General features: G+C 46.7%; 4 protein-coding genes, 2 long non-coding RNA genes, 1 other non-coding gene and 1 pseudogene across 10 annotated transcripts; 3 read left to right on the top strand and 5 right to left on the bottom strand.

Moving 5' to 3' along the window:
- Positions 1-5,672: 5,672 nt before the first annotated feature.
- On the bottom strand, positions 5,673-26,564 carry Trim25 (tripartite motif-containing 25). Of its 2 annotated transcripts, NM_009546.2 has the most exons (9): positions 25,885-26,564; positions 21,143-21,238; positions 16,615-16,848; positions 14,994-15,162; positions 12,429-12,491; positions 10,777-10,800; positions 10,336-10,434; positions 10,150-10,248; positions 5,674-9,772 (listed from the first exon to the last, which is right to left on the bottom strand). In NM_009546.2, exons 1-9 carry the CDS (start codon positions 26,476-26,478, stop codon positions 9,246-9,248), a joined length of 1,905 nt encoding a protein of 634 aa, NP_033572.2. In that variant the 5' UTR covers positions 26,479-26,564; the 3' UTR covers positions 5,674-9,245. The 2 variants fall into 2 exon arrangements, with proteins under 2 accessions (XP_017169965.1, NP_033572.2); XM_017314476.2 differs by lacking the exon at positions 10,336-10,434 and having other exon boundaries at positions 5,673-9,772.
- Gm11496 lies at positions 26,531-33,081 on the top strand. Its single transcript, XR_388949.3, has 3 exons — positions 26,531-26,748; positions 29,455-29,565; positions 32,490-33,081. It is a non-coding gene; the product is annotated as a predicted gene 11496 (long non-coding RNA).
- Positions 33,082-34,353: 1,272 nt separating this feature from the next.
- Coil (coilin) lies at positions 34,354-52,032 on the bottom strand. Its single transcript, NM_016706.2, has 7 exons — positions 51,765-52,032; positions 43,800-44,898; positions 43,592-43,678; positions 43,317-43,364; positions 40,881-40,950; positions 37,900-37,988; positions 34,354-35,299 (listed from the first exon to the last, which is right to left on the bottom strand). The coding sequence occupies exons 1-7, from the start codon at positions 52,016-52,018 to the stop codon at positions 35,225-35,227; spliced, it is 1,722 nt and encodes a 573-aa protein (NP_057915.2). The 5' UTR covers positions 52,019-52,032; the 3' UTR covers positions 34,354-35,224.
- Positions 52,033-52,952: 920 nt separating this feature from the next.
- 2210409E12Rik (RIKEN cDNA 2210409E12 gene) lies at positions 52,953-53,329 on the bottom strand (annotated as a pseudogene). Its single transcript, NR_003492.2, has one exon. The product of NR_003492.2 is annotated as an RIKEN cDNA 2210409E12 gene (transcript).
- A 5,706-nt stretch (positions 53,330-59,035) lies between these two features.
- Positions 59,036-61,309, top strand: Elobl (elongin B-like). Of its 2 annotated transcripts, NM_001360780.1 has the most exons (3): positions 59,036-59,061; positions 59,191-59,252; positions 60,694-61,309. In NM_001360780.1, exon 3 carries the CDS (start codon positions 60,732-60,734, stop codon positions 61,215-61,217), a length of 486 nt encoding a protein of 161 aa, NP_001347709.1. In that variant the 5' UTR covers positions 59,036-59,061; positions 59,191-59,252; positions 60,694-60,731; the 3' UTR covers positions 61,218-61,309. The 2 variants fall into 2 exon arrangements, with proteins under 2 accessions (NP_001347709.1, XP_030101715.1); XM_030245855.1 differs by having other exon boundaries at positions 59,050-59,252.
- A 9,215-nt stretch (positions 61,310-70,524) lies between these two features.
- Scpep1 (serine carboxypeptidase 1) lies at positions 70,525-101,947 on the top strand. Its single transcript, NM_029023.3, has 13 exons — positions 70,525-70,673; positions 73,413-73,561; positions 78,733-78,822; positions 81,437-81,592; positions 82,096-82,170; positions 84,611-84,683; positions 88,916-88,953; positions 90,016-90,144; positions 91,296-91,389; positions 92,406-92,519; positions 95,622-95,759; positions 96,639-96,802; positions 101,243-101,947. The coding sequence occupies exons 1-13, from the start codon at positions 70,598-70,600 to the stop codon at positions 101,303-101,305; spliced, it is 1,359 nt and encodes a 452-aa protein (NP_083299.3). The 5' UTR covers positions 70,525-70,597; the 3' UTR covers positions 101,306-101,947.
- On the bottom strand, positions 89,906-120,039 carry Scpep1os (serine carboxypeptidase 1, opposite strand). The gene is made up of 5 exons (NR_045955.1): positions 119,923-120,039; positions 119,299-119,493; positions 97,963-98,155; positions 93,580-93,679; positions 89,906-90,111 (listed from the first exon to the last, which is right to left on the bottom strand). It is a non-coding gene; the product is annotated as a serine carboxypeptidase 1, opposite strand (long non-coding RNA).
- Positions 120,040-120,739: 700 nt separating this feature from the next.
- Positions 120,740-120,846, bottom strand: Gm23507. Its single transcript, XR_003949877.1, has one exon. It is a non-coding gene; the product is annotated as a U6 spliceosomal RNA (small nuclear RNA).
- Positions 120,847-142,041: the final 21,195 nt, after the last annotated feature.

The raw sequence follows: 142,041 nt of genomic DNA, 5'->3' as shown, positions 1-142,041 counted from the left end.
CCCTAGCATGGTTACAATGCCTGGCCCATCGCAGTCTTCCAGACAAACATTCTGGATGAGAAGGTCGCCCTTCTGTGGATCTGAGCAACAGCAATGACACTGTGTGAGAAGATGCTAAGTCAGAGTTCAGGGCAGGGACCCACAAAGGCTGGTCAGGCAGTGAGGAGTGTGACTTGGACAAGCAGCTGTTCTAAGTGCAGCAGCTGACAGTGAGCTGTAAAAGCTGGGATTTCCTCTGGGAAGTGTCACTTTAAGGACTAGAAGGGCCATCGTCTTAGTCCCTGTTCTCTTGCTGTGAAGAGATCTGAGCAACAAAAGCAACTCTGATAAATGAAAGCATTTCACTGGGGCTGGCTTGCAGTTTCACAGGCTCAGTCCATTATCATCATGGTGGGAAGCATGGCGGCTTGCATCTGGAACAGTAGGGAAGAGCTACATCCTAATATGAAAGCAGAGACAGACAGACAGACAGACAGAATCAGAAAGAGAGCCAATGGTATGTGATGGGCCCACTCTCAGTGACACACTTCTTCCAATGTGAACAAAATCCCTAAACTTTCTAATCCTTTCAAATAGTGCCACACTGGTGACTAGGCATTCAAATATATGAACCTATAGCCTCACTCATATTCAAAACACTATAACCCTCATTAGCAGCAGGGAGGAGCTGACCTGATGGGAGAAATCAAAAAGATAAATCGGAAGAATTAGGCATGGTGCACTATCTGCGAATTCTGGAAACTGAGGCAGGAAGTTTACAAGCTGTCTGGATTAGAGCGTGAGATTGAGGCCTGCCTGGACCACAGAGTGAGATTGAGGCCTGCCTGGAGCACAGAGTGAGTTCAAGGCCAGCCTGGACGAATCAGTGAGACTCTGTCTCAAAAATAAAACATCCCGGGCTGGAGAGATGGCTCAGCGGTTAAGAGCACTGGCTATTCTTCCAGAGGTCCTGAGTTCAAATCCCAGCAACCAAATGGTGGCTCACAACCATCCATAATGAGATCCGATGTCCTCATCTGGTGTGTCTGAAGACAGCTACAGTGTACTTATTTATAATGATAATAAGTAAATCTTTGGGCTGGAGTGAACAGGGCTGGAGAGAGCAGAGGTCGTAAATTCAATTCCCAGCAACCACACGGTGGCTCACAGCCATCTGTACAGCTACAGTGTGCTCATATACATAAAATAAGTAAATAAATAAATCTTATAAATAAACAAAGCATCCCTGGAATGTCACTCAGTAATAGCGGATGCTCCCCTAATATGTCCACGCCCCTATGTTCAAACACCAATATGAGAAGGCAGCAGTAAACTGGAACTCTAGCAGTGACTTCTGACCTACTTTCAGTGTCCAGAGGCAAAATTCTCTTTTCCTCCCAATCCTGTGGCATCTGGACCTCCGGCTGCTTTGCTGGCTGCCTTCCAGGCAAGTGACGGAGAAGAAGTCACTCCCGGGCACTGCTGGAGTGTGCTTAAAGGTCTATCTTGAAACAGACTCATTATGCGTCACTAGAAAGAAGGAAGAAACGGGGAACTAGAAACTGATCCACCCAGCCATTGGGCTCATAGGACAAAGTTCAGTTACACAGCAGCCACAAGCATCCAGGGGCAGGCCAACCTTTCTGTTGACATTTCTTAGAGTGTTACTCTGGGAGGGACTGCACAGTTAACACTTCCTGTTTCTGTAGTAAATTTAGATGTTTGTGCGTCAGTGTGCGTCAGTGTGTGTGTGTGTGTGTGTGTGTGTGTGTGTGTGTGTGTGTGTGTGTGACAGGATTTACATTATTATGTTCATGTGGCTGTACATCTGTCTGTACACAGTTGTGTGAGTGTCAGTGCAGGTGCCCTAGAAGCCAGACTAGGGCTTTAGATTTTTTTTAATTCTTTTTTAAAAAGATATATTTATGTATTTATAAGTACACTGTAGCTGCCTTCAGACACAACAGAAGAGGGCATTCAATCCCATTACAGATGGTTGTGAGCCACTATGGGTTGCTGGGAATTGAACTCAGGACCTCTGGAAGAGCAGACACTGCTCTTTTTAGCCCTGGCTGTCCTGGAACTCACTTTGTAGACCAGGCTGGCCTCGAACTCAGAAATCCGCCTGCCTCTGCCTCCTGAGAGCTGGGATTAAAGGCGTGCACCACCACGCCCGGCTCGAAATAATATTTTTTAGACATTAGATGAGGTCGTTTCTATGGATCCTCTCACAGTTAGTTGAATACAAGTTGCTTTAGAAGAGGTGAGAGAAAGGCCAGAAAGAAGACATACAAACACCAACGCCCTGACTCTGGCACTCTGGAATGTGGTGTCCTGAGTTGTCTTGGAACTTTGCCAGTAAGGTTCTGCTAGCCTAGTAGAACGGTGTCTTAGTCAGTGTGCTATTGCTGTGAAGAGCCACCATGACCACTGAGGCAACTCTTATAAAAAGGAAGCATTTGATTGGGGGCTTGTTTGCAGCGTCAGAGGATTCCTCCATTGTTGTCACGGCAGGGAGCATGATATCCTGGAGCCTGATCCAAAAGGGAAGAGAGGGAGGGAGGGAGGGAGAGAGAGAGAGAGAGAGAGGGAGAGAGAAAGAGAGAGAGAGAGAGAGAGAGAACCTGAGCCTAGTCACACCTGTTGATCCTTTCCTTTCAAACAGTTCCATTCCCTAGTGACTAAACCTTCAAATATATGAGCCTGTGGCAGTAGCCATTCGTATTCAAACCACCACAGAGGGCATACATCTACAGTCTCAGCACTCAGGAAACTGAGGCAGGAAGATAGTGAATTTGAGGCTATAACATGGTGCATCAAAAACCCATTTTTTTTAAACAAAGCAAAACAAGTCCTGTTTCTATTGTAAAATTAAATATACTTTTCACGGGCTCCACAGATGTTACCTATGACTCTTAAAGTAAAAGCTCTGCATTAACCCCTCTAGCTCCCTGCACAGCCAAGGATAATGTGTTGTATTGTATTGTGTTGTGTTGTATTGTATTTTATTGTATTGTATTCACCATCCAAGCCCTGGAATATAAGCAATATCATGCCAGGTTTAGTTCTAAGGGTTCAAGTCTTCTTGCGCTTTTTTTTTTTTTCTTTTAAAGGCAATATTTTTCTGGATAGCAACCCTGTCTGTCCTGGAACTTATTATATAGACCAGGTTAGCCTCAAACTCAGAGAGATCTGCCTGTCTCTGTCTCCAGAGTGCTGAGACTAAAGGCCTGCGCCACCAGGTCCTTTTACAATCTGAGCAGGCGATCTGCTAAAGGAGCTACACACACCCTTATTTTTCTTGCCTTGCCTGCATGTGTAGGTGAGTGCTCTCTCCTTCTTCCTCTCTCCCTCCTCCCCTCTCCTTTTTGACAGATCTTGCTAAGCAACCAAGGCTGTGAGCGTAGTCCACGAGGGTGGGGCACGAGGCACACACAGAAGTCAGAAGACAACCAGCAGAAATCAGCTCTCTCCTGCCACGTGGGTCACAGGCTCCGCAGGCTCAGCAGCAAGCATCTCTTCCCACTGATCCATCTCACTGGCCCTCTGAGCACACTTGATCTAGAGAGTTGCCCTGTAACATCCTTAGACTCTCGTAAAGATTATAAGCTTTGTTTACTATCCCTTGTGACACACCACGGTAAGGATTCTTTCATTGCTACCATTTACAGCTCTGCCTTATCTCTGCCCAGTGCCCTTCAGGACTTTCCTATGCTCTGATAATAGCTTCCTTAGAAACACTTTGAATGATAACTCCCAGAGCCACCAAAACAGTATACTTGGCTATTGTTGGCAGGTAAGAACAGGTCTCTCTTGAGCACCCACACCCAGGACTTGGGTGTGTACTGGTTTTTTTCCAAGGCATCCTTCTCTCCACTAATGCCTTGCTTAAAAGCCTATTTTCTTCTTTGTAAGACTGATATCCACTTATCTGCACATCCCCATCTCATTCCCATGGAGTCCAGTGACAGTTGGATCCTCCAGGACCGGAGATACTGGTGTTTGTGAGCCCATGTGGGTGCCAGGAGTGGAACTCCAGATTTCTGCAAGAGCAGCAAGCTCTTTCAATCTGTGAACTGAAGTATCACGAGCCAAGCTCAGATAAAGTAGACACGCCAAGGACAGCCAAGCGGGCTGCCAGAAGGCTAGAAGCAGCTTCCTCGGCTCTGTGTTGAGGATTGTAAAGACGTTTCTGATATTTATTTATTCATTTTGTGTGTGGGTGCACATGTGGAGGTCAGAGGATGGATTCACCTCTTTCTAGCTCATGGCTCCCAGGGACGGGACTCTGACCATTTAGGCCCGAACGCCAGTTCCCTTACTCTTTGAGCCATCCCCCCCCCCCCAGGCCTTTAAAGAAGTTGTCATGAATATTTATGTGGTGACCCTCTTCCCTTTATTATGATGAACCTTTTGAGGTTGACCTTGAATCTCTCCTTTTGAGGGTACTTCCTCCCTATCTCCACAGAAGGGAAGGGGTATCAAAACCAAATGTTAATGATTTAACCATGTCTTTTGCGAACATAGTTCCTAGTGTAGCAAAACACGCCTATCTATGGCTGCAAGGATGTTTAACAGGGCCTGACCATGTGGGGATAAAGGTGCCAAGAAGTGGTTGTGACATTGCTTGGTTTTCTCCTCTCTCTCCTTCTTGGGGTGATCTTGGAATGGGGGAAGGCTTTCTTCGAAGGTGTTCTAACTCCTTTTGTGAAAGGGCAAAAGTGCTTTGTGCTTGCCATAAGGGATTCCCCAGGCTGCTGGAGCTGGCCAAGACCGGCCTTGTTTGTCTGTAGCATCCCCACCCCACCTCCCAACCCTGTCCTTCCTCTTATCTGGTCAGCTTGGCTGCCTCATTCCCTGCGACAAGCGTCATGCACCTTGTCATGAGTTCTCAGACGCACGCGCAGTGCTAACTTCAATGTTCATTTTAACACACACTTGTTTCCACCCTGACACAATCTCCACCAGGGGTCACTCTAATAGACCACAGACAACTTTAAAGTTGTTCCCAGCATTTGGGAGGAGGAAGCAGGGGGATGAGGGATCTTAGGTCACTCGCAGGTTCAAGTGTGGGTTAAAGGAGACTGTTTCAAACAATAGCCCCGCCTTTGGGGCTGAAGAGCTAGCTCAGCAGTTAAGCTTCCCCCTCTTGCCAGTACTTGTGTAGTGGGGCTCATCAGCACCCAGAGCTCCAGAGGACCCCAGCTCTCTTCCAGACTTCAGGGTGCACCTACACTCACATGGACACATTTCCACATTCACACACATGGCTTGCCTTGACTGAGTTACCACTCTTGAGTCTTATCTGAATGACAGTGTTCCGGGACAGATGAAATGGCATCTCTAAAGAGTCTCTGACATTGCGGGTCTTCCCAGGCTAAGTGAAGAAGCAAATCTAAGGAATGGTTTGTTAAAAGAACTGATGCGAGCCACCGGCTGCGGCTGCTCATCCTTGCAGGTCCCTCTGTCCCAGCAGCACCGCTGTACTGCACAGGGAGAATACGCCAGCCATTTTAGAGTTAAGTGTGGTGCCCCATGTTAAGGGACATAGTACCTCCACCCCCGCCGCCCCCCTTCCCCATGCTTTGCCTGGCCTCAGGCTCCACACACTGCCGAATACCTGCAAATCCTGGTAGAGACTGTGACCTGCCTCCCTCCCATTTTGGTCGTTTTGCAAAAGGCAGGACAATGTCGCACTTATGATTTGAACTTTATTCAAAAGAAAAAGAATCAGAAGCAGTCAAATAAAGACACAAACAGGGCAAGGTCTAGATGGGTCTCGAGCACACAGCCTCCCTGTCCTGCCGTCACAGGACACGGGTGCATCAGCCTAAAGCACAGCTATGTGTTCATCTGCAGGGAAATTGCACTAGGTCTCAACTGGAGCTGGAATTGAACCATCATCTGTAGACAGGATTCACAGAAGTCTTGGGCTGACCTCAACCCTGTAATCAATCACCAAGCTGGTAGTGGCTAGCTACCATGCTGGGTCATCTCTTGACATAAATTCCGCTGTGTCAGGCACAAGGCAGACAAATAACAATGGCACTCCATCCTCTCAGGAAATTCCGAGAACTTAAACACGCACTCATGCAAGCACAAGCGCGTGCGCACACACACACACACACACACACACACACACACACACACACACACACACACCCACACCAGCGACAAAGGCAAGCGTAATTCTTTAACAGCCAAAGAGTCCTATGTAGAGAAGATCATGAATAGGGTTTATCTCTGGTCAAGACTTTTCCATTTCACCATTTAACTTACGATAGAAATGGTCAAGTCTATGCAACCGCAAGAAAAATATTCAAGCAAGCTCTGGGTTCCCACTGCAGCTTGCCGGTTACTCAAGCAGGCTTATCCCTCATCAGTGTCCCACCCTGGCACTGTCTTGAAGCTAAGTTCTCTCTCTTGAGTGTTCTTTATCCAGTTTCATGTGATCTGAGCTACGCTATAGCAGGCTTCCGGAGCAGGGCCTGAGCACCCAGTGGCCCTGGGCAGTAGCTCTTAGGGGGTGGGTACCTCGACAGTGGATTTCAGCTTGAGTGACATCTTTCACCCACACCTCAATCCAGAGAGGATGCTGGATGCTGTTTGCATACAAAGTAAGGTACAGCAGCCAGCCTTGCCCTGTACAATGAATGATTGATTATCTTAATGAATTACCTCTAAAAACACTAGGTTCAAGAAGTCATAGTGAAAACATTAGTAATTAATTAATAATCAATAGTAGAAAATATAAAATATCGCTATTAGTAATAGGTAAAAAAAATCAATTTCTGAGTGATCAGAAAAATACAAAGATTCCACCTTTAGTTTATCACACCACAGTGACTGAGACAGTCCCCAGTATCTTGATCAACGACAGGATTTTACATCAACATTTCTGGAAATTTCTGTATGTCTACAGGGCCCTGGGGTTTTCTTGGTCACCCACGTTAGGAGTCTCTTCCATGTTGGAATGACAAGAGGACTTGAGCAGAGCCATCCCCCACCTTCCCACCTGCCTGACTCTGCAAAGAGCCAAGTGAGATGTGCACTCTGATGAACTCTTAGTCCATCTACCCAGAAATGCTTATGGTTAAGGTAAGGTCTTATCACTGCAAACAGAAAAGTACCAGACAGCAAGGGTACACCCCTCCACTCACAACTCCAAAGCATCTTGCACAGCTCTGGGCTTTGGTTGCCTGCTTGGGTCTCTCATAAACAGAGGGACGCATGCCTTCCTAGCCTGAGCTGCACACTGCCTGGGGAAAGAGTCCTGACTGTCCGGCTCCTTTTCTGCAGAAGAGCCCATGCAGGACTCCTGAGTTAATCCTTGGTGTTCCACTTCTCTGAACCTAGTTGTTTCCCAAGTCTGATCTGGCCTCAAACAAGGCTCAAAACAAGACCAGCAAAGAAGCTTTTTGGGCACCTTCAAAGTTGGAGAAGTATCGCCAAGAATTTGTGTGGCAAAGGAAGAAATCTTTCAAAGCCCACATACCATCTACAGGGACATGTTCCCTGTAAAGATGCTTAAAGGGAATAGAATATTCCTCTGGGAGAAGACACAGATCACACGTCTGTCGGGAATGCCAATACTAAGAGCCTGGAATTCCATAAAGACCTGAGATGTGTTCTCAAATATCCATCAAATGAAAAGGTCTAGGGCCTACCTTCCCTATGGTGACCTCTCTTCATAAGAATGCTTGCAAGCAGGAGCTCCCCGCTTAGGAAAGAGAGAGCTGGACTCCTGTCACAAGAGGTCAAATCCTCACATCTTCTGGATTTGGCATCACGACAGGAGGTGGGGAGATCCCAGTCAGCCATCCATCCTTGCCCTTTATGGCCCGGGCCATTTTCACTGTGTGAAAGACAGCAGAGAAAACAGCCACTGCCTGGACTCTCCTTGTTATTTATTTACTGTTTCCTCATCCTTCAAAGTCTTCCTAACCTGTAGTTTGGTCTACATGAACATCTGGAATTGGCTCAAAAATGAGGAAGAGAGCAGAAAGGGTCGGGCAGGTGACGGGTCTGACTCATCACTGGGCCTGTAATCTGTGGCTAGAGATAAACAGGATTCCAGCTATCTCCCGCTCGTCTCTCGCTTCAGGCCACAGGCTGTCCACCAATAGGTGATCTAGCAAGGTTCCTGAAGCAACCACACACAGCCAGTCTCCATGATGGTAGGCTTTGGGAATGTGGTGTGGCTGTCCACTTAACTGTGACAGAAGCCACAAAAGGCAAATGGCGGCATTTATAGCCATCAGCCCAGTATCTACAATCCAGAGGATGGGGACATTACTGTTGGGAACAGCTGTCAAGGCAAGATAACAGTAAGAGCAAAGCCATCAGGGCTCCCACAATCCAGCCAGGGTTCTGTTCCTCAACCTCCACCCCTGGCCTAGGCTATGGGACGAAAGGCCTCTAACTCCATGGCCACCGTCAACATGTCCCCAGAGAACTGCCCCTTGAAGAGGGAGAGACTTCCGTCTCAACCAGGTCTGGGTTACCTTGACACAAATCAACACAGGCTGCAGCCTTATCTACAAAAGGTTCCTTGTGGGGGAAGGGTTATATGGAAATTCAGAGTAGGGATGTAGCTCAGGGGTAAAGGCCATAGATTCAGACCCCAGCACCAAAGAGATGATAATATATATATATATATATACACACACATACACATACAGAACTCAAGAACTGGATTTTTGTTTTTCAGAGACAAGCTGTCCTAAAACCCACTATATACATCAGGCTGTCCTCGAACTCATCAAGCTGCGTCTGCTTCTATTTCCCAAAGGCTCGGATTAAGTGCACGCACCACTACAGCTGGCTTTAAAACAAACAAAAATCTAGGCCATAATCAAAACACAAAGATCTGAAGGCTACCCCAGAGAGTAGAATAGGGTGGACATCTGTCACCTGAGAAAGAACATGACTAACAGCTATAGATTTTTCTGTAAGACAACAGGAACACTAATAATTTTACTCTCTGAGGCTCTGCCCAAGTAACTAGCAGCCTGGAGAGATTTCCCAGAACACTGGCAGGAGGTCACCCTGCCCTCGGGGGCATGAGGAGGTAGATATGCTTCTCCATCCACAAGACAATCACCCCACCCCTTTCTGAGCCTAAACCTCCCCTTTGATTCTTCCCACCCCTTCCCCAGCTCCCCTCCCAATTTCTTATCTGATAGGGACTCACAAGTTCAGAGTTCCCTCCAGTCTTGGATGTTCCCCAGCAAGCCCAAGTGTCTGTGGCTAGCCTAGGGACCTGGCTATTTGGAGCAGATAGAGAGGGTGGTACCGGCCGAGAACACCCAGAAGGCTGGGTACAGAGCTTCGGTGAAGTCCACCTTGAACTTGTACATCAGGTGCACCTTTTCGGTGACCGCAAAGAAAATGACGAAGCCGTGGTCACAGTTGAGCAGCACGCCGACTCGAGTGGCCTTGGTGGAGGGCAGAGTCTTCTCCACGTTGTTGTGCCAGGCAGAGATCTTGTTATTGAACCACTCCACACACCATGAGTTGGGGTTGCGGCCCAGCCGGCTCTCGGGGCCCTGCCGTTCCATGCTGCCGTAGCAGATGCCTACGCCGCAGAAGTTGTTCTTCTGTAGTTCCACCTCCCAGTAGTGAATGCCGTTCTTGTAGCAGTGCAGCCCCAGGACCTGAGAGCAGTAGGTGAACCTCTGGGGATGGGACCGGTAGTGCTGGAGCCCATCGGACACAGAGGCGGTGGTGTACTTGTTTGACAGAGACACTTTGTTGTGGGCGGTATTGTAGTCGAAGATGACTTTCACGAAATCTGAGAAGACATTCCCCCCCCCCAGGGAATTTTGACAAGGGACCCAAGGTGCCTGCACTTTTAAAGCTTTTCTCGTCTGTTAACATTTATTTTTCTCCATCCACACATCCACATGCCCATCCATCCATCCATCTACTCTCCCATTCACCCAATCATCTAACTACCCATCCATCTACCCACCTACCCTCCCATCCAACTAACCATTCATCTATCAGAACACTTACTCAGATACACACATCACCTAGCTACCTACTCCCCAATGGGTGCATTGACCACCCATTCATCTACCTATTCATCCACCCACCTACCTGCCCATCCATCCATCCATCCATCCACCCAGGTATGCATGAAGGCACCCACAGAGCCAAGCTACTCACACTCCAGAAGCTCCGTTCTGGACTTGGTTAAGAAGTTTTCTAGCACCTTAGCCTTGACTCCTACAGAGTCTGGCTGTGCAGCACTGGCTTTGGGTGCGGCTAGAAGACAAAACAGAGAATAGTAATCAAGATGGGAACTCAGGACAAATGGTACCTAATTCCCTGGCGCCTGTGCACACCACTCACCATCAGGGGAAGTTGCTTTTGAATCCAGTGATTGGCCAGGAGCTCCAAAGGTGGGCAACTTGTTAGGTGAGAAGTGGGAGGGAGGGCCGGGAGCAACAGCTGGGAGGTGAGGAAGGACAACCATGGAATAGCAATACAACCCAGAGGACTAGATGACTTCTCTTCCCTTCCAAGATGACTCTCAACTTCCACAGACACATCTGACCAGCCAGGGCCACACAAGTGAGTCCAGACGAGGGCTCTTTATCTGCCCTACCCATTTACCATCCACCCATTCAACTATCTACCCACGCACCCCCATGGCCATCCTCACGGGCACACATTTGTAAGAACAGGTGCATCGCAGGACCCTTGTTAAAGCAGGTCAATTGTTGCTATCAATGTTAGCTCTAGACTCACACAAGTCACGAGAACAAAAAGATACACAGATGCACAACTTACGGGTTTTCTTGGTCTTCTTTTCTTCTGAAAAGGAAAGATTTTCAGATTAGGATATTTTAAAGCATGTTGTCACACACACAAGAGACCATAGTAGCACTCACCAGCATACATCTGACTCATACCAGTTAAAGAAGGATGGATTAACTTAAACTATAAGGCAGTGGCTGATAACACACATCAACAAGTGTAGGAACCCTCACCAGGGTCATGGTGGGTGGGTATACACTGTCTGTTAGGAAAGAGGAAGGAATTTTCTCTGAAGTGTTTCTGTTGATTTGGGTAATGGTGACATGGAACTCATTTGTCAGAATGTATTTGACTGTACATTTAGGGTCTGTGCATTTTACTACTGGTAGATGAGAGCCCTACAAAAGAAAGAAAGAAAAAAAAGCAAGCAAAAAAAGAGAAAGTCAGAAAATAAATAGAGCTGGTTAAGTATCACAATAGGGCTTTAAGAACACCCTGCTTTCTTTCCCAAGGGCTCCTCTTCTCCATCCAAAAAAAAAGCACAAGGTCACCAGGTGTTCCAGCCCTCAGAGGAACCGATACCGACAGCCCACACGTTAGACAAGGCACAAGCAACAATGCAACGCACGGAGTCCTCTCATCCTCCCGACACTCACTGGCACCAGGGCACCCTGATGCCATTTCATACTGACCTTGGGGAAACAGTCACAGCTTCCCTTAAGGGTTATGGAGAGCTCTCACAACCGGTATGTCCCCATGGGAACATCACTTATTTTCTTAAAATCCCATGGGCTCCAATGTCACTGTTTTCCAAATGTGAATGACAAGGAGACTCACACTCCTAACTCCATAACCACATTCTCAATGACAGGGACACCATTGTTGTTGAGGGGATGGGAACAGGGGTAAAATCCAATGCTTGAGGTGTGGGATGTAAAAAGTCTTCTCTTCTCTTCTTTTTCTGAGGCAGGGTCTCTCTACATAGCCCTGGCTGTCCTAGAAGTCACTATGTAAACCAAGCTGGCCTCAAACCCATAGAGATCCACCTGCCTCTGCCTCCCAAGTGCTGGGATCAAAGGTGTGCGCCACCAGTCTGCTTACCCGTTTTATAAATAAACCAATATACACTGTGCGTGTGTAGAATCAAATTCTCACTGGTAGGGATAATTAGGGAAACATTTTCTATAGCTCACTGGGAGAGGGCAATAGGGGGAAAGAGAGAGAAACACGGGGCTGGGAAGATGGCTCAGTGGGTGAAGCAGATGCCATGCAAGCCTGAGAACCTGAGTTCAGATCTTCAGACCCCAGATAAGGTTAGATAGGCTAGCATGCGTCTGAAATCCCAGAAGTCTTACATACAGCAAGACGATGGCTGTCTATCACAGGATCCCCAGAAGCCTCCAGGCCAGAAAGCCTGACTTATACCATGGCACGTAAGAGGCCCTGCCTCAAATAAAGTGGAGGGTAAGGACTGACACCCAAGGTTGACTCCCGATTTCCACATGTGTATCACAGTGCATGCACACACACACACACACACACACACACACACAAACACACACGTGTGAAAAACTGAGATGGTCTGTGACCATCTAGAAGCTTCAGTAGCCCCTGTGACAGTTTCAACCATGCATCTGCCAGCCACAGCCACACGGACACCAGAAAAAAAACGGGGGGCTACTTACGAATGGTCTTCTTCGAAGGTTGTACGGGTTTAAAAGTGGACTGTGTCTGGTCTCCCTTGTTACCTGTGCCGGAGAAAAGAGTCCAGCTATATGTGGATCCTCCCCACCAACTCTTAAGAGCCAAGTTTGTTGAGGCTGGGGCAGAACATCCACACAGACAGCCCTCCCACTGCATGTCCCATTCAGTCATTTGCAAGAGACAGAATCAGTGTGAGGCCGACCAATTGTGTTTGTTCCTTCTCTCCTCTGCTTCAGATACAGATGGGAAAAAGTCTCCTCCATCAGCACGCAGCTCCGGGACTTCTCTGGTTGCTCTCTCTCTCTGGCCATACATCAGGGAGAATGTGAACTTAATGGCTGATGGGACCCCTGAGTGAGGTCAAGGTGTCTGGTGTGGAGTGGAGGCTAAGTCAATGTCAGATTCTTGCCCCCTGGTCCTTTCCTCCCTCTCTTGGCAGTCTAGTTACTCATACAATCCATGTGAAGCATTTCCAGAACCTTCCATGAGGTTCAGAAGTACTTACCTGCTTCAGAAGCCCTTCTGCGAGGACACTGGGATGGCCACAGTGACGTTCAGGGCCATCACCTGCATCCCCAAAGAACAGAGTCCTACTCCCAAGAGTGGAAATGACTCTGTCAAGATGGCTCTGTGGGTAAAGGAGCTTGCCACCAAACCTGAGTCCTATCCCCAGGACCCACACAGTGGAAGGAGAAAACTGACTTCCATAAGTTGTCCTCTGACCTTAGCCTCTACATCAGAGTGCATATGTCCACACACATGCACATATACATACACGTATCCATACTGAATAAATAAATGTGTTTTCTCTTTAAAGGTTTTAAGGGAACCTGGTAGAAAATTGTAACGGTTTAATGATTTTCATATGGTGAGAGGAAAACCCAATGTGATGGGTCGGGTTAAAGCACATCTTGGCAGGGGGGGGGGGGTCCTCAAGATTCCATTGGTTGAGGTGGGAGGAGCTGTCCACTCTGGATGCTCTAGTCCTTGGCTGGAATGCTGAATTGTATAAAGTGGAGAAAGCGAGCTGAGCACTAATGTGCTAACACTCCTTGCACTTTGGACTTCAGAAACCATGTGACCAGCAGCCTCAAGCCCTGCCGCCTGGCCTGTGGGACAGACTATGACCTGAACTGTGAGCGGAAACAAGCCTTTTCTCCCATAAGTTGCTTTTGTCTGGATAGTTTAATCACAGCCACAAGAAAAGACGCCTAACACAACCAAAATGCCTAATGGCACATGGATTATGAATTCTCACTTAGGAGCCTGAGGCAGGAGGATTACAAACTCAAGGCCAGCCTAGGCAACCCAACAAGATCCTTCTTCAATTCGAGGGGGTGGTGCACACCTTTAATCCCAACACTTGGGAGGCCTGTGGCTGGGGGATCTCGGTAAGTTAGAGATACAGCTTGGTCCACATGGCAAGTTCCAGAACAGCCAGAGCTACTACAAGTAGAGAGACCCTGTCTCTAAATAAATAAATAAATAAATAAATAAATAAATAAAATGTTCAAGGGGGCTATGTGGTAGAGCACTTGCCTGGTATATGAAGGCCCTAGGTTTGGTTGGCAGTGGAGCAAAACCAAAAATACAAACAATAGAACGGGATTAGCTGGTGAAGAATCCCCAAGCAATGTGTGCCAGAGAGGATATATACAAAGGGCTTGTGGCAGGAGGCATGGCACGGAGAGACTGAATGGAGAGAGGTGGTGGGAGGTGTTGCAGGGACCCAGAGATGAAAAGACAGCACCTACTATTGCTTGTCAGCCAAGGTCAAGGGTCTGGCCTGCCATTTTAGGATAACTGGAAAGTTCCCGAAGGGGTTATGAGGGAAACACGGTGACATCTATATCCTATAAAACCTCCCTGGCTATAAGAGCGGGCATGGGGGGGACCTTGTAGGAAGCTAGCATGGGCATGGAGCAAGTGATGATCAGGCAGCAGGCAGCTGGTGTTTCACCAGGCTCAGTGGGCAGGGTCAGAAGTGAAAGGAAATATTTGACAGCTAGGTGTGCTGGTTTACACCAGTAATGCCAGTACTTGGGAGGTGACAGATGGCCTGGGCTACCTAGATAGATCTTGTTTCAAAAAGCCAAGGGTTAATTAGGTACAGGGGTCTGTGGTGGGGTACTTGTCTAGCATACAATGGGACCAGTCCCCCCCCAGACCCCAGAATTGGGTGTTGGCAGTCAGTGGTGTGTGTGTGTGTGTGTGTGTGTGTGTGTGTGTGTGTGTGTGTGTAAAGCTGAGAAACATGATGGTGGTTGGGATGTGGAGGAAGGAATGCAAAGGAGTGGTAAGGAGGAATTTCACATTCCTCTGACCCTGAAGCTAGCCCTCTGTCCACCAAACACACTGGCAACCCAGAGTCTACTCAAAGCCCATCCATGTTGGCCTCCAGTGCCCATCAGAATAACAAAGCCTCAATCCTCTTTCTGGAAAAGTAGCTGTGACGTCAGGACAAAGCAGAGACGGTTTCAGGACCCTTGAAATTCAAGGGCCAATGTTCTGCTCATCGTCAGTGATGGATGTGTCACCGCTGTTACCTGAGCCATTGTGCTCCTCAGACTTCTTCTGTAGCTTCTTAATGGAGTGCTTCAGTTCACTCTTGAGGTCCGCCGCCCCTTGGTAGATTCCCATTATCAAATCATGATCCAGATCTATCTTAGGGATGTAGACTGGTTTTGTTGACTCTCCTTGCAATTTTGCAGCTTTCTGGAACAAGCCAAGGTGTGAAGCACAGGTGATTGGAGGAAAGCCAGGGTTTGGGATGCATCCTCATAGACCCCCCCCCCCACACACACTGATGGTTCCTATGGCAACAGTAAATCCAACTTCCTGCCTCAATCACACGGCCAAGGTTTCTGATCCTGAACCGAGCTGGAGTGCTCTTTTAAGAACTTTAAGAAGGGGGCTCAGACAAGGGCTTTGAATCCTTTCTCACGGAACACAGTAGTTTCTAGGCATAGGACTGAGCTCCCTGGAGTAGCAAAAAGCCTCCACCTGGGGCTGGAGAGATGGCTCAGCGGTTAAGAGCACTGACTGCTCTTCTGAAGGCCCCGAGTTCAATTCCCAGTAACCACATATCGTGGCTTACAACCATCCGCAATGAGATCTGATTCCCTCTTCTGGAGTGTCTGAAGACAGCTACAGTGTACTTACTTATATAATAAATAAATCTTAAAAAAAACAAAACAAAACAAAACCGCCACCTAAGTACCAGTAAGCATCACGAACAGGGTAAGTTCCACCATTCCCGTACTGAGCAGGGAATCTGGGTCCTTGGGGGACCAAACGAGGTAGTTCACGGAGATCTGGGCCGTGAACTAGACAGGTGAGGGAGAAGAGATAAGTGACAAGATATGGCTTATAGCCAACAAGCACATCTGAAATGACGTCATCAGTGCTACGGTGGTGGCGGTAGTTGGGGGGAGGCATAATCTGCAACACCAAAGGGAGTGACACAGTAAGATGCTCCCAAGAGTCCCCCATAACCATCCCCCCAAGTACAGGGCAGATGGAAAGGGCATTACTGCATGACAAACTACTAGGAACAGAGAGGGAACACCACCACAGGAACAATGAAGATCTTCAACCAGTCGAATTAATAGAAAGGGCGATTATCCTGGGTAGACCAGACTCAACGGGGTAAGAGGCCTTCAAGAGGAATGTTTCTGCTGGCTTAAGGCAAACACTGGTTGGCAAGCTGAAAGAAGGCCTCAGCTGACAGCCGGCAAGAAAATGTACACTTAATTATAGCCCCGAGGAACTAAGTAGCCAGGTGCTCTTGGAAACAAAACAACCCTGCGCTCCAAAATCAATACAGCCCAGCCTGCAGCTAGACTGCTGGTACTAGGGCAATAGCCCGGAAGCCACGCCCAGACGCTGAGCTGAGGGAACCAGATCATCATCAGAGGTTCTCTAAAGCCCCTGAACTCAGGTAAGCTATTGCAGAGTGTAGACATACAGTATGTCTCTGGGAGCTTTCCAAATTGACCTCTTAAAGCCCTGACTCTATGAGGTCCAGACTCCTATCAGCTCTGCAATGTTAGGCAGAACATGGGCAGAACACACACACACACAAACACACACACACACACACACACACACACACACACACACACACACACACACACACACACACAGAGCACCGGAGCCACAACTCACCTCCAGAAACTCAAACTCATCCCCTTTGTCCATAATGAGCTCAACCTCTGCCTTCAGTTTCTGCATCTCACTCTTCTTCTTGACGAGAACCTGGTAGATGGTGTCGAATTTTCCGTAGACTCTCTTCTCCTCCTCCTTTAACTTGCGCAAGGAGCTGGTCTCTGCTGCGTCGATGACAGCCTTCATTTCCATATACTCCTGTCTCAGCTGTTCCATCTTCCTCTTCATAGAATCCTACGAGGCCAAGATGAGGGGGCTCCTGTCAGACTGCTGATAACGCTAAGGTTGCACTCCTGTGTTGTGTGTGTTTGTGTGTGTGTATGTGTGTGTGTGTGTATGGAGCACCAGGAACTCTGTGACACTTCATGCTGCCACCCTGGGCAGCCACTTGGCAAAGTCCTGCTTGGAGGTGAACACACCCCAAGACCCAGCAACCCCAGTTCCTAGGAGGGTACTGTAACTACTTGCCCAGAGAAATACACATAGGAAGTTCACACGCGCCAGGCTGGTGGCAGTGCATGCCTTTCCTAACCCTTGGGGAGGCAGAGGCAGGCAGATATCTGAGTTCAAGGCCAGCATGGTATACAGAGTGAATTCCAGGATAGCCAGGGCTACACAGAGAAACCATGTCTCAAAACCCAGAATCGAACCAACCAAAGAAACAAACAGACAGAGTGTTAACAAGCAAAGCCCGGTGTGGTGACTCATAACTCTCATCCCAGCACTAGGGAGGCTGCGACAGGAGGATGAGAATTTCAAGGCCACCACTGGCTACACTATATACTTGAGGCCACCCCAGGCTACATACATGTGACCCTTGTCTCCAAATTGGGATGGTGGGAGAGGGGAGACGACTGTTCACAAGCAAATCTTTTGAAACAGTAAAAAGTGAGTTAGTCACATAATTTGTTATCACTCCAGTTCCTCCAGAGACTGAGGCAGGAGGGTCACTTGAGCCCAAGGATTTGTGGCTTTCCGGGAGCCATGAAACAATTTCAAACAAATTCCTAAAGATGATCAAAGACGACCATCCTTTAGAACTCTTTTCAGTGCTACATGTGGCTTCTGAGCATTTGAAACATGTCACGTCAGCTGGGCAGTGGTGGCACACACCTTTGATTCTAGTACTCTGGAGGCAGAGGCAGGAGGATCTCTGAGTTTGAGGCCAGCCTGGTCTACACAGCGTGTTCCAGGACAGCCAGGGCTACCCAAAGAAACACCATCTCAAAAAAAAATTAAAAAAAAAAAAAAAAAAAAAAAAAAAAAAAAAAAAAGGCCCATAACTTGTGAGTAGACAATGAATGGACGTCAAAGACTTAATACCCACCCCAAATTCCTTAATACTTTTTATTGAGCTAGAGTCAGCTCACTTGTAGAGCACTTGCCCGGCATGCACAAGGACCTAGGTCCATTCCCCAGTATCATCAAAGGAAAATTTATTGATAATACATTGAAATAACACTTTGGACACACTGAGATAAATAAGTTACATTACTAAAATTAGTTTCAGAGGTTGGGAGCATAGCTCAGTGGCAGAGTGTTTACCCAGCATGTGTGAGGTCATGGGTCCAAGGTTCAAGGCCTGCCACCACACATGTAATTCAAATTCGTTTTAAATTAATCAGAGGTGGTCAGGATGTTTCTGGTAGACAGTGTGGTTTCAATAGTATGTTTGGACAGCTTTCTTGAGTAACTTCAATAGTTCAGAATCAAACACGACAAACAAACAAAAACTATACAATGCACACCAAGAGAGTGGAATTCACCTTTTTAAAAATTGTTCGCTTTGGGGCTGGAGAGATGAGTCGGGTTAAGAGCACTGACTGACTGCTCTTTTCCAGAGGACCCAGGTTCAATTCTCAGCACCCACACAGCAGCTCACAACTGTCTGTCAGTCCAACGTCCGACACTGACACAGACACACATTCAAGCAAAACAATAATGCACATAAAATAAAAACAAATGAAAAAAAAAAAACCCTGTTAAATGTATTATTACTTTTGTTGTTGCTGCTGCTCTCAGGGTGTGCACACATCCTCAGGTGCACACGTGGAGGTCAGAGGACAACTTTCAGGAGTTGGTTCTCTTCTTCCATTGTGGGCCCTGGGATTGAACTCAAGTTTTCAGGCTTGTTCAGCAAGCACTTTTACCCACTGATCCATCTCACTGACCCTCAACTCTTTATCCACTGAGGTATCCTTTCAGAGTACCTCCTCTTGGGAACATTAATATCTTTCGGTGTCACTTCCTCCTTTTCTTTTTTCTTTTTGTTTGTTTTTTTGGTTTTTCGAGACAGGGTTTCTCTGTGTAGCCCTGGCTGTCCTGGAACTCACTTTGTAGACCAGGCTGGCCTCGAACTCAGAAATCTGCCTGCCTCTGCCTCCCGAGTGCTGGGATTAAAGGCGTGTCCGTCACTTCCTCCTTTTCTTTTTCTTTCTTCTTTAAGATTTATTTATTTATATGAGTACACTGTTGCTATCTTCAGACACACCATAAGAGAGCATTAGATCCTATTGCAGATGGTTGTAAGACACCATGTGGTTGCTGGGAATCAAACTCAGGACCTCTGGGAAAGCAGTCAATGCTCCTAACCACTAAGCCATCTCTCCAGCCCACTTCCTCCTTTTCTATTTAGTAAGGGAACACACAGGAGAGTCACCTGGTATACAGCTTTCTAGACTACATTTTCCAGGGTCCTCTGCAACTAGGCTTGGCCAGGGTGACTAAATTTCTTCCACTGAGGCAAGGCTAGAAGTAGTATGTGCAGCAAACATCACAGTGATTGCTTAAAAGGAAATTGCTTGTTGCCAGTCTCTTCCATCTTGTTCCTTTTTTTGAAAGCTAGAGAAAGCAGGTGAGGGTGACCTAGTGTCTGATCTATTGAGGTTACCCAAGAAGTTTGCTCAAGTGAATTTAGTCATCTTAGTCACAACTGCCAAATGAGTCTACACATACATCCCAAGCCCTACAGGCACATGTTAATAATAGTCCATCATCATCATCATCGGTCTTCAAAAATGTACTTAAATTAAGAGTGAAATCCTCAGGGCGCTAGAGAGAAAGATGGTGTAGTGGTTAAGAGCACTGGCTGTTGTTCCAGATATCCAGGGTTCGATACCCAGCACCCACATGGCAGTTCACAACTTTCTGTAACTCCAGTGCCAGAGGATCCGACACCCTCACACACACATACATGCAGCCAAAACATCAATGCATGTGAAATAAAAATTTAAAAAAAAAAAAAAAAAAGGAGAGAGACCATCTTGAGTTAGCCAGGTGAGCCCTGAGTCCAATAACAATGGTCTTATTGTAGATGGAAGAAAGGTACTGGCAAGACAGAAGCAGCAACAAGACAAGGAAGACCTGAAGCTTCCTCCTGGAAGCTGGAAGAGGTAGGAAGGATTCTCCCCAGAGGACGACGTGACAACAATGACAATATCATTATTTCATCATCATCGTCGTTGTAACCATCATCATTTCTTCTCCTCCTCCCTTCCTTCATCTTCCGCTTCCTCCTCCTTCCTAGATCAGGTCTCACTATGTAGGCCTGGCTAGCCCAGAACTCACAGAGATCCACCTGTCTCTAGTTCCTAAGTGCTGGAATGAAAAGTGTGCACCACCATGCCTTGGCGTATTCACTGACTCTTAATGTTTTATTTCCTGTCAGAGTGAAGGCGAGTACCACAGCAGGAATTTGGAGGTCAGAGGTCAACTCTGCAATGTCAGTTCCCACCTTCACTTGGATTCCCGGGATTGAACTTGGGGGTCAGGCTGCACAACAATCACAACTCAGCCATCTTTCTAAGCCTTTTACCCCTTCATTTTTAATGATTCTCCCAAGGCCGGGCTTGCAGGGAGTTTTTCTGATGAGCATTTATAAAGGCTATTTCTTGGACATAGAGCTTTCTGAATGCTTTGCAAGGCTATTTTTTTAAGGCAAGAGTTTCCTGCATTGGGGTGCACCACACCTTTAATACTTAGCACTTAGGACACAGAGGTAGGCAGATATCTCCGTGGATTCGAGTCCAGATTAATCCACACAGTGAGTTCCTTGAGAGCCAGGGCTAAATAGTGAGACCCTGACTCAAATACAAAATGAAACAAAAGCCAGGATTTCCTGTCCCCCTCCAGGCTGATCTGGAACTGACTATGGAACCAAAGGTGGCCTTGAACTTATAACCCCACTCTACCACAGTTTTGTTTGTTTGTTTGTTTTTGGGTTTTGTTTTGTTTTGTTTGTTTTTCGAGACAGGGTTTCTCTGTATAGCCCTGGCTGTCCTGGAACTCACTTTGTAAACCAGGCTGGCCTCGAACTCAGAAATCCACCTGCCTCTCGAGTGCTGGGATTAAAGGCATGCGCCACCATGCCCCGATTCTACCACAGTTTCTGTGGTATCAGGATGGAACCCAAGGCTTCAAGTGAGCTACCTAAGCACTCTGCTGACCACCCGATTCCCAGGCACGCCCAGGCCAAGTCCTCCCAGAAGAATGAGGGGGTTTGGAGTTAGAGTGGGGGAGGGTCACTCACCTGCACACACTGTTGCTTGGATCTCACATCCTCCAATGCTTTGGTTGCCCCATTGATGTGGCTGTGCATGATAGTGAGTTTATTCCTCAGTTTGTACTGTAGAGAAAACACATAGGGTGAGAGAGCCCCTCCTTAGCCTATGTCCTAGCCCCTCCCCCACATTGAGGACCATTCCCTCCCTAACTCCGCTGCCCCTTCAGGAAGACAATACAAGACTTGGAACCAGCTGGGCGTGGTGGCCCACACCTTTAATCCTAGCACTTTGGAGGCAGAGGCAGGTGGATTTCTGAGTTTGAGGCCAGCCTGGTCTACAGAGTGAGTTCCAGGACAGCCGAAGCTATATAGAGAGACCCTGTCTCGAAAAACCAAAAAAAAAAAAAAAAAAAAAAAAAGACTTGGAACCAAAATGACCCTGTTTGTTTGAAAGCCTGTTCCCAGCCATATGTCTTCTGTCTCTTTCTTTGGCCATGAACAGAAACCACTGGTTTGGTTAAGCAGCTACAGGGACAATCAGGAAGACTAACCAAGGACTGTGCTCAGAGCCCTGCCTGGAGGATCTGTCAATACTAAATGTCAGCTTCTATTCTAATACATTTCTTTTTCTCCTACTCATTTTACAGCTCATGAAATCCAAGCAAGGGGGACAGCAAGTGGCCCAGCTCACAGAGACGTAACAATCTGGAACAGCTGATTCTGTAACGGCAGGGTGAGGTCGCTCACCCTACCACAGCAAACAGCCTTGAAAGTAGACAAAATATCAAAGGTGCTGGAGAACTAAGAAAGCCTTGGCATTTCCAGAAGGGGACCCAACGAAGGAGCCCAACACCCAAGGCTGTCCTCCCCAGGGGAGACTTCCAGGAGGGGGAAGGAAGCTGGGTGAGGCTTTGTCACCTCCAGCAAGGCAGGGACAAATGCACAACTGTACTTGGCCACCCCAGGCCAGGGCCACTGAGGGCTGAGAATCAGGGTAAGCTGGCCACTGGGGCTTGAAAGAACTACACTGATTCAAAACTGTCTGGCTCTCAGCCACCTCCAGGAGCAAGTTTCCTATGTCCCTGCTAAGATAGATCGGTGCCATACAGAGATGAGAAGGGACACTCCACCATCAGTCATGAGGGCTGTCATGAAGGGCTCACACACTCTGCCAGCACCTGACACCTACTACTTCTAGAGCAACACGGAAAAGTAGACATCACTCAGACACGACAGAAGGATGTCGAGGAATCAGGCGACTCAGCCAAGACCACATTGTTAGTAACTGGCACAGGTTACTAACAATGGTACTAAATTTATAAACAAGTGACCAAACTGTGTGTGCTAGGAATTTCTACAAAAAAAAAAATATTATAATAGCATTTCCTTCCCCTAATGAAGCAGCTCAACACACAGTAGCTCTCTCTTCTACTTTCCTGCTTCCTCTACTCCATCAGAGCTGGACCTAACCTTGGGGCTGGATTTGCACCATCCACTGGCACTCGTTAAGGGCCGGATACAGAGATCAAGGCTGCGCAAACTGTAGCCAGAAAGCCCAGATCAGTGATGTTTGGCTCAATCTCTTTGACACAACCCTTCCCCCACCTCAGGTCTCCAACAGTGGCGGAGATAGATTTGGGTCAAAGGGCAAATCCAGGCAGAACTACCTCCCGGGCTGGAAGAAACATACGGGTGCTAGCAACTGACTCAATTCCAGAATTGAGTGCACTATGAGCCCTCCACACTAAAAAGGTTATCCACCATTAAGCAAACACAGATAACAGTCCCCTCATTGTGGATGGGGGTCCACTGCACCCCACTCCAAATCAAAGAGAGGCAGCTTGAGGACTGGTCAAGGATACAGAACTCTGGGAAGCCTGGGAGAGCTTGTGGCAGACCAAGGACCTGGGTCCTCCACGGGGGAGAGAGGGGAATCCTGAGTCTGCACCCCCAAACTAGTAGCCGTGATACTCAAGACTGAGCACGCTTGCCAGGGTCTGGCACTGAGACAGGAAGAACAGCAGCTGGGTTGAAAAACATATGGGCAGGAGGTTGGCAGGAGGAATCCTGGTATCGGGATTAAAAAGTCAGCAGGAATGGCCGCTCACTCCTGGCTGGGGAGGCCCCTCATGCCCCCACTTACTTCTGCCTTGGTAAATATGTACTTATACAGCAGGGTACTACTACAGGGATTGATGGCAAGTCCACTTGACTGGGACAGAGACCAATCTGGACACTTTGTCCTGCCTGGGGCTGCCCCAGAGCACAGACCAGGGTGCCCAAGCCCAATAATAGAACCGGTAGGTAGTAACTTACATGGAAATCTTGCAGAGAGTTGACTTATCCACTTTCGCTTCTTTTATTACATTCATTTAGTTGTGTGTACACGTACACACACACACACACACACACACACGATCACATGCATACGGATTGTCGAGTCAAAGACCAGCTTGCTGGAGTTGGTTCTCTTTTTACCATTGGTCCCAGAGATCAAACTCAGGCCAGAGCCTTGGTAACAAGTCCCTTTACCAGCCAAGCCACCTCCTTGGCCACTGGTTATTTGTGGTTGTCTTTCTGAGACAAGAGTCTCACCCTGTAGCTGACCTGAAACGATGTAGTCCAAGCTGGCCTCAAACTCATGATTTATCTGCCTAAGCCTCCCAAGGGCTGGAATTACAGGCATGAGCCACTACACCAGCTTCACTTCACCCAAGGTTCACTGTAACTGGAGCATGCCTTTTTTTTTTTTTTTTTTTAAGATTTATTTATTTATTATATGTAAGTACACTGTAGCTGTCTTCAGACACTCCAGAAGAGGGAGTCAGATCTTGTTACAGATGGTTGTGAGCCACCATGTGGTTGCTGGGATTTGAACTCCAGACCTTCGGAAGAGCAGTCGGGTGCTCTTACCCACTGAGCCATCTCACCAGCCCTCACTGTAACTGGAGACCATCATGTTCCCCATTTTATTCTTCTGTAGCTGGAAGCTACTGCTGGGGGTCACAATTTAAACCAAGATCTTGGCACTGAATCTGGGAGGGACCTCTTAAGTGCCAAGCCTCCTGACACCGGATCCTGCCTCTGCGGCACTTCCCTGGTGGCTCTTGACCTACCCAGAGATCTGTAGGGTCTTGCCCCAAGCCAAACAGCTAGCTCTGGTGGTAGCAAAGACAAAAGCACCAAAGGCGGGGCAGACTTTCTCCCAGAACAGCTAGACTTGGAGGTATCCGTACCCCGTACCCACATGGGGTATACTGAAGAGAACTCTAAAGATGTTACCTGTAGATACAGGTGCCAAGAATCAGAGGGAAGACATTCTAAGGGACCTGACTAAGACCCAGACAGGCAGGCAAGGCCAGGGAAGGGCTGTGGCAGGAGGAGGGAGCGGAGCTGAGATCTTGGCACCACACAGCAAGGCTTGCCAACCTCACCCAGGTTTCCAATTCCTTCCACAATGTTGGGACAGGCCTCAAGTTCTCAGACGTTTGAGAGAGAAAGGAGATCAGATCACACTTTGACAAATGTACCGAAGAGAGGCAACAACTGCTTTGAGTCTGTAATGGGGGGGGGACCTCTAAAGCCACTAAAATCATTGCAACCCCACAAGGCCATTAGGAACCCTGACTCCCTGACACACGCTTCCAGTCTTTAGCAAGGCGGACCCAGGTCCAGAGGCCCAATTCCTGCTCAATTTCTTTTTTCTTTTCTTTCTTTCTTTTTTTTTTTTTTTTGGTTTTTCGAGACAGGGTTTCTCTATATAGCTTCAGCTGTCCTGGAACTCACTCTGTAGACCAGGCTAGCCTCGAACTCAGAAATCCACCTGCCTCTGCCTCCCGAGTGCTGGGATCAAAGGCATGCGCCACCACGCCAGGCCCTGCTCAATTTTCACACAGCAAGATGGACTACACCAACTGAGCGCGTGCGTTTAGTCTCAGCACTTGGGAGGCAGAGGCAGGCAGGTCTCCATGAGTTCAAAGCCAGCCTGGTCAATATAGCAAGCTCCAGAACAGCTAAGACTACATAGTGAGACAGTCTTAAAAACAACCAAAAAAGGGCTATACCACAGTGCCAAAGTCACAAGCAGGGATTTCTGAGGCTCTGTGTTCACACTCACTATCCATTCACACCCTCCTCAACAGAGGCTTCTGTTACCCTTAACCTCAAGCTTCCAAGACTGCTCCATGCTCTGGACTCAACAGATCTGTGGTCTACAGGGAAAAAGGAAACCAGAAGCTGTGACTCAAAGCAGCCTGGTTCCTGCTAAGCTAATTTCTCTGGGCCTGTTTTCCTGAACTAAACAGACACAGCCCTGAGCTGTGGAATGAACTAAACAGACACAGCCCTTTCGTGCTGCCAGGATCTGAAGGGGTTGGAGAGGTAACCCCCAGGGTTCCTGGTTAATATTCAAAACTACTGAACTCCACTGGACAAACACAGACTTGGGGCAGGCACTCTTACCTGTGCCTTCCGTTGTGCTCTATGTAAAATAGAACTAAGAGGGCTGGAGAAGGCAGGCGATAATGGATGAGCGGGAGGCTATATAAAATCTACTTGTTTGGTCTGTGGGGATGGCTTCCTACTGCCCAACTCCCAGACTGCGGCCCACGGAGCCTAAGGCCATGAGGTCTGTGAAGGAATGGGATCTCTGGCCCAGCAAAGCCTATCTCCTCTAGCAACCCACTGTACTACAGGGATACCCAGGATGGCCTCTCCACAATTCAGCTGATCCAAGCTGTCCTCTATACCCTCAACCAGCCACTCCCTACCTCCAGGTCGGCGCTGGCTTGACTTAGGGTCGTAGGGGAGCAGGTCTTGTGCTCTACCAAGCAGATATGGCAGATGCACTCGCCATGCTCGGGACAAAACAATTCCCGAAGGCGGTTGTGCTGGGTACATTTGCGGCGCAGAAGGTCACGAATGGGCGACTGTAGGGGGTGATCCTGGAAGGCCGGACTGTCGAAGTGAGGCCTCAAGTGCTCCTGGCAGAAAGAGGCCATGCACACGAGGCACGTCTTCACTGCGATCTCCGTCAGGCAGTGGTCGCAGGCCACCTGGGTGGCTGCGCTGGAGGCGGAGAAGCGGGCAGGAGGCGTCCAGTCGTCCACCGGGGTCCGCGCCTGCTCGGCCTGCAGGAACTGCTCCACCACCGCGCACATTACCGTGTTCTTTTGCAGCTGCGGGCGCACCTGGTACACTTTGCGACATTGCGGGCATCGGTACGGCGGGCCCTGGACGACCCACGTCTCATCCAGGCATGACATGCAGAAATTGTGGCCGCACGGAGTGGTGACAGGTTCCTTGAAGAGCTCCAGGCAGACGGAGCAGGACAGCTCCTCGGCCAGAGGATTCAGCTCCGCCATCGCGCTCGTGGGCTCACCCGACGTGACGCGCAGGGACAGCTGCGCACCCTACCGCGCGGTACTTAAGAAGCAGCGAGGAAGGAATCGAAACTGAACAGGAGGGGCGGCGCCCTGGGGCTTCAGGAAGTCACGTGGGTCCCTGGGGGCCGGACAGTGGGCGGGAGGCTTCCCTCCTGGTGCTGGAAGCCAAAGGTGATTATGGGACCTGGGGAACTCTGATGCTCTCCACACCCCGCGGACCCGAGCGACGCACGACCCAAGGGCTACCAGGTGCAGTTTCAGAGGCACTCTGCAGATGAATTGTCGCAGGGGCTGGAATATTCCCACCCTCCTGGTCGGGGCCTACGTCCTAGCACAGTGCAGCAGAGCTTTGGAGAACATTCATCTGTGTCCCCGAGGTGTCACCAATCATCCCTCCAGAACAGGACCGGTCTTATTAAAACTCAAAGCCAAACAGAACAAAATACTGTTGACCCAGAGCTTGGTGGCTCGTGCCCGTAATTTAGTCACTTAGGAGGCTGAGGCAACAGGATTGCCGTGAGTTCGATGTCAGACCGGGCTAGAGAGTTAGTGGCCGTCTCAACATCTAAAAATAGGGTTGGGGAGATGGCTGTACAACAGAATATGAGACCTAAACACAATTACTAAAACCCTGGTTAAGACTGCACAAAATTGACACCCCCCTCCCCCAATAACATACACATAATAATTTAAGGAAAAGAAAAGAAACAAAACACAATTCTATGGACTGTGGCTGTCTTCCCCTTCCCTTCCCGCTCCGTTCCCCCTCCCTTCCCCTTCCCTTCCCCCTCCCTTCCCCTTCCCTTCCCCCTCCCTTCCCCTTCCCTCCAGCTGTGCTGCCTTTGTATGCAGCTCCCTCTTCTTTCCTGATGGTGGGCTCTGACAAATCTCCTCCCAAGCCCTAAAGGCAGGACCCTATGGTCATCCATTCAGATCTGGTGTTCCTTTTATGGTAGATGATCTTTAAAACAACAACAACAAAACCTAATATTACAAAAGTTGGGTGTCACAACTTTTGCCCCAAGTCAGCTCCAGCCACCGGTCCTTAAGCCAATTAAATGAGCCTACTTAAAAGAGGAAAACAGAAAAAAGAGACCCAGCAAACCCCTCAAGTCCACCTTCCCCGTTCTGAAGTGAGAACAGAGTTAAAACAGAAGGCAAAAATATTTGTATCTAAGTGCCAGTCCAGACCTGGTCCAGCCTACCAGTGGCCCATCATTGTCTGGGATTCAATCTCATTTGGTAAGCTGTTCTGTCCCACAAGCTGTACTAACTGTGAAATCTTTTCCCAGGAGACAAATTCTCCCTCTGGTCTCTCCCAGCATGAGATTCCAAGGAAACTCCCATTTCTCTGGGGTTCACTGTTTCAATAATGTAACAGATTGAGACACAAGTGTCTCTTAAGAATTTCTTCATCTAAGCCAGATTGGTTATAATACTTTTAAATTGGGTGAGGTGGGACACACCTATTATCCCAGAACTCTCTCTGGGGAGACTGAAGCAGGAGGAACTCAAATTCAAGGCCAGCCTGGGCTACATAGAACCCACCCTACCCTCACTTAAGTAATAAGGGTCTGGGAATATAGCTTGGTGGTAAAGTCCTTTGCCTAGCAATTTTCAATACTGAAAAAAAAAAAAAGAGAAATTTTTACTCACTTGGGATTTGGGGACTCCCAAATTTAACAAATGTTTTCTCTCTTATATGTGCACATACAGTATTTTTTAAAAAAAGATTTATTTATATTATGTACATTGTAGCTGTCTTCAGACAAACCATAAGAGGGGTATTATATCCCATTACGGATGGTTGTGAGCCACCATGTGGTTGCTGGGAATTGAACTCAGGACCTCTGGAAGAGCAGTCAGTGCTCTTAACTGCTGAGTCATCTCTCCAGCCTTCACACACAATTTTTTTAAAAAGATTTATTTATTTATTATATGTAAGTACACTGTAGCTGTCCTCAGACACTCCAGAAGAGGGCGCCAGATCTCATTACGGATAGTTGTGAGCCACCATGTGGTTGCTGGGATTTGAACTTGGGACCTTCAGAAGAGCAGTTGGCGCTATTAACCACTGAGCCATCTCGACAGCCCCCTTCACACACAATATTGAAGCTTCAATTTTTTTTTTTCAAAATCATTCATTTAGGCTTACATTGTTTTTAGTTCTGTAAGGCAGTCCTGCAATCTGGGCTGAGTGCAGAACAGAAGGGTGGACAGGAGAATCCGAGTGTCTGATGGGAAATTCCACTGTGGGAAAGAAGCTCCTTGAGGGATTATGGGAGTTTACCTTGGATGACAATGTTAAGCAGCCAAAAGGACAAGGTAAATATCTCATAGTATCTAATAGCCATTGTTTATGAGGCACCTACTGTGTGCCAAACAAATGGAGAATATTACCAAGACACCTTTACGAAGCCCTAAGAGGGGCATCCTACATCCATTTTTATTGTGAAGGTCAGGATACTGTTACAAAGGAGCTGGGATGAGCTTGGGGCTGCCCAGCATAACATCCTAAGCGCTGGTTCCCCTAAGTTTCATCACATGGACTTCTGTTTCCACAAGACTTATCATCCCATCTATTCTGGTTCGTATTTTGGTGGTGGTAGTTGTCTGCATGGAAAAAGAAGAAAACATTCTGCTGGGGTGGAAGGCTGGGAGTCCTTACCACAACCTGTGAAGTAGATAAAACCATCCCACTTTACAGAGAAAAAAGAAACAAAAAGGCTTAGAGAAGCCAAGCAATCCAGCCAAGACAATGGATGCTGGCACACGCCCTATCTGGTTCCAGAAGGCAAGTATTTCCTACTACAAAATGCTGCCTGCCTGTCTGCCTGCCAAGGGAGGGAGGAGACAGTTTCCAGGAAATGAACAGTATAGAATCCACCTCTAACCTAATTATCGTGGGTGGAGGAGTCTGGTGACTCAAGGGGAAATGTGGAATTCTCTTTCTAGGCTGAATCGTTGAGAAAGGCTGGTTGGACAATGACGATCATTTGGAGAGCCGAGCACGCTCCGTGTTTATCAAATTCCAAGGGGGAGATAGTCACAAAGACCTATTACACGGTAGGTGTGCTACAGAGCAAGAGCTGAAGGAGTCTGAGGCAAACAGATCTGCCTTCTAATACAGAGATCATTGAAGTAGAGTGTCCCGGGAGGCATGGGTTTCTCATCTGTGAAGCCCGGAGCCCCACACATCTCCCCCACCTTTTAGTTTATATACACACATGGCAGGTGGTAATGCGCAGGATGGCCCATAACCTTTACTGGGATCCGCTGATGGGAGACCAGGGATCGGCTGGCAGGGTGTGTTTGTTTTTTGATATAGCTGATATCTTCCGTCCAGCAATGTTGCACAGCCAAATGGGACCTGGTTGGTCAAGAGAGGACTAAATACCTGGCCTGATCCAGGTGATGGCTGGCAATCATAATAGGATTCCTGCTCTGAGTCTAGAGGATAGGAAAAGTAGGTGGAGGAACAAGCCTCATTTACCTGTAAATATAACACCGATTATTCCCATCCATCGGGGCAGCCCTCATTAAACTTGAGCTATAGTTCCAACACACCCTTGTGAAGGATGCTGATCCTCAGCTGAGAGAGAGCCAGAGAGGCTGGGGATGTAGCTTAGTGCAGGAATGTGTGCAGATCAAAGGTTAAGGGTGGGGGTGGGGGAGCCAGAGGCCTACTGTGTGTAGGCTCAAATGACCAAAGACCCACTATGCAATAGGCTTGTAACAGACTCAGCCTGAGCTCCAGATGGGAGAAGGTCCCAGAATCTAGGTCTCTTAGCTCAGGCTGTTTGTTTTTTTGTTTTTTAATTTTGTTTGGTTGTTGTTGTTGTTGTTTTTAAATGTGCTGTCATATCTATGCCTGGAAACATTTAAAAACAATCTCCTACTGTCTCCAGATTTTGAAAAAGATCCTCATTATATAGCCCAGACTAACCTCAAATTCCTCCGGCTTCTGCCAAGGTTATTCCTAACCATAAAATAAATGTAAAGACATCTAAGAAGCTTCTCTTTTTATTCCCATACTACGATCGTGTTTTGATGGAGAAACTCTCGTTGGTTTAATCAGCACTGATCCGGAGGGCTTTTCTGCCTTATTTGGCTAGCATCCCCACTGTATGAATGGAATGTACTCCCAACCTCCTGGGACAACCAAAGGGCATGTGTATTATCATTTTATATATTGCTGGATTTGATTTGCTCATTTTTCTTAACATTTATTTATTTATTTTGGTTTTTCAAGACAGGGCTTCTCTGTATAGCCCTGGCTGTCCTGGAACTCACTCTGTAGACCAGGCTGGCCTCGAACTCAGAAATCCGCCTGCCTCTGCCTCCCAAGTGCTGGGATTAAAGGCGTGCGCCACCACCTCCCAGCTTCATTTTTAAAATTATATTGTGCCGGGCATGGTGGTATTTGTTTAATCCCAGCACTTGGGAGGCAGAGGCAGGCCGATTTCTGAGTTCGAGACCAGCCTGGTCTACAAAGTGAGTTCCAGGACAGCCAGGGATACACAGAGAAACCCTGTCTCGAAAAACAAACAAACAAACAAATTAAATTGTGTGTGTGTGTGTGTGTGTGTGTCTGTGTGTGTGTGTCTGTGTGTGCTCGCGAGTGTGTGTCCATGTAAAGGTGAGAGGAGAACCTGAGGAAGACGATTCCTTTCCAATGTGGATTCCGTGGACAGAACTCAGGCTGTCAGCCTTGGCTACAATCGCCTTCATCTGATGACCCATCCTGGAGGCTTACCCTCCTTTTTTTCTTTCTTTTTCCTCTTCCTCTTTTTTTTTTCCTTTTTTAAACGGGGTCTCCTGCAGCCCAAAATGACTATGCTATATAGCTGAGCATGACCTTGAACATCTGACCCTTCCCCCTCCACCTCCAAAGTACTAACTATAGGCATGTGCCACCACACTCAATTTGTGTAACGTTGGGGATCAAACCTAGGGTTTTGTGTGTTTTAGGCAAGCACGAGATTGAGTTATAACCACAGTCAGGAATTGCTCTTTTTTTACAGAGATTATGTTAGTCAGCATCTCATGATGATGATGAATACCAGGGATGACAGAGTAACAGGAAAGGGTGAACCCTGACTTTTTTGGGGTGCTACTTTATGATCAATTGGTCGCCTTCCTTCCAGTCTGTCCTGCAGAAGCACATAGTAGCAGGCATGCCTGGCCGAGCAAAACCTCACCACGCCTCTGGAAGCCTGTCAGTATGGGGTACCCTCCTGTAACCACCTGTAGCTGCCTGCAGCCACACTAACTGGATTCCTGAGTGGGAGGCTGGAGCTGTATGGAAGGAAACGGCGAGAGAAATGATGGAGGCCACGACATGTTTCTGTTCAAGGCCCCCACAAAGTTTACTAAAAGTCTGTGCTTATAAAGGGGGGAGGCCCATCCCCCGCCAATCCATTCTTGGTGCCTGTCGCCAGCCTGTAGGTAGATCTACTGGATGCTGTCTCCGGAATATCTCAAGGGCCTCCCAGCAGGTACCAGTGTCTTAGAGAAGAGCAGCAGCAGGTGACAGAACAATAGAGCCTTATAAGTTGGAAGGCTCCACCCCAGGTGGTCTCATACTCAGTGGCTAGGTCAAAGCCAGCCTACTCAAGGCTAGAGGAAGCTACACCCTTCCTCCGTGAGTAACACTCAGGCCTTCAAAGGGTTCCACCTCTCGAGAGTGCCACCATGTGGACACAAACCTTTACCACATTTACCACACGCGTGCTGGATGCTAAATGTCAGAGAAACACAAGCTTACTGTGCTCCTGAGAGACAATGCTCTATACACTAATGAAGATATCTAGGTCAGGCAGTGCAGTCTAGGTCAGGTCACTTTCATAAAGGAAACTGAGAATGTCCTGCGCTCTGAAAGATCTTGTGCTTCTTCGCAGCCTCATGAACCCTTCTTCATCAGGAATTTTCTCTAAGATAAAGCTTTGAATTGTCAATTACATTTCTTTTAACATTTTTTTCTTTTTTAGATTTGTTATGCCTAATGACCATCATGCCTGTATGCACCTGTGCCCGTGTACGCCTGTGGGATTAGAATAGGGCACTGGAGTCCCTGGGACTGGAGTCACATGCTTTTGACAGCTGCACCTTTGAGCCATCTCTCCAGCCCCATGAATCCAAGCTCTCCCGCTGCTGAAACAACGTTCTGAATGTGGAGCTGAGGAGTCGGCTTGGCTTGGTGGTTAAGAGCACTTGTTGCTCCTGCAGAGAACATGGAGTTCCGATTCTCAGCACTCACATGGCAGCTCTGTTGTCTGTTACTCCAAGAGCTATGGTGTCCTCTTCTGGCCTCTGTGGGCACCACCCATGCACACACCCATGCACAGACATATATCCATACACATTAAAAAAAGATCAGGGGCTGGTGAGATGTCTCAGTGGGTAAGAGCACCCGACTGCTCTTCGGAAGGTCCAGAGTTCAAATCCCAGCAACCACATGGTGGCTCACAACCATCTGTAACAAGATCTGACGCCCTCTTCTGGAGTGTCTGAAGACAGCTACAGTGTACTTACATATAATAAATAAATAAATAAATAAATCTTAAAAAAATTTTAAAAAAAGATCAGATTTTTAATTTGTTCTTATGTACCTTTTATGTTTTTCAATGCATGTGTCCATTTCTTTATATTAATACACATTTTACCATGTGGCTGCTATCTTGACATGCTAGTATTTTTCCTATTTTTATTTGAGAAATAATTTCATTTATCATAAAAAGTGACTGGGGGTGTGTCTGTGTGTATTCATAAAAAGGTCAGAAGTCTCCACTCTGCTTTTTCTGTTTATAGATTTTAAAATTTTTATTTCAACCGGTATGGTGGCTTACACTCAGGAGGCTGCGACACAGGCAAGCAAATCTCCATGAGCTTGAGGCCAGTTTGGTTTACACAGCAAGGAGTTCCAGGCTAGCCAGAGCTCATGAATTAGACACTGTGTCAGAATTTATTAATGTAATGATGTTTATGTCTGGGTGGTGGGGATACACTCATGGGGCAGGTGCTCAAGGCATCAGAGATGTCAGGACTTGAACTCATGTCCTCTGTAAATGCAGAATGTGTTCTTAACCACTGAGCCCATTCCAGCCCTTTATAAAGAAATACACAAATACTTCTTCATAGGGGAAGAAACCCAGTCAACACATGGCTGTGTACATAAATAAAGCCAAAGTTCCATAAAACAAATTTTAATTCACTGGACACGATACACGTATTTTTCTAAATGCTTGCCTTTTTCAGAGCTGCAAATGAGCCCTAGAGGTTTTTATTATCTTTGTTTGTTTGTTTGTTTTAGACAGGGTTTCTCTGTACAGCCCTGGTTGTCCTGGAACTCAGTTTGTAGACCAGGCTAGCCTCAAACTCAGAAATCCGCCTGCCACTGCCTCCCGAGTGCTGGGATTAAAGGCGTGCGCCACCACGCCAGGCTAAAGATTATTTATTATTATATGTAAGTAGACTGTAGCTGTCTTCAGACAGACACACCAGAAGAGGGCATCAGATATCATTACGGATGGTTATAAGCCACCATGTGGTTGCTGGGATTTGAACTCAGGACCTCTGGAAGAGTAGTCAGTGCTTTTAACCACTGAGCCATATCTCTCTACCCCCCCATACACACACACACACACACACACACACACACATATATATATATATATATATATATATCTTTTTTTTTTTTTTTGAGATACTGTTTCACGATGTAGCCCAGGCTGTCCCTGAACTCGTAAACCTCCTGTGTTAGCCTCCCAGGTGCAAAGCAAGCCTCCTTGTTATGAACATGATTATGAACCAAGTTAACTATTGGCAGAACGAAAACATAACTCAGAGTGGACATTGAGTTTGATATGATTTTATTTAAAAATTTGCAAGGTTGAAGGAGGAATCTGATTTTTCGTTCAAAGAAAGCAATTTTGCAGTTTATATTCAGCCTTTAGCTTCATGCTGAAGAAAACAACAGAAAAGGAAATTTCTGTTTAAGATCCTCTCTTCAGTTATGAGGAGCCCAAGTTCCTTGCATTGTGCAGCAAGGCCCCTTGCCCCAGCCTGGTCTGAGGCTCACGCCCAGCCTTCTGGCAGTGGGAGGCCAGCGCTCCTCCACACAATACAACAAGGATGCCTCCCCACTGCGGGCTGCGCGGGCTCCTAGGAGTCCTGTGTTTCACATCTGGAAAGTGTGAAAGGACTCTTTAACTCATCACCTCTGACAAATCCAACCCCACTAACTCCTGAGGAGAGCAGGGAGAAACTGTGGAATGGGCGAGATGCTCTATGCTTCACAGAACAGCTCACATGTCAAAAATTAAGTCAAGAAACATGCCTTAGTACTTTACAATGTGACTTAAAAGAAACAAAGCAAGATGCACAGCACATTCTTGTGTGTGGTACTGTAAACTCCTACGGACGATTGCTACTGGTAGCCAAACAGGTGTGAAGGAGCCTAGCACACCGCCATTTTGGTCAGCACCCAGGTTTTCAAGTGGGTTACTGAATTTAGCCAGAAGGAAATAAGGATCTATAAACTAACAACTTTGTTACTCTAAATGATGAGGTAGATCTTTTTTTCCTAATATGGTAAAGTGAAGAGAAACAGAAAGTCTACACAACATTTAGTCTTCTTTTTAAAATCTTCAGGCTATACCCATGGTCCCAAACAATGCGGTTACGGAGCGCGGGGTGGCGAGGCCAGAGGTCAGATCCAGACACCTTATGTACTCGAGATGCTACCTGAAGAGTCAATGATCAGCCTCGGATCGATCAACTCTCTCCAGAGCACGGTGATCTAAGGGAAAAAGACAAAACACCACACTTAATTCATTCTTGACTCCACGTAAGCTAAAATCTATAGATTAGTTAAGCAAGTTTCTGTGAAGAATGGTTAGATAATGAAAATACTTTCAAAGCTAATAAAACTGAGTTTAATCACTTTTGTTTTGTTTTGTTTTGTTTTGTTTTTGGATACAGGGTTTCTCTGTGTAGCCCTGGCTGTCCTGGGACTCACTTTGTAGACCAGGCTGGCCTCGAACTCAGAAATCCGCCTGCCTCTGCCTCCTGAGTGCTGGGAATAAAGGCGTGCGCCACCACTGCCCGGTTGAGTTTAATCACTTGAAATGCATCAACTTTTATGTTAAACATATTTCTTTTCTTTTTTTAAAAAAATTTATTTATTTATTACATGTAAGTACACTGTAGCTGTCTTCAGACACCAGAGGAGGGCACCAGATCTCATTACGGATGGTTGTGAGCCACCATGTGGTTGCTGGGATTTGAACTCAGGACCTTCAGAAGAGCAGTCAGTGCTCTTAACCGCTGAGCCATCTCTCCAGCCCTCTTTTTTTTTTTTTTTTTTTTTTAAGATTTATTTATTTATTTCATGTAAGTACACTGTAGCTGTCTTCAGACACACCAGAAGAGGGCATCAGATCCCCATTGCAGATGGTTGTGAGCCACCAGGTTGCTGGGAATTGAACGCAGGTCCTCTGGAGGAGCAGTCAGTGCTCTTAACCACTGAGCCATCTCTCCAGCCTATGTTAAACATATTTCAACCTTTGACTTAGAACAGGGTCTGGGGTGGTGAAAAGGAGATTCCAAGGTGTCAGAAAGATTCGCCTTATAGATGGGCGGCTCTGGGAGCTGAGGTGGGGCCTGGCAGCCAGCACGCGGCTGCTGATGACCTTTCTCTGACACAGGGTAGTTCTCACCCTAATCTGCACCCTAATCTGCCTAGGACAGAACTACCACACAGTGTACCAATAGAGACGCCCCTAGCACTCTGCAAGGGTGAATGATGAGAGCCATCTAGTGTCAAAAAGGGGAAACTACAGGTTTTCTACATATTTTTTAAAAAGTATGTTTAAATATTGCAATCATAGAAGCACAGGACATGAGGCCAAACCATCTGATGCTGCCACAAACCCTAAGAACCTGTTTCTAGGGAGAAAAAAACCCTGAAAGTATCTTATACCTTAAAATAAAAACACAGACAAGTGCAGGGCATGATAGTGCAAGCTTTTAATCCCAGCACTTGGGAGGCCAGCCTGGTCTACAAAACCAGTCTGGGACAGCCAGGGCTCTGTAACTCTGTCTCTAAACAAACAAATAAACAAAAAAAAAAACGAAACAGATAAATAAAAACACAGGCAAGCACAAAGTCTGATTGAGAGTTCAAACAAAATGTGAATTTTCAGCACTGAAATATAATAGCAAATAAACACAATGTTTCAAGTGCAAGCACAAGAGGGACAGAGTGTTGCTTAACCATACTCAAGCTGCCCAGAAGTTGCCACCAATAGCTGACTGCTGGCTCCCAACACAGGGCACCACCATGTGCTTTCCAGGAGGTTAGAGCTGGCGAGATGGCTCATCAGGAAAGGTGCCTGCTGCCAAGTCCAAGCCCCAGGATCCATATGGTGGAAGAAAAGAACAGACAACTGGAAGTTGTCTTCTGACCTCTACACACATGCGACCGTACACGATCACACATACACAAATAAATCTCATTTAAAAATTAAAATAAGGGCTGGTGAGATGGCTCAGTGGGTAAGAGCACCCGACTGCTCTTCCGAAGGTCCAGAGTTCAAATCCCAGCAACCACATGGTGGCTCACAACCATCTGTAACAAGATCTGATGCCCTCTTCTGGAGTGTCTGAAGACAGCTACAGTGTACTTACATATAATAAATAAATAAATCTTAAATTAAAATAAAATGGAACGTCAGAGGGCAGAATCGCCATGTTATATCATTCTTTATGCCATCTATGCTACTCCAGGTCAACACTGGGGAGCCTGAGAGCAGTTAACAACTTGTCAGGCACACGGTGCAGGCTTCGGAGCTCACATTTCCTCTTGATCTTAGTCTGGTCTCCTGGCTAAGCTCAAGCTATAGCAATGGCTCTCCAAGTCGTGGGCACTATACAGTCTGACACAAGTCAATCCCCTAAGGAAACCTACCTGATTAAGATTTTAAAGCAGTGCTGTGCTTTTAGTCAAGGACATAGTGTTTGTGTGGTTCAGGTGGGCTCTGGGAAGTCCATGATGGCACCTACTTAGAAACTTGGCAGGCTGGACGTGGTGGCATGCCTTTAATCCCAGCACTCGGGAGGTAGAGGCAGGCGGATTTCTGAGTTCGAGGCCAGCCTGGTCTACAGAGTGAGCTCCAGGACAGCCAGGGCTATACAGAGAAACCCTGTCTCGAAAAACCAAAAAAAAAAAAAAAAAAAAAGAAACTTGGCACTTGTTGGCTATTCCAAAGGAGGATAATGCCCCCAGAGCCCTGATCCTCTAGGATTTTAACACAAGCGGTTCAGGAAGCTGCAATGTCAGCCCTTGTCCCCACCCCCACCCCATCAATGGAAAGTGTTAAGAGTGGCTAGCATGCCTACCCTCTTCTCCTGAGTCACAGCGTATTCCACCACCTCGGTTCCATTTTCATTGTGATAGACCAAATCAAACTTCCCAGGTTCTTTCAAAGCTGAAACCAGAGGGTACAGACAGTAAGTCACTTCTCCGTGGTTAAAATGTTCTTCATGGGGATTTCAAACCACTGGGAGGCAGCTGTGTTACCTGGGGACATATAGGAAAGGGGAGTATAATACAGCTATAAAAAGACATGGCCGCCTTAGCATCTCTGAGAGATGAGACCGCCTCATCAGAATGACACAGGCTTGATAAACACACTGGGTGCACCCATGGAGAATGTGCAACCACGGGTATTCCCCAGGGAAGTTACAGAAAGCTGCTGTCATCAAAAATCATGTATGCCTAAACTTTAAAACACGAGCAGGCTTCGGCCTTGGACAGTAATTTGGGATCAGAAAAATGTTGATACAAGCCAAAACCATTCAAACAACCGGTAACTGACCGGCAAAATTATGAACGTCTGAAAAACATTCTAAAAATATTCACCAAAGCACTGAAAACCTTGCCAGGGATGCAGCTCAGGTGGTAGACTTTCCCTAGCATGCAGCCAGCCCTGGGTTCAGCCCTCTGCACCCATAAAGCTAGGCATGGTTGTGGTCATCTGAAACTCTAGCCCTGAGGAGGAGGATCAGCTCAAGGTCATCACTGGCTACACAGCAAGGTCCACACAGGGATCTACGAGACTCTAGCTCAAAACGAACATACAAGCAAACAAGCAAGCAAACGGGAGGAGGAGCAGGGGCTCAGCAAACAGAGGTGCTTGTAGAAGCTTTAAGACCTGAGTTTGATGGCCAAGTACCCACATGGTGGAAGGAGAGAACCAACTCTTGCCAGTTGTCCTGAACTCCACATGCCTAAACATACACATAAGCACATATATACATACATCCACAATACATGTTTTCTATAACAAAAACTGAGGGGAAGAGGGATAAAAATTATGTGAATACAGTACTCATGTATGAAATTCTCCACAAAAGAAAATTGAAATTAAACACAACAAAACCCCCAAACTTTAATAATCTTTAATACAAACCACCAGCAAAGGCGTACTGTGTATTTGGATCTAGAAGAGCAGACGCTGAGAAACCAAATGTTCCTTTTCTTTGTCCCAGGGAGAGCCGCCTGCCCCCTGCAGCCTTCCTACTTCCTCCCTGCGCCTGTGGGCGGCGCTGTGTCTTCTGGGCTTGGATAGGCTGAGCTGTGCTGTGCTGCCAGCTGCACCTTGCAACAGCTCTGGAAAGTGTCCTTTTTCACTTGGCAGGCTTTTTGGGTTGGTTTGAGCCCTAGCTGACTCAAACTGGGAGCCCTCCTGCCTCAGCATCAGAGTGCTGTGACTCGAGCCACTTTGCAAAGCTTTTGGCTGGAGTCGCCTGACACCGTCATCCTGTTCGTCACAGCCAGAACAATCCATTAACTTCGGGAAGCTCACAGGCACAGCGCCACCATTCCCACTGCTGACCAAGCCACACACAACTCTGCTCACCTCAACCATGAGCCCTTCCTGCGGCTATGCCCCTGTTTGTTGTTGTTTTGAGACACAGGTTCTTATTGGGCCGGTTGGGCTGGCTAGTCACCGAGTCCCAGAACTCTACCTGTCCCCACTTCCACAGCACTGGGGTGGGTTCCAGGCACCCACTATCATGCCAGGCTTTTGTCTAACATGGGTTCTGAGGTCATGCTCTGGTCCTGAACTTCCTCCAGGAACTCCATCATCTCCTTATTTATCCATCTTCCTGCTTAGGTACCCATATTATATACAGTAAGCGATATACAGTAAAAGCCCACATTCAGGCTATAAGGATCGATGGGTGTAGCTAACCAGGGATAATGGAGAAAGGGCCATTTACAGTAATATGCCACCCTCTAGCACATTCCAGGCCCTGGGTCAACCAATCTCCAACATCACAAAAATATACGTAAAAGTATAAACTTATACATATAAAATAAAATGTCTGAAATGTGTGTATATTTAATACACAAAAGTATGTTCATTTGCCAACCTTCTGAGTGGATTTTGTTCACTGAAATGATTGAATATACACACACACACACACACACACACATATATATATACACACACACATATATATATATGTGTGTGTGTGTGTGTATGTATGTATACACACACACACACACACACATACACACACACACACCCTATATCCCTATTATTTATAACTTTCCCTTTCTGGTTTATTTTAAATTTCTTTTTCTTCTTTTGTTTTTTTTTGTGGGGTTTTTTGGCTTTGCTTTTTTGTTGTTGCTGTTTGTTTTGAGACGTGGTCTTATATAGCCCAGGCTGACCTCTAACTCTTTGACTGTAACTCTGAGGATGACCTTGAACTTCTAATCTTCCCGTCTCAGCCTCCTGGCTTCTGGGATTACAGGAATATCCCACCAGTTTCAGGCAGTGCTGGAGCTGGACGTGGGCTTCTTTGTATATGCTAGGCAGGCAGGCCATCTCTAGTCTTCTCGCCGTACGTTATAGCTTTAGAACGTATCCCACTTGACAGCTCAGGCTGCGCTTAAGCTTGCCATTCTCCGGACTCTTCCGCCCTTGAGTGCCCGGGATCAGACTTGAGTGAGCACAGCCAAGCTGAGAGGAGAGGAAGGGAATGCAGCACAGACTGGGCTCCACGCCCACCTGTCAAGTGGGCAGAAGCCATGAGTCTGAGCCCTAACCCAAGACAGAGGTAAGAAAAGGACGCCCAAGCGTAATGGTCCTCAAGGTGATCGGGTGCAGAGTCTCCTTAGCAGTCTTTATTGTAACCTCCCTGAGCCTGCATCCAGTTTAGGTTTCTGAGAAGTAATTGCTTTTGCAGTCCCAGGTGAGTGGAGGCTGAGGGAGAGCACTCCTCAGGAGGAAAGGCTGTGCAGGAGCTACTGTGGCTATGGAGTCTCCTACCCACTAGGAGATGGATCGAGCATGCGCCACACTCACCCGGTAGCGAGGAGAGGACCTCTATGTCCACTTGCTGGGTCTCTGGATCGTGACTTAATATTTTTCCTTCCTTCCAAAAATAAAAGACTGTGTCAAAAATGTCTATGTAAAACACTGTATTAAAGGTCAGAGTAAATAGACTTTAAATGGCTACTTTTATGTAATATAAATTTATCTCCATAAATCAACATGTTAGGGAAGAATAAAAACAACAGACTTATAGGCACTCTACCTGAATATACAGAAAAATTGTTAGTGGTAAAATAGGCACACGGTAGTCATGGCTGGCAGATACCTACAGCACTCGACAAAAGGTAAAAAGCTATTATAGTTCCCCAGAATGGATGAGGCACGGCCAAGAAAGCAGGCTAAAGCCATGTGTTCGAGTGAGGAGTAGCAGGACAGCTTTCAGTGGGAGAGCCACATACACAGTGGTGCTTCCAAGCTAGCACTGCTGGGGCCGCTCAAAATCCCAGGTCCCCAGGTTCCAAAACTGGTTTTCAGATGCATGAAGATGCACTGAATCTAGGTGTGATGGTGCATGCCTGAAATCCAGACACTCCAGAGGCAGAGGCAGAAGGGTTATGAGTTCAAGGCCAGCTTGGACTACACAGTTAAAACACTGCCTCTCAAAATTATCAAGTGGGGGGGGGGGAGAGACTGGAGAGATGGCTCAAGGGTTAAGAGCAATAATGTCTGCTCTTCCAGAGGACCTGGGTTCGATTCCCAGCACCCACAACTGTCTGTGACCGCAGCTCCAGGGGATTTGACACCCTCAAATACATACATGCAGGCAAAAACACCAATGAACATAACATAAAAATAAATGAATCTGGGGGCTGGAGAGATGGCTCAGTGGTTAAGAGCACTGACTGCTCTTCTGAAGGTCCTGAGTTCAAATCCCAGCAACCACATGGTGGCTCACAATCATCCGTAATGAGATCTAATGCCCTCTTCTGGGGTGTCTGAAGACAGCTACAGTGTACTTACATATAATAAATAAATTAATAAATAAATAAATATTTTGAAAAAAATAAATAAATGAACCATAAAAAAAAGTTAAAAAGAGGACCCACTATCCTGTGCATATGGTTGACAATGGGAAGACAAATGGGCAATGGGGCCATATACTGAAGCCAAGCGATGAGATCTTTTCCCTTGTACTTCAAGACAAAGTTTCTCCGAGTAAAAGCCCTGGCTGACCTGGAACTCCTTTTGTAGACCTGGCTGTCCTCAGACTCAGAGATCCATCTGCCTCCGCCTCCCTCCGGGGTGCTGGGATCACAAAGGTGAACATGACCTCACCTAGCTTCCAATCAGCTCTTTTTTAAAAAGATTTTATTTGTATGTATGTATGTATGTACGTATGTACGTATGTACGTATGTATGTGTTAGTGGGTGCACCTGCATGCTGGTGCCTGTGACCAGACAAGGGTGCTGGATCCCCTGAAGCTGGAGTTACGGACGGGTTTTTGAGCCACTTGACACAGATGCTGGGAAACAAACTCCCGTTCTAAGAGCAGCAAACAAGCCCTCCTTGAAGCTGAGAGGTCTCTCCAGCCCCAGCATCGGCGCCTAACCTTACCCTCGGCACAGACAAGAGGTGCTCTGTTTCTCACTTGTTTTGCCTTTGCAGAGCTGTGTATTTATTCTTAGGACAGGCCAGAGTTTGATCCTCAGAAGCACAATGGTCCCCTGTCCCCCACACGGTGCTCCTCATTCTGATTCAGTCCCCTTCTCAAGTATCAGCGACACTAGACTCAGAGACTTCATGATAAACGTCCATGGGCCTCGCACCTTCACTTTATGACATTATTTACCAACAGTGTCTACATTACCCACGCAAATATTAAAGTATTATATAAATACATCAGCACGGGCTGGAGAAATGGCTCAGTGGTTAAGAGCACTGACTGCTCTTCCGTAGGTCCAGAGTTCAAATCCCAGCAATCACATGGTGGCTCACAACCACCCGTAATGAGATTTGACGCCCTCTCCTAGTGGGTTTGAAGACAGCTACAGTGTCCTTATTTCTAATAAATCTTTGGGCCAGAACCAGCGAGGTTGACCAGAGTGAGCAGAGGTCCTAAAATTTCAATTCCCAACAACCACATGAAGGCTCACAACCAACTACAGTGTATACTCATATACATAAAATAAATCTTTGAAAAAAAAAGCTTTTGAAAAGGGATCTATGTTAGCCCAGCAGGCTTCATATCCAAAACTCCGGAGTGCTAGGATTATAGGTGGGTGCTATGTTGGACAAGTTTCTCATATACTGAACTTAATCTTTTTTTTTTTTTTAAAGAGACAGAGGCTCATTATATTGTCCAGGCTAGCTGTGAATGGTTTCCTGCCTCTGAGTCCTGGGTGCTTGGGACAGCAGGTGCACCCCACCACCAACTAACTTCATTATTTTCATAGAAACAGGCTTACCTTGTAGTCAGAGACATCAGGAGAGTAGTCGGATGTGAGTTCCAAAAGCTAAAACAGAAGAAAAAACCCTTCAGTCTCTTAGGACTCCTCCTTCCTACCCCAAGAACTTGGGCGGTGCAGAGGTGGCCACTCCCACCCATCCGAGGCCCCACCATGACTCCTGACAATTGCAGACAGTTGTCTTTGTCAACATTACTTAATGAGATTCACTAAGGAAGCTGGGGGAGGGGGGGTAACCTTGTTTTTGTTATGGTCAGTGCTGTTTTAAAATATACCTTAAATGCAATCTTTTCTCCAACTTGAGGGGCAGCTGCCAACAGTGGTAATAGACTATAGTCCTTCTTGGGGGGCTCTACTGGATTCTGGAAAACAGACATGTGCCTTCATTACTGGCGAGGGAATGAGAGCCCACGCCATGCCACAAGGTTGAGAAAAGCTGCATGGGGAAGGGAGGAGGGCAGCTCACAAACATCACACGCTTACCTGGATCACCACAGATGAGTTTGTTAGAATATCATTTAACTGTCTCTGCTTCTGACTCTCAGAGCTTCTATTAAAGACACAGGAGACCGCTTGCCCGCGCCCTCGCCCTCGGCCCCGGACACCCCGGCCCCTCAGTCCCTTCCCAAACAACAAGTCCTCTCCTCGCCCCCATCCTCTTCCCAAACTGGTGGGGACAGGCGTACTGGGAGGACCAGGAGCTTGTCTGCCCCGGTTTGAGTCAGAAGACTTCCATCCCATAATACCCGGAGTCTCCAATGACAGCCCTGGACCAGAACCCCCTTGCCCTGCAAAGAGGCCAGTTGGCTTTAAGAAGCCAGCAGATGCGCCCTCGAGCATGTTCTTGGACACCAGGAACTGGTCTTCCGACTCTGAACTGGAGTCTGAACTGGATGACGAGGTTCTGGAGGCCTTGCCCTTGCCGGAGCTGAAGGTAAAGCCAGGCTTTGAGGCCTGCCTGTTGGCAGCTGCAGTCTTGGTAGCAGGTGCATCTTTCAACAGCTCAGCTGACAGTTTCTCTGAAAAGGTGACCTCCTGCATCATGACACTGCAGTGGCCATCGCTGACTGACTCTGGGCAGGACTCAGACTCTGACAGGTGGCCTGAGCTACCTTTTAGCCCCGTGCTGCTTCTCCTTCGGGCTTTACCGAGGCTTCTGGGGGAGGCCCTGGGGAAGCTGCAGTTCTGTGAGGCCCCCTCTTTAGGCGTCTGTTGTTTGGAAGACTTGGAGGCCCTGGTCTGCTTCTTCGGTTCACACTTCTCCTTTCTTTTTGAAGACTTCTTTTTGGTCTCTTCCTCATCCTCTTCGGCTGGGCTGCCTGTCACTTTGCTCTTTTTCTTGCTCTTTGTCCGCCCCGTCTCATCTGGGAGGAGTTTAGTTTCCAGGTCCGAGGCCTTCTCATTCTGGCCGCTGTCCTCCTGCCTCTTGCAGTGCTTCTTCAAAGACTTGTATCCCTGATCTGTTTCCTCATCCTCCATCAACTTAAAAGCCCGTTTCTTTGCTTTCCTGCATGGGAAACTAGAGTCGCCACCATTGCTTACTATCAGGTTCTCAGGGAGTCCTTGGTCTTCTAACTTAACCCTGTTGGAAGAGGAGAGAAGGCTCAGGTGAGCCCAGGTCCGACAAGCACAGGCCTGGCGTGCACTGGTGCAATGCCAAGACTGCAGACTGTCACAGAGCTAAGGATGGAAGATGCCACAAAATCACCCACACAACACAGCTCTTTCTTTCACGTGGCTGCTTTTTTTTTTTTTTTTTTTAAAGATTTATTAATTTATTATATGCAAGTACACTGTAGCTGTCCTCAGACACTCCAGAAGACGGAGTCAGATCTCGTTACGGATGGTTGTGAGCCACCATGTGGTTGCTGGGATTTGAACTCCTGACCTTTGGAAGAGCAGTCGGGTGCTCTTACCCACTGAGCCATCTCACCAGCCCCCTGCTGCTTTGTTTTATCTTTGTTGTTTTGAGACAGGGTCTTGCTATGCCACCTTAGGTGGCCTGGAACTCACTATGGAGATCAGGCTGGCCTCAGACTCACAGACATCCACAGTCTCTTCTTCCTGAATGCTGGGATTAAAGGTGTGTGTATCATCATGCCCGGCTCACTGGGTCTAGTTTTATTAACTTCATGTATACTGGGGCCCATGTGTTTTTCTCTAACTTATACATTAACCACAAACTAGGTTATCTTTCATTTCTGAGGTCCCAAAATACAACTCAGATAGGTAACTTGCTAAGACCCACAGCTGATAGATTAGTAACAGGAACGATAGTCTGACCTTGCTTTGCCTAACTTCAAAACTCACAATCTTTTTTTTTTTAACAATATAAATTTTTAAAAATTGAGAATTTCATACATACAAAATTTATTTCAGTCACACAAATAAACACCAACTTCCATCTTCTCTCAGATGCCCCAACTTCAGGCCCTTTTTTTTAAACTAACAATCGTCTTCTTATATGTGTGTTAGCCATCCTAAAAGGCGAACATATTAACCGTCCGGCTTTGTGTTAGAATGAGTAAAGACATACAATGAATCTGAGTATTAAGTAGGGAAAATGTGCCGCACATATACATAATGGGATGTTACTCAGCTGTAAAGGTATATAATTTCCATTAGTATGGAGGCAGTGGGAGGGCAGCATGCTATAGGAAGACAAATGCCACACATGTTCACTTACATGAAGACTTAATAAGAAAAAAATCACAGAGGAATGACAGGGCCAAGAAGTGGGAGTGGGTGGGTGGGGGAGCATGTGGGAGACTTTTGGGATAGCATTGGAAATGTAAATGAAATAAATACCCAATTAAAAAAAACACACACACACACAAAATAGAAAAAAAAAGAAAAAAAATCACAAGAAAAAGAAAATAGGTAGTAGTTATCAGAACCTAAGGAGGTTGTGGGGGAAGGTAAGACACTCCTGTACACTCTGATAGAAAGACTAAATTCTAATGTTCCTCTGTAGTATAGGACAGCAGTGGTGGACAATAATTAACTGTCCTCAAAGAGCTACACAAGACGCTTTCCACTTTCTTTCTTTCTCCTTCCTTCCTTCCTTCCTTCCTTCCTTCCTTCCTTCCTTCCTTTTTTTCCTTCCTTCTTTGGAAGACAATGGTATCTTTACCTGGCTTGAATTCAGTGATCAACCTTTCTCTGCTAGCCAAATGTGAAGATTAAAGGTGAGTCTGAAAAAGGGCTTTCAGGGCTAGAGAGATGGCTCAGCAGTTAACAACACTGACTGCTCTGCCAAAGGTCCTGAGTTCAAATCCCAGCAACCACATGGTGGTTCACAACCATCTGTAATGAGATCTGCTGCCCTCTTCTGGAGTGTCTGAAGACAGCTACGTATAATAAATAAATAAACCTTTAAAAGAGAAAGTGCGGGGGCTGGAGAGATGGCTCAGTGGCTAAGAGCACTGTCTGCTCTTCCAGAGGTCCTAAGTTCAATTCCCAGCAACCACATGGTAACTCACAATCACCTATAATGAGATCTAATGCCCTCTTCTGGTGTGTCTGAAAACAGCGACAGTGTACTCACATACATAAAATAAATAAATCTTAAAAAAAAAAAAGACAGTAATTTCACTGTCCCCCAAATAAAAAACAGTACGAGGAGCTGGGCAGTGGTGGCGCACGCCTTTAATCCCAGCACTAGGAAGGCAGAGGCAGGTGGATTTCTGAGTTCGAGGCCAGACTGGTCTACACAGTGAGTTCCAGGACAGCCAGGGCTATACAGAGAAACCCTGTCTCGAAAAACCAACAATGGGCTGGTGAGATGGCTCAGTGGGTAAGAGCACCCGACTGTTCTTCCAAAGGTCCAGAGTTCAAATACCAGCAACCACATGGTGGCTCACAACCATCCATAACGAGATCTGACGCCCTCTTCTGGAGTGTCTGAAGACAGCTACAGTGTACTTACATATAATCAATAAATAAATCTTTAAAAAAAAAAAAAAAGAAAAAGAAAAACCAACAATAACAACACAACAACAGAAACAAAACAAAACAAGAAAACTAGTATAAGGAGACAAATATGCCAATCAATTCTGATCATTATCATGTATGTATGTATATGTGTATATATATACATATATGTGTATATATATCCTGAAATGACACACTGTACCCTACAAATATGTATAATAACGATATGCTAATTAAAGCACTTAAAATAATAAAATACAATGTTTTCCTATTCCTGTTTGGGTCCTGAATTGTTTCAGCTGTGATGGTTATATTTATGTAAACCTGGGATGGCGGCGGGGCAGGGTGCTCAGTGTGTCTATGGCTCAGTGTGTCTATGGCTCAGTGTGTCTAAGGCTTGTCTAAAATGGTTCCGGATGAGAATCCCACTGAGATCTCAAAACTGACAAAGGGCAACTTGATTTTGAGAACCTTCTCTGCTCAGGTAGCTGTGAGTCTACTTTCCATGTCTCTGTTTATTTGATTTTGTTTTTTCCTGTGTAGCGCTGGCTGTCCTGGAACTCACTCTGTGGCCTCGAGATCAGAAATTCACCCACCTGCCTCTGCCTCCCAAGTACTGGGATTAAAAGTGTGCGCCACCACTGCCTGATGTCTCCACTTCTCTCTCAGTTCTAAAGAGGTGTGTGTGTGTGTGTGCACGCGCCCCCTCTGGGAGCAAGAGAGACCGTTGGATCCCCTACAGCTGAACATAGGTAGTTGGGAATCACTGTGTGTGGGTGCTGGGAACCAAACTCAAGATCCCATCCCCTACAGAGCAGGCAGAGCTCTGCACTACTGGGCTGTCTCCCCAGCCCCTCTCCTTTTCTCTCTCTCTCTGTCTGTCTGTCTTAAATTTGTTTTATGTCTGTGAGTACACTGTAGCTGTACAGATGGTTGAGAGCCTTCATGTGGTTGTTGGGAATTGAATTTTTAGGACCTCTGCTCACTTGAGTCAATCCCACTCGCTCCGGTTGTCAACTCCATTAACTCAGTTCCTGTTTGCTCTGGCCCAAAGATTTATTTATTATTATACATAAGTACACTTTAGCTGTCTTCTGACACACCAGAAGAGGAAATCAGATCCCATTACACAGGTAGTTGTGAGCCACCATGTGGTTGTTGGGATTTGAACTCAAGACTTTCAGAAGAGCAGTCAATGCTCTTATCCGCTGAGTCATCTCTCCAGCCCCCTCTCCTTCCCAATATGTGTCACTGGCCATGGACCTCTGTCCTTGCTTCTCTGTCCTCACAATGGCGAGATGGTGAGTTTAGCACTGACTCAGGAGATGGCTACCACGCTCATCTGGGGGCAGGTCTACTAAAACTACAGTGACACCAGAAAGACTCACAGGACTCCTGTACCAGGATGACACACAAATGTGTTCCATCCCCGCCTCCAAGGCTCAGGGGACATCCGAGAGGAAAGGGGAGAAAATAATACAAGAGCTGACCTAGCCACTGCATACATAGACTCACTTATGGGAGTGGCTGTCTGCAAATGAGATACACAGGGCTGGACCTCTCAAAATCAACTGGGATGTGAGAAGGGTCTCTGAGAGGCCTCTCTTTACCTGAGGAACTATTAAAAATAAACAGGACTAAGTAAAGTAAATTGCTTCCCTCAGTACTTCAATCACTAGAGTACTTGCTGGGCAAGCCTGAGAACCTAGCTTTGGAGCCATAGTGTGCTGGTGTGTATCTGTGGTCCTAGCACTGGGAAGGCAGAGATAGACAGCAATAGACAGACACCTGGAGCTCACTAGCCAGGCCAGCCTAACTTAGTTCCAGGCTCAGTGAGAGACCGGTCTCAGGAAACTAAGGGTATTGAGAAAGACACTAGGCACCAAGCTCTGGCCTCCACACATACGTTTACACACATGCCTGCACACCCAATGCTATGAGCACACATACATTTAAGTTGTAGACATATATGCATACAATAAATCTGTCAGGGGAAGACAATTATAAGGAGGAAAAAACAAACATAAGTTAAAAAAACCCATAAATACTTAGTTGCTATTTTTCTAAAATATTTTTTCAGATTTTATATATTTTTTCTTTGTAAGGCTGTTTTGACTGCGTGTGTGTGCTATGTGTGCTCAGTACCCATGATGGCCAGAAGAGGGCATCAGATTCCCCCTGGGACTATAATGAGCTATCTATCAGGAGGGACCTGAACCCTGAACAGGGGTCCTCAAAAAGAGCAGTCAGTGTTCTTAACCACTGAGCCGTCTCACCATCCCTCACAGGTAGTTTTTTCCTATGGTCTACACCATTTACCACCAGGGCTAGCTGCAACCCAGCTCTCTATCTCCCTGGACTGAGCCCAGGGCCTCAGGCATCCTAGCCAGGAAGGCACTCATTCACTTACTGAGTGACATTCTCAGGCCCACAGAGGTAATGTCTTTCCAGGCCCAATTGTCCAGTTGAGGCATTTAGGAGAAACCTCCCTGTCATCTGCTGCAATTACTGCTTGTAACCGTTGTTTCACCGTTGTTTTTTACATCATTACAAGAGTGTAATTCATGGGTGATTCATTAATTTAAGTAGTAACTGTAGCCAGCAGCAAGCTATTAAGTCATTAGGCAGGGTACCTTTCAGGGAGTGAATTTAACAGGTGGGGGACACAGCCCTCTCTCTTGTTTAAATAGCCTTTAAAGGGCACTGGGGAATGAGCTTACTTCTGTCAGTAAGAGGGGAAAAGAGGCTTGGCTGCCTGGAGTCAGCAGCAGGCAGACCTCCAAAGCTCAAGGCCAGCCTCCTCGTCTACACTAAGAGAACTTGCCTCAAAAAAGAAAGGGAGCGAGAGAAAGGGGAGGAGTTGGAGAAGGTGGAAGAAGAGGGGAAGGGAAGGGAGAGAAGGGGAGGGGAAGAGAGGAGAGAAGAGAGGAGGAGAGGTTTGAAATTTGGACTATTTCAAGTTGCCACCTGAAGCAGAATGATTAACAAATCATAGTATTCCTGACTTAAGTATTCCTGATGCAAAGATATGGTCAGTGTTTCTAATTAATTTCCCTGATGTTCTGAAGAAATTTTGCAAATGTGGCACTCTCGACAGAAAGCAACACTAAACAAAGGCAAGCAAGAAATAGCCTGCTTTATAATTCCATTTTTTTGGGTTTTTTTTTTTTTTTTTTTTTTGGTTTTTCGAGACATGGTTTCTCTGTATAGCCCTGGCTGTCCTGGAACTCACTTTGTAGACCAGGCTGGCCTCGAACTCAGAAATCCACCTGCCTCTGCCTCCCAAGTGCTGGGATTAAAGGCGTGCACCACCACGCCAGGCCTATAATTCCAAATTTAACTCACCGCAGCGGAAGCTTAGAGGTGTGGTTGGAAGTGGTGGGACCATAGACTATATCAGTATGTATGCCAACTGGTATGACCAATCGCATCAGCCCGCCATCTGAGACAACTAAGCCACCTGCCAACTAGTCACACTGTAGTCGCTCCTGGATACTCACTTCAGTGACAACGATTAAATTCTCCTTCTTGTTGTTTTGAGACAGGTTTCTCTACCCAGCCCTCACGAGGGTGGCTTCAAATTCAGAGATCTGCCTGCCTCTGCCTTCTGAGAGTTAGGATACAAGGTGTACGCCACCTCCACTCGGGCCTCTCTCTCTCTCTCTCTCTCTCTCTCTCTCTGTCTCACATTTGTTTCTTTTGTTTTCCAAGACAGGGTTTCTCTGTGTAGCCCTGGCTGTCCTGGAACTCACTCTGCAGACTAGGCTGACCTCAAACTCAGAAATCCACCTGCCTCTGCCTCCCGACTACTGAGAGTAAAGGCGAGCGCCACCACGCCCAGCCTGATTTTACCTTTTTTCTTTTTTAAACAGCTCTCACATATGCCAGGCTGACCTATGTAGCCAAGGATACTTTGAACTCCTGATCCTCCTGTCTGTCTTCACCTCCTCAGTGCAGGGATTCCTGGTTAGCCAGCTGGGAATCAAATCTAGGGCTTTGAGATGCAAGCAGTCAAGCTACTGAAACACACAGCCTTCTGTGTGACACGTGAAACGCATTCCGATACCAATTGGATGGGACCCAATGACACCTGAATGAGACACAGAAATCCACCAGAAGTGGACACTGCCAAGGCGCTAAGGTGGGCCATTCCATACATTACTCAGAAAACATCTCTGCTTCCTGCCTGCAAGTGCAGCCCAGAGAAGGCGGGTCTGTGGCATATTTGCGCCATGCACACTGCACACAGAGCCTGGCAGAGTGAGTACTGGCCCTGCTCTTGAGCACCGGAGCTGCTCCAAGTTTAGTCCCCCTGAAATGAGAAGCGTCCCGGGGAACCCGGGGAAGGATGCTCCATCCTGGGCTGGACCACTCAGGATCTCGCGAACCTGCCTTTCCGCAGCTGGCTAGCTCGCTACCCGGATCCTGCATCCTGCGGTCCAGCAAGCGCCCCCCACCCGCACCCGCACCCCGAGCCGCGCGCCCCCACCCCCACCCCCGCGCGCTCCCGCGCACCTGAGGCTGTCGTTGTCTCTCACCAGGCGCGCGCTCTCGGCAGGGGGCAGCAGCCCCCCTTCCAGATAGAGGCCCAGGAGCGCCCCGGAACTGAAGCCGAAGCGCTGGCGGATGAGACTGATGAGATCCGTGACAACTCGACATCTGTTCAGGTCCACCAGAAGCCAGAAGACCGTGCAGTGTGGAGTGGCCGGCGGCGGGTAGTCAAATTGAAGCCGTAGCCTAACCGTCTCGGAGGCTGCCATCTTGCTCATGCTCGACGGAAGCCGAGAGGTTCCAAGGGCTTTCGCAGCGGCGTGGTCCGGCGGCCCGCCCCCAGCAGCAGCTAGCGTGCGCCGCCTGGGGGCGCAAGTAGGTCTGTAAGGCTCCCCTCGCGAGCTCCCCATTCTTTCTCAGGGCTGAACATACATGCAAGTTGACTGTCAGGATAGCTGCTACGATATCGGTTCGTGTAATTAAACAGAAACAAACCAAAAATCTATAAAATTAATAAGCAGCAAGCCTGACTCGAACCCCTGTAATAGGTTTTTACTTTTCTACCAAAAAGGTCAGGAAAGCACCAAATTGTGGTGCGTGTCCAAGCAGAAAATGAGACATTCTCGTGATGCGAGACTTAAAGTTCTCATAAGACTGTTTAAAACTCACACACACACGTCCTTGGGGGCCTCAGGGAGTTCAGTGTGTCCTCTGTCCCTGACCAGATCAAGTGCTTTCCTCATCTTGAGGCAGAACAGTATTCTGAAAGTGTTGACGGTCCAGAGAGTCAGAAAGCTAAATAAATAGGAAGATTTTCTTTAAAAGATTTATTTATTATATATAAGTTACACTGTAGTTGTCTTCAGACACTCCAGGTGGTGCCTAGGTACCCAGAGAAGACACTCAGGAACCACACCATTCACTCCAGAGCCTGCTGTTCCCGACCAGTCCTGCCTGTAGCAGGCCCTATCATCCCAGAGGGAATCATCCCCTACGGACGCCCTGTTCTAGCTTTGTTCCTTTCTCCTCAGGGATGGCTGCTGCTGGCTGCTGGCTGCTGGCCACCTCCAGTCGAGAGGTAGAATACAGTATGACGCGAGAGCAGTATTTGTGCTTTTAGGGTTATTTAATATTTATTTTAAAAGACAGCCAATTTATTTATTTATTTTCAACTAGAGAATGGGTCTCTAGGTCTCTAGGAATTGGCTGTGGGGCCCTCACTGCACATCTTGTTCCTTAGCACTGTTTCCAGAATCCTTCCTCACGTCTGGAAGAGGTGGAGGAAAAGATTAGGGGTGGATCTCCAGGCCTTCAAAGACATCTCCTGTTCTGAAGGCCAGGCCCACTGTGGCTGGGGTCTCTGGCCTTGCTACCTGAAAAGTGAAGCCACATTCCCTCAGAGTTTTCATCTCATCAAGGAGCTGGTTGTCCTTGAACAGCAGCTGCTCCTCAGGAGGCCTCTTCATGATGCCCTCAATGATGCGCTTGAGCTCCCACACCGTGCTTGACTCCTTGGCATCAGTGAAGATGGTGGTCTTCTTGTGTCGGATCACAAGAAACACAAACAACCCTGTGTCTGCTTGTGACTCCATGCACCTCACTGGACCTGAGAAGTGTCAACAACAGACTTTAAGTCTTTTCATTGCTCTGGGGCTGAGTTTCTCTGACCCTGACAGGAAAGGCTGGTTTCAATTGGATATCTGCACCTGCAGGAGGCCTCTTAGGGTGTTGTTAATCTGAATTCATTAGTCTAATGCTGGTCTTTGCCCCACCTTATGCATATTGCAGAGGGCTGAGGCCTTCTGGATTATTTCTAGGAATAAACAAAACAGATTCTAGGAACACCTACCCTATAATCCCTTTCCAAATGCCCTTGCTTACCACAGTTAAGACATCTGACAGTTTGATTTTTTTTCTTAAGACTTTTAGAATTTACTATCAGATTAGCATCATAAATGTGAGATCCAATATCTCTAATCTATTCTATTGGTGCTGATGGTGCCTAATCATCCTTTTGCATTCTGAACTAGCGTTTTCAAAAGCCAAGGATTCAATTAATATTTTTCTGACTTCTCTTTACAACTGAAGTCAATCTTTGCAAAAATCAGGGAAGGCTGCTTTGGGGCCTTGTGTATTTTAAGGAAAAGACTCACACCTTTCTTGGTTCTTCAACCTCATCTCAAGCATTAAAAAGCTGCTAAATGACATAGCATCAAAATGTGATCATCAAATTCAAGCTGCCTTTCTAAATCTTTGTTGTTGTTGTTGTTGTTTGTTGTTGTTTTGTTTTGTTTTTTCAAGACAGGGTTTCTCTGTGTAGCCCTGGCTGTCCTGGAACTCACTTTGTAGACCAGGCTGGCCTCGAACTCAGAAATCCTCCTGCCTCTGCCTCGAGAGTGCTGGAATTAAAGGCGTGCGCCACCATGCCAGGCTGAGGTTGGTTTTCTAATAAGCTTGAGCCAGCCCCTTTCAGTTTCATCATGTGACTGGCAGAGTGGCAAGTTCTTTCCTAAATTCCTCAATCTGTGTCTCACTGGTTTTCCTAGGTCTTTCTAAGGGTTTTTTAAATTTCTGAAGTCTGTGTCCAAGTATTTTTCTTATTCTCCTTTTCAGTCTAATTTTCCTGCTTCTGCTTGGATCTTATCAATCCAGTGTTTTTTGAGCAGGTACAGAAAGCCATGATGGCTATTAAGAATATAGTATAAGGGGCTGGAGAAATGGCTCAGCAGTTGAGAGCACTGACTGCTCTTCCAAAGGTCCTGATTTCAAATCCCAGCAACCACATGGTGGCTCACAACCATTCGGAAGGAAATCTGATGCCCTCTTCTGGAGTGTCTGAAGACAGCTACAGTGTACAGATACATGCCTGGTCTCCTGTACAATGATTTTGACAATGCTATTTACTTATTTTGTAGTGCTAGAGAGTGAACAAGGGGCCCTGTACACGTCAGGGGAGCACCACACCACTGAAAGACATTCCCCCAGCCTGGCTACTTGATAAAGAAAAAGCAAATAGCCGGATATAGTGGCGCGCACCTTTAATCCCAGCATTTGGGAGGCAGAGGCAGGCAGATTTCTGAGTTCGAGGTCAGCCTGGTCTACAAAGTGAGTGCCAGGACAACCAGGGCTACACAGAGAAACCCTGTCTCAAACAAACAAACAAACAAACAAACAAAAAAACAAAAAAGAAAAAGCAAATAAGGCTGGAGAGATGGCCCAGTGGTTAAGCTCACCGACTGCTCTTCCAGAGGTCCTGAGTTCAAATCCCAGCAAGCACATAGTGGCTCACAACCATCTGTAATGGGGTCTGATGCCTTCTTCTTGTGTGTCTGAAGACAGCAATGGTGTATTCATATACATAAAATAAATATTAAAAAATACTACTCATATATATACAATTTATTTACATATAATAAATAAATCCTTTAAAAAAAGTATAAAATACCAAAATGCTAATAATGGTAACCTGTTTTGAGCCAAGTGGAGCTGAGTTAGCTTTCTAAGCCTTCTCAAGTAGCACTGTGCTGGGTCCTAAACTCTAAAGTCTTTTTTGTTGTTGTTGTTTTTGTTTTTTGAGACAGGTTTTCTCTGTGTAACCCTGGCTGTCCTCCAACTCAGAAATCAGCCTGCCTCTGTCTCCCAAATGCTGGGATTAAAGTCGGGCACCACCACTGCCCAGCCTAAAGGTTTCTTTTATGGTACCTCCCATCCCTAAGTCTCTCCTTGAGGACTTCCCAGGCGACTTACCAGATCTGATGGCTTCTCAGGTTGTCCTCAGCAGGAGTGATCTCCTAGTGTCCCTAGGGCCCCTACCACAAGTCAGAGAGCCAAAATGTTATTTGAGAACCAAAAATCCCAGACATTCAGTTATACTCAGGGGCCAGATGCTGGGTAAAAGCCTGCCAGCTCAGAGAGGCAGAGAAAGCACCCAGCTGACCTTCCAACTCAACTCACTTTCCATAAGGAAACAGCTCCTATCTGCTTCCCCATGCTGTCTTAAATACCCTTAGACTCAAAGACCCTCCTTTCTGTTCACTTCTGTTCACTCCCTGTCAGGAGGTTTCTAGCACTGCCTCTTGACCTTGGGTTGACTTTCTTTATCTCTTGGATTAAAGTGTGTGATAGGTTTGAGCCACAATGCGAAACAGGGTTTTTAAAAAAAAGATTTATTTTTTTTTTCTATTTATATGAGTACACTGCTGCTATTTTCAGCCACACACTAGAAGAATGTATCAGGCTGGGTGTGGTGGTGCACCCCTTTAATCCCAGCACGTGGGAGGCAGAGGCAGGTGGATTTCTGAGTTCGAGGCCAGCCTGGTCTACAAAGTGAGTTCCAGGACAGCCAGGGCTATACAGAGAAACCCTGTCTTGAAAAACCAAAAAGAAGAAGAAGAAGAAGAAGGAGAAGGAGAAGGAGAAGGAGAAGGAGAAGGAGAAGGAGAAGGAGAAGGAGAAGGAGAAGGAGAAGGAGAAGGAGAAGGAGAAGGAGAAGGAGAAGGAGAAGGAGAAGGAGAAGGAGAAGGAGAAGGAGAAGGAGAAGGAGAAGGAGAAGGAGAAGGAGAAGGAGAAGGAGAAGGAGAAGGAGAAGGAGAAGGAGAAGGAGAAGAAGGAAGAAGAAGGAGAAGGAGAAGAAGAAGAAGAAGAAGAAGAAGAAGAAGAAGAAGAAGAAGAAGAAGAAGAAGAAGAAGAGTGTATCAGATTCCATTACAGATGTTGTGAGCTACCCTGTGGTTGCTGGGAATTGAACTCAGGGCCTCTGAACCTGGAAGATCTCTGGAAGTGCTCTTAACTGAGCCATCTTTCCAGCCTAAGAAATGGGATTTGTTCACATGCTCAGGGTTCACAATGTGATCAATCAGGCAATAACTAATTACATTTTCAGTTGCTTCTCCTGTTAAAGAATTAGCGGTATGTAAAAAAGGAACAGTTTCAAGCAATTGCAAACCATGGATATAAGTAAACATATTAAAGCTGGATTGGTCAACATTTCAAAAACAGTAGCTACAACATTAATTCAATTATTTGTGCTGAGTGCAGAGGACTCAAGAGAATAAACATGTGATCCAATTATATATGTTGCCTTCCCATTAGATGAGTCACCTGTAAATACAGTAAGTTTATTCTCTATGGGATGCATGGGCAAATTTACAGGAGATGCATCCATAGAGGCAAATTGTAACTTGTCTTTTGGAAAATGATTATCAATTGTCCCTGAGATGTTTGCACATGGGATGGGCCAAATATCAGCATTCTGCATTAACCAATTTAATTGCTGTTTGGAATAAGGAGTATATATTTCATTAGTTTGAGGCATCATCTGACTTAGCCTGCTCAGATGGTCAGCAGGGTCTGGAGTGAAGGAGGGAGGATTTAAAAGAAGAAAGACAATTAGACAACTTTGTAACATGACCAGAGCCAGTGTTGGGGGGGGGCTTATTTTTCCAAATTTTTATCGAAAAGTGTCAGTTTCAGTACCTTTCTAGTTAAATGAAAAGTATAGGCCAGTTCTAGGTCAAGAGAAAGTGGTCCAGGAACAAACAAGGCAATAAAGAAAGGTCACAAGATTACTCTATTCAGGGTCTTAACTAGATGATCAAGATACAAAGAACACACATTCCTCAGCTGTATTCATCTTGAGCCAACGCCCTGGTCCCAGCTCTTGTCAAATTCTTGCCTAAATCTGGTATCTAAACTGTATCTAAACATTTTTACCAAATTCCAGGAAGCAGCCCCAAGAGCTCTGCCGAGTCCAGGAAGAATGTAGGAGAGTGGAAACCTCTGGTGTGTTTAGAAAGTCAGTTGTCATGTCAAGTGATGTTTTACTGGGGCACAGATGAAAGAAAGAATGCCTTGGTCTTCCAGAGGACACAAGTTTGAGTCTCTGTACTCACGTGGCGGTGGCTCATAACTGCACCAACAAAACATCCCATCACCTGTGCCTGCTTCAGGAAAATATCTCTTCACCTGTGTGCCCCAACAGACCATCATTTGACTTAACTGACTTTCCAAAAAAAAAACCAAAAAAAAACCAAAAAAAAACCCAGAAATTTCCACTTCACAACATTATTCCCACACACACACAAAGAAGGGATTTTTAGATTTATTTTATGTGCATTCATGTGTGAGTGTGTGAATGTGTGTGCATTCAACCTGTGTGTCTGGCATAGGTGTTAAGATACATGCCTAGTCTCCTGGGCAATGATTTCGACAACGCTATTTACTTATTTTGCAGTGCTAGGCTATTTACTTATTTTGCAGTGCTAGGGAGTGAACAAGGGGCCCTGTACACACCAGGGAAGCACCACACCACTGAGAGACATTCCCCCAGCCTGGCTACTTGATAAAGAAAAAGCAAATAGCCGGGTATGGTAGCGCGCACCTTTAATCCCAGCATTTGGGAGGCAGAGGCAGGCAGATTTCTGAGTTTGAGGTCAGCCTGGTCTACAAAGTGAGTGCCAGGACAACCAGGGCTACACAGAGAAACCCTGTCTCAAACAAACAAACAAACAAACAAACAAAAAACCAAAAAAAGAAAAAGCAAATAAGGCTGGAGAGATGGCCCAGTGGTTAAGCTCACCGACTGCTCTTCCAGAGGTCCTGAGTTCAAATCCCAGCAACCACATAGTGGCTCACAACCATCTGTAGTGAGGTCTGATGCCTTCTTCTTGTGTGTCTGAAGACAGCAATGGTGTACTCATATACATAAAATAAATAAATATTAAAAAAGAAAAAAGAGCCGGGCGTGGTGGCACATGCCTTTAATCCCAGCACTTGGGAGGCAGAGGCAGGCGGATTTCTGAGTTCGAGGCCAGCCTGGTCTACAAAGTGAGCTCCAGGACAGCCAGGGCTATACAGAGAAACCCTGTCTCGAAAAACCAAAAAAGAAAAAAAAAAAAAAAAAAAAAAGAAAAAAAAGAAAGAAAGAAAAGAAAAAAGAAAACGGAACAAGCAAATATCTAAAGGCAAAGTGAATATTCAGGGTCCAGGGCTGAGCAAAGTAAGCTGAGAGACTGAACATGAGTCATGAGGAGAGCCGATGCCTTGTTATTTCTGGCTGGTGGTAGAAGTGCCTTGCTCTCTTAGGATCACATTGTATGAATTGAAAAACCCTGTTTCTTGTTTTGGCTTAGACTTAACACACACATTTAATCTGAGAGCTAAAGAAAATCAAACCTAGGTCAAGAGGCAGAGCTAGAAACCAGCTGACAGGGATTGACCAGAAGTGAACAGAAAGGAGGGTCTTTGAGTCTAAGGGTATTTAAGACAGCATGGGGAAGCAGATAGGAGCTGTTTCCTTCTGGGAAGTGAGTTGAGTTGGAAGGTCAGCTGGGTACTTTCTCTGCCTCTCTGAGCTGGCAGGCTTTTTCCCCAGCATCTGGCCCCTGGGTATAACTGAATGGCTGGGATTTTTGGTTTTCAAGTAACATTTTGGCTCTCTGACTTGTGGTAGGGGCCCCAGGGACACTAGGAGATCACTCCTGCTGAGGACAACCTGAGAAGCCATCAGATCTGGTAAGTCGCCTGGGAAGTCCTCAAGGAGAGACTTAGGGATGGGAGGTATAAAAGAAAGCTTTAGGACCCTGCAAGGTACTCTTCTAGATAGGTTAAAATAGAAGCAGAAGCCAGCCTGGCTTGGTGGCACACGCCTTTAATCCCTGCATTCGGAAGGCAGAGGCCTGGTCTACAAAGTGAGTGCCAGGACAGCCAGGGCTACACAGAGAAACCCTGTCTCGAAAAACCCAAAACAACAACAACAAACCAACCTCAGTTTATCAGTTATTATATAAAATACATACAGGAAACAGTAGGTACCTCCAAGGTTAGGAAAAAATATGAATGGAATTCTATTGGATTTGAGAAGACTTAAGGAACACATTGTTCCCTATGTTTTGCATTCACCCTATGTGAAGCAGATATTTATTCCTGGGCAACTCAGAATTGTTCCCCAAGATTGAAAAGATTGGCAACAGCAGTGTTGGAAGTCGGTCCTCAGTTACAATGATGAACGTGGTAAAGGAAGCTAGGGGCCAAGGAACAACAAAATCAGGTGAGAGGCATTGATATTTCTCAATATCAGTATCAAGGTTATTTGCTAGGGGAAAGTCACAATGCTGAGTTAGAAAGGCTGCTTGAATTTGATGATCACACTTTGATGCTCTGTCACTTAGAAGCTTTAAATGCTTGAAATAAGGTTGAAGAACCAAGAAAGTTCTTTCCTTAAAATACACAAGGCCCCAAAGAAGCCTTCCTTGGCTTTTGCAAAGATTGACTTCAGTTGTAAAGAGAATCATATCAGATTCAGAAGTCAGAAAAATATTAATTGAATCCTTGGCTTTTGAATATGCTAGGTCAGCTGGGCGTGGTGGTGCACGCCTTTAATCCCAGCACTCAGGAGGCAGAGACAGGTGGATTTCTGAGTTCAAGGCCAGCCTGGCCTACAGAGTGAGTTACAGGACCGCCAGGGCTAAACAGAGAAATCCTGTCTCGAAAAACAAAAACAACAACAACAACAACAAAATGCTAGTTCAGAATACAAAAGGATGATTAAACCTTTAAAGGCACCATCAGCACCAAGAATAGATTAGAGATATTGGATCTCACATTTATGATGCTAATCTGATAGTAAATTCTAAAAGTCTTAAGAAAAAATCAAACTGTCAGATGTCTTAACTGTGGTAAGCAAGGGCATTTGGAAAGGGATTATAGGGTAGGTGTTCCTAGAATCTGTTTTGTTTATTCCTAGAAATAATCCAGAAGGCCTCAGCCCTCTGCAATATGCATAAGGTGGGGCAAAGACCAGCATTAGACTAATGAATTCAGATTAACAACACCCTGAGAGGCCTCCTGCAGGTGCAGATATCCAATTGAAACCAGCCTTTCCTGTCAGGGTCAGAGAAACTCAGCCCCAGAGCAATGAAAAGACTTAATGTTGTCTGTTTTTGACACTTCTCAGGTCCAGTGAGGTGCCTGGAGCCACAAGCAGCCAAGGGGATGGATGTATTTCTTATGATCCGGTACAAGAAGACCACCATCTTGACTGATGCCAAGGAGTCGAGCACAGTGTTGGCGCTCAAGCGCATCATTGAGGGCATCATGAAGAGGCCTCCTGAGGAGCAGCTGCTGTTCAAGGACAACCAGCTCCTTGATGAGATGAAAACTCTGAGGGAATGTGGCTTCACTAGTCAGGTAGCAAGGCCAGAGGCCCCTGCCACAGTGGGCCTGGCCTTCAGAACAGGAGATGTCTTTGAAGGCCTGGAGATCCACCCCTATTCTCCTCCTCTAGATCTTTTAGACCTGCTAAAGGCTTCTCAAAATGAGGCTAATGAACCACTTTTTGATGAGGACCCTGCTAATGAACCACTTTCCAATGAGGACCCCGCTAATGAACAATTTTTCGATGACGAACCCCCTAATCAACAATTTTTCCATAACCTCCCTAATCAATTTTTTGATGACGACCCCATGTGCAACCACTAGAGGCTTATTCCCTAATTAAAAAAGAACAAAAACAAAACAAAACAAAATGGCTGTCTTTTAAAATAAATATTAAATAACCCTAAAAGCACAAATACTGCTCTCGCGTCATACTGTATTCTACCTCTCGACTGGAGGTGGCCAGCAGCCAGCAGCCAGCAGCAGCCATCCCTGAGGAGAAGGAACAAAGCTAGAACAGGGCGTCCGTAGGGGATGATTCCCTCTGGGATGATAGGGCCTGCTACAGGCAGGACTGGTCGGGAACAGCAGGGTCTGGAGTGAATGGTGTGGTTCCTGAGTGTCTTCTCTGGGTACCTAGGCACTGCTGTTGTACCACCTGGAGAGGATGTCGGGGATGGGGAGTCTTTGCCGGCCAGGAAGAGGGAAGCAGAGGTGAGAAGAGCAGGGTTGGGTCTGATTGGGAGCCAGTGCCCAGTACAGGAGCAGTGGGAGAAAAGCCTTATGTGTGTCCCATAGGTGACAGTCCTTCCCCAAGGTGATCTGTAATGAAGAAGTTCTCAGTCATTGCTTGTTAATACTGCTTTTCTGGAGGGGGTAGGGGATGGATGTGGGCACATACTTTATTGGGGCCAGCTGGGGACTATATATCTCTTGGGGGGAGGGAGTGAGAATACCTAGGAAGGCTAAGGCCATCTGGAGATGTCAGTGTGGAGAAGAACTGGTGCTTGCTAAGGGACTGCGTGCCTGCTGGTGTCCTCTCCCTCGGGTGTCTTGGATTTGTGTTGCAGAGCAGGTATAGAGTCAAGTAGGAGTGGCTCTGTTCTTGCAGATCTCAGATTCCCAGGGTTTGAGCTCGCTCAGCCTGACAGTTCTTCTGCCTCTTGGATATCTTGGTCCCACATTCCCTATACTCTGGGTGTGTTTAAGGTCAGAGCAGTTTCAGTACATGAGCAGAAAAATCCAATTTCAGGAGAAACTAGAAAACATATTTTGGCAAACTGCTCTAAATGGTCAGAGGCCTGAGCAGTAAATACAAACCAATGGAGTTGAGATGGCAAGTTTAATAGATGGCAGGGGCAGATGTAGCAATCTCACCCAAACCTTGGCCTCTAGCTTGGCCTCTTCAGGAGGAAATTGTTTAGCTTTTAGGGACTGGAACTTTATCTCCGCTAAAACAATGTGCAGGGCTGGTGAGATGGCTCAGTGGGCTAGAGCACCCGACTGCTCTTCCGAAGGTCCAGAGTTCAAATCCCAGCAACCACATGGTGGCTCACAACCATCCGTAACAAGATCTGACCCCCTCTTCTGGAGTGTCTGAAGACAGCTACAATGTACTTACATATAATAAATAAATAAATAAATCTTTAAAAAAAAACAAAAAAACAATGTGCAAAATGGGTCATGTGTATGAGGCGGAAGGGGAAATAGGTAACTTAAAGCCATGTGTGGCTAATAGAGCCATGAATTTACTCGGATGTGATTTGTTGCATCTGTGGAAAACACAGGACCATCCCTCCAATCTTAGAAACAAACGATTGAAGTAGAAACTTACAGTGTCTTTGAAAAGTTATGTGACATTGTTTGATGGGGGTACAGAGGTGAAAGGATGTCTTGATAGACCTGTAAAGGAATATTTTCCTGAAGCCGAGTAGGGTAAAAGGATGTTTTGGTACAGCAGACACATGAAAGGACCTGTGATGAAGGGGTATAAATATGGCCCCACAGACAGTAGGAGTTGAGCATTGAGCATTGGTTTGTTTTGCTAGCTAGTCTTCACTCTGTCATGCATGCATTGGTTTGCCTTACCTCTAGTGGTTGTGTTCTACCTGTAGTAACACTGCCATTGAGAGAAAGTGGCTGGCCAACTACCGCTAAGGTTCTTGAAGCAGCTTGATGTTTCTATGGGAACTAGCTTTTGATCCTTGTGTCTGCCTTCTGAAAGGCCTGGACTGTGGCATCTGCCTGCCTAGAGGGCTGGTCATACTTGGTGTTTAATATGGGACTAAAGTGCTGAGAAAGAAGAACAAGCTCACCCCCAAAAAACTATTGTTCAATGTGAGGAGCGGGTGTGGCAGCAGTCCCAAGATGGCGCCCGGGACTGCAGCCAAGTCTTATGACTTGCACCTGACTTCCTCATACACCTGAAAATAAGCTGCGTCCATTGTGAGAACTGCGTAGGTGTACCATGATACAAGATTGGACCATATGATGAGTGATGATTCTGGCCAATGGACTGCTGTTACATGGACTGGGCTAATGGGGCGTGGTCGAGAGGATATATAAGGGATTGCGATTGGGGGTTGGTTGTAGAGATTGTGAGAGAGATTCATGCATGATGTTGAAAGGTTCCTGAATAAACTGCTTTGAGAAGAACGTAGTGTTGTCGCTCTTTTCTGCTGGTCGGAATAGGAATTGACAGTTGAACAGGTCCACATGCCCCATACCCTAATAACTTTTCAAGTCCTTCTGCTGGGTGCTGGGCTAGAGGAGAGACTGAACCCTTATTAAACACACCTTGCAAAAAATTTATGCCTACAAACCATAATTTTAATAATGCTGCTGAAGAAAATATTAAAAGGTATTATCAAAAACAAGAACAAAATGTCCAGGTTGTCCATAAGCAGGACAGGGCAGTTATCAGTCTTCTGTTTTATTTTTTAAATTTTTTAAATTTTTTTTTGAGACAGGGTTTCTCTGTGTAGCCCCGGCTGTCCTGGAACTCACTCTGTAGACAGGATGGCCTCGAACTCAGAAATCCTCCTGCCTCTGCCTCCCAAGTGCTGGAATTAAAGGCGTGCACCACCATGCCCAGCTTGTTTTTGTTTTTAAGATTTATTGGGCTGGTGAGATGGCTCAGTGGGTAAGAGCACCCGACTGCTCTTCGGAAGGTCTGGAGTTCAAATCCCAGCAACCACATGGTGGCTCACAACCATCCGTAAGAAGATCTGACGCCCTCTTCTGGCGTGTCTGAAGACAGCTACAGTGTGCTTACATATAACCAATAAATAAATCTTTTAAAAAAAAAAAAAAGATTTATTTATTATTATATGTAAGTACACTATAGCTGTCTTCAGACAGGCAGACCTCTGTAAATTAGTTGGGTTTCTAGTTTCTAGAGTTACAGTGAGCAAGGTGGAGGTGTTTCACACCTTTAATCCCAGCACTAGGGAGGCAGCGGTAGGGACATAGGAATTACAAGGAGTTAAATTTAAAAGCTGCCTGCAAAAGTAAAAGGCATGTTGAAATTCAAAGTGAATGTCTTTTGTTTTGTTTTGTTTTTCGAGACAGGGTTTTCTCTGTATAGCTCTGGCTATCCTGGAACTCACTTTGTAGACCAGGCTGGACTTGAACTCATAAATCTGCCTGCCTCTGCCTCCCAAGTCCTGGGATTAAAGGCGTGTGCCACCAGGCCGGGCTGTTAATGTCTTTTGCGTTCTAAAAATAAATACACACAACCCTTGAAAAAATTATATATCCTCTAATGTATATTTAGTTTCAATTTTTCATAATTTTAAAAGTTTTAATTGGAAGATAATACTTTTTCTGTTGCCAAAAAAAGTTTTGTTTTGTTTGCCCTAGGGAAGATATAACCTGCCAAAATAGGACACTCTCCAGAGTTAGCATCCAGGCAGGGTTTTGTTTTTATCTTCCCAGGAGAATGAAAGTGAGATGCCAAAGCTTTTAAGTTCAGACTCCATTTTAGAGAACTTCACTTAAGTTTGAACTCAGGTAAACTAACAGGCTGGTACCTAGCATTAGTTTCCAAGTTGCCCCCCACAAAACCTGAGTCTAGCTCCAGTCTCTAGGCTAATCCCCAACAAGACTAGAATCTCCAGGTTATCACCCACAACAAACCTGCACCCCCAGGTTACTAGCCCACCACTTGCCTAACAACCACCAATGCAGAGGGGAGCAGAAGTTAAGTTTATGATGGACTCCCAGCACCAGCCAATTGTGTTAAAGGCCACAACAGCTCTCCAATTAGATGCTTGCACACGTATTCCCTGCTTGCTGTTTGCTGCTTACTATAAAGCCTTGCCCCATAGACATTCGGGGCTCCCCCACCACCAAACCTATCCTGCTTGATGATGCTGCTTTGGGGAGGGGGCTTGAGCGAGCTCGAATAAAGACCCTGCTGCGAGTTGCATCAGTTTGGCTCCTGTGTGTGTTTTTTGGGGATCACTAACATTTCCCTAGCACAACAAAAGCATCCAACTAAGGAATCCGGAGACTACTGAACAAGTGAACCACAGGAAGAAAAAAGGATGGATCATCAAGAGAGCATGTCCCAAAATAAGAACAAATTGGCCGGGGGCTGGAGAGATGGCTCAGAGATTAAGAGCACTGACTGCTCTTCCGAAGATCCTGAGTTCAAATCCCAGCAACCACATGGTGGCTCACAACCATCTGTAAAGAGATCTGATGCCCTCTTCTGGTGTGTCTGAAGACAGCTACAGTGTACTTAGATATAATAATAAATAAATCTTAAAAAAAAAAAAGAACAAATTGGCCAAATGGTTTCCAAGAAGATGGGTCCTGAAACTGAAGAATCCCCTTTATTGTGGTAATGCTACCACTGGGCAAAACTGCCCCCTGCCTCTTCTGCTGCCAGGTCCTGTGCAAACAGTAGACACCTTTTGGGTAACTGTTATATTCTACCTAGCTAGGATTGTCACTAAGCTGACAAAGATCAGCCAAAGCTTAGCTTTGGACTGCAAGCTACTCAGGACCTTCAAATTGCTGAGTTTGTATGAAACTGACATGAACATCCTACAGAACTTTGAACTCAAAACCACTTAATCCTAAAACTGTCAAATACAACCAAGCCTGTAATTTTTGTTTGTTTGTTTGTTTTTAAGACAGGGTTTCTCTGTGTAGTCTTGGCTGTCCTGGAACTCACTCTGTAGACCAGGCTGGCCTTGAACTCAGAAATCTGCCTGCCTCTGTCTCCCAAGTGCTGGGATTAAAGTCGTGCGCCACCACCGCCGCCCAGCTAAGCCTGTAACTTTTAATTCTTAAAAATGCAATGAGGGGGCTGGAGAGATGGCTCAGGGGTTTAGAGTGCTGACTGCTCTTCCGAAGGTCCTGAGTTCAAATCCCAGCAACCACATGGTGTCTCACAACCACCCATAATGAGATCTGATGCCCTCTTCTGGTGTATCTGAAGACAGCTATAATAATAAATAAGTTTTAAAAAATGCAATGTAAAGTCCTTTTGGAAGCTATCATTATGAACTGTTTAGCTTAATTACGAAATGCAGGTTAATGGTCAATCAACCCCGTGGTTTTATTAGGTCCTAGTTTAGTTGCAGATGTATTCAAAGTTAATCAGATAATAAATAGCTAGAGACAAGTAGCATTTGCCTATTCAGGTATACTGAGTAGATGGTCTTCAAAAACATCAGAGATCTGTAGAATATGGCATTTAAAAATACTTCATAGCTGGGTGTGGCGGCACACGCCTTTAATCCCAGCACTTGGGAGGCAGAGGCAGGCGGATTTCTGAGGCCAGCCTGGTCTACAGAGTGAGTTCCAGGACAACCAGGGCTACACAGAGAAACCCTGTCTCGAAAAACCTAAAATCAAAACAAAACAAAAAAAACAAAAACTTCATTAGTTTAAGACTTGTGACACTGAGAGCTGTCAGCTCCTGGCAGCATCCCCGTACTGCTTCAAAGAAAATGATGAGCATCAGAAAATCTCCTCATGAAGCTTTACTTCATATGTGGCAAGCTGCCACTGGGCAAAGACCTGCCCTTGCTTCAACTGCTGACAGTGTGCTATCCAAGCTGAAGACAGGCAGGCCACAAGGAGAGTGGACTGAGAAATTCTGCCAGCCCAAGGTGGAAAAGTCCTTCAGAATTCCTCCTTCACAGAGAAGTCTGTCCAATGTTCTGGGATAGTAAACCACAGACACGGACACTCCAGCATTGCAGAGGAACCTTGGGGACTGTCCAGGCAGCCAGCAGTCTCTGTCATTTCTATAGTTTTGGAATCTACTTGCTTTGCACTTCCTCTTTATTCAGTCGATGTTTATTATTCTCAGCTCTGATGAGGTTGAAGACTAGATAGTTACAGTCTCACAGTTAAGCTTAAGTTGTTTAGGACATAAGACAATGTTTTAAGATCTAAAAAGATGTTTCTAGGTTGAAAGATGGCAGTTATGATAGAAAGTGATTTAGTGGGGGCTGGAGAGATGGCTCAGCGGTTAAGAGCACTGACTGCTCTTCCAAAGGTCCAAGGTTCAAATCCCAGCAACCACATGGTGGCTCACAACCATCTATAATGACATAAGCTCAGCTGGCAGTGCTTGCTTTGCATGTGTGAGGATTTGATTCGCAGCCACCACCACCACCACCGCCACCACCACACAAACAACACACAATTTTTCAAAAGAAATCCCTGGGGCATCAGAGAGGCCTGACTCTGGGTGTGCCTATGGACAACCATCGACCAGGGTCTCAGACTGAAGAGAAAGGGGAAAGGAATGCCCAGTGAGGGCCATCATTCCTCTCTCTGCTCCCCGCTCCACCCAGACACAAGCAAGCAGCCTCCCATCTCTGCTGCTACAGACCACACCCTCTCAAACTATAAACCAAAACAAATCCTTCTGCCCTTCAGTGGCTGTCAGCTCACAGCAATAGTAAGTAATACACTCTCTCTGGAGACCTGAGAAGTCAGCAGGGCTGTTTCCCAGGGAGACTGCAGAGGGCAGGACCCAGGCTACTTACCATACTATACAGGTAAGGTCCCCAGGACAGCACTGAATCTAAAGAAAACCAGATGGATACAAATTAGCTATATCTTTCCAAAAAAATACCCCACAATGGCTTCCCTTCTAAGCACAAAGGGACAGGAGCAAGAAACCCAGTGACTTTGAGGGGAAACACTCCAGAGAACCCTAGTGTCCAAGCAGGAATGGCTGACATCTCAGTGGCTGGAAGATGTTCTTCCTGCCAATTCTAAGGTCCAATGCCAGGCGTGTTGGCACACGCCTTTAATCCCAGCACCTGGGAGGCAGAGGCAGGCGGATTTCTGAGTTCGAGTCCAGCCTGGTCTACAAAGTGAGTTCCAGGACAGCCAGGGCTATACAGAGAAACCCTGTCTCAAAAAAACAACCAACCAACCAACCAACCAAAAAAAAAAAAAACAAAAAACAAAAAACAAAAAAAACAAAAAGAACCCCAAATAAACAAACAAACAAAAAAGCTAATCTTTTCTATATTTTATTATGAAAAAATCCAAACATAGAAAATTTGAACTTTTTTGCTGCAAAACACTCTGTGGCTCATAGTCTACCACTAATATCAAACTACAATACTTTATTTTTATCTATTCATGTATTCATTCTTTCTCTTGAGATGGAGGTCTTGCTCTGCAGCCCAGGTTAGAGAAAAACCTCATGGAAATTCTTTAGCTGCAGGCTTCTGAGAACAAGGCACATAGTACAGCCTCTGGTGGTTAAGTGTGTTTGGCTCTGATCATAAAGAACATGGAAAGCTGGGCGTGGTGGCGCATGCCTTTAATCCCAGCACTCGGCAGGCAGAGGCAGGCGGATTTCTGAGTTCGAGGCCAGCCTGGTCTACAGAGTGAGTTCCAGGACAGCCAGGGCTATATAGAGAAACCCAGTCTTGAAAAAAAAAACAAAAAACAAAAAACAAAAACAAAACCAAAAAAAAGGCTAGATTTTTCAGGCATTTGGCCCCACTCATGTTGGAGCAGGAGAAAAGTAGACAGCAGACTCCCACTTCTCTGCAGCCCTGCCCTCAGTGGCAACGTAGGACACAGGATACGCACTACACTTTCTAGAAGCTATAAAATCTACAGGTTGCAAAGAAAAACATTTCTGCTGATGCATAGGAGGCATGGGGGAGGATAAAAACCTGAGTCAGGGACACATTCTTTGTTCTTGCTTTCTTTTGTGAGTTTGTTATCTTAAAACAAAGTTTGCAGAGACAAAAGTCACTTCCAGGTAGCTCTTGCTGTTGCTTGGCTCTGTGAGGTGACTCAGTACCCCTAAAATATTCCGTAAAATAAAAATTTATCTTCAGACAGACATATCATACACACACACCTCTGCAGTCCATGTTTTCTTCAAATTCCTCTCCACAAGCCCTTGATACCTTCTTTTAAATAACTGCTTTGAAGATAGTATATCACACACAGTGATGTTGACCATGCTATCAAGAGAGAAAAAGTCCACTTTTTTTTTGCTGTGTTTAAAATACATAACCAAAAGTTATAGGATCTATATAGTAATTTTTTATGAATTACTAGTATATTAATGACACATGTGATTTGATAATAATATTTTCGATTCACTTTATCTATGTGAGCGTTTTGCCTGCAGGCTTATATATGCATCATATGTATGCTTGAGGAAGTGCCAGATCCCCTGGATCATGAGATGTGGAGTTCTGAATCTGTACGCCACCATGTGGGTCTTGGGAACCAAACTTGGGTCCTTTGGAAGAGCAACAATGCCCTTAACCCCTGAGCCACCACTTCAAAGTAATGGGTTTCTGAAAATAGAATCTAGACTCTTTCTTTCTCTCTTCTTTTCTTTCTTTCTTTCTTTCTTTCTTTCTCTCTCTCTCTCTCTCTCTCTCTCTCTCTCTCTCTCTTTTTCTTTCTTTCTTTCTGTTTTTTTTTTTTTTTTTTTTTTTTTTTTTTTTTGAGACAGGGTTTCTCTGTGTAGCCCTGGCTGTCCTTGAACTCACTCTGTAAACCAGGCTGGCTTGGAACTCAGAAATCCACCTGACTTTGCCTCCCAAGAGCTGAAATTAAAGGTGTGCGCCACCACTGCCCAGCTCTAGTCTTAAAAGACCTGCTGGTTCGTGCTTTAATCTGACTTCATCTTTTCAGATGCAATTTTTTAAAATTCTAGGCCTGAGACTATGGAGATGGCTCAGTAATTTAAGAGCACTTGTTGGTTTTCCAGAGGACTCAAATTCAGTTCCCAGCATCTGCACCGGCCACTCAAAAAGCCCTGTAACCCTAGCTCCAGAGAAACCCACTCCTTCTGCATAAACCCACACATGTGGCATATACATTCATACACACATATGCACATAAAATAATAAAAACAAGTCTTAAAAGATAAAACATAAGCCTTTTGTCGGAGAAGACAAACACGGGCCGGGCTGAGGGGATGGTGGTTATCCAGTTGTAGTTTTCTCAATTCTTCCCTACTTAGTAACCAAGGTCAGATGACATATTAACTGCCTCCTTTGTAGCACCTCCCTCGAGAGCCCTTTGTAGGAGGTCCTGGGTGGGTCCGACCGGCAGAGGGAGCGCGGAATCCTTAGGAGTGTCAGGGCCCACTTAGGCTCCGCCCCTGACTCCGCCCAGTCCCCGCGCAAGCCGTCACGCGATGGCCTTTGGCTCCTGCCTGTTGCTGATGTTGCGGCGGGGTTTTCATCATGGAGCTCTCGCGGCGGATCTGTCTCGTGCGACTGTGGCTGCTGCTCCTATCGTTCTTACTGGGCTTCAGCGCGGGTAGGTTCGTGAGAAAGACGCACCAACGGTGGGTGCCTCCTTCTCGAATTTGTTGATGCGTTCGCGTTTTTCTTTTTCTTTTTTTTAAAACACATTTCTTTCTCCCGCTTCTTCCCTTGAGAAATTTATATTGTTTCTGAACCTCTTAATTTTTATTTGTGTCTTAATTCAAAGTGCCTTTTCCTGCCCCTTCCTGATGCAGGGTGATTCCTGGAGATGGAAGTGTTTGTACAGAAACGTATGGTTTCAGGAAATTGCTGATGAGTGAGACTTCACGGTCTAAAGGCCACCTCCCCTTTCTCCTGTGGTTAGCTGCCTAGTGACGTTTTAGGGTCATTTGATTGAGCTGAGATTGGAGGCCAAAGAGACCTCTACAAATCCTTGCTTTGAAACAAAGCCTGCCACCTCTGCTGGTTTAGAAGAGACAAAATATCAGCTGACTGCTCTGGCCTATTTTTGGGCAAAAAAGAATTTTGTTTTGTGGAATGACTTGCAAATTGGCACATTTTCTTTCTTTCTTTTCTTCTCGTTTTTTTCCTTTTTTTCTTTTTGTTTGTTTTTCCAGACAGGTTTTTTTCTGTGTAGCCTTGGCTGTCCTGGAACTCTCTCCATAGACTAGGCTGGCCTCGGACTCTTACCTACCAAGTGTCTGGATTAACTCTCACTTTATTAAAGGAAAAAAATATATTTTGTCTTGCCTCCATGTCTGTCTGTGTACTACTTGTATGCCTGGTGCTCTGAGAAGTCAGAAGAGGGCTTTGGATCTCAGGAAAGCGAAGGTACAGAAGTTGTGAGCTGCCATGTGAATTCTGGGAATTAAACCCAGGTCCTCTGGAAGAGCAAGACAGTGAGAAAGTGATCTTACCAGCTGAGCCATCTTTCCAGCCTTTTAATTTAATTTCTTTCTTTCTTTCTTTCTTTTTTAATTTGTTTTGTGAGTGTCAAAGGGTGTGTGTGTGTGTGTGTAGTCAGAGGACAACACGGAGAAGTCAGTTTTTCTATGATGTAGCTCCCTGTGACTGAACTAAGGGTGCCAGGCTTGGTGGCCACTGTCTTTTATCTCCTGAGTCATCTCACCACCCCTGATTTTCAGTCTTTTTTTTTTTTTCAAAGATTTATTTATTTTATGTATATGAGTACACTGTAGCTGTGCAGATAGTTGTGAGCCATCGTGTGGTTGTTGGGAATTGAACTCAGGACCTCTGCTCGCTCCATCCAGCCCTGTTCACCCCATCCCAAAGATTTATTTATTATTATATGTAAGTACACTGTAGCTGTCTTTAGACACGCCAGAAGAGGGTGTCAGATCTCATTACAGATGGTTGTGAGCCATCACTTTCAGCACTTGGGACTTGAACTCAGGACCTCTGGAAGAGCAGTCAGTGCGCTTAACCACTGAGCCACCTCTTCAGCCCCACCCCTTATGTTTTAACAGGAGTTTGTACCAGGGAAGGGAGAAAAACACCAGGGTTTACATTATGAGGGACTTGAGCCTTATCAGTCATTTCCAAGGGAACTCTAATTTCATGTTATTTTATAGATACAGCCACACCCGTAATTTTTCAGCCTGTTTTTCCTTAGATGCATCCCCACCCTGACATTGCGTACATGTGTGCATGTGTGTGTGTGTGTGTATAGATATGGAGGTCAGAAGAGAACCCCATGTGTTGACCCTCAGGAATTATCTACCTTCTTTTTTGAAAGACAATAATTTTCTCTGGTCTGCAACACCAAGTAGGCCAGACTGGCTGACCAGAAAGCCCCAGAATTCCCCTGCCTCCAGCCCTGGGATATTGAGCACAAACACAGCTAGAGATGGAGCTATGGCCTGTATGCCTCCGAGGTGAACACTCTATTGTCTGACCTGTTTTCTCAGTTTCACTCTTTGGTTTTCTTAATCTTCTTTCTCCTTCTATTTTTTTTTTCCATAAGTATTTTTTTTTTAAGATAGGGTTTCTTGTCCCCCCAGCTGGCCTGAAACTCACTGTGTGCTGAGGCTGGACGTGGACTCCTGATCCTCACTCCCTAGTCCCACGCTCACCCACCCCACTCCCCATGCCATCCACACACTTTGGCTGGGACTTGAACCCAGGGCTTGGCACAAGTCAGGCCAGATTCCACACCTGAGCTTTGCTCTCAGCCATTTTCTTTTACTGCTGGTCTTACTGTGTTGTGTTGTGTTGTGTTGTGATGTGTGTGTGTGTTAGTTGTGTGGTTTTATTTATTTATTTTTTATATGTAAGTACACTGTAGCTGTCTTCAGACACACCAGAAGAGGTAGTCAGATCTCGTTATGGATGGTTGTGAGCCACCATGTGGTTGGGATTTGAACTCAGGACCTTTGGAAGAGCAGTCTTACCTGCTGAGCCATCTCACCAGCCCCTAGTTGTGTGGTTTTGATATAGGGTCTCTCTATATAGCCCTGGCAGACCTATAACTCACTTCATAGACCGAACTGGCCCCACTGAACTCACAGATATCCATTTGCCTCTGCTTCTTAAGTTCTGGGATTAGAGAGGTGCACAAACACGCCCTACTGACTTCTCTTTGTGTGTATATCTTTCTTTTCCTTATGAGCACAATATACTGAGGTAGATGGATTACCTAAAGCATCAAGCACTGTCTGAATGGCCTGAGTGGCCATCTCCAACCTCCCCACGTGTTGTCCCCCATGAGTTCTCCACCTCATCTTTCCCACCTTGGAATGCCTCAGGGAGTAACACTGACCTTCCGTTTCAGGATCTGCCATCGACTGGCGGGAACCCGAAGGCAAGGAAGTATGGGATTATGTGACTGTCCGAAAGGATGCCCACATGTTCTGGTGGCTCTATTATGCCACCAACCCTTGCAAGAACTTTTCAGAGCTGCCCCTGGTCATGTGGCTTCAGGTACAGTAAAGTCTTCGCCTGGCCTCCAGGTCAGGTCTCCTTTTAACCTCATTGTTTGGTTCTTAGTTTCCAGCTTAGCAATGACTGACTCATTTTGGTCCTTCTGGTCCTGGGGGCGGTCACATGCTTCTGAGACAGCCTAAAGCAAGAGGGTAGCAAAGGAAGCCCTATTTTCTGGTCTTAATTTCTTTCATTCATTTTTGGAGCTAGGGTTTTTTTTTTTTTTTTTTTTTTTTTTTTTTTTGGTTTTTCGAGAGACGGTTTCTCTGTATAGCCCTGGCTGTCCTGGAACTCACTTTGTAGACCAGGCTGGCCTCAAATTCAGAAATCCGTCTGCCTCTGCCTCCAAAGTGCTGGGATTAAAGGCGTGTGCCACCACCGCCTGGCTGGGTCTTTTTTTTTTTTTTTTTTTAAAGATTTATTTATTATATTTAAGTACACTGTAGTTGTCTTCAAACATTCCAGAAGAGGGATTCAGATCTCATTACAGATGGTTGTGAGCTGGGATTCGAACTCAGGGCCTTCGGAAGAGCAGTCAGTGCTCTTGACTACTGAGCCATCATCTCTCCTACCCCTGGACCCCTGGAGATAGGATCTTGTTATGTAGCCCACAATGGCCTTGAACTCATCACAATCCTGCCTCAGCCTCCCAAGTGCTAGAATAGTGCTCAGCTCATTCCTTACCTTCCAGACTCTTTATATGGAGTCCTGACAGTTTCAAGGCCCCTCACTGAAAGCTGTCTGTGATACAGTTGGCTTCTTACAAAAAGAAAGTGTTTGAAAAGTTCTGAGCCAAGGCTGAGGTACCCCAATCCTCCTCCCTTCTTCCTGTCCACACAGTCCTGAGCCCCAACTTTGAGTCCCCAGGTAAGCCATGTTTTAAAACATTTTTGAGGTTATAATATAATTATGTTTCTTCCCCTCTACTCTCCCATATACCCTTACTCGCTCTCTTTCAAATTCATGGCTTCTCTCTTCATTAATTGGTTACTGCATACATATGTGTGTATGTATATGTGAATATATGTGTGTGTATACATACACACACACACACACACACACACACACACACACACACACACACACACACACACACATATATTCCTAACTATAACATGCCAGTCTTTTGTATCTTAGCATGGATGTGAGGGTTCTACCCTTTTCCCTAGTGTGTTTGTATTTTAACTCTGAGTTCTGTCTCATGAGTTGAAGGTTAAAAAAACAAACAAAACAACCACCACCACCACCACCACCTGGCCTTGTGAACAGTTTAGGGATAGGCAGAGAGCTGCTGCATTCTTCAAATGGCACCTATGGTGGCCTCGCCCACCGGAAAGACTAGTCTCTAGGGAGGGGTTGAGGAACCTTGAGGTTCCTGAGGTCTCACCTGTAATTAGGACACCCTGGTACTCACCTCTGTGGGATATGGGGCGAGGCTTCCTTCTCAAGGGCCTGCCCGAGCTGAGGCTCTGCCCTAGGTAGGGCCTGACACTGCAGACTTGATGTGTGGGTGAAATAAGAACAATTCTGAGGCTGAGCCTGCTGCAGGATCTTCACGGCTGCCCTATTGGGGCCTGAAGATAAACAGCTCTGCCGGGTAGCACTAGTTGGAAAATTTCCGGAGTGGAATCCGTAATCTGTGCGCTCATCCCAGATGCGGCAGCTGATGAACGCGTGGTTGCCCGGAAGAGCCTGGATGTGGGAAAGCCTTGAGCCTGCTGGTGTGGACACCAGACCCTTCTCTGGGCCATAGTGTTCTGAGTGGAGGGATTTGAGTGATTTTGAAGCCTTCAGATGAAGCCAGTGTTGGGGACAAAAAAGCAGAACTAAAGCTGGGGTGGGGCAGCTGCGGGGTCCTGGGTTTGTGGCTGCCTCTCTGTCCCCTGCTACCCACAGTGTACTCTCTGGGCTTTCCAGAAACCAGTTTAACAAAACAAAACAAAACACTGCATTTCATAGGCTCAGGATTCAACTTTCCAGGGGGGTGGAGGTGGAGTTTGCCTACCTTGTACAAGGCCTTGTCCCCACCACTACAAAACAGAATGAAACAAAAACCAAAAGTTGCAAGCTAGCCTTCTCTTTCACCATAGAGTTGTTTTCCTTATCTGGGTGGGGTGGGGGGTGGGGTTTGGACACTAGCATCTGCCTGGCCCTGGAAGTTGTCTGGTGTGTGTGTGGCCTGTTGGTTAGGTTAACCCTCAGGCGGAGTCGCTGTACAAAGGATAGTAACTGAAAACCCTCATCTGCTCTTCCCTATTTCCCCAGAGCCCCAAGGAAGGAGGCTAAAATAAGGAGGAAACAGTTAACTTAGATGAGAAGAGCTAGTTAAGGAGGAAACAGTTAACCTAGATGAGAAGAGCTAGTTAGCAGCCTTCCAAGGACTTAGGCAGAAACTTCTTTGCAAAGCGGCTCATCTTTGAGAATGGAGGTCACGTGAATAGCGAGTGAGCCATTTCATGGATAGGAAGCTATTTTTCAAGTCATTTCAGCTTACTCGCTGACACATTTATCTTAGAGGAACCGAGAAGCCCTGAGCCTCAGCTCCCCATACCACTTTTTTCCAGGGTTTCTGGGTGAAGATTTTTGTGATCTGTTCATTATTATTGTTATTATCATCCTTATATTTAAATAAGGGCATAAGATAGGGCTCAGTTTGTAAAGTGCTTGCTATGCATCTATGCGGATTTGAACTTAGACACCTATACTTGTCAGGATGATCCCTGGAGCTCCCTGGCCTGCCAGGTAGCAGAGTTCGTGAACTCCAGGCTCATCGATAGACCCTGCCTTCAAAAATAAGGTGGAGAGCGATTGAGACAGACATCTAATGTGGCCTCTGGCTTCCACGTGTGCCTGTGCACGTACACACACGCAAAGTGAGATCTTCCCGGCAGTTTCTCCTAGCTACTGGGAAAGGAGCACAGGAAGATGGAGCAGAAATGGACGATGGAAATCCTCCCGCAGTGGCCCAGGCTTCTAGATTCTCAGATGTGCTCCCCGAAACTTTGGTTTTCATCTGGCCCCTACAGAGAAGCCTCTGTGAAAGAAAAGACCCACCTTCGTTTGAGGGTGCACCTTTCCTCTGTGTACTTTGTATTTCCTTAGGGGCCACAGCATTTTCTGGGGTTTGTGATTCTTCTAAGTGGCCCCGTGATTCATCCTGCAGATGTGGTGTCTCACCCTCCTCCCTCTGGGAGGACTTCCAGTTGCGCCCTGCCTCTTGGTGCTATTAGTGGCGCTGGGATGAATATCTCCAACTGGTTTGTGAACTTTTTGCCGCTGTATTAGGAAATCTTAACATATAATCCCGGGGGAGTTGAGCCTCTGATTTTTATCAAGGAGGTTAGTGTCAGTTCAGAACATTAAGGATGGAGGATATTTAGCAGGTAGTGCCTGTTGCCTTGTCTAGCCGGCCCTTGGCCCTGTTTCCACTCCTCCGTCTCTCCTTGTGGGAGGGGCAGGGTCTTGCCCAGACGAGCCTTCAACTGAATAAATAATTCTCCTTCCTTTGCATACAGTGCAGGGATTACAGGTGTCTGTTACTATACCCCAAAGACACCTCAGTCTGTCTCTTTTCTTCAGATTGCCCTGACTTCCACTGTGCCTGCTTCCCTTTCTGCTCGCCCCTCTCCATGTGCTGAGAGACTGTATACCCTGGGCCTGTCTCTGACTCAGCTGCTAATATTTTCCTCATCCCTGCCCCCAGCTCATCTGGACCTCCTGGATCCATCTAGAAAAACCCCCTCTTTTTTTCCTGATCATCTGTCTCCCAGAGGACCTGTTCCCATCAAATCCCCCTTACCTGCCCCATTTTGCCTGTTTGCTTCTGCCCACCCCTCCCCCTCTGAGCCCTTCAGAGCACACAGAGCTTACCCTCTGCAGTTTGGAGGCTCCAGTACTGAACTTCAATTTCGAATCCTGCCTCTTTTGCCCATGTAAAGACCCCTGATGTCCCCCTATACTCCTACTCTGAGACTTCTGTGTTGGCTATGGTATACGCAGAGGGTGTGCTTATCCATTGGGCCCCAAAGGAGAGTCTTCTGCCTTTCAGTTGAGGGGTAGGAAAGAGTCAAAAAGCTCAAGTTCTTGTTCAGATGGAGCCTGCAGTTGCTAAGAGGGCCAGGGGCTAGCCTGTTCTATCCCTCTTTGTAGCTTTATGATATTTGAGAAGAGAGAGATTTAGTGAGCCCCAAGTCAGGCCCAGGTTTAAGTCCAGAGAACCAAGAGGCAAGAAAAGTCACCTAGGTTCTGGCCCCACACCTCCTCCACTCTGGCTTCGAACGCAGTGATCTGCCTGCCCTGAGTGCTGGGGTTAAAGGTCTGTGCCACTGCTGCCTGTCTCACCTAGGACTCCTAAAATTATCTCCATCCTTTCAGAGAGAGACTTGCATGGTTTCTGCAGGAGTTTGGTGGGTGCAGGAGCTCCCAGAAAATGTGGAGCTGGAAAAAAATAAATAAACCACTTTCTTTGCTTTTAAATTTTTGTTTGTAGCTCAGGGCTCCCGATCTCGCTGCTTCATCCCCCTCCAGGGCTGGGGTTAGAACTGTGCATTTCCTCAGCTCGCTTGCTTGCTCGCCTCCCTCCCTCCCTCCCTCCCTCCCTCCCTCCCTCCCTCCCTCCCTCCCTCCCTCCCTCCCTCCCTCCCTCCTTCCTTCCTTCCTTCCTTCCTTCCTTCCTTCCTTCCTTCCTTCCTTCCTATTTTCCTTTCTTTCTTTTTTCCTCCCTGTAAAGAAAATTGATTTAGTGAAGACATGTTGGAAGTTCCCACTTGGTCTCCTGGATACCCATGCTACATATATGGGTGAGCAGATTAATTTTTCATTGCTTCATTAGTCAGCCTTCATCTCACATGAACCTGACTTACCGGGTGCTGGCTCTCAGCACTTGGCTTTTGATGAAGAATAAAATGAGATTTGAAGGTTATATAAATCTAACCATGCCAAAAGTTTATTTTAACTAGGAAGTTAAATAAGGAAATAAAGATCTAAAACTATCCCAAATATCAAGTTCATGCATATTTAGCCAAATAAAAGCATTTGAACCTGTATTTGAAGCTGCAAGTGTGTCCTTCGTATGGGGTAATTGTGGCCCTTGTGGATTCTCAGTTGTTTACCTGTGTACATCTCTGCTGGTTTCTCTGCCTAATGTCTGTCTGTTTCTTTTTCATCCACAGGGTGGTCCGGGTGGTTCTAGCACTGGATTTGGAAACTTTGAAGAAATCGGCCCTCTTGACACCCAACTCAAGCCTCGAAATACTACCTGGGTACAGTGAGAACAGCCCTCAGGGGTGGGGCGTGCCGTGGATGGAGGGGGGAAAAAAAAAGAATAGCCCTCAACCCTGCTCGTCCTTCATCCTCTTGGAGGCTCCACCCAGGGCAGGGTGGGGTCACAGCAGTCCACTTCGGTGGGCTTTCTTGAGACCTGGGACACCTGCCTGCAGCCTTGCTGCAGCGGAGCTTGTCCCCTGTCTCAGAATGAATGTCCTATGGTTGTCTCTGCCTTTTCTATCTCGGTGATCTTTCTCCACTTAACCTTCACAGACTTCTAGCCAAGACTAGGTGGCAGGTCAGTGAATACTGTGCTTCTCTAGCATGCACAGCCCTGGGGCAAACCTCAGCACTATATAAACCAGACGTAAGGGTGAACACCTGTGCAGGGCACGCCTTTGATCCCAGCACTTGAGAGGCAGGCAGATTTCTGAGTTTGAGGCCAGCCTGGTCTACAGAGTGAGTTCCAGGACAGCCAGGGCTACCCAGAGAAACCCTGTCTCAAAAAAAAAAAAAAAAAAAACCAACCCCCACCCCACCAAAAAAAAAAAAAAAACACCAAAAAAAGGGGTGGGGGAAATGAACACCTAATCTCAGTTTAATCTCAGTTTACAGGGTGGGAAGTACTAGGTAATCCTCGACCATGTTTGTCTAGGGCCAGCCTGGGCTATGTGAAACCCTGCCTCAAAACAAGCAAAACTGAAAATTCCCTGCAGCTGACGCTGGCTGGCAACCCTGTGCTTACCCATATGCTGGCCATCTGCAACCTCAGACCTTGAGTCCCACCATCTGCTACAAGTTCCGACTCTTCCTCTTTCTCTTCCCCCCGCCCCCCCCCCCAATCAGGGCTTTATCAAGCTTGCAAGTCCCTTGTCCTCTTCCCCTGTGATATCTTCCCAGTCCTTTGTGTCCCCCCTTCCCTCCCTCCCTTCTCTAAACAACCCCTTTCTCAGTTCACAGCCTGGTGAGTCCATGCTACTGGCTAGCTCAGCCTGGGCTTCCCCCACACATTATGCCCGTCTCCCTTTCCAGGATCACTCAGCCCTGAGAATGTTCTCAAGTGTCCATGGGCTCCTCTAGTCTTCCTCTCATCCGGTGCTAAACCGTCTTACCCTTCTGTGGTATTGTCTCTTGGCCTGAAGTTGTTCTAATCTTGCGGATATGACACAAAAGTCACCCCCCCCATCCCCCCCCATCCCCCTTGTTCTCCTACTTCCTGAAACCAAAAGCATGAGGCAGGAGTGGAGCCTGAGTGGGGAGTGAGGGGCCTGGGTCCCTGTCTTGATTCTTCTGTCCGGTTTTGTGGCCTTGCATGATTTCTGGCCCTTTCGGGGTTTCTATTTCCTCATCATGGAGAACATGGCAGCTACCCATCCTTCCCGATGCCCAATTGAGAATCCTCAGCCTCTCCGATAAACATAATAGAACAGAGTCTGTTGTTGCAGCATAAAAGAGAGGATGGGCCAATGTGGAAATTATTCATCTGGAAGAAAACTGATGTGTGACATCCATATTTCTTTAAGAAAAAGAGAGAGAGAGAGAGAGCATCTCATGAAGAGAGAGAGAGAAAGAGAGAATCAATGCATCTCATGAAGAGAGAGGGAGGGAGAGAGAGAGAGCGAGCGAGCATCGCATGAAGCCCAAGCCAGCCTCCACCTTACTTTATAGCCACAGATGTCCTTGAACTTCTGATCCTCTGACCTCGACTTTCTGTGTGCTAGGATGGTAGGCATTATCCACCACCCCCAGTTTACGCAGCACTGGGGATGGAACCAGGGCATCAGGCTTGCTAAGCAAACATTCCAAGAACGTACGTCCCCAGCACTCGATGTCTGTATTCCACGCGCATGCTCATTCCCTCTGACGACCGCTCAGACTCATGCAGCTTGGTGCTGGTGCTCCCTGCACTGTCACCGCTAGTGTGCTTCTGTGTGTGACACATAATGGCTTAAAAACTGTTCCTCTGTGTGTGTGTTCGTCTCGTCTTTCCCTTCTTTACTGCAGTCTATACTCAGGTTCCCTTTTAAAAAAAAAGAAAAACTGCATTATTTAGTGTAGTGTGTATGAGCATGTGTGTGTGTCCACCTTGGTTTGTTTTGAGACATGGTCTCTTATTCTGTAATTGGCCTAAAACTCATCATTTAGACTACACTGCTGAGTGAGACCCGGGATATCTGTCTCCTCCTCGTCAGCACTGGGGTTACAGGTGTGTATTTGCTACCTTGCCTGGTGTTTTTTTTTTTTTTCCTTGAGACCATTTCTCTGTGTAGTCCTGGCTATCCTGGAACTCACTCTGTAGACCAGGCTGGCCTCAAACTCAAGAGATCCACCTGCCTCTGCCTCCCCAGTGCTGGGATTTAAGGCGTGCCCTGCCACCAGGCTTGTCCAACTTTTTTACATGGATTCTAGTCATGGAACTCAGGGCCTCATGCTCATAAGGCAAGCAATTTCCTAACTGGGCCATTTTCCTAGCTGCCCCCAAATCACTTTGAACAATAAGATAAAGTCACCACGCTGATGTTATCATAAAGGTGGTTTTGCAAAGTTGCCAGGAAGATAACTGATGACTAACCACCAATTGCCCTGCTTGCTCCTTCTGGGTGGCTGCAGCTGCAGTGGGCCAGTCTCCTGTTTGTGGATAATCCCGTGGGCACGGGCTTCAGCTATGTCAACACAACAGATGCCTACGCAAAGGACCTGGACACGGTGGCTTCCGACATGATGGTTCTCCTGAAATCCTTCTTTGATTGCCATAAAGAATTCCAGGTAATTCTGCAGCTTAGGCACAAAAGACCAGCAAGAGGGATGAGGGACTCTTCCGAACACTGAGCCCCCCACCCATAAGAGTTGAGTGCATAGGACAGCTGGGACTGCTTGGGGAGACAAAGAGGTTCAGTGGCAGCTGGTTTTCAGAGCCTTCCTCTTCTCTTCCTAGGCTGAGGGCTTTGACTTTCTTCCATCTGACTAGACATCAGTAATCAGATTTGAGGACAGCGACAGCAGATTGTTTTTATCATACACTTTAGAAATTTGAAGATAAGGCCGGGCGTGGTGGCGCACGCCTTTAATTCCAGCACTCGGGAGGCAGAGGCAGGTGGATTTCTGAGTTCGAGGCCAGCCTGGTCTACAAAGTGAGGTCCAGGACAGCCAGGGCTACCCAGAGAAATCCTGTCTCAAAAAAAAAAACCAAAAAAACAAAAACAAAAACAAAGGAAGGAAGGAAGGCAAGCAGGATGTCTTAATTCTTTGTAAATTCCATTTCTCGCTAGACGGTTCCATTCTACATTTTCTCAGAATCCTACGGAGGAAAGATGGCTGCTGGCATCAGTGTAGAACTTTACAAGGTAAGCAAGAGGGTGACTCTGTCACTGTTTTGAAACAAAAAATGGGTTGTCCCTTTCAGATCCCTACCTGATACTGAGCAGACCTTAGTTAGTTAAAAAGTTTAGGGGGAGCCGGGGGAAAAAAGAAAAAGAAAAAGAAAAAGAAAGAGAAGTTTATTGTGTGTGTTCGTGCCATGCCATGCCATGGTGTGGGTGTGGGTGGAAGTCAGGAGGCAGCTTTCAGGACTCATCTCCTCCCACTGTGGGTTTGGGGGATCAAACCAGGGTGTCAAGCATGGCGTGTCACATACCTGCAGGCAAACAGTCATACATACAAAATCAAAATAAACACATTTTTTTAAAAAAACACATTTTTATTATATGTAAGTACACTGTAGCTGTCTTCAGACACTCCAGAAGAGGGAGTCAGATCTTGTTATGGATGGTTGGTTGTGAGCCACTATGTGGTTGCTGGGATTTGAACTCAGGACCTCTGCAAGAGGAGTCGGTGCTCTAAAACACTGAGCCATCTCTCCAGCCCCTTTGAAATTCTTAATATGTATTAGTGTGTTTTGCCTGCATGTACATCTGTGTGCCACAGACGTGTGTGTGTGTGTGTATGTGTGTGTGTGTGTGTGTGTGTGTGTGTGTGTGTGTGTGTGTGAGAGAGAGAGAGAGAGAGCATACCTGGTACCTGCAGAGACTAGAAGAGGGCAGTGGATCCCTCTGGAGCTGGAAATACAGTCAGTTGTGATCTGCCATTTGGGTGTTGGGCATGGAACCAGAGTCCTCTGCAAGGGCAGCTCGTGTTCCTAACCTCTGAGCCACCTCTCCAGCACCTGACTCTTTTTTTTTTTAATGTTAAGACTATAAACTAGCTAGTACAGTTAGTTATATACTATACTATACTACACTGTATATATTACTATATATAGTATATATAACTACTACATTTGGCTATATACTATACTATATAGAATAATAGCATAGTATAGTTGTATACTGTAGTGTACTAGTATATATAGTTATAAAACTATTACAAACTGTACAGTTCAGACATTAGGAGGCTGAGGGAGGAGGTTCTGAGCTTGAAACCAGTGGGCTTTAAGTCAGGGCTGTACTCTGTCTCAAAAACAGAAAAAACTCATCTATCAGGCAACATCTGATAATACTTTCTGCCCACATACCTGAGATCCTAACCAAAATGCAGTCATACTGTGTGACCTGTTGCCATCAATGGGACCCAGACCTCTCCTCCTCCCTGCAGCATTCTTCACCCCTGTAATCAGGCTGCTTTAGATGGTCCCAACATGTCTTTTTTTTTTTTTTTTTTTGATTTTTTGAGACAGGGTTTCTCTGTGTAGCCCTGGCTGTCCTGGAACTCACTCTGTAGACCAGGCTGGCCTCGAACTCAGAAATCCGCCTGCCTCTGCCTCCCAAGTGCTGGGATTAAACCAACATGTCTTAAGATAGCTTGTCCAAGCTAATGCATAGTCCCTAAGGGCTCTTCCTCTAGCACAGTCCCCCTTTCTATGTTGAGTATTTATTTAATTAGAAACAACGACCTGCCTTGTAACTCTAGCTGACTGGTAATAACTGGCTACATGCTGTGTAGTCCGGCCTGGCCTTGAACTTGTTGTAGTCTACCTGCTTTGGCTTTCTGATTTCTTCACCCTCTCTCCCTCCCTTCTTCCTTCCCTCCCTCCTTCCCCCCCTCCTTCCTTCCCTTCCTTCTTTTGCCCTGCTCTCCCTGGAATCCTCCTAGTCTCTTTATTTTTCCAGTTACAGATAACTGTGTAACCAAATTCATAGGTGTTCTTTTTCCCCCACCTTCGTACACGTGATAGCATATATGATACTCCAGCTTATATTCTATTTTTTGAGTGTTCAACAGTAATATCCAATGGGAATATTTTTACTTCCGTTCATAAGGCGCTTTCTCCTGCTTTCTCTTGTTTTCTCATGAACGATGTTTCATGTGGCTCCTCTTGGCGAGCGTCGAGGTTACGAGGAGGTTGTGAATGCGTGAGTGCGGAGAACGCCCAGCTTCCTGCTGGGGACCTGTGCAGAGTAGGATGGGCTTCCTGGCCTGTGTGTGGGCTCCACCCTCAGGGACGTCCTGAGGAATCCCAGTGTCAGCAACCACTGCCTGGCAGTGGCACCCGGACCCAAGGAGCAACTCGGCACCTTGGGATGCTCCCAGACTTCAGGACATGGATATGCCTAGGCTCTCAGAGACAACTTAGGGACAGGTCCTATACTTGTCCTAAGGGCACAGGTTAAACAAAGCAATAGCCCCTCCTCAATTTACCAGTGGAGGTGGGCAGGACTTGCTGTCAGGGGTGTGTTCTTCTGATGCCTGGGGAAACGGAGACCGAGTGGGTGTGTGCCTCTGAGGAGGAGGGATAGAGGGAGTCCTGGGTGCCCTTGGTCAGAGAATTTCTTGGCTCTTTTTTTTCAGGCTGTTCAGCAAGGGACCATTAAGTGCAACTTTTCTGGGGTTGCTTTGGGTGACTCCTGGATCTCCCCCGTGGGTAAGTATGGAGTTTTTAAAGTCTCTCTCTTCTCTAACCTTGACCCTTTCTGTGACTTTGGAAACATGAAAGTCCCCTAGTACCAGACTGAAGGATGCCATCCAGGTCCTGCTTGCTGGGCCAGGGTGTATGTGAGTACTACTTATAAGAGCCTGGGTGACTCTTGTAAACCTGGGCACTGAAAAGTCCCATGTTTACTGATTTGGGGGTTTTTTTTTTTTTTTTGGTTTTTCAAGACAGGGTTTCTCTGTATAGCCCTGGCTGCCCTGGAACTTACTTTGTAGACCAGGTTGGCCTCGAACTCAGAAATCTACCTGCCTCTGCCTCCCGAGTGCTGGGATTAAAGGCGTGTACCACCACGCCCGGCCCATGTTTACCAATTTAAAATTTTTTTTTTTTTTTTTTTTTTTTTTTTTTGTGAGAGGGTCTCTCAACATAGCCCTGGCTATCCTGCAACTTATGTAGACCAGGCTGGACTCACAAGAGATCCTGCTGCCTCTGAAGTGCTGGGATTAGAGGGGTGCCCCACCACACTCCAGCCCAGGCAATATTTAAAAATGAGTGTTGATGTTAGTGATGACAGAGAGAGAGGGGCGGAGGGAGGAGAGAGAGTCATGGTTCATATGTAGAGGTCAGGGGACAACTAGGTGGAGTTGATTTTTTTTTTCTATATTTTTGTGGGATCTAAGAGTTTGAACCATCCTGCTGGGCTCCCAGGCAATCTCTAACCTCTTATATTTTAATATTTCTAAGATTATGTATAGTGGGGCAGGGTGTAGTGGGCTTGGAATCTAAAGGAAGTATCTTGCCAAGGTCTTATGGTCTCCTTTCCGCCTTTGATTGCTCTATTATCATGGACCTAGCTATCTGCTGAATAGTTCAGTTTATTTTGTTGCCTTGACAACATTTCAAGGTCTCCTATAAATCACCACAGTCACTATGCTCTGTGGTGTTGATCATGTCAAGCCAGAGAGAAACAGCCATCCCTCAGGGCTATAATATTCAGATAAAAGAGGAGAACAGGGCTAGAGAGATGGTTCAGTGGTTAAGATTGCTCTAACAGAGGTCCTGAGTTCAATTCCCAGCAACCACATGGTGGCTCACAACCATCTTAAATGGGATCTGATGCCCTCTTTCAGTATTCGATACAGCTACAGTGTACTGGCATATATAAAATAAATAAGTCTTTAAAAAAAAAAGGAGGCCAGCAGAAGTTTCTGGATTCTTGAAGAAGCTGTCACAGAAAGCATCCATTTACCCCAAGAGCATCCAAGAGACATGGGGGATGAAACATCTTTGCCACAGCCTCTGCCATCAGGCTGAGTCCTCTGAAGGGATTTTCCTAGCAAAGGAATCCAAGTTTGCCACAGGAGATGCTCCGGACACTCCTGTGGATGATGAAATACACCCCACACAGTGCGAGTAGCCTCATAAAGAGGAGCCCCAGTTCTGTATGAGTCAGCACAGGGTGTCACCAGCTCCCCGACTCCGCAGTGTCCTGATACTGGAAGAGCATCTGCAGTGAGCTTCCCATCTGTGCCTCCTGCTGCTGCTGCTGCTGCTGCTGCTGCTAGTGGTGGTGGTGGTGGTGGTGGTGGTGGTGGTGGTTGTAAGGCAAGGTTGGCACCAGGCCTTGCAGCTCTGAGGTCTGCATTTTTGTAATGCTTTGGGAACACAGACAGGAGCAGTCTATCTTGCTCATAATCAGGGTGTGGCTTCAAGCATCACTGATCTGATCACCTTGGCCAGGTTAACTCTCTTGGGTTCCCTCAACCGCAGCAACCACAGCCATTTAGAGTTGTGTAGGTTTTATTGGGAACTGTTCTGAGTACTAAGGACTTAAAAAGGTTTTGTCATGTATATGTTGGGGACAGTGGAGCAAAACGTGCCTGATGGATGCATGAAATGTATTATTACATGTGTGCAAGTGGTACATGTGCCCATGCATGCATGCATGCATGCATAAGCCAGAAGAGAACATCTCCCTCTATCACTTTATCTACCTTATGCCTCTAAAGAAATTCTTTTGAGATTTTATTTATTTTCATTTCATATATTTGGGTGTTTGACTACATGTATGTCTATGTACCATGTACATACACACAATGTCCTTTGGGGCCAGAAGAAGGCCTCAGTCCTCTGTTTCGGGCGGTTGTGAACACCTGATCTGGGTGCTGGGAATCAAACTTGGTCCTTTGGAAAAACAGCAAGTAACTTTTAATTACTGAGCTACCATTCCCCCAGGCCCCCACATTATTTTATTTTAAGATTTATTATGTATACATCATTTTGCCTGCATGTATGCCTGCAGGCCAGAAGAGGGCACCAGATCTCATTATAGATGGTTATGATATGTGGTTGTTGGGATTTGAACTCAGGACCTCTGGAAGAACAGCCAGTGCTCTTAACCACTAAGCTGTCTCTCCAACCCAACTTACTTACTTTCTTTTTAAAGATTTATTTATTTATTTTATGTATATAAGTGTTCTATCTACATGTATACCTGCATGCCAGAAGAGGGCATCAGATCACATTATATATGGTTGTGAGCCATTATATTGTTGCTGGGAATTAAACTCAGGACCTCTGGAAGAGCTACCGAGCCATGTCTCCAGTTCTTACAACATTACTATTACTATTATTATTATTATTATTATTTAAGGATTTCTTTAAAATTTATTTATGTGAGTACACCATTACTGTCCTCAGACACACCAGAAGGGGGCATCAGATCCCATTGCTGTGGTTGTGAGCCACTGTATGGTTGCTGGGAACTGAACTCAGGGCCTTCGGAAGAGCAGTCAGTGCTCCTAATCACTGAGCCATTTCTCCAGCCCCAGCAACATTATTACTTTTTTCTTTTTCTCCTCCCCCCCACCCCCAGACAGGGTTTCTCTGTGTAGCTCTGGCTGTCCTGGAACTCACTCTGTAGACCAGGCTGGCCTTGAACTCAGAAATCCGCCTGCCTCTGCCTCGAAAGTGCTAGGATTAAAGGCGTGGGCCACCACCGCCCAGCCACATTATTTCTTAAGATAGGGTGTCTCCCTAAACCTGGAACTATGTTGGTAGCCAGTAAGCCCAACAGTTCCTGTCTCTGCCCCTTACAGTGCTGGGATTGTAGGCACATGCAACCAAGCCAGACTTTGTATGTGGGTTTGGGAATTTGAATTCCAATCCCCATGCTTGTGAGGCAAGCAGTCTTACCTGCTGAGTCATCTCACCAACCCCCATGTTTGGATATTTGTCTGTAGCGTCCCCATCCTCTGGTCATGAGATGCCAGTAGGATCACTCAATGTGACAACAAGAAATGTCTTCAGACATTCTTTTGGGGACTAAATGGCTCCTGGGGCTCCTTGTTGGAGGGTTCTAAGCAGCAGAGTGACACTTGATAGGTCCTTGATACTTTGTTGGCACACTTCAGTAGCTTGTATCTAGTGGATATGTGGTACCAGTAGCTGTAGACTTGTCCCAGCAGTTCACAGCTTACTGTGTTCCCAGAAGGTAATCCCCTCTCCCTGCCCCCCTTTCTTTGTGTGTGCCTTTTTTTTTTTTAACTGTTTTTCTGTGTGGCCTTGGCCATCCTGGAATTCACTCTATAGACCAGGGTGGCCTCAGACTCAGACCCACCTTCCTCTGCCTCCGAGGTACTGGGATTAAAGGCCTGCACTGCTACGCCTGGCTGTCTTACAAATCCCTTGGAGCTGTTTGTTTCTCTTAGCACCTTTTGTAGTTTCCCAGTGTATAGAGTTTGCAGAGTACAAATGAGCTGATTGGTGGGTAGCCTCAGGCACAGGAGTTAGAGTCATGTTAGTTTTTCTACAGCATGTATGGTGGAAGACGCAAGTGCCTCCGCCCTGGAGGAGCAAATAGATTGCAGAGGCAGTGAGGGTGGGGAAATTTTTGATGCTGTCAGGAACCTAGAAGGCTGCAGAGACAATCAAGCCTCACCGGATGGCTCTGTGGTGTGTCAGGTGGATCTCTGCCCAGGACGCCCTGCTAGGCAGAATCGAATCAGGTCAACGTGCCACTGGACATTAGAATTGGCAGGAAGAACATCTTCCAACCCCTGAGATGTCAGCCATTCCTGCTTGGACACTAGGGTTCTCTGGAGTGTTTCCCCTCAAAGTCACTGGGTTTCTTGCTCCTGCCCCTTTGTGCTTAGAAGGGAAGCCATTGTGGGGTAGTCTTTTGGAAAGACATAGCTAATTTGTATCCATCTGGTTTTCTTTAGATTCAGTGCTGTCCTGGGGACCTTACCTGTATAGTATGGTAAGTAGCCTGGGTCCTGCCCTCTGCAGTCTCCCTGGGAAACAGCCCTGCTGACTTCTCAGGTCTCCGGAGAGAGTGTATTACTTACTATTGCTGTGAGCTGACAGCCACTGAAGGGCAGAAGGATTTGTTTGGCTTATAGTTTGAGAGGGTGTGGTCTGTGGCAGCAGGGATGGGAGGCTGCTTGCTTGTGTCTGGGTGGAGCGGGGAGCAGAGAGAGGAATGATGGCCCTCACTGGACATTCCTTTCCCCTTTCTATTCAGTCTGAGACCCTGGTCGATGGTTGTCCATAGGCACACCCAGAGTGGGGCCTCTCTGATGCCCCAGGGATTTCTTTTGAAAAATTGTGTGTTGTGTGTGTGGTGGTGGTGGTGGTGGTGGTGGCGGTGGTGGCGGCGGCGGCGGCGGCGGCGGTGGCGGCGGTGGCGGCGGTGGTGGCGGTGGTGGTGGTGGTGGTGGTGGTGGTGGTGGCGGCGGTGGTGGCGGCAGCGGTGGCGGTGGCGAATCAAATCCTCACACATGCAAAGCAAGCACTGCCAGCTGAGCTTATGTCATGTGCTCCTTCCGTCTTGAGGCAGAATCTCAAATGGCCTGTAGCTTCTTGTCTACTCTTATCAATTGAGCTACAGCCCCAGCCCCCTAACCTGTGTAGACCAGGATGACCTAAAACTCACAGAGATCCACCTGCCTCTGTCTCCACTCCAGCCCAATACACAATCTTGAATTCTGATACCTTTTGAGTACCCCTCCCCCAAAGCTGAAAGGTTGTGGTAAACCTTCATGGGCCTGCTCACTTGATTCATTTAAGGGTGTGCTCTGCTTCTCCCGTCAATAAGCATGTGAGTTAGGGCTAGGGCTATAACGTGGTGGTAGAACACTATCTCTAATGCACAAGGTCCTGGGTTCAATCCCAGCCCCTCTCTGAGACTTCTGACAACACTCTTCTTAGGTAAGCTCCCATTTTTCCATCTCTTGCTCTCTCTCTCTCCTCACCAGCTACAGTGGTACCAGATCCTCACTCCCTAATCAAGTGGGCTTTTTGACCTCTGTTTATCTTCCAGTCTCTCCTTGATAATCAAGGCTTGGCCGAGGTGTCCGACATTGCAGAGCAAGTCCTTGATGCTGTAAACAAGGGCTTCTACAAGGAGGCCACTCAGCTGTGGGGGAAAGCAGAAATGATCATTGAAAAGGTAGGGGGCTGAAGTGGGGCTGTGGGGACATGGCTTTTCCCCGGGGTGGGAGGCCAGGGTGGGCAAATGGGACCCGTGGTTGATGTTGTGAGGATTGGCCCTGTCCTGACTCTCCCACAGATTTAGAACTGCTTATATGCTGAATGGACAAACCTATAAGGTTTCAGCAATGACATAGTGGCCTTTAGTAGGGTCACCAAGCCCCCGAGGCTTGTGGGACCTACTTGTCCCTGATTGAATGTTTGGATTCTACAAGAAAGACTGGTAGTCCAGCATAGTAGTGTGTGAGTGTCATCTCCCAGCACCTAGGAGGTAGAGTCAGGAGGACCAGAAGTTCAAGGGTCACTTTACCTACATGGTAAGTTTAAGATCAGCTTAGGCTATGTGAGACTCTGATTCAAAAACAGAACAACAACAAAAATCCAACAGACAGATAAATACGGCTCAGCGGCTTAGCAGGGTAACGTACATCTGTAACCTAGCCCTTAAAAGAAGCTGCAGGGGCTGGAGAGATGGCTCAGTGGGTAAGAGCACTGACTGCTCTTCCAAAGGTCCTGAGTTCAAATCCCAGCAATCACGTGGTGGCTCACAACTATCTGTAATGAGAACTGACGTCCTCTGCTGGGCATCTGAAGCCAGCTACAGTGTAGTTAACTTAGATATAGTGATAAATAAATCTTTAAAAAAAGAAGAGGCTGCAGGATCAGGAGTTCCAGTTATCTCTGCTAGATAGCATGTTTGCAGCCCACCCGCCCAAGAGATAACTTCTCAAAACACCAGAGATGAGAGACTGCCTTGTTCGAGGGGATGTGTATTTCAAAGACAATGTATTTTCTCACCTAGATCCTTGTCAAGTAACCTTCTTCCTTGAAATGGAAGGAAGGATTAGGATGGCCAGAGCACCCTCCGTCACTCCAGGGTCGCTGTACATTGACACACAGGCTCTTGGGTTCCAGTGGTGCCAGGGTTCCCGTGAGCTGTGTGCTGCAGGCGCAGGGGAGGCCACAGCTGTTGTCTAAGCCTTCAGAGAGGCTCTTTCCTAGTGCAGTAAATTTATAAGCTCAAGGTCGCCCTTGGAAAGCCAAGACTTATCTGTTCTGCAACTTCGGTAGACGGGGAAAGAACCCATCCAAATGCGTTCTTGATTTCAGAACACCGACGGGGTAAACTTCTATAACATCTTAACTAAAAGCAGCCCGGAGAAAGCTATGGAATCGAGCCTCGAGTTCCTCCGGAGCCCCTTAGGTGAGTGGGCCTTGCTGCTGTTGCTCCCTAGCCCAGCCTCTGTGCAGGAGGGCCTGGCCTATCACCAGCATCCCATCTTCTTCTCAGTGTAGCTTGCGGTGGCTTTTAAGTATATTCACAGAGTTGCAGAGTCATCACCACCATCCAGTTTTAGAATATTCCCGGCACCCCGAAAAGATCCCACACATCTGCTTGCATCTATTGCTCCATCCCACTCCCAGCCTGAGGCAGTCACTCCCCCTCTTTCTGTTTCTCCCTTGGCTTTTCTTAACATTCTATTTATAAATGGAAACCTACAGTAGCTTTTGCCTTTTTTTGCTTTTTTTGCTTTTTTTTTTTTTGGTTTCTGTCCTGGAACTGGCTCTGTAGATCAGGTTGGCCTCAAACTCACAGAAATCCGCCTGCCTCTGCTCTAGGATTAAAGGTGTGATCCACGACCACTACCTGGCCCTTTGTCTGTTTTTTTTTTTGTTGTTGTTGTTGTTTAGCATACGTAAACACTTGGTCTCAGCCAAAATCACTGATGCCTTTTGGTGAGAGGGGCCTTGGAATGATACCCAGGACCTAGTGCACGCTGAGCACCTGCTCGGCCATGGAGCTGCATGAAGCACTTTCTGTTCACTGAAGTGCAGTGTCAGGTCCCTGCAGGGCTGATGGTAGTGGTCTCTCAGCTGACTCAGCTTGGCTTTGATTGTAAAATGCCTGAAACCCTCCCCGAGTAAGTAAAAAACACACAAGACCTGCTAAACCTGCCTCTGGCTTCCTCTTTTCAGCTGACCATGTTCTGGGTCATCCCAGTGGCCCTAAAGTTCACAGAATGCAGTTATCAATACTAACAGATCTCCTTTCAACCCGCTTCTGGCTTCCTCCCTCCTCTACCTGGATCAATGTGACACTTCCTCCTTTTCCAGGAAAAAGCCTCTCTCCACTGTGCTGTCTCCCCCAGCAGTTTGGGGGCCATCTCTGTGGAGTTCTGATCTAGCCCTTTGACTCACTGTATACCAGTTTGCTTTTAGTTCGTCTCTGTCAGCGCCATGTGAGACACCTGCAAGGAGACGCCTTAAGTCAACTCATGAACGGCCCCATCAAAAAGAAGCTCAAAATTATCCCTGAGGATATCTCCTGGGGAGGTACGAAAGCGCCCTAATCAGGTGCCGTTTGTAGGGGGAGGGAGGGGGATGTGTGCAGATTCGGAGCCCTTAATCTGCAGGCTGGGTTTCCTCGGTTTATAAGTAAAATGATCTTAACCACCTGCCGCAGATGTAGAATCGGCAGCGATGTGGCAAAAGGGATTTAGAATAAGGAGCTGGCGGAGAAGTGGGTGGGGGGAGACGTGGCGTGTGATTGGTTGTAGGATTGGTTGCATAAGGACTATTACACCCCTTACCTTTGTGACACATTGACAAAATAAGAGTAGGGCATGGTAGAGCTGGGCATGGTGGTGCTCACCTTTAATCCCAGCACTTGGGAGGCAGAGGCAGGTGGATTTCTGAGTTCAAGGCCAGCCTGGTCTACAAAGTGAGTTCCAGGACAGCCAGGGCTACACAGAAACCCTGTCTCGAAAAACTAAACAAGGGCTGGTGAGATGGCTCAGTGGGTAAGAGCACCCGACTGCTCTTCCGAAGGTCTAGAGTTCAAATCCCAGCAACCACATGGTGGCTCACAACCATCAGTAACAAGATCTGACGCCCTCTTCTGTGTCTGAAGACAGCTACAGTGTACTTACATATAATTAATAAATAAATAAATAAATAAATAAATAAATCCCCTTTATAAAAAAAAAAGAAAAGAAAAGAAAAACTAAACAAAAGAGTAGGGCATGGTAGTACATGGCTGGAAATCCCAGAACCAAGGAGGCTGATAGGAGCGTCACAAGTTTGAGGCCAGTCTGGGCAATTTAGCAAAAAGTGTCTCTTAAAAAAAAAAAAAAAATCTGGGCATGGTGGCGCACGCCTTTAATCCCCAGCACTTGGGAGGCAGAGGCAGGTGAATTTCTGAGTTCGAGGCCAGCCTGGTCTACAAAGTGAGTTGTCCAGGACAGCCAGGGCTACACAGAGAAACCCTGTCTCGAAAAACCAAAAATAAATAAATAAATAATAATAAAGGGCCGGGGAGAGGCCCAATGGGGCCCAGTGGTTGAGGGTGCTCGCCATCAGGCCTGATGAGCTAAGCTCAGTCTCCGGGACTCACGTGCTGGAAGGAGAGAACTGACTCTCTGAAGTTATCCATCCTCTGGCCTCTATGCATGCGCCACAGCGTGCACCACGGCGTGCATCTGTCCCCTGCCCACCTATCAGTAAATAAACAGAAGTTTTAAAATTATGATCTAAAAAAATGGTTACATGTAAGGTGCTAGATAGGGTTTGCCATGTGTGTTTTGCTCTGAAGGTCACCATGTGGAAATACTTGGGTCTTTGGAGGCCAAATCCAGCAGAAACCTTGGATAAGTTCCTACTTAGTCCCTTGGGGATCTTTGAACAAGCAGGGTAGCATTTGTTTGGTTTACATCCAAGATACCCCAGGACTACCGGGTCAAGGAGTCCCCTTTCTTCCGTGTAGCTGCTGAGGGCTTTGTTTTGACCTCTGTCTTGACTTCGTTAGGGGGTCGTGGGTTACTCTATCACAATCTGCATTGTAGTGGGCTGGCCTGATGCTGTTTATATGCTAATGCTAGTACTGATGCCAGAGAGAAGAGAGTTTGCAAGTAGACCTAGGTGACCTAATGCTATGTGACCTTGCCCCCACGGTATTTCTGATTGGTAAATAAAGATGTTGACAGCCAATAAATAGCTGGGCAGAAGAGATGTAGGTGGGATTTAGGGTTCCAGGGCCTGGGGATTTGAAGGAGACCACAAAAGGTAAAAGAAGTGGAGGAAAAGCCACCATGGGTTAAATGAGTCATGAAAATGTGGCCCTGAGGGAGAGCAGCCCCAATGAAACATAGTAACAAATAACTTGGGGTTATCGATAGGGAAGTAGATTCTAATAACATAGAGGGTAGATATTTGACCAGCTCTTGTGCTAATTGAGGCTTATTATAAATATAAAGGTTGTGTGTGTCTTGTTTTGTTTTGTTTTGTTTTGTTTTTCAAGACAGAGTTTCTCTGTGTAGCCCTGGCTGTCCTGGTACTCACTCTGTAGACCAGGCTGGCCTCAAACTCAGAAACCTGCCTGCCTTTGCCTCTCAAGTGCTAGGATCAAAGGTGTGCGCCATCACTGCCCAGCTATATGCGTCTTTTATCCAGGAACTAAATGGTCACAGACGGGATAGAAAGCCCCACATTAGGATTTAAAATGTCTACAATACTTTAAGCATATCCCTGACTAGCATACAAATCAATGAGACTCAAACTATGGTTATTTTTACTTGGCTTTGACAATTACTGGGGGGTAACCCGTAATCTACTCTTCCAACTGGTGGCTTGGCCACCTCCCCAATGGTGTATCCCAGATACTTGCTGGGTTGTTTTGTTTTGTTTTCTGGCCTTGGTACCACTTAGCACTCTGGTGCAAAGCAGTTTATTTCCGAGTGGAACAGCTGAAAGCTTTCTGGGCCTCTGCCTCTCTGTTTCCTTCTGCAGATTTTAGCTCCTCGTTGCACATGGCACGTACCATCAGCACGCGCTCCCAAGCAAAGGGACAGTGTGCACTATTTTTATTTCCTTCTTGCTGGCCAGTTGGTCCCTCTGTGGAGCACCTGTCACTCAGCATTGCTTCCTAGGTGTAGGGGTGAGTTTAGCTACACCTGTTTGGCTCCTGGCTGGTTGAATGTGCGTACCTGCCCAAGAGCTATTTGGATTCTCAAATAAAAGACTCATGCGTGATCACCAGCCAGTCAATATTAATGTGCCTTGACTTGCTCAAAGGCTGGGCAGTTCTACTCCTCTGACCAGCTAGCATAGATTTCCCTCCAGTATTCCTGGCTCCTAAACCTTCCCCTGCTACCCCAGGCCCAATTTAGGAAGTGGCCAGTAGCTGTTGGTTCTTTATTGATTGATAAAAAAACAATCGGGGACAAGAACCTTCAGGGTTTGGACATACAGATTCCAGAATTTGGAGGTTGAATCAGTTCAAAGCCATAGAACTCACACATACACACACACACATACACACACACACACACACACACCCCTGACACCTAGGGACTTTTAGGAACCATAGTTTAGAATGCTTGGGCAGAAAGAGATTTCTTAATTCCAACGTGTTACCTCTTTCTCCTTCACCTTCTGTAGCCCAGGCATCTTATGTCTTCCTAAGCATGGAAGGGGACTTCATGAAGCCTGCCATCGACGTTGTGGATAAGTTGCTGGCAGCTGGGGTCAATGTGACCGTGTACAACGGACAGCTGGATCTCATTGTGGACACCATAGGTAGGAACCAAACTCTGGGGGACACACGGTAGCAATCAGGGGACAAGCCAAAAGGAAATGGCCCAGGATGCATAGGCCTTGGGATTGGTGGAATTCGTGCCTGGAGGAATACCATTTCCTGTCACATGCATCCACTCCTGACTTGGACTCTTGAGCTGTGATGCATGAGAGAACTCTGGGTCTTTCCAATTCTCGGGTACCTGGATATGTTAAAGAAAAGAATAAATAGCTACCCACCTCCTGCCAAAGTCTTCCTGGCTCCTTGGGCAGATATACTACTTAATTGTGGAAACATTTATTTTTGTGGTATTATAGAAGATGTTAACACACTAACTTCTACAGCTCGGTTTCCAAGGCCCCAAGGAGAATTGGGCCTGAGGAGCTCTGTAGGCTCTCAGGCAGTATCCCATGCCTGTGATTATAGCTACTGAAGCTGAGACAGTATAATTACAATCACAGAGCAACAGAGTGAGTTCAAGGCCAGCCAGGGACACTTTAAAAAAAGGGAGGGCGGCTAAGACATTTAAAAGCTGTGTGTGTGTGTGTGTGTATCCAGTCTCACAGCTGTGTGTGTGTGTGTGTGTGTGTGTAGCCAGGGACACTTTAAAAAAAGGGAGGGTGGCTAAGACATTTAAAAGCTGAGTGTGTGTGTGTGTGTGTGTGTGTGTGTGTGTGTGTGTGTGTGTGTGTGTTTTAAAAGCTTTGTGTGTGTGTGCGCCCAGGTCCCACCAAGAACTGCTTGTGGCAAGATCCCACTGAACGTGGTGCACACTGCACACGACAGTTGGGAAGCACTGTTTTAAAAACTAGATTTTTCTTGCCCCTCTGTCCGCCACCAAGCCCTTAATACTGATCCTGGTCCTTGGGCCCGCTCATTAGGTCAGGAGTCCTGGGTTCAGAAGCTCAAGTGGCCACAGCTGTCCAAATTCAATCAGCTAAAATGGAAGGCCCTGTACACCGATCCTAAGTCTTCAGAAACAGCTGCGTTCGTCAAGTCCTATGAGAACCTAGCCTTCTACTGGATCCTAAAGGCCGGTCACATGGTGAGTGATCTGCCCACTATTGTAGATTTAAGCATGATGCTGTGTGGGAAGCCACAGTGCCACGTACATGTCCACTGCCTGGATTGGCTTTCATAGAAGAGCTTCAAGCCTGGGAGTATTTAGACTCTCTGTCTGTCTGTCTGTCTGTCTTGCATTCTTCCATACATGTAGAGGAGGCCTGGGGTTGATGAGGGTGTGTGTGGTCTTCCTCCATCACTTCGCCACCTCGTCTGGTTTTTTTTGTAGACAGGGTTTCACCACCTAGCCTTGGCCAGCCTGGAACATATATGTCAGGCATAACCTGACGTAGATCACAAAGATCCCTCTGCCTGCCTCTGCTGGGATTAAGGGCACATGTTGCCACACCTGGCTTGATTTTTATTTATTTTAAAGATTTGTTTGTTGGTTGTGTATCAGTCTTTTTTTGGCCTGTATATCTGTATGTATGCTTGTGTGAGGATGTCGGATCCCCTGCAACTGAAGTTACAGACAGTTGTGAGCTGCCATGCGGTGCTGGGAATAGAACTGGGTCTTCTGGAATCGCAGCTAGTGCTCTTAACCACTGCACCATCTCCATCAACCTTAATTGTTTTTGAAACAGGGTCTCACTGAATTTGGAGCTCACCAGTTGAGCTAGGCTGGCGGCCAATGAGCTGGGATCTGCCTGTCTCTGTTTGCCCAGTGCTGAGATTACAGGTGTGAACTGCCATGACTGGCTTGTTACAGGTGCTAGGGATCTAAACTCAGGTACTCCAACTAACTCACCACCCCCTAGCCCAGCAGTTCTCAACCTGAGAGTCGAGACCCTTTTAGGGGGCGAATAACAGATATTCTGCATATCAGATATTTATATTACAATTCATAACAGCAGCAAAATTACAGAAGTAGCAATAAAATAATTTTATGGTTGGGGATCACCCCAACAGAGGAGCTGTATTAAAGGGTCACAGCATTAGTAAGGTTGAGAACCACTGCCCAAGTCTACGCTTTGAGTTTTTTAACGAGATTCTACTACAGGATTGAGCGTTGCTGATCCAAAAGTCCAAAATCCAAAACTTTTTTAACATTCCCGTGACTGCAAGGAGAAAATTTCTTGCTAGATCTCTTGTCGTCTGACATAGTCCGGCCACAGTGTGCTTAAAAACATTGAGTAAAATTACCTTCGTCCCATGAGGGTGAGTGACAGTCTTCTTGGGTCCAGCTTCTGACACTCCGGTGTCACGTGCTTCCTTTAAAGGTTTCTCAGCCTGTGTTGGTGCTCCTTTGAGACTTAACATAAAGTCATCTTCAAGTTAAATCCTCCCTCGGCCAGATGCGCTGGACTCTCCCTTCTTTGTTTTCAATGAATTTGCCCTGGAAGGAGAAGCGAGAATTGCCTTCCTTGCCTGTGTAAAGGTTAAAACGAGAGAGGAGGGCAGTGTTACCCGGTCATAATCCCAGCCCTCAGGAGACCGCGGGGAGGATCAGGAATTCAAGTCTGACCTTGGCTACATAGTAAACTCCAAGCCAGCCTGGGCTACAGTAAGACCCCAGCTCAAACAAGACAGAAATGCTGGCTGCTTTGTGAAGTCTAGACAACAGCAGGGCACAAGGTGGGAGAGCGTATCCAAGCAGTGGTGGCCCAGGGACGTGTTTGGAAGAAGCTTCAAGCACAAAGAGGGACCTCTTCCTTGCATTCCAGGGTGGGAATGTACGATTTTCTTCTAAGGCGGTGTGTTGGTTACATAGCTTTCTTTGAGTTGAGAGAGATTACCTGCCTTAACCCCAAGTTGCCCCGACTCCCACAACAACAGACTCCCATATGATGAAGGAATTGGGAACAGAAAAAGGCTGAAGGGCCCCAAACCCTCATTAACCAAACACCTGTATGGCTCCTAAGCACTAACCATAAATACTACTGTTTAGGTACCTGAAGCATAGAGTGGGTACATGGCGGGGCTGATCCCATGAAACTACAGGTCTCAACAGAACCCAAGTATATAGAAATAGAAGATAGGATTAGAAATCAAACACATTTACTAATAGTGAGTAATAAATTTATTTAAAGGCAATTTTTTGGTATACAAGTAATTTTACTCTTTATTAGAGACTAAAGTAAATTTTTATATTTTCTGTGCGTTGGTGTTTTGCTTGCATGTAGGTCTGTATGAGGGTGTCAGACCTGGGACTGGAGTAAGAGCTGTGAACAGCCACATGGTTGCTGGGACTTAAACTCAGGACCTCTGGAAGAGCAGCTAAGTGCTCTTAACCGCTGAGCTACCTCTGTAGCCCTGTTACTTTGACTTTAAAGTTTTTTTTTTTCTTCCATTTACTTTTGCAGAGGTCAGGGCTGTGATGACCATGTGGGAGGTGAAAAGATAAACTCAGAGCAGGTCACTCACTTCTCTCCTTCAGCCTCGTGGGTCCAGAGGATGGACTTGGCTGGTCAGGCTTGACCGCAGCTGCCTATCGCTGCTGAGAATGCTACTTCTCAGGAATGAGAAGTGGAAAGTAGCTGGAGAGATGGCTCAGCCGTTAAAGGCCAGGCTCACAACCAAAAATATAAGTGAAATGGAAAGTAGTAGAAGGAACTAGGGTCATTTAAAAAATGATTGGAAATTACCTCCTACATTCCTTGGCTTTTGTTTTTGTTTTGTTGTTTGTTGTCTTGTTTTGTTTTGTTTTGAGACAGTGTCTCACTATGTAGCCCTGGCTAGCCTGAAACCCATGTAGACTAGGCTGTCCTCAGACTCGGAGATCTTTCTGCCTCTGCTGCCTGATTCCTGGGATTAAAATTGTGAGCCACTACATCCAGCCAGTTTTTAATGTGTGTTCGTGTGTGCACCTACACATGTGTAGGTGCACATATTGAGGAGGGTACATGTGTATGTATACACATAGGGGTGTGTAGAGGCCAGAGGATAAACTGTAACATTATCCTCAGGAATGCTGTCAGCCTCTTTTGAGACACAAGCTCTTCTTGGCCCTAGAGCTTATCAGTTAGGCAAGGCTGGCTGTCTAACGAGCCCCAGGGATCCTCTTCTTGGCCCCCAAGTGCTAGGATCCAAAATACAAGCTACCACACCAGCATATTCTCTCTCTCTCTCTCTCTCTCTTCCTTTTTCTTTCTTTCTTCTTTCTCTCTCTCTCTCTCTCTCTCTCTCTCCCTCTCTCTCTCTCTCTCTTTCTTTCTTTCTTTCTTTCTTTCTTTCTTTTTTTCCTGTGTAGCCCTGGCTGTCTTAACCTTGTTCTGTAGAGCAGGCTGGCCTCAAACTCACAGAGTTCCACCTGCCTTTGCCTCCCTAGTGCTGGACTCACAAGCGTGCATCACCTGGCACACCCGGCCTTTTTATGACAGTTCTGGACGGGGCATCTCCCCAGCACCGTATGGCACTTTCTCACTAAAGTCAAAGTCAACAACTCAAATAGATTGTTTTGTTTGTTTGTTTGGTTTTTGGTTTTTCGAGACAGGGTTTCTCTGTGTAGCCCTGGCTGTCCTGGAACTCACTTTGTAGACCAGGCTGGCCTTGAACTCAGAAATCTGCCTGCCTCTGCCTCCCAAGTTTGTTTGTTTGTTTGTTTGTTTGTTTGTTTGTTTTTTGAGACAGTCTGGTTTAGCCCAGGCTAGTCAGAAATGTCCCATGTAGGGAGGATGATGATGATCTAGATCTCATGTCTCTGCCTCCCGAGTGCTGGGATTACAGGCAACACTGCCACATCCTGCTTGAGGGTCCTCAGCTACAGAGTGAATTGGAGGCCAGCCTCAGATCGGAGACTCAGAAAAGGGGAGGATCACCTGCCCTTTGAAGGACAGGCACATGAAGCAGTGGAGGCCAAGGTTAAGGTGGCTTTTGTTATATGGATCTGTGAGTGGGGTGCCTTCACCTCTCTCAAGCCCCACCCCCCAATTTTTTAAAACATATTGATTTTGTTGGTTATTTTTGTTTTGTTTTGAGGCAGGGTCTAATAATTTAGCTTAAGCTGGCTTCTGACTTTCTATATAGCCAAGGCTGGTCTTAAATTTATGATCCTCCTACCTCCACTCTTGAGTGCTGGACTAACAGGCATGTGCAGTCTCACCCTGTTTCAAGTGGTACCGGATATGGAACGCAGGACTTACGTATGCCAGGCAGTGGCTTTACCAGCCTGAGCTACGTCCTCAGCTCTTCTTTCTGCACCGTCGTCTTTCTTAAATAGGCTGGGTCCCAATACCTGGGCTCTGCGCAGAGAAATCAACAGATTATCCCCAAGTAGAATAGAAGACTTCTCTAAGTGCCAACTTCTTCAGGCCCCAACACACTGGGGACCCAGAACTTTGGTCCAGTGTGGAGGAGGTCTTTTCTTTACAGTGAGCTGTCGCCAGTCTTTCTAGATCTCGCCCTGGAAGGATCGTATCAGTCACCCTTGACCTTGACCCAGTCCTTACATCAGGAACACTAATTCAATGCTTCTTGCTTCCAGGTTCCTTCTGACCAAGGGGAGATGGCCCTGAAGATGATGAAGCTGGTGACCAAGCAGGAGTAGCTGAGCTGGCTGGCCCTGGAGGCGCTAAGAGCAGAGCCCAGGATGCAGGTGCTAATGTCTATCCCTGGTGCTCTTCTCCCCTGCTCTGCCATGGGATATGACTCTGGGAGCACCTGCTCTCTCCCGTACCGAAAGACTGTGGCCTTCTGTGTCTACTTAGAAATCAGTTCTGCTTCCCAAAGAGTATTTAAAACCAGACTCATTTAATCAAAGTGAAGGGTTGCAATCGATTGGTCTCTTACTACAAAAGCAGTTGATAGCACATGTAAATCCAAGCACTTGAGAGGTAGAAGAAGCAAGAGGATGGATGAGAGGTTCAAACGCATCCGCAGCTACATCGAAAGTTCAAAAGCAGCCTATGCCAAACAGGGAGAGTCCCTGTCCCCCACCCCCACCCCCAAAAAAGAGCAAAAGCAAACCACATGATTTATAGACAAAAGCAGTGGGAGAGACAAAGAAAATACTTAAACACCCACTGAGCTGCCAACTAGGTGTCTCTGACTACGGGTCTTTTATTTGCTACATATATATTTTTACAAAAATGAAATCCATATTGTACGCTATTTTGCTGTCTGCTTCGTTCCCATGTCGACATGACCCGCACTTCTTTTCCCATCAATAAATGTGTTGTGATATTTTTAATGACGGCTGAAAATTCTGTTCTGTGATCGCCCCAATGTTTAGTTACCGAATTCCCAATTGGTCCTGAATGTTTCCAGTTCTTCCTGTCGAAGACAGCCCTCTGATGAGCCATTCAACTAGTTAATAGTTTATGCACACTCCGTTTCCTTCAGGTAAACTCGTGGAAGGATGGCTGTTTAGTCAAAAGATTTCCACATTTCCTTATAATTAAGATCATAAGCTCCTCCGGGCTTAATGTTCAAACCACAGCTTGAGGTGTGAATAGGTGATCCGGTAGCTTCCGGTACACCCTCAGAGAGCAAACCCCAGCTCTGCATGCAGAAGGGGAAGGTTTCCTCACAGATTACAGCAGCATTATCTAAGCTCACTGGATAAGACTCATCTCCCCTGGGGTCACTCTTCTGTCTCTTGTGCCCCTTTGTTCATTAGAAGCCTGTGCTATGTTTGCGATGCATTTGTTGTTAAGGAAAGAGGCAGCTCCTGAGAATCCCACACTTAGTTAGGCCTTTGCTGTGTCTTATTCTTTCCCCAAGGGCCTATCCTATGCTTAAAAATATGTTTTGTTTTGTTTTAAGGAAAAAAAAATCTCTTTAGGCTGGAGAGAGGGCTCAGCAGTTAAAAACATGTATCACTCTTCTAGAAGGACCAGAGTTCAATTCCCAGCATCTTTAGTAGGACCGTTCACAGCTTCCTGTAACATCTGCTCCAGAGCAGGGGATCCACCATCCCTGGTCTCTAGGTGCCCCCACACATGTGGCCATATACATATTCATGTGATTAAAAATTAGATAAGATGTTAGAATAAAATAAGGTGTTGGAGCACTCCTTTAATCCTTGGGAGGCAGAGGCAGGCAAGTTCCAGAGCAGCCAGGGCTACACAGAGAAACCGTATCTCAAAATCTCTACCCTTCTACCCTCTCTACCTTTTCTTTTCTTTTTTCAATTTATTTATTATTATAAATAAGTATACTGTAGCTGTCTTCAGATGCACTAGAAGAGGGCATCAGATCTTATTACGGGTGGTTGCGAGCCACCATGTGGTTGCTGGGATTTGAACTCGGGACCCTTATGGAAGAGCAGTCAGTGCTCTTAACCGCCGAGCCATCTCACCAGCCCTTCTTTTCTCTTCTCTTCCTTTCCTTTCTCTTCTCTTCTCTTCTCTTCTCTTCTCTTCTCTTCTCTTCTCTTCTCTTCCCTTCCCTTCTCTTCCTTTCCTTTCTCTTCTCTTCTCTTCTCTTCTCTTCTCTTCTCTTCCCTTCCCTTCTCTTCCTTTCCTTTCCCTTCTCTTCTCTTCTCTTCTCTTCTCTTCTCTTCTCTTCTCTTCTCTTCCCTTCCCTTCCCTTCCCTTCCCTTCCCTCCCCTCCCCTCCCCTCCCCTCCCCTCCCCTCCCCTCCCCTCCCCTCCCCTCCCCTCCCCTCCCCTCCCCTCCCCTCCCCTCCCCTCCCCTTCCCCTCCCCTCCCCTCCCCTCCCCTCCCCTCCCCTCCCCCCCTCCCCTCCCCCCCCCTCCCCTCCCCCCCCCTCCCCTCACCCTCACCCTCACCCTCACCCTCACCCTCACCCTTACCCTCCCCTCCCCCTCCCCCTCCCCCTCCCCTCCATAGCCCTGGCTGTACTGACTAGAACTAGCTGTAGACCAGGCTGGCCTTGAACTCATAGTGTCCTACCTGCCTCTGCCTCCCAAGTGCTGGGATTAAAGGGATGAGCCATCACCAGCTAAAAAAAAGTCTTTTTTTTTTTTAAGATTTATTTATTTTATGTATATGAGTACACTGTTGCTCCCTTCAGAAACACTGTTGTGAAGAGGGCATCAGATCCCATTACAGGTGGTTTTGAGCCACCATGTGGTTGCTGGGAATTGAACTCAGAGCCTCTGGAAGAACCATCAGTGCTCTTAACCGCTGAGCCATCTCTCCAACCCCTAAAATAAGTCTTTTAAGAAATTAAGAAAACAGAAAACCGGCCGGGCGTGGTGGCGCACGCCTTTAATCCCAGCACTCGGGAGGCAGAGGCAGGTAGATTTCTGAGTTCGAGGCCAGCCTGGTCTACAAAGTGAGTTCCAGGACAGCCAGGACTACACAGAGAAACCCTGTATCGAAAAACCAAAAAAGAAAAAAGAAAAAGAAAACATAAAACCAAACCTTTAAACTCTACTTTGCTGGAAGGAAGGAAGAATGGAGGGAAAAAAGAAAACCCATAAGGGTAAGCTTGTAACCCTTCTTGAGTCATCTTACTCTCTCTGGGGAGTCACAGAAAGCACTGAAAGACACGTTGGAGGTCTTTTCTATTGAAAGTGTGTTTCCTGGAGATGTCCTTTAGCATACAAGGGTGAGTTTGACATTAGTAAGACCCTGGGCTCTGTTTCATGTTCAAAAAAATAAAAGTACTCCGGGTGTGATGGCACATGCCTTTAATCCCAGTACTCGGGAGGCAGAGGCAGGCGGATTTCTGAGTTAGAGGCCAGCCTGGTCTACAGAGTGAGTTCCAGGACAGCCAGGGCTACATAGAGAAACCCTGTCTCGAAACAAACCATGTAAACAATAAAAATAAAATAAAATAAAAGTACATTGGTTGGGAAAACACATTACACTAAACACTGGGAAAGGTCATATAGGTGATGCTAATAAACTTGGTAACTTCAAGCCTTTTTTTTTTTTTTTTTTTTTTTTTTTTTTTTGTCTCTTCCATCCTTGCCTAAGGAGGTGAATCTCTTGTCCTGAGGTCCTCTGCTTAATCCCTAGAGTTATTAGTGACCTCCATTCCTGCTTACTGTGGTTTGAGTGTCCCCCTTCAAAGCCAGTGTTGCGAAGTCATCCTTCTGTGACAGTCTTGGGGGTGGGCCTTAAGAGGTGATAAAGGGCTGGAGAGATGGCTCAGGGGTTAAGAGCACTGACTGCCCTTCCAGAGGTCCTGAGTTCAATTCCCAGCAACCACATGGTGGCTCACAACCACCTGTAATGGGGTCTGATGCCCTCTTCTGATGTGCCTGAAGAGAGCAATGGCGAATACATAAAATAAATAAATCTTAAGGAAAAAAAAAGAATTTAAAAAAAACATTAAAAAGAAAAAAAGAGGGGCTGGAGAGATGACTCAGCGGCTAAGAGCCACTGACTACTCTTCCAAAGGTCCTGAGTTCAATTCCCGGCAACCACATGGTGGCTCACAACCATCTGTAATGAGATCTGGCACCCTCTTCTGGAGTGTCTGAAGACAGCTACAGTGGACTTACATATAATAAATAAATCTTTAAAAAAAAGAAAAAAGAGGCGAGGAGACTGTTTCTGTCATGGATGTGTCAATCTTCATAGGAGCGGAGCTTCTTTGTTGTGAATACAAGAAGAAACTTGTTAATCAACTCTCAAGTCTGGTCTTCTGCTACAGCATAAGACACTGCTCTGTTACACTGGCTCCTACTCCAAAGCATGCCTTCATAGGGAATTCCCAGCGATCCATAGACTGAAGAAGGCAACTCTCAGGTTTGGTTTACCTGACTCGTGTGCAGGCATCCCCTGAAGATGCAACAGCCATAGCCTCGCTCCGTGGCCGCCCTGAAAGATGGCCATTCTCCCAGGGGGTAGAACCTGGAATTCTGTGCCAGCTCCACCTCCTTTGGAAGGACATGGGCAGTGGAATGGACCCGGACTGGATAGCCCAGATCCCGGAAGACAGATAACAGCAACACCAAGGATGAAATCTGAGGAAGATGTGGGAGGGGAGCAGGAGTGTAAATGTCTTGTGCTCCATGTGAATTCCATCCAAGGGTAAAGAAGGATTGTAATAGTGGAGTGTGTAGGATGATCCAGACCCTAGCCATACAGTAGTCTTCTCTAACAGGCACACCTACAGATGGATGGCTCACAGATGTGTGACAATGGAAGTTATTCATGGGCTCACCTGCGTGGACTTGCCACTCAGCAAGGCTGACCTGACCTCAGCCACTGCTGGGGACCTCATCTGCCGGTAGCCATCTCTAATGTCCCGCCATTGCCTGGGGTTCAGCCAGCTACCTAGAGTGACATTAATTACCATGGACCACTTTCATTATGGAAGAGGCCATACTTGATTCTGTCTGAAGTCAACACTTGTTCTGGATGTACATTTGCCTTCCCAGGTCACCCCGAGTCTGACAAAACTACCATCTGTGGACGTAGTGAATGCTCACGCACAGCCCGGCCACACACGGTGGAAGAAATGTCGCAGTGCATGCCAGCGGTATTAGTTATTTTCTAGTGCTGTTGACAAGACGCCTGAGAAAGGCGACCTAAGGAAGGAATTGTCTTTTTTGGCTCACAGCTTGAGGGTACAGTCAGTCTATCACGGTGGGGAAGACATGGTGGTAGGAGTATGAGCTCTCTGGTTGGGAATCAGAGAGACAGAGAGAGACAGATATGCTGGTGTTCCTCTGGCTTCGTTTTATTCAGCCCCAGAACCTCAGCCTATTGAAGGTGACCTTCACACTCAGAGTAGGTCTTACCTCCTCAGTTAAACCTCTCTGGAAAAACTCTCATACACGTACCCAGACGTGTGTTTCCACGCTTACTCCTAATCTTGTCACGTTGGCAATCAAGGTTAACCGCCGTCGTCTTCCCATGGAACTTTATTCTCAGCGTGTTCTTCATCATCCAGAAGTGACTGCCTTAGCAGATGGTTGAATGGGTCTTCGAACATTTGGTCCCAGCACCAGCTAGGTGGGGATGCTTGGCAGAGCTGCGGCATTATCTATCCTCCAATATACTGTGTATGCTCTGTGCTCTGTGAGTGAGTATCCATGTTTCTTTCAACACCAGGGTACATGAGGCCAGCCACCAAAGGATCAAAACAAACATGATTCCGAGCCCCAGTCACTAGGGAGCTTTTCACTTCCCACCTCTGCAGCTTGGCGGGCCTGGTTCTCCCTGTTGAACCGGACCTTGAAGCTGTCATCTGGCCTCTTTGGACTCTGCACCAGCAGGCAAGGGTCCTGAGTTCAAATCCCAGCAACCACACACGGTGGCTCACAACCATCTGTAATGGGATCCGATGCCCTCTCCTGGTATGTCTGAAGAGACTGATATATACTCATATAAAAAATTTAAAAATAAAATAAAATAAAAGCAAACTGGGCAGCATGGGCCAGCAAGAGTGCCCATTTGGTAAAGGCCCTGGCCACGTAAGCTAACATCCTGAGTTCAATCGCTGGAACCCATATAAAGGTGAAATTAAAAAACCTGACTCCAGAATGAGGGGCTGTGGCAAGCTTGGTCTGACTATGTAAGGAACAGTTGAGCCCTGAGTGAACGTGTTTTGTTGACTTGGGCACAGCCATATCAAGGACCCCGATCATTCAGACCCATGGGGTCTTTCTTAAGGTGAGGCTCAGAAGGATGACGGGGCTTTCCTCTTGTCTGTGTTTGAATGTTAGAAGATGTGTGCAACTGCAGCTCCCTCCTCTCAGATGACCACAACCTGAGACTGTTCCCCCCATGGGGACGGCCTCCCAAGACACACTAATCCCCTCCTCTGGCTGTACATAGTAAATGTTCTGAGGTACCTGTTTGTTACCAGGTTAGTGCTGCTCCGGTAGAGCAGGCAGAGCCCAACTGATTCTACCCTTCCTGTACATTCCTATGTGTCTGTCTGTCCTTTCTCATTCCCTCATCATCCTAGTTAGGTGACTAGGACCAAACTGTGCGGGACACGGTACTGCAGAATTGTACTATAACCTCCACATGTCTGCTTCGGTACATGTGCCCCCATACACACACACAAAATGATGATGGTGATGGTGATGATGATGTGTTGGGAGCCGCCCCCACATTCGCCGTCACAAGATGGCGCTGACATCCTGTGTTCTAAGTGGTAAACAAATAATCTGCGCATGTGCCAAGGGTATTTTATGACTACTTGTACTCTGCCTTTCCCGTGAACGTCAGCTCGGCCATGGGCTGCAGCCAATCAGGGAGTGATGCGTCCTAGGCGAAATATAACTCTCCTAAATAGGGAAGGGGTTTCGGTTTTATTATTGAAGGGGCTTTCGTTTTTGGGGCTGGGCGCTGGGCGCTTGCCCTCCTGGCTCCAAAAGATGTAAGCAATAAAGTTTTGCCGCAGAAGATTCTGGTTTGTTGCGTCTTTCCTGGCCGGGCGCGTGAGAACGCTATTAAGAATTGGTGCCGAAACCCGGGACGAGAAAATACAAGAAAACTCGGGACCGGCGCAAGGGAGATCCCTCATTCCAGAACCAGAACTGCGGGTCGCGGTAATAAAGGTTCCCGTAAAGCAGACTGTTAAGAAGGATTCAACTGCGTGAATTCAGAACTTTTCAGCTGGGGAACGGCGGTAACCCGTAAGTATAGCTTTACAAGATAAGTCTGATCTTGAACTTTTTAAGGAAATTCAAGACAGTCTATCAGAAGTAAAGTGGAAAATGGCTTTGCAAGGTATATTTGGCCTTGAATTTTTTCTAGTGTTAGAAGCCCTTTTGTTCCTTTTCACATGTTATCAAGTAGTTAAGGCAGGGCGGATTCTGGATGAAATTCAGGGCAATCTATCAGAAGTAAAGCGGGGAGAGAGAGTAGGAGCAAAGAGAAAATATGGTACACAAAATAAGTATACAGGCCTTTCCAAGGGTCTTGAACCCAAGGAAAAGTTTAGGTCAGGTAAGAATACCTGGGGAGAGATTAGAAGGAAGGAAAAGAAAAAAGAAAAGAAAAAAGATCGATTAGCGGAGGTCTCTAGGAGATACTCGTCACTAGATGAGCTCAGGAAGCCAGCTCTTAGTAGCTCTGAAGCAGATGAAGAATTCTCCTCTGAGGAAACAGACTGGGAGGAAGAAGCAGCCCATTACCAGCCAGCTAATTGGTCAAGAAAAAAGCCAAAAGCGGCTGGCGAAAGCCAGCGTACTGTTCAACCTCCCGGCAGTCGGTTTCAAGGTCCGCCCTATGCGGAGCCCCCGCCCTGCGTAGTGCGTCAGCAATGCACAGAGAGATGCGCAGAGAGGCAATGCGCAGAGAGATGCGCAGAGAGATGCGCAGAGAGGCAATGCGCAGAGAGATGCGCAGAGAGGCAATGCGCAGAGAGATGCGCAGAGAGGCAATGCGCAGAGAGATGCGCAGAGAGGCAATGCGCAGAGAGATGCGCAGAGAGGCAGTGCGCAGAGAGGCAGTGCGCAGAGAGGCAGTGCGCAGACTCATTCATTCCCAGAGAGGAACAAAGGAAAATACAACAGGCATTTCCAGTCTTTGAAGGAGCCGAGGGTGGGCGTGTCCACGCTCCGGTAGAATACTTACAAATTAAAGAACTTGCCGAGTCGGTCCGTAAATACGGAACCAATGCTAATTTTACCTTGGTGCAGTTAGACAGGCTCGCCGGCATGGCACTAACTCCTGCTGACTGGCAAACGATTGTAAAAGCCGCTCTCCCTAGTATGGGCAAATATATGGAATGGAGAGCGCTTTGGCACGAAGCTGCACAAGCGCAGGCCCGAGCAAACTCAGCTGCTTTGACTCCAGAGCAGAGAGATTGGACTTTTGACTTGTTGACGGGTCAGGGAGCTTATTCTGCTGATCAGACAAACTACCATTGGGGAGCTTATGCCCAGATTTCTTCCACGGCTATTAGGGCCTGGAAGGCGCTCTCCCGAGCAGGTGAAACCACTGGGCAGTTAACAAAGATAATCCAGGGACCTCAGGAATCCTTCTCAGATTTTGTGGCCAGAATGACAGAGGCAGCAGAGCGTATTTTTGGAGAGTCAGAGCAAGCTGCGCCTCTGATAGAACAGCTCATCTATGAGCAAGCCACAAAGGAGTGCCGAGCGGCCATAGCCCCAAGAAAGAACAAAGGCTTACAAGACTGGCTCAGGGTCTGTCGAGAGCTTGGGGGACCTCTCAGCAATGCAGGTTTAGCGGCTGCCATCCTTCAATCCCAAAACCGCTCCATGGGCAGAAATAATCAGAGGACATGTTTTAACTGCGGAAAGCCTGGGCATTTTAAGAAAGATTGCAGAGCTCCAGATAAACAGGGAGGGACTCTCACTCTTTGCTCTAAGTGTGGCAAGGGTTATCATAGAGCTGACCAGTGTCGCTCTGTGAGGGATATAAAGGGCAGAGTCCTTCCCCCACCTGATAGTCAATCAGCTTATGTGCCAAAAAACGGGTCATCGGGCCCTCGGTCCCAGGGCCCTCAAAGATATGGGAACCGGTTTGTCAGGACCCAGGAAGCAGTCAGAGAGGCGACCCAGGAAGACCCACAAGGGTGGACCTGCGTGCCGCCTCCGACTTCCTATTAATGCCTCAAATGAGTATTCAGCCGGTGCCAGTGGAGCCTATACCATCCTTGCCCCCGGGAACCATGGGCCTTATTCTCGGCCGGGGTTCACTCACCTTACAGGGCTTAGTAGTCCACCCTGGAGTTATGGATTGTCAACATTCCCCTGAAATACAGGTCCTGTGCTCAAGCCCTAAAGGCGTTTTTTCTATTAGTAAAGGAGATAGGATAGCTCAGCTGCTGCTCCTCCCTGATAATACCAGGGAGAAATTTGCAGGACCTGAGATAAAGAAAATGGGCTCCTCAGGAAATGATTCTGCCTATTTGGTTGTATCTTTAAATGATAGACCTAAGCTCCGCCTTAAGATCAACGGAAAAGAGTTTGAAGGCATCCTTGATACCGGAGCAGATAAAAGTATAATTTCTACACATTGGTGGCCCAAAGCATGGCCCACCACAGAGTCATCTCATTCATTACAGGGCCTAGGTTATCAATCATGTCCCACTATAAGCTCCATTGCCTTGACGTGGGAATCCTCTGAAGGGCAGCAAGGGAAATTCATACCTTATGTGCTCCCACTCCCGGTTAACCTCTGGGGAAGGGATATTATGCAGCATTTGGGCCTTATTTTGTCCAATGAAAACACCCCATCAGGAGGGTATTCAGCTAAAGCAAAAAATATCATGGCAAAGATGGGTTATAAAGAAGGAAAAGGGTTAGGACATCAAGAACAGGGAAGGATAGAGCCCATCTCACCTAATGGAAACCAAGACAGACAGGGTCTGGGTTTTCCTTAGTGGCCATTGGGGCAGCACGACCCATACCATGGAAAACAGGGGACCCAGTGTGGGTTCCTCAATGGCACCTATCCTCTGAAAAACTAGAAGCTGTGATTCAACTGGTAGAGGAACAATTAAAACTAGGCCATATTGAACCCTCTACCTCACCTTGGAATACTCCAATTTTTGTAATTAAGAAAAAGTCAGGAAAGTGGAGACTGCTCCATGACCTCAGAGCCATTAATGAGCAAATGAACTTATTTGGCCCAGTACAGAGGGGTCTCCCTGTACTTTCCGCCTTACCACGTGGCTGGAATTTAATTATTATAGATATTAAAGATTGTTTCTTTTCTATACCTTTGTGTCCAAGGGATAGGCCCAGATTTGCCTTTACCATCCCCTCTATTAATCACATGGAACCTGATAAGAGGTATCAATGGAAGGTCTTACCACAGGGAATGTCCAATAGTCCTACTATGTGTCAACTTTATGTACAAGAAGCTCTTTTGCCAGTGAGGGAACAATTCCCCTCTTTAATTTTGCTCCTTTACATGGATGACATCCTCCTGTGCCATAAAGACCTTACCATGCTACAAAAGGCATATCCTTTTCTACTTAAAACTTTAAGTCAGTGGGGTCTACAGATAGCCACAGAAAAGGTCCAAATTCTGATACAGGACAATTCTTGGGCTCTGTGGTGTCCCCAGATAAGATTGTGCCCCAAAAGGTAGAGATAAGAAGAGATCACCTCCATACCTTAAATGATTTTCAAAAGCTGTTGGGAGATATTAATTGGCTCAGACCTTTTTTAAAGATTCCTTCCGCTGAGTTAAGGCCTTTGTTTGGTATTTTAGAAGGAGATCCTCATATCTCCTCCCCTAGGACTCTTACTCTAGCTGCTAACCAGGCCTTACAAAAGGTGGAAAAAGCCTTACAGAATGCACAATTACAACGTATTGAGGATTCGCAGCCTTTCAGTTTGTGTGTCTTTAAGACAGCACAATTGCCAACCGCAGTTTTGTGGCAGAATGGGCCATTGTTGTGGATCCATCCAAACGTATCCCCAGCTAAAATAATAGATTGGTATCCTGATGCAATTGCACAGTTTGCCCTTAAAGGCCTAAAAGCAGCAATCACCCACTTTGGGCGAAGTCCATATCTTTTAATTGTACCTTATACCGCTGCACAGGTTCAAACCTTGGCAGCCACATCTAATGATTGGGCAGTTTTAGTTACCTCCTTTTCAGGACAAATAGATAACCATTATCCAAAACATCCAATTTTACAGTTTGCCCAAAATCAATCTGTTGTGTTTCCACAAATAACAGTAAGAAACCCACTTAAAAATGGGATTGTGGTATATACTGATGGATCAAAAACTGGCATAGGTGCCTATGTGGCTAATGGTAAAGTGGTATCCAAACAATATAATGAAAATTCACCTCAAGTGGTAGAATGTTTAGTGGTTTTAGAAGTTTTAAAAACCTTTTTAGAACCCCTTAATATTGTGTCAGATTCCTGTTATGTGGTTAATGCAGTAAATCTTTTAGAAGTGGCTGGAGTGATTAAGCCTTCCAGTAGAGTTGCCAATATTTTTCAGCAGATACAATTAGTTTTGTTATCTAGAAGATTTCCTGTTTATATTACTCATGTTAGAGCCCATTCAGGCCTACCTGGCCCCATGGCTCTGGGAAATGATTTGGCAGATAAGGCCACTAAAGTGGTGGCTGCTGCCCTATCATCCCCGGTAGAGGCTGCAAGAAATTTTCATAACAATTTTCATGTGACGGCTGAAACATTACGCAGTCGTTTCTCCTTGACAAGAAAAGAAGCCCGTGACATTGTTACTCAATGTCAAAGCTGCTGTGAGTTCTTGCCAGTTCCTCATGTGGGAATTAACCCACGCGGTATTCGACCTCTACAGGTCTGGCAAATGGATGTTACACATGTTTCTTCCTTTGGAAAACTTCAATATCTCCATGTGTCCATTGACACATGTTCTGGCATCATGTTTGCTTCTCCGTTAACCGGAGAAAAAGCCTCACATGTGATTCAACATTGCCTTGAGGCATGGAGTGCTTGGGGGAAACCCAGACTCCTTAAGACTGATAATGGACCAGCTTATACGTCTCAAAAATTTCAGCAGTTCTGCCGTCAGATGGACGTAACCCACCTGACTGGACTTCCATACAACCCTCAAGGACAGGGTATTGTTGAGCGTGCACATCGCACCCTCAAAGCCTATCTTATAAAGCAGAAGAGGGGAATTGAGGAGACTTTTCCCCGAGCACCAAGAGTGTCTGTGTCTTTGGCACTCTTTACACTCAATTTTTTAAATATTGATGCTCATGGCCATACTGCGGCTGAACGTCATTGTTCAGAGCCAGATAGGCCCAATGAGATGGTTAAATGGAAAAATGTCCTTGATAATAAATGGTATGGCCCGGATCCTATTTTGATAAGATCCAGGGGAGCTATCTGTGTTTTCCCACAGAATGAAGACAACCCATTTTGGATACCAGAAAGACTCACCCGAAAAATCCAGACTGACCAAGGGAATACTGATGTCCCTCGTCTTGGTGATGTCCAGGGCGTCAATAATAAAGAGAGAGCAGCGTTGGGGGATAATGTCGACATTTCCACTCCCAATGACGGTGATGTATAATGCTCAAGTATTCTCCTGCCTTTTTACACTAACTAGGAACTGGGTTTAGCCTTGATTCAGACAGCCTTGGCTCTGTCTGGACAGGTCCAGACAACTGACACCATTAACACTTTGTCAGCCTCAGTGACTACAGTCATAGATGAACAGGCCTCAGCTAATGTCAAGATACAGAGAGGTCTCATGCTGGTTAATCAACTCATAGATCTTGTCCAGATACAACTAGATGTATTATGACAAATAACTCAGCAGGGATGTGAACAAAAGTTTCCGGGATTGTGTGTTATTTCCATTCAGTATGTTAAATTTACTAGGGCAGCTAATTTGTCAAAAAGTCTTTTTCAGTATATGTTACAGAATTGGACGGCTGAATTTGAACAGATCCTTCGAGAATTGAGACTTCAGGTCAACTCCACGCGCTTGGACCTGTCCCTGACCAAAAGATTACCCAATTGGATCTCCTCAGCATTTCCCTTCTTTAAAGAATGGGTGGGATTGATATTATTTGGAGATACACTTTGCTGTGGATTAGTGTTGCTTCTTTGATTGGTCTGTAAGCTTAAGGCCCAAACTAGGAGAGACAAGGTGGTTATTGCCCAGGCGCTTGCAGGACTAGAACATGGAGCTTCCCCTGATATATCTATGCTTAGGCAATAGGTCGCTGGCCACTCAGCTCTTACATCTCACGAGGCTAGACTCATTGCACGGGATAGAGTGAGTGTGCTTCAGCAGCCCGAGAGAGTTGCACGGCTAAGCACTGCAGTAGAAAGGCTCTGCGGCATATATGAGCCTATTCTAGGGAGACACGTCATCTTTCATGAAGGTTCAGTGTCCTAGTTCCCTTCCCCCAGGAAAAACGACACGGGAGCAGGTCAGGGTTGCTCTGGGTAAAAGCCTGTGAGCCTAAGAGCTAATCCTGTACATGGCTCCTTTACCTACACACTGGGGATTTGACCTCTATCTCCACTCTCATTAGTTGGGTGGCCTATTTGCTCTTATTAAAAGGAAAGGGGGAGATGTTGGGAGCCGCCCCCACATTCGCCGTCACAAGATGGCGCTGACATCCTGTGTTCTAAGTGGTAAACAAATAATCTGCGCATGTGCCAAGGGTATTTTATGACTACTTGTACTCTGCCTTTCCCGTGAACGTCAGCTCGGCCATGGGCTGCAGCCAATCAGGGAGTGATGCGTCCTAGGCGAAATATAACTCTCCTAAATAGGGAAGGGGTTTCGGTTTTATTATTGAAGGGGCTTTCGTTTTTGGGGCTGGGCGCTGGGCGCTTGCCCTCCTGGCTCCAAAAGATGTAAGCAATAAAGTTTTGCCGCAGAAGATTCTGGTTTGTTGCGTCTTTCCTGGCCGGGCGCGTGAGAACGCTATTAAGAATGATAGTGATGGAAATCAAGCAGGTCAGCACGTGTCTGTAATTCTGTTACTAGGGTGATGGAGACTGGAACATTCCTAGGACTTGATACAACAGTCACTTTAGCTGAATCTGTGAGCTCTGGGTTCCTTGAGAGATCCTGCTCACACTGAGGTAGGTAAAGAGTCAGCGACGCAGCTCAGTGGTCAGTAAAGGCATCTACCACCGAGACGGATGACCCAAGTTCAATCCCCAGAACCTGCACGGTGGAAACAGAGTGTCCGCTGCCCTTCACCTGCATGCTGTGGCACACACACACACACACACACACACACACACGCACACACGCACACACACACACACGCACGCACGCACGCGCACACACACACACACACACCTCTCAAAAAAAAATTTAAATAAGGCAGGACGCAATCAACAAAGATACCCAATGTTAAGCTGAGGTCTCCACATGCACACAAGTGCAGGTGCATAACCCCCACTCCATACAAATACAAGTGCAGGTGCACCCACATATACAAGCACATACAACCATAGCGGGTGGAGGGGGATTGCACAGCTCTTCCCAGAGCCAGCATGACTGGGAGGACGCATGCCCAGCAGTGCCAGCATTCCACCACTGTATAAGAAGCTTTGGCTACATTCACCTGTGTGTAGGCTAAGGAAACGCCTGAAGTTCTAATTCCTTTTCAGGTTGGAGAGTTCCCTTCTAGAGCAATCGTCTCTAATAGGGCGATGACGTCCATACTCTTTTTTTTTTTTTTCCAGAGCTGAGGACCGAACCCAGGGCCTTGTGCTTGCTAGGCAAGCGCTCTACCACTGAGCTAAATCCCCAACCCCAACGTCTATACTCTTTGGGGGCAGAAAAGTCACGAATGTCACTTCGGTTTAATAGCTCTGTCTAAAGCCCCTGCAGCATGACATCCCATTTTGTTCTACCAGGTTAATTTGTCACCTTGCGTTCTTTCTTTAAACACCACCTGCCTGTTGCCGTAGCCCCTGGGAGCTGCCTTTTTTCCTGGCTCACTTTCCCTTTAAGGGTTGGAGCGGTTCAGCTGGCTAAGACTCAAGTGCCCTCTGGACGACTTGGCACAAGGTGAGGATTTTCCAACTTGGGAGAGAAAGAATGTTTGCCGGCGAAGGCTCTTCAAGGTAATTGCTCTCCTGGAATTGGTGCTGCTGCCTTCTGCAGCCTTTGGGGACAAATCCTTCTTGCTCCTGAAGGGGAGAAAACCACAGATGGGCAAACAGGGCTCTGGGATGAGACCTTTGAAACTAGTAACCTCTGGAGAGGAGGAAAGGGGGGGAAAGGCCAGTCCAGACAAAGGCACTGAACCACTGTTTGCCCCTGAGCAGCACTGGGCTGTGCTAACCCCATGGCCACAGAGGTCTTGAGGAAGAGTACTGGAGCAAGAGACCCACACTTCTGTGGAGAAAATGCATGGACTAAAAAATCCCACCCGGGCAGGGTGGTGGGTGGTACATGCCTTTAATTCCAGCACGTGGGAGGCAGAGGCAGGGGGATCTCTGTGAGTTTCAGGTCTACAGAGGGAGTTCCAGGCCAGCCAGGGATACATGGAGAAAAATTGTCTTGAAAAACCAAAGGGCTGGAGAGATGGCTCAGCAGTTAAGAGCACTGACTGCTCTTCCAGAGGTCCTGAGTTCAATTCCCAGCAACAACATGGTGGCTCACAACCATCCGTAATGAGATCTGATGTCCTTTTCACAACAGTGTGTCTGAAGGACACCCAAACCAACCCAAAATCCCACACTGGGGCTTCATGGAAAAACCAGGGTACAGGATGAGGAAGTATAGCAGCTAACAAGCTACAGTTCCCAGAGGTGTTCTGTGTGGGGGAGGAAAAGAAAGAAACAAAAGTCAGGTCTGAGCCACTTCCTTGCACTGAAGTGGAGCTAAGAGAGAGCTGGTGGGACAGCTTAGTCAGTAAAATGCTGGCCATTCAAGCATGAAGACCTGAGTCCAATCCCAGAACCATTTTTAAAAAAGCCAGACCTGACTGCACGTGTTACAGTCTCAATGCAGGAGAGGTAATGGCAGACAGCTCCCTGGGACTTGCTGGCCAGCCAACCTACCCTACTTAGTGCACTCTGGACCAATGTGAAACCCTGTATCAGAAAACTAGGTTTGGGACAGAGAGATTGCTCCAAAGTTAAGAGCACTTAAAGTTAAGAGTCTTTCATGGAACCAGAGTTCATTCAGTTTCCACTGGCTTGTATGTGCCTTAGGCTTAAGGGGATCTGCTGCCCTCTTCTGGCACCCACAGGTACACACATACATGTATGTACACCCATACATGGAGAGAGAGAGGGTGGGAGAGGGGGAGGGAGGGAGGGAGGGAAGGAGGAAGAGAGTCCATATAAATAGCTAAAACCAGAAAAACCAAGGTGACAGGTGATCCTGAGGAATAACACCTGATGTCATTTTCTTAGCGTCATTATGTGTGTACCTACAGTACAACCACATGAACACCCACACACATATATATGAACACGCAGGGAGTGCCAAGCAAACAGAGATAGGAGCTGGAGAGGTGGCTCAGTAGTTAAGAGCAAACACTGTTCTTCTAGGGGACCTGAGTTCTAACACACTGGGTAGCTTACATCTCCAGTTGCTCCTCCAGCTCTAGAGAATCCGATGCCCTCGTCTTGCCTCCGTAAACACTTTCATTCGCATGCACACACCCAAACACAAACATACACATGTAGGTAATTTATTTATTTATTTATTTATTTATTTATTTATTTATTTATTTATTATATGTAAGTACGCTGTAGCTGTCTTCAGACAGCACCAGAAGAGGGCATTAGATCTCATTACGGGTGGTTGCGAGCCACCATGAGGTTGCTGGGATTTGAACTTCGGACCTTTGCTCTTACCCACTGAGCCATCTCACCAGCCCCGGTAAGTTTTTAAAAAATATTTTTAATGGAGGGAGTGGGTTGAAAAGAAGCACAAACATGATATTGAAGTGTTTGAATTATAATAACAAATAAAATATTTTTAAAGTGCTTTCTTATTTGTTTGTTTATTATGTTGAGGATCAAACTCAGGGTCTAGTGTATACTGGTAAATGTTCTACCACTGAGCGCTCTCTCTTTCTCTCTCTTTCTCTCTCTCTCTCTCCCTCTCTCTCTCTCTCTGCCGGATGTCCCACCTTCTATTTCCTGCTTCAGCTAATAGGCACCATTAGCTTTTCATTGACTGCCGATGCTTCTACACAGCACACATAAGAGATCCTGTCTCGAAAAAAACCAAAAAAAAAAAAAAAAGAGAGAGATCCTGTCTACAACTATGAAGCCAGTGATGACCTTGAACTCCTGAGGACCCAGGCATGCAGCATCCTTCCTGGCTTGAAGCCGCTGTTTCCTGGCCCTTTCCTAAATCTGCTGTGGACACCTCGACCCAGTTTTTCTAGTTTCCCACTGCTGTGGTGTCGATGAGGGCATTCCTCCTAGAAAACAGAGCCTCAGTGCTGGCTTCTGCCTCCTGGTGATGTGGGGTAGGAAGCAAGAGGAAGTATAACACTCCAGTGGGGTGGCCATCTCAAGGAGAAGACAGCTATAGTTCTCTGGGGGCTACTGTGTGTGTAGGCTTGAAGCTGAGCTGAGGAGGAGCCCTTAATAAACAGGCCTACGGTGAGACATGAATAGGCCACTTGGCCCCAAAACTCAGGTTCTCTTTCTTTCTGTATTTATTTATTTATTTATTTATTTATTTTGGTTTTTTGAGACAGGGTTTCTCTGTATAGCCCTGGCTGTTCTGGAACTCACTTTGTAGACCAGGCTGGCCTCGAACTCAGAAATCCGCTTGCCTCTGCCTCCCGAGTACTGGGATTAATGTTTTTATTTTTTAATTTAATTTACCATCAGTGTAGGGGTGATACCTGTGTGTGCATGTGTCATATAGCCTGCACATGTAGATCAGAGGACAACTTGCAATAATTGGTTCTCCTCTTCCACCACGTAGATTCCTAGGATCAAATTCAGATCCTCAGGTCTATGTGGCAATTGCTTTTTCCACTGAGCCATTTTAAAGGCCCTTGTTATTTTTTTTTTTCTCCTGCCTCTGCCTCCTGGGTGCTGGGAGCAAAGGCATGAGCCACCCATGCCCTAAGGCCTCTCAATTCTTAATTATCTGTCCTTCCTCCTACTCTGGGTTCTGGAATGGCTATGTTCATTCATGCCCAGGCAGCTAGCTCCTGATTCTGGAAAGAATGGAGAACAGGGGGTAAGACATGAGGTTTGAGCAGATTCTGCGAGGTTATGGTACCTTTTGAAAAAGTAGTCTTGGACTGGCGAGATGGCTCAGCGGGTAAGAGCACTGACTGCTCTTCCGAAGGTCCTGAGTTCAAATCCCGGAAACCACATGGTGGCTCACAACCACCCATAATGAGATCTGACGCCCTCTTCTGGTGTGTCTGAAGTCAGCTACAGGGAGCGGAGTTGACCGGAGCAAGCAGAGGTCCTAAAATTCAAATTCCCAATAACCACATGAAAGCTCACAACCACCTGTATAGCTACAGTGCACTCACATACATAAAATAAATAAATAAATCTTAAAAAAAAAAAAAGAAATAAAAAGGAAAAAGTAGTCTTGATCAAGAGACCACAGGAGTGGCCTTATGGTAAAGGTAACAAGCCAGGTCCACTCCTAGCTGGAATCTCTGTATTCCTCATCAGTGAGATCTAAGCTGGGCCTGAAGCTCCAGCTGCTCCTCCTGCCCTGCTAAGATGAACCAAAATAAATCCTTCCTTTCCGTTGCCTCTTGTCAGGTATTTGGTCTCAGTGACAGAGAATGTATCTAATCCGGATGTTCAGAACACAGCATAGAACATCATTTCCAAGACTGGAAGAGACAATGTCCTTCTTTGCCCATGTCTTTGTACTGCTTACTTATTCTGCAGGGATCCGTGTCTCCTCCAGGCAACTTTGTGGAGAGTTGCACTTCCAGGAGATAAGGATGCAGAGCTAGCCAGCAGCCACCAACCGGAGGCAGAGTCTCCTCTCACTAAACTTTCTGGTGAGACTTAAGGCTCAGCTGACAGCTTGACTATGACATCATAAGAAGCCAGAGGCAGCTTGCTAAGCCTCACCTGGACTCCTGACCTAGAAAAACCATTAGGTAACAAAAGCTCTGTTGCTTTAAGCCATGACCTTTTGGGGCAAATTGCCACACAGCAGGAGGCAACCAAGGAACTGCCTTGTCTCAGATTAAAAGAATGATGGTTGCTGTTAAGCTGGTGTGGAGGCAGGAGGATCAAGAGTTCAAAGCTAGCCTCAGCTACGTGGCTGAGCTACAAGACACTGTCTCAAATGACAAGAATGAAGCGTTGGGAACAATAGAGCCTGGGGTAGATAAGAAATGTTAATGAAAAGCTGGGCTGAAGAGATGGCTCAGCTGTTAAGAGCACTGACTGCTCTTCCAAAGGTACATACTGCGTTCAATTCCCAGCAACACACGGTGGTTCACAACCATCTGTAATGGGATCTGATATCTTTTTCTGGTGTGTCTGAAGACAGCTACAGTGTATTACACATAAAATAAAAGCCTGCAAGGGTTTGGCTTAGTGTGTGTGTGTGTGTGTGTACACTCATGCTCTGTGAGATGCTAACAGAAAGACAAATGAGGCAACTTCTTTCCTGGGGTACATGTGTCCAGGGATATAATGTATAATTTAATTCTTATTTTATTTATTTATAAACATATATATATATTCGTGAATGCTTCACGAATTTGCGTGTCATCCTTGCACAGGGGCCATGCTAATCTTCTCTGTATCATTCCAATTTTAGTATATGTGCTGCCGAAGTGAGCATTGATTCTTTTTTTTTTAAAGATTTGTTTATGTTTTAGTACACTAGCTGTACAGAGGTTATGAGCCTTCATGTGGTTGCTGAGAATTGAATTTAGGACCTCTGCTTGCTCTGGTTGGCCCCACTTGCTCCAGCCCAAAGATTTTTATTTATTATTATAAATAAGTACACTGTAGCTATCTTCAGACACACCAGAAGAGGGTTTCAGATCTCATTATGGATGGTTGTGAGCCACCATGTGGTTGCTAGGATTTGAACTCAAGACCTTCAGAAGAGCAGTCAGTGCTCTTAACAATTGAGCCATCTCTCCAGCCCGTTGTTTTTTTGTCTGTTTGTTTGTTTGTGGTTTTTTTTTGGTTTTGATTTTGGTTTTGGTTTTTCAAGACAAGGTTTCTCTGTGTAGCCCTGGCTATCCTGGAACTCACTCTGTAGACCAGGCTGGACTCGAACTCAGAAATCTGCCTGCCTCTGCATCTCAAGTGCTGAGATTAAAGGTGTGTACCACCACTGCCCTACATATTCTTATTTTCTAAGAGAAGAATGGCCATACACAAAGTGCCTTAACTAGGAGGCCCAAAGCTGGTTCTCTTAGTTTAGACACCATGACCAAGGCAACTCTTATGAAGGAAAACATTTAATTGGGGCTGGCTTACAGTGTCCAGGTTCAGTCTATTATAATCACAACAGGAAGCATTGCAGCACAAAGGTAGACATGGTGCTGGAGGGGCTGAGAGTTCTACATCTTGATCAGCAGGCAACAGAAGGGGACTGTCCTCCACAGGCAGCTAGGAAGAGGCTCTGATTTCATACCCGAGGGGAGCTTGTGCAGAGGAGATCTCAAAGTCCACCCCTGCAGTCCTCCAACAAGGCCACACCTCCTAATCATGCCATTTCCTATGGGCCAAGCATTCAAACACATGAGTCTACAGCGACCAAACCTATTCAAATCATCACTGTGGTCAAGGTGACTTTGCCCATTATTTAAAGAAGACAGAGTACTCTCTCAGACTGCAGAGTTGACACCAAAGGGGAAGTGTGCACTGCCTTATCTAAAGATTGTTGGGAAGAGAAACAAGTCACAGGGAAATTTGGGTGTGATGGCACAGGGTCGGTGGTCTCAGCTCTTGGCAGGCTGACACAAGAGAGCTTTAGGGGCACCGGGCATGGTGGCACACGCCTTTAATCCCAGCACTTGGGAGGCAGAGGCAAGCGGATTTCTGAGTTCAAGGCCAGCCTGGTCTACAGAGTGAGTTCCAGAACAGCCAGGGCTACACAGAGAAACCCTGTCTTGAAAATAATTAATTAAATAGATAAACAAACAAATAATAAACTCTATTCTATACTATACTGTCATGTGACTGGTACCTTAACGGGAAGGGAGGCCTCAGCATGGGCCCACAGAGGCACCCCTTTCCCCATATCTTACTGTGCCTCCACCAAACAGATCCTTGGTGTCTTTCTATCTTTTTATAAAACACAACAGTGGTAGGTAAGTGGGTGTCCCTCTGTGTGTGTGATATATCTAAAAATAAATTTTACAGCAACAGGCACTGTTATGTTGAAGGGGAAACGTCCTGGGACCTGCCGTGCAGATAGAACCCTGCCCCTCATTATGTATTCACGTTGCCCACTTTTGGATGTCTTCTCTTTTTTTTTTTTTTTTTTTTTTGAGACAAGGTCTCTCACTGAACCTGGAACTCTGGGATTCTATAAGGCTGGCTGTCTAGCAAGACAGAGAGATTCTCCTGTCTCTACCTCTCTGACAACTGGTATTATGGATGCTGGGGTTCGGTGATGTGGGGTTCTGGCTCTCTTGCTTGTGCAGCAAGCACTTTATCCATTGAACCCCAGCTGCCTCAGAGATGGGGGTGGGGGGTCCTTTCTTATATAGCCTAGAATGGCTTGGCGCTCACCAAGTAACCAAGGATGACCCTTTCAGATTCCACCTCCGATGTACCAGGCATGTTCCAGCACACCTGGTACCTGGGGTGCTGGGGATCCAACACAGGCCTCACTCATGCCTGCTGGGCAAGCACTCCTGCCATCTGAGCTACCTTCCCAGCCCAAGGACACTCTTTTTCAGAGAAAGGAGACTGTAAAGTGTTCACGGTTCAGCAAATCTCCCACACAGGTGGATCAGCAGCCTGGTTAACCATCGTGTCCTTGATGTGAGTCACACCTAAAATAAACTCTGAGTTGGACGGAGTCTGATCATCTCGCCAGTTGACACAGCCAGCGTGAGCAGGTGGAATTTGGCTCTTCCTGAAAGAGCTGCTGAAGAAGGAAATCTGATTCTCGTGGTAGCAGCAGCTGCCCTTGGGTTCCCCACAGAACTAAGGAGCAGCATGTACCTAAGACTGAGGGAAGCTCCTTCCCAGGATACCAGGATGATGAATTATGTTGTCACAGGTTCCCTTGCAAGACCCTATCCCCCCCCTTCCAAAAATAGCAGAGAGTAGGCTGGAGAATTGCTCAGTGATTAAGAACACATACTGCTTTTCCAGATGACCGGAGTTCAAGTCCCAGCATCCATCTCAGGAGGCTTACAACTGCCTGTACCTCCAGCTCCCAGGGACCTAGCGCTCTCTTCTGGCCTTTGTGGGCGTCTGCACTCGTGCACACATACCCATACCCTCATACACATAATTAAAAGAAATATTTTTTTTGTGTGTGTGTGTGTTTTTCTTTTCTCTGTCTTGCTGTCTCTCTGTCTCTATCTCTTAATTTTCCCAGACAGGGTTTCTCTGTGTAGACTTGGCTGTCTGGGAACTTGCTCTGTAGCCCCCGGGTGGCCTCAAATTCACAGAGACTCTACCAGCCTCTGCCTCTGAGCACTGGGATTAAAGGCGTGTGCCACCACTGCCCATCAAAAATTAATAATAATAATAATAATAATAATAATAATAAATTTTAAGGCAGTTAAGGTAGGGCTCTGTTTGGGACTTTGAGGCAACCTCAGAGAAATTGGGAGGGATTTGAAGCCAGACTGTGTCCTTAGGGAGGTGTAGGGGTAGGTATCTGGACCAGGAGGTGGCTGTGTATGTTGTTCTAGCTCTTAGAGTGCCAAGCTGGTTCTATTCCACCACACTCTAGGAAAGATGGAGCTTTTTAATTCTTCTTCTGAGAAAAGACTCATTATATATAATCTTGGCTGTCCTCAAACTCATTATGTAGCTAAGACGGGCCTTGAAGTTGCAGCAATCCTCCTGCCTCTATCTCTAGATGTTATAGATGGCGAAACCACTCTTCCCCAAGCTCCACCCAGCCCTAACTACAATAGCAGCCTTAGTTCTTGAACTTGAAGGGAGGAAAGAATTCACCCCAGTAGAACCGGGGCACAGCAAGCTGCAGACGGTTATTTTTAGCAGGAGAGAAAGAGAAAGCAGAGTGTCCACCCTTCTGAGTGAAGAGGGGACAGAGCCGAGCAGCCTTGCGCAAGAAGAGCTGCCTCCAGTATCTGGACTTAGTCTTGGTCCACCATTTCTCCTCCCCTTGACTCCTGGGGCAGACTGGGGTCACTTTCTTGAACTATGTGGAAGCTTCCCTAGAAACCATTCTTATCCACTCACTGTTCAGTCCGTTACATTGAAATGGAAGAGTGTGTACAAATATGTCACGATCCATAAAGTTGAGACCTTTACTAGGGGAAAAGGCAGCAGTCCCTTGAGACTTTCTGCGGGAGCCAAGAGGAGCCTGCAAGTCTGCCAAGACAAGTTTGCTCTAACACCTCCCACCCCCACCAGGGCCCTAGCTTTCCTCTTATCTAGTTAGCTTAGCTGCTTTATATTATACTTCAGCTTTAAGCCCTCTTATTTATCTTCCCCAATGTACCCGACTATGCTATTTTCTTGGGGGTTCCTTGCCCCTCTTCTTTCTTTCTATAGGAGGTGTATGTCCAATGTACATGGGGGTTCATGCTTCAGAACACACAAAGCGTGCTCTCTCTCACTCCCTGCCTTATTCCTTTGAGGCAGGGTCTCTCAAGGGACCTGCAGCTCACACTTTCTGGCTCTGCTGGCTATCAGCAATCTCCCGAGATCGATCCTGGTTTCTGCCTACCTCAGTGCTGGGGTCACAGGTGATATGCCCAGGACCAGGCCAGGCTTTTACACGGGTGTCAGGATCCCAACATCAGTCCTCAGGCTTCTATGGCAAGTGCTCTTGACCACTGAGCTATCTCTCCCAATCACAGAATATGCCACCATGCTCCACTGCGTTTGGAGTACTGAATGACCAGCCTTCTAAATGTCCCAGACCCACAACAATGTTTAGTGTCATCTTCATTTAGCAAGTGATTACTGGGGTGCCAGTGAAGGCTGTGTGCAGCTGAGGGCTGTTTCAGGGCCAGAAAAGCAGTCTCCTGCTGTGGGCAGAGATGGGGTTGGGGCAGGAAGGCTAATAAAATATGGGATTCCTGTGTGATTTTCTTTTTTTATGCAAATTTCAAAGTCTCAATATATATGTATGTATATACATATATATACACACACACATACACACATATGTATGTATGTATGTATATGTGTGTGTGTATATATAATATATATAATGTATATGAGTACACTGTCGCTGTCTTCAGACACACCAGAAGAGGGCATCGGATCCCATTGCAGATGGTTGTGAGCCACCATGTGGTTGCTGGGAATTGAACGCAGAACCTCTGGAAGAGCAGCCAGTGTTCTTAACCGCTGAGCCAGTGTACTCATATACATAAAATAAATAAATAAATCTAAAAAAAATTTTCCCTTATTGTATCCACACACATTTTTGTCCAGAACATGTATTGAGGATGTGGCATGTTGAGCAAGCTCTACCTGTTGTAACTATGCCCGATACCATGTTCAAAAATCTACAGTGTTACAATATGAACTAACCAGTACCCCAGAGCTCTTGTCTCTAGCTGCATATGAATCAAAAGATAGCCTAGTCGGCCATCATTGGAAAGAGAAAACCATTGGTCATGCAAACTTTATATGCCCCAGTACAGGGGAACGCCAGGGCCAAAAAGTGGGAGTGGGTGTGTAGGGGAGTGGGGGGGGTGGAGGGTATGGGGGACTTTTGGGATAGCATTGGAAATGTAATTGAGGAAAATATGTAATTAAATATTAAAAAAGAAAAAAATCTACAGTGTTAATATGGTAGAGAAGTAACTGCTGAGCGTCAAATGTATAAAGTTGCTGTGAGTGTGCGTACATGTACACACACACACACACACACACACACACACACACACAGAGAAATAAATGTAATTTTAAAATCCTAAAACAAAATGACACCCGTGTAAAAGCCTGGCATGGTCCTAAGTGGCCTACAAGCATAGGAAGGTTCTCAGCACAGTCCCTGGGACGTGTGAGTGTGTGTGTGTGTGTGTATGTGTGTTTGTGCATACACCAGACAGTCATTAAGATGAAAACTACTAACAAAGAAAAACACAAACAGGAAATAGCAGCTGTTGCCTAAGGGTGAAGAGAAATGGGGTCAGCATAGCTGCCGTGAAACAGAATTACAGTTTCTCAAACATTAAAAACAGAATTCGCACACGATTCAGCAAGTTCATGTCTGGGTCTACATTCGGCTGCGTGACTATGAGTATCCATTTCGGCACTGCTCTCTATAACTCAAGTGCCCATCCAGAGCCTGGAGAAACAACCTGAGCTTCTACTTCCACTAAGTACTTGAAGTATTCAAAATTATAAAGCCAGACAGAATGGAGAGGGCAGGAGAGATGGCTCAGTGGTTACCGGCACTTGGTACACAGTTGCAAAGACTGGCATGTGAATCCCAACACTTAAGTAACAAGCCACAAGTCCAGCTCGTGCCTGTAATGCCAGCTCCAAGGTGGGTGAGGACAGGACACACCACTGGGGTTTACTGACTGGCTTCTTAGCCTAGCTGAGAAAACCCAAGCCCCAGGTCTAGGAAGAGACCTTGCTCAAAAGAATAGATGAGGATTGGTAGAGGAAAACCTGATACCCTTTTCTGGCCCCTACATGAACACAAACACTCAAACAGACACATAAACAGAAATAAGTAAGAAAACAAACAAATAGGTCTTCAAAAATGAAAGAAACTAGAATGATAGATAGCTGGCAGGGTCTGGGCGAGGGGGGATGGATTTTATGGCAGAATGACGGCTATAAAGTTTCCGTTTTATATGATGGAAAAAATAGCTACTGGTGATGCTACCATAATTTCATGAGTGTATTGAATATCACTGAACTATGAGCTTATATATGGTTAAGATGGCTGGGTATGGTAGTATATACCAGTCTTTAATCTTTGTGAGTCTCAGGCCAGCCTGGTCTGCATAAAGAGTTCCAGGCAAGCTAGGGTTACACAGTGTCCCTGTTTCAAAATAAAATAAAAACAAAAACAAGAAACAAAATAAAACAACAACAACAACAATAAACCCCAAAATGGCTAAAATAGTAAATTTTAGGTTTTGAATATTTTGTAATGAAAACAAAATGAAAGGCAGGTGTCTTGGGATATTCTTGTGGTCTCAGCTCTCGGGAGGCTGAGGCAGAAGGATTGGATTGCGAAAGCCAGCCAGGCTGCTTCCATCCTGTTTCAAAGAAAAGGGTGCGGAGAGGAGAGAGCAGGTAGCAAAAGGAAAGGGGAGGGAGAAATTTAAATTCATACTGCCGAGAAACTGTCATATGATTTTGATTCTCACAATATAACAAGTGTAATAAAGATTCAAAGAGGAGGATTGCAAATTCAAGGCTGGTAATTGGCTACACAGTGAATACAAAGGCAGTGTGACTGAATGAGACTCTGTCTGAAAAAAATAAACTAAAACAACAACAACAAACAGAAAGCAGGCGCTGGAGGTGTAGCTCAGTTAAGGGAGTAATTGTTCCCCACGTCCACCCTCAGAACTGCATTTATCAGCACGGTGCCACAAGCCTTTAATGCCAGCTCACAGGAGATGAAAATAGGGTGTCTGAAGTTCAAGGCCATCCTCAGCCGCCACAGGAGGAACTTGGTACAGCCTAGGCAAAATACCTGTTTTACAACAAAAACAAACCCCCCAAATCTAGCACTTACTTCCCTTCGCTGAAATGACTGACATCTAGCTATTTCCGCGTTTGCAATATAGTTTCTGAATTCCCGTATCTGCTGCCTGTGTTTTATGGGTCTGCAGGAGCCTGGAGGTCTAAATGTGTGTACAGAGAAGCCCTCGGGACTTGTATTCAAGGATGGGAGTGAGAGGGAAATGAACACTGACTCAAGCTTGGAAATTGCCAGCACAGGGCTGAAATCTGAGCTCCTGGAAACCTCGCCGCCCTCCCAGCTCCACAGACTGGCAAGGGGTTTGTGCTAAATTCCCGGGAACCTGCTTCCTGTCAGGTGTCTAGGAAGACACACCCAGTTCCTGGCCCTTCTGGGGCTTGAAAGTGAAAGGTTTTTGTCTGGATTTGAGGACAAACAACTCCGGAGAGGCTACGGAGCAGCAAAGGACCCTGGGGAAGAGGCAGTGTGTGAGTTAATTGCGAAGAACCGAGACCATCACCCCAAACTCTTTACCCATTTAGTTTCTTGAGCTCGAAGCAATCAATTTTGGTAAGAGAAAAGTGGAAAAGGGGGATGTGGCTCAGAGGCTCAGCAGATAAAGGAACGTTGCCAAGCCTGAAGACCTAAGTTTGATCCCTGGGACCCACACAATGGAAAGATAAAACCACCCCCCACAAATTGTCCTCTGACTTCCGCACAAACAACATAATGAATAAAATGTAATAAAAGGCTTAATTGACACATGAAACCAGCATATATTCAGTGCAGACACAATTGGGGAGGTGGGTGTTCAGACATGTAGTCCAGGCTAGCTTCAAACACAATGTGTAGCTGAACTGCCTCCCAAGTGCTGAATTACAGGGGTGAATCACCATGCCTGGCTACCAACAGTTTTATTTATTTATTTATTTATTTATTTATTTATTTATTTATTTATTTATCACCTATACATTGTATCACGAACAACACCATCAAATTAGTAAGCCATCAGTCAAATCAATAATAACCCTATCATCCCAACGGTATCTATCTGTGATACCTATATGTATGCATGTGGGTGGTGAAGCCCCTTAAATCTCTTGTCTCAGGATATGGAGGCACAAATCTCTAATCCCAGCTCTTGGGAAGCTGAGGCAGGAGTGAAAGACCCCATCATAAGGCTTAGCAAGCTAGCTGCAGTAACGCCATTTTGCAAGGCATGAAAAAGTACCAGAGCTGAGTTCTCAAAAGCTACAAGAAAGTTCAGTAAAAGATTAACAGTTAAAGATTAAGGCTGAATAATACTGGGACAGGGGCCAAATATCGGTGGTCAAGCACCTGGGCCCCGGCTCAGGGCCAAGAACAGATGGCTCTCAGACGTCAGTGTTAGCAGAACTAGCTTCACTGATTTAGAAAAATAGAGGTGCACAGTGCTCTGGCCACTCCTTGAACCTGTGTGTCTGTCAACGTTCTGACCAGGTGTGTGCCCATTGTTGAACCTTCATTAGACCCTTTCCTCGTACCCCTCCCATACCCATTTCTTGAGAATAGACATTGTTTAGAACTAAAAAGTCCCACCTCAGTTTCCCCAAATGACCGGGAAATACCCCAAGCCTTATTCGAACTAACCAACCAGCTCGCTTCTCGCTTCTGTAACCGCGCTTTTTGCTCCCCAGCCCCAGCCCTATAAAAAGGGTAAAAACTCCACACTCGGCGCGCCAGTCCTCCGATAGACTGAGTCGCCCGGGTACCCGTATTCCCAATAAAGCCTCTTGCTGCTTGCATCCGAATCGTGGTCTCGCTGGTCCTTGAGAGGGTCTCCTCAAATTGATTGACTTCCCACGTCGGGGGTCTTTCATTTGGAGGTCCCACCGAGATTTGGAGACCCCTGCCCAGGGACCACCGACCCCCCGCCGGGAGGTAAGCTGGCCAGCGGTCGTTCCGTGTCTGTCTCTGTCTTCGTGCGTGTTTGTGCCGGCATCCAATGTTTGCGCCTGCGTCTGTACTAGTTAGCTAACTAGATCTGTATCTGGCGGTTCCGCGGAAGAACTGACGAGTTCGTATTCCCGGCCGCAGCCCTGGGAGACGTCCCAGCGGCCTCGGGGGCCCGTTTTGTGGCCCATTCTGTATCAGTTAACCTACCCGAGTCGGACTTTTTGGAGCTCCGCCACTGTACGTGGCTTTGTTGGGGGACGAGAGACAGAGACACTTCCCGCCCCCGTCTGAATTTTTGCTTTCGGTTTTACGCCGAAGCCGCGCCGCGCGCCTGATTTGTTTGTTGTTCTTTTGTTCTTCGTTAGTCTTCTTCTGTCTTTAAGTGTTTTCGAGATCATGGGACAGACCGTAACTACCCCTCTGAGTCTAACCTTGCAGCACTGGGGAGATGTCCAGCGCATTGCATCCAATCAGTCTGTGGATGTCAGGAAGAGGCGCTGGGTTACCTTCTGTTCCGCCGAATGGCCAACTTTCAATGTGGGATGGCCTCAGGATGGTACTTTTAATTTAGGTATTATCTCTCAGGTCAAGTCTAGAGTGTTTTGTCCTGGTCCCCACGGACACCCGGATCAGGTCCCATATATCGTCACCTGGGAGGCACTTGCCTATGACCCCCCTCCGTGGGTCAAACCGTTTGTCTCTCCAAAACCCCCTCCTTCACCGACAGCTCCCGTCCTCCCGCCCGATCCTTCTGCGCAACCTCCGTCCCGATCTGCCCTTTACCCTGCCCTTACCCCCTCTATAAAGTCCAAACCTCCTAAGCCCCAGGTTCTCCCTGATAGCGGCGGACCCCTCATTGACCTTCTCACAGAGGACCCCCCGCCGTACAGAGCACAACCCTCCTCCTCTGCCAGGGAGAACGACGAAGAAGAGGCGGCCACCTCCGAGGTTTCCCCCCCTTCTCCCATGGTGTCTCGACTGCGGGGAAGGAGAGACCCTCCCGCAGTGGACTCCACCACCTCCCAGGCATTTCCACTCCGCATGGGGGGAGATGGCCAGCTTCAGTATTGGCCGTTTTCCTCTTCGGATTTATACAATTGGAAAAATAATAACCCTTCCTTTTCTGAAGATCCAGGTAAATTGACGGCCTTGATTGAGTCCGTCCTCATCACCCACCAGCCCACCTGGGACGACTGTCAGCAGTTGCTGGGGACCCTGCTGACCGGAGAAGAAAAGCAGCGGGTGCTCCTAGAGGCTAGAAAGGCAGTCCGGGGCAATGATGGACGCCCCACTCAGTTGCCTAATGAAGTCAATGCTGCTTTTCCCCTTGAACGCCCCGATTGGGATTACACCACTACAGAAGGTAGGAACCACCTAGTCCTCTATCGCCAGTTGCTCTTAGCGGGTCTCCAAAACGCGGGCAGAAGCCCCACCAATTTGGCCAAGGTAAAAGGAATAACCCAGGGACCTAATGAGTCTCCCTCAGCCTTTTTAGAGAGACTCAAGGAGGCCTATCGCAGGTACACTCCTTATGACCCTGAGGACCCAGGGCAAGAAACCAATGTGTCTATGTCATTCATCTGGCAGTCTGCCCCGGATATCGGGCGAAAGTTAGAGCGGTTAGAAGATTTAAAGAGCAAGACTTTAGGAGACTTAGTGAGGGAAGCTGAAAAGATCTTTAATAAGCGAGAAACCCCGGAAGAAAGAGAGGAACGTATCAGGAGAGAAACCGAGGAAAGAGAAGAACGCCGTAGGGCAGAAGATGAGCAGAGAGAGAAAGAAAGGGACCGCAGAAGACATAGAGAGATGAGCAAGCTCTTGGCCACTGTAGTTATTGGTCAGAGACAGGATAGACAGGGGGGAGAGCGGAGGAGGCCCCAACTTGATAAGGACCAATGCGCCTACTGCAAAGAAAAGGGACACTGGGCTAAGGACTGCCCAAAGAAGCCACGAGGGCCCCGAGGACCGAGGCCCCAGACCTCCCTCCTGACCTTAGGTGACTAGGGAGGTCAGGGTCAGGAGCCCCCCCCTGAACCCAGGATAACCCTTAAAGTCGGGGGGCAACCCGTCACCTTCCTGGTAGATACTGGGGCCCAACACTCCGTGCTGACCCAAAATCCTGGACCCCTAAGTGACAAGGCTGCCTGGGTCCAAGGGGCTACTGGAGGAAAGCGGTATCGCTGGACCACGGATCGCAAAGTACATCTAGCTACCGGTAAGGTCACCCACTCTTTCCTCCATGTACCAGACTGCCCCTATCCTCTGCTAGGAAGAGACTTGCTGACTAAACTAAAAGCCCAGATCCACTTCGAGGGATCAGGAGCTCAGGTTGTGGGACCAATGGGACAGCCCCTGCAAGTGCTGACCCTAAACATAGAAGATGAGTATCGGCTACATGAGACCTCAAAAGAGCCGGATGTTTCTCTAGGGTCCACATGGCTTTCTGATTTTCCCCAGGCCTGGGCAGAAACCGGGGGCATGGGACTGGCAGTTCGCCAAGCTCCTCTGATCATACCTCTGAAGGCAACCTCTACCCCCGTGTCCATAAAACAATACCCCATGTCACAGGAAGCCAGACTGGGGATCAAGCCCCACATACAGAGGCTGTTGGACCAGGGAATACTGGTACCCTGCCAGTCCCCCTGGAACACGCCCCTGCTACCCGTTAAGAAACCAGGGACTAATGATTACAGGCCTGTCCAGGATCTGAGAGAAGTCAACAAGCGGGTGGAAGACATCCACCCCACCGTGCCCAACCCTTACAACCTCTTGAGCGGGCTCCCACCGTCCCACCAGTGGTACACTGTGCTTGATTTAAAGGATGCCTTTTTCTGCCTGAGACTCCACCCCACCAGTCAGCCTCTCTTCGCCTTTGAGTGGAGAGATCCAGGGATGGGAATCTCAGGACAATTGACCTGGACCAGACTCCCACAGGGTTTCAAAAACAGTCCCACCCTGTTTGATGAGGCACTGCACAGAGACCTAGCAGACTTCCGGATCCAGCACCCAGACTTGATCCTGCTACAGTACGTGGATGACATACTGCTGGCCGCCACTTCTGAGCTCGACTGCCAACAAGCTCACTTACAGGCCCTCCAAGCAGTACAACGAGAGGTCTGGAGGCCACTGGCTGCTGCTTATCAGGACCAGCTGGATCAGCCAGTGATACCACACCCCTTCCGTGTCGGTGACGCCGTGTGGGTACGCCGGCACCAGACTAAGAACTTAGAACCCCGCTGGAAAGGACCCTACACCGTCCTGCTGACCTCCCCCACCGCTCTCAAAGTAGACGGCATCTCTGCGTGGATACACGCCGCTCACGTAAAGGCGGCGACAACTCCTCCGGCCGGAACAGCATGGAAGGTCCAGCGTTCTCAAAATCCCTTAAAGATAAGATTAACCCGTGGGGCCCCCTGATAGTTATGGGGATCTTAGTGAGGGCAGGAGCCTCGGTACAACGTGACAGCCCTCACCAGGTCTTCAATGTTACTTGGAGAGTTACCAACCTAATGACAGGACAAACAGCTAACGCCACCTCCCTCCTGGGGACGATGACAGACACCTTCCCTAAACTATATTTTGACCTGTGTGATTTAGTAGGAGATTACTGGGATGACCCAGATGGAGATGGTTGCCGCTCTCCCGGGAGAAGAAAAAGGACAAGACTGTATGACTTCTATGTTTGCCCCGGTCATACTGTACCAGTAGGGTGTGGAGGGCCGAGAGAGGGCTACTGTGGCAAATGGGGATGTGAGACCACTGGACAGGCATACTGGAAGCCATCATCATCATGGGACCTAATTTCCCTTAAGCGAGGAAACACTCCTAAGGATCAGGGCCCCTGTTATGATTCCTCGGTCTCCAGTGACGTCCAGGGTGCCACACCGGGGGGTCGATGCAACCCCCTAGTCTTAGAATTCACTGACGCGGGTAAAAAGGCCAGCTGGGATGCCCCCAAAGTTTGGGGACTAAGACTCTATCGATCCACAGGGGCCGACCCGGTGACCCGGTTCTCTTTGACCCGCCAGGTCCTCAATGTAGGACCCCGCGCCCCCATTGGGCCTAATCCCGTGATCGCTGACCAGCTACCCCCATCCCAACCCGTGCAGATCATGCTCCCCAGGCCTCCTCATCCTCCTCCTTCAGGCACGGTCTCTATAGTACCTGGGGCTCCCCCGCCTTCTCAACAACCTGGGACGGGAGACAGGCTGCTAAATCTGGTAAAAGGAGCCTACCAAGCACTCAACCTCACCAGTCCTGACAAAACCCAAGAGTGCTGGTTATGTCTGGTATCGGGACCCCCCTACTACGAAGGGGTTGCCGTCCTAGGTACCTACTCCAACCATACCTCTGCCCCAGCTAACTGCTCCGTGGCCTCCCAACACAAGCTGACCCTGTCCGAAGTGACCGGACAGGGACTCTGCGTAGGAGCAGTTCCCAAAACCCATCAGGCCCTGTGTAATACCACCCAGAAGACAAGCGACGGGTCCTACTATCTGGCTGCTCCCGCCGGGACCATCTGGGCTTGCAACACCGGGCTCACTCCCTGCCTATCTACTACTGTACTCAACCTCACCACCGATTACTGTGTCCTGGTTGAACTCTGGCCAAGGGTGACCTACCACTCCCCTGGTTATGTTTATGGCCAGTTTGAGAGAAAAACCAAATATAAAAGAGAGCCGGTGTCATTAACTCTGGCCCTGCTGTTGGGAGGACTTACTATGGGCGGCATAGCTGCAGGAGTAGGAACAGGGACTACAGCCCTGGTGGCCACCAAACAATTCGAGCAGCTCCAGGCAGCCATACATACAGACCTTGGGGCCTTAGAAAAATCAGTCAGTGCCCTAGAAAAGTCTCTGACCTCGTTGTCTGAGGTGGTCCTACAGAACCGGAGAGGATTAGATCTGCTGTTCCTAAAAGAAGGAGGATTATGTGCTGCCCTAAAAGAAGAATGCTGTTTCTACGCGGACCACACTGGCGTAGTGAGAGATAGCATGGCAAAGCTGAGAGAAAGGTTAAACCAGAGACAAAAATTGTTCGAATCAGGACAAGGGTGGTTCGAGGGACTGTTTAACAGGTCCCCATGGTTCACGACCTTGATATCCACCATTATGGGCCCCTTGATAATACTTTTATTAATCCTACTCTTCGGACCCTGTATTCTCAACCGCTTGGTCCAGTTTGTAAAAGACAGAATTTCGGTGGTGCAGGCCCTGGTTCTGACCCAACAGTATCACCAACTCAAATCAATAGATCCAGAAGAAGTGGAATCACGTGAATAAAAGATTTTATTCAGTTTCCAGAAAGAGGGGGGAATGAAAGACCCCATCATAAGGCTTAGCAAGCTAGCTGCAGTAACGCCATTTTGCAAGGCATGAAAAAGTACCAGAGCTGAGTTCTCAAAAGCTACAAGAAAGTTCAGTAAAAGATTAACAGTTAAAGATTAAGGCTGAATAATACTGGGACAGGGGCCAAATATCGGTGGTCAAGCACCTGGGCCCCGGCTCAGGGCCAAGAACAGATGGCTCTCAGACGTCAGTGTTAGCAGAACTAGCTTCACTGATTTAGAAAAATAGAGGTGCACAGTGCTCTGGCCACTCCTTGAACCTGTGTGTCTGTCAACGTTCTGACCAGGTGTGTGCCCATTGTTGAACCTTCATTAGACCCTTTCCTCGTACCCCTCCCATACCCATTTCTTGAGAATAGACATTGTTTAGAACTAAAAAGTCCCACCTCAGTTTCCCCAAATGACCGGGAAATACCCCAAGCCTTATTCGAACTAACCAACCAGCTCGCTTCTCGCTTCTGTAACCGCGCTTTTTGCTCCCCAGCCCCAGCCCTATAAAAAGGGTAAAAACTCCACACTCGGCGCGCCAGTCCTCCGATAGACTGAGTCGCCCGGGTACCCGTATTCCCAATAAAGCCTCTTGCTGCTTGCATCCGAATCGTGGTCTCGCTGGTCCTTGAGAGGGTCTCCTCAAATTGATTGACTTCCCACGTCGGGGGTCTTTCAGGAGGAGGCTACATAGGGAAACCCTGTCTCAGGAAAACACGGCAACAATCATGAAAAGAATACAGTATTCTTTACTGCAGTCATCATGATGCCCTTCACCCCACAACTGGCTCATTCTATAACTGCAGCTCTGTACTCCTGGACCAGGGTCTCCCTAGTTCCTCCATGCCAGACTCCAGAAAACAGCCACTCACTTCTTGCATCTGTGACTATGACTTTTTTAGCTTCCACAAAAGAATGGAATTTGTGACTTCCCAACATCAAGACCTTTTAATTTTATTTATTTAAGCTATAATGGGAGCTAAGTCCAGAGCTTATATACCCAGCCAACACTTTTTTTTTTTACATATAAAGATTTTTTTGTTTGGTTGGTTTTTTTGTTTGTTTGTTTGTTTTGTTTTTCGAGACAGGGTTTCTCTGTGTAGCCCTGGCTGTCCTGGAACTCACTCTGTAGACCAGGCTGGCCTCGAACTCAGAAATCCACCTGCCTCTGCTTCCCAAGTGCTGGGATTAAAGGTGTGCGCCACCACGCCTGGCCACATATAAAGATGTTTATATTTGATGTGTATTTTGCCTGCATGTATTACCGGTATTACCGTGCACTACGTGCATGTTGGTCCATGAGAAGGTAAGAAGAAGGCATTAGCCAGGTGGGGTGGCGCACGCCTTTAATCCCAGCACTTGGAAGGCAGAGGCAGGTGAATTTCTGAGTTCGAGGCCAGCCTGATCTACAAAGTGAGTTCCAGGACAGCCAGGGCTACACAGAGAAACCCTGTCTCAAAAAAACAAAAACAAAACAAACAAACAAACAAAAAAAGAGCAAAGAAGTAAGCATCAGATTGCCTTGGAACTGGGAGTACAGAGGTTTGTGAACCACCAGGTGGGTACTGCAAACCAAACCAGGGTCCTCTGCGAGAGCAGTAAGTGCTCTTAATCACTGAGCCAGCTGTCTCTCCAGCCCCACCCTACCTTGCCCCAGTTTTTCTACAGTCCAGACTGGCCTTGAGCTATGAACAACCCTTGACAAAGATGACCTTGAACTTCTGTGGCTTCTATTTCCCACATACTATAATTACAGGAAGGCAACACCACCTTGGATTTTCTATGGTGCTGGATAGAGAAGCCAGAACTTGACTCACACCAGCCGAATGCTCTGAATACCTGAGCTACATCTCCAGCCCAGCACTTAGTTTTTGAACAACCACGTGTATCTTACTTAGGGTTTCTATTGCCGTGACAAAATACCAAGACCAAAAGCAAGTTGGGGAGGAAAGGGGTTTATTTGACTTACATTTCCATATCATAGTCCGTCACTGAAGAAAGTCAGGACAGGAACACAAGCAGGGCAGGAACCTGAAAGCAGAAGCTGATGCAGAGGCTATGGAGGGTGCTGTCTACTGGCTTGCTCCCCATGGCTTGCTCAGCCTGCTTTCATATAAAACTCAGGACACCAGCCCAGGGATGGCACCACCCACCATGAGCTGGGCCCTCCTGCATTGATCACTAATAGAGAAAAATGTCTTCCAGCTGGATCTCATGGAGGCATTTTCTCAACTGAGGCTCCTTGCCCTCTGGTGACCTTAACTTGTGTCAAGTTGACTCACAAATCCGTCCAGTGCAACATGATCACTCACAGCCATCCATAGACACTCAATTGGACCTCAGTAAGTTTAAGGCCAGCATGGTCTCCATAGTAAGTTCCAGGTCAGCCAGTGTTACCTAGGGAGACCCTGTCTCAAAAACAACGAAAAGCAACAAAACAAAAACCTGTATTGTGAGTTGAACATTTTCGCATTGTGTGATTTCTATGAAAAAAATAGGACTTTTTCTTTGTTTTGTATAAATACTGAGATGTCATCGACAGCAAAAAATCATGGATCCATAACAGTGTTCGCTAATAATTATTCTATGAAAATATCATAAGAATGTCATTGATAGCTAGGTGGTGGTGGCATACGCCTTTAATCCCAGCACCCAGGAGGCAGAGACAGGCAGATCTCTGAGTTCCAGGCTAGCCTGGTCTACAGAGTGAGTTTTAGGACAGCCACGGGTGTTATATATAGAAACTCTGTCTTGAAAAAAAAATTGGTTTTGTTCAGTACTATTTTATTTTGTTGCCTATTCTGTCTTTTACTAGTCTGACCTGCTGCCTGCTACACTAAGAAGCCACCAACACTCTAGTTTTTTTCTAAAAAATTAATTTCACAGGCTTGGGAAGTGACTCTATGGCTTGCTTCCACACACTTAAGGACCCGAGGTCAAATCAACTCTCAAGTAAAACGCTGGGTGTGTCCACCCCCAGACTAATACACCAGGGGGTGGCCACACCCACCCTCCGTGGTAGAGGTGAAACTATGAGGACCACTTATGAGCATCACTGGGGCTTTCTGGCTGTCAGCCTAGATCCAGGTGTCGTGAGAGACCTTGCCTCTCGGGATAAAGGCTGAAGACCACAGCACAAGTCATCTAAGGTCCTCTGCCTTCCACAGGAGAGAAGACAGAGCTCCACATACCACACCTGTAAAGCTGATAAAAATATTAACTATGAAAGTTGCACAAGTGTTGTTTGTATGCAAATGATGTTTTCCTTACAATACAGATATAGGCCATGCCAGCAGGAAAGCATGCTTGCCTTGCAAATGTGCAACCGGATTGCTCGGCACGGCACCGGGGTGGAACATGAGAACCAGCCTCCAAATTTATCCTCTGTCTTCAGTGGTGTGACAGGCGCCACCCTGAAATAATAATGAATCGTTAAAAAAAAAAGTTTTAAAATAAAGCCATCAGCCTTTCTGGATACACACTTTCCCTCGGTCAAGGCCAGTCCTGAAACCTGGTTGTAAAACTCTCATTCTGGTAACAAAATGCATATCTTACTCTCAGGATATGCAAGCATAAAAGCTATTTTTTAAAAAATAATTTCTTTCTCCTCCCAAATCAATGTCAGTGTAATATTAAATACTAAATTTTCTGCCATGTTGATGCAATGGAAAACTGCAACCGTTAATTTCAATTGTTTCATGGGTTTTGTTTTGTTTTTGTTTTTTTTTTGAGAGAGAGAGAAATGCATTTATTCTGTCAGAAGGCTATGATAACCATTTATCAGGCTCACGATCTAGTAAGCTTCGTAACCTCAATTTTCACATTTAACTGCTTCTCTTATTAATGTGATTTCCCTCATACGCTATTGGACAGGTCAGGGCTGCACTTGGCTTTCTGGGTCATGAATCTCTTATGAATATTTCCTTTTATTGTCCTCAATGTTTTGTTCAATATTTACGCCCCCATTGTAGTGAAGAGTGTAGGATTCCACCTAGGTTCCATCTGAGCTTTTCTCTGTATTTTTTCAAGGATTTATTTATCTATTTTATGTCTGTGAGCACACTGTAGCTGTCTTCAGACACACCAGAAGAGGGCATCGGATCCCATTACAGATGGTTGTGAGCCACCATGTGGTTGCTGGGATTTGAACTCAGGACCTTCGGAAGAGCAGTCAGTGCTCCTAACCACTGAGCCATCTCTCCAGCCCAGCATTGATGTTTTTATTAGACCTTACAATTTCATTGTGGTTCCAAGAGCCAGGGAGAGGTGGGGGTGGGGGTGGGAGGCCTGGGGGTGGGGAGGTAGAAAAAGGACAGTTCCTTGGGGCTACAGGTGTGTGGGATGAATAACTTCTAATGTTCTATGACACAGTGGGGTAGATAGGGCTGACACAACTAAGCATTTCAAACTAGCTGGGACAAAGGAATGATAAATGTCTTGAGTGGTGAGTATGTTATCTACTGATTTGGTCAGTACACATGGTACACACACAGTGACATGTCACACTGAATCCATAGACTCTCCCACTTACAATATACCAATTAACAGTAAAAATCGGGGCCAGCTTCGGTGGCACATTCGAGTAATCCCAGAACTCAGGAGGCAGAGGCAGGTGGATTTCTGTGAGTTTCAGGCTTGTCTGGTCTATATATCAAATTTCAAGACAGCCAGACCTTGTCTCAAAAATCAAGAGGTTGGGGATGGACAGGGGTGGGCAAAATGTTTGCTGTGCAAACAGGAGGTCTTAAGTTCAGATCCTTGGCAGCAACATAAAAAGGCACACACAGCAGCCCACATCTGTTACCCCATCACTGAGGAGGACAGACAGAGAGACAGATGGGTCCCAGGGGCTTGTTGGCTAGTCAGTCTAGCTGAAATGGTAAACCCCAGGCTCACTGTGTACCCCAGTTCCAAAAATACACCCAACATTGACTTCTTACCTCTATATTATATATGAACATGTACACACACACACTGAAAATATGTTTTCTTTCTTTTTTTTCTTCTCGCTCTGGTCCCACTCTGGCCTTTTTTTTTTTTTTTTTTTTTAAGATTTATTTATCTGTTATATGTAAGTACACTGTAGCTGTCTTCAGACACCCCAGAAGAGGGCATCAGATCTCATTACAGATGGTTCTGAGCCACCATGTGGTTGCTGGGAATTGAACTCAGGATCTCTGGAAGAGCAGTCAGCACTCTCAACCACTGAGCCATCTTGCCAGCCCCCCACCTTTTTTTTAAATTTATTTTATGTGTATGAGTATACTGTAGCTGTCTTCAGACACACCAGAAGAGGGCATCAGATCCCATTATAGGTGGTAATGAGTCACCATGTGGTTGCTGGGAATTGAACTCAGGACCTCTGGAGAGTGCTCCTAACCACTGAGCCTTCTCTCCGGCCCTGAAAATATATTTTTGCCGGGCGTGGTGGTGCACGCCTTTAATCCCAGCACTCGGGAGGCAGGGGCAGGTGGATTTCTGAGTTTGAGGCCAGCCTGGTCTACAAAGTGAGTTCCAGGACAGCCAGGGCTATAGAGAGAAACCCTGTCTCGAAAAACCAAGAAAAAAAAAAAAAGAAAATGAAAATATATTTTCACATCATAACTTGATAATTTTGCCTGGAACGTCTCTCAGTGAGAGAGAGCTTGCCTCAGGTGCTCTAGGTTCAATTGTCAAGACTACGTTTTTTTTTTTGTTTTTTTTTTAAACAACTCTAGAATTCAATGTGTGTCTTACTGCTGTTGTGTCTGTCTGTCTAGTTGCCAGTTCCAATCATGCTTTGGAATGGTGCCTCTAGACCGGTGTTATGTACAGACTTAACAGCAATATGAATTATTTATTTAATCTTACAAGTATTCCTCAGCTGTCTTTTGCAACAGTTGCAAATTCCAGAAGCATGCACCATAGAGAGATGACACCTTGTCACATAAGAGTCTATCACATTGCTGTTAGCTGGGAGGATTTGACAAGCTAATTACTATCCCCCCCCTCCCCCCGTTAAGTACCTTCTCCTCCCAGAGCTCAGAAGCAGTCTAGCAGTGTGTTAGCAACAGAACAACGTGTGGTACTCTTCCATAGTCTTGGCTCTTTCTCTCTCTCTGTCTCCAGGATGCAGGGCTAGAGAACGCAGGGAAGCAATTTCTTAGGATGGGGACAGTCTTAAGACTTGAGAGATGTGCGGAGTGTAGCTTACAGAGTGTGGCATTATTCTAGGGCACTGCTCGATGTGCAAATGCCATTCATAATGCCAATACTGGAGAGTAGAGACAGGAAGATTGGCAGGAATGTGAGGCCAGCCTGCATTGCACAACAAATGTCAGGTCAGCCAATGCGATATAACCCTGTGTAAAATATGTAGCTAGCAGGGAAAGGTTCTTGTCTCAAGCCTGAAAACCTGAGTTTGATACCCACAACACACATGATGGAAGGAGAAAAAGGACTCCTTCAGCTTCTTCTCTGACCTTCATACGTGTTCTTTAGCATGCTCCCCCATCCCCAATAACAAACAAAAGCAACAAGTTTTAGTAGATAATTTTTTTAAGATTTATTTATTTATTATATGGAAGTACACTGTGGCTGTTTTCAGACACACCAGAAGAGGGCATCAGATCTCATTATGGATGGTTGTGAACCACCATGTGGTTGCTGGGATTTGAACTCAGGACCTTTGGAAGAGCAGTCAATCCTCTTAACCACTGAGCCATCTCTCCAGCCCCACTTTAGTAATTATCTGTTGTGTTTGTTATAGAGGAAGGACTCTGAAGCTTGAGGGTCCTTCCTGTTTGCCAAGGTTGAGGTTAAGGTTAGTGGCACGTTGAAGTCAGCATGTCCAACATTTTTTTTTTCTTTTTCTTTTTTTCTTTTTTGGTTTCTTTTTGAGACAGCGTTTCTCTGTGTAGCCCTGGCTGTCCTGGAACTCACTCTGTAGCCCA

Source organism: Mus musculus, chromosome 11 (genome assembly GCF_000001635.26).
Source record: "Mus musculus strain C57BL/6J chromosome 11, GRCm38.p6 C57BL/6J".
Classification (NCBI taxonomy): domain Eukaryota; kingdom Metazoa; phylum Chordata; class Mammalia; order Rodentia; family Muridae; genus Mus; species Mus musculus.
This window is presented reverse-complemented; position numbering and strand designations above follow the sequence as displayed.

Bases quoted from the DNA above. Each gene is read 5' to 3' on its own strand.
- Trim25 (NM_009546.2), bottom strand. From the start codon at position 26,478: ATGGCGGAGCTGAATCCTCTGGCCGAGGAGCTGTCCTGCTCCGTCTGC. The intron at 16,849-21,142 runs GTGAGTGACCCT...TTGGCCTCGTAG, and splicing joins CCAAGCAACAGTGTGTGCAG to GATTCTATGAAGAGGAAGAT. The intron at 10,435-10,776 runs GTAAGTTGTGCA...CTCACCTCCCAG, and splicing joins AAAGAAGACCAAGAAAACCC to CTGTTGCTCCCGGCCCTCCC.
- Coil (NM_016706.2), bottom strand. From the start codon at position 52,018: ATGAGCAAGATGGCAGCCTCCGAGACGGTTAGGCTACGGCTTCAATTT. The intron at 37,989-40,880 runs GTGAGTGTGGCG...CTCTGGTTTCAG, and splicing joins GGTCCTCTCCTCGCTACCGG to CTTTGAAAGAACCTGGGAAG. The intron at 35,300-37,899 runs GTAGGCATGCTA...TTTTTCCCTTAG, and splicing joins CTGTGACTCAGGAGAAGAGG to ATCACCGTGCTCTGGAGAGA.
- Elobl (NM_001360780.1), top strand. From the start codon at position 60,732: ATGGATGTATTTCTTATGATCCGGTACAAGAAGACCACCATCTTGACT.
- Scpep1 (NM_029023.3), top strand. From the start codon at position 70,598: ATGGAGCTCTCGCGGCGGATCTGTCTCGTGCGACTGTGGCTGCTGCTC. The intron at 82,171-84,610 runs GTAAGCAAGAGG...CTTTTTTTTCAG, and splicing joins TCAGTGTAGAACTTTACAAG to GCTGTTCAGCAAGGGACCAT. The intron at 90,145-91,295 runs GTAGGGGGCTGA...TCTTGATTTCAG, and splicing joins CAGAAATGATCATTGAAAAG to AACACCGACGGGGTAAACTT.